This window comes from Micrasema longulum, unplaced genomic scaffold (genome assembly GCF_059751315.1).
Source record: "Micrasema longulum isolate JH-2025_06_02 unplaced genomic scaffold, ASM5975131v1 h1tg002110l, whole genome shotgun sequence".
In the NCBI taxonomy this organism is placed as follows: Eukaryota; Metazoa; Arthropoda; class Insecta; order Trichoptera; family Brachycentridae; genus Micrasema; species Micrasema longulum.
This window is the reverse complement of record NW_028279276.1, coordinates 1-121,923: the sequence shown is the minus strand read 5'-3', so window position 1 is coordinate 121,923 and position 121,923 is coordinate 1. Positions and strand designations below refer to the sequence as shown.

General features: G+C 31.8%; 1 protein-coding gene across 1 annotated transcript; it reads left to right on the top strand.

The window, feature by feature from the left end:
• Nucleotides 1-38,100: 38,100 nt before the first annotated feature.
• On the top strand, nt 38,101-121,069 carry LOC148273003 (GAS2-like protein pickled eggs; the record flags this gene model as incomplete). The annotated part of the gene is made up of 3 exons (XM_088239277.1): nt 38,101-38,386; nt 46,684-46,892; nt 118,408-121,069. Coding segments are annotated over 3 exons (624 nt in total), but the record flags the coding sequence as incomplete, so codon positions are not given.
• Between the last annotated feature and the right edge of the window lie 854 nt (nt 121,070-121,923).

The window sequence follows — 121,923 nt, the reverse complement described above, 5'->3', positions numbered from 1 at the left end:
GTGGTTTATTGATATAAATGTAAACTAAAATAACAGATTATAGTAAAAACTATCCATCGTACCTGCTTGCTTTTAATAATTTAAATTTTAATTCATAGTACTCTCAATTCATAGTTCTTTTTTTTGTAAAAACTTCGTTCAAAATTGTCGAGTATTTGCATTTGATGTATTTTTTCATTCAATGCGAATGCGCACCGTTCGCATTGGACAGAAAGAGCTTAGATAAAAAGTTTTTCCATAGACAATTAACAAAAAAAAATCAATTTCTATGAAAATGCTTACCGGCGATTGTCCGTTATCGAAAATTGTTTATAGAACACAAAACCGTCGGTTATCGTAACGAACGACCAATGGTTCGTTACACTTACGGAAGTTTGATTAGATGTTTATAAAACCGGCCCTTTAGATAGGGGAAACATGAGCAAGGGAAAGAATGTTAAGTAAATGTAACATTACAATATTTGAGTTTGTCCAAATGTTTGTAGACAAACGACTGGATTTCATCCCCTCGGGAGTCATTAAGATTAACAAATTACAACAGGGATGGAAATTACCTTAAATAAGAGAATATGGAAGTCTAGGCATTTACAGGGCTTATGACATTGTAATGAAACCAACTGGTCCAAGAAGAAGTTTAAAAATTGAATAATTGTTTTCAGGCGTTGCCTAGTATGTGAAATAATTCAGTCAGATTATTCTCTTGACAACAATAAAGGTTTCAGCTCTTTAACTTCACTAAAATCAACAAACGGAAGAATTGAAGAAATATGTATGTTCAAACATAGGCAAAATGGTGAATGTTACACAGTGTGTAAAGTGGCCACTTAAACCAGCCAATGACAGGTCGTAAGCCCTGTAAATGCTTAGACTTCCATATTCCCCTATTTAAGGTATTCTCCACCCCTGTTGTAATTTGTTAAATGTAACACTAATAACAAAGTTTTATTTTCATAATGATTTATAATGAAGTTTTAGGAAGTGAATGCCGATTCGATTAATAACAACTCATATCAAAAAAACAATTTCTTTATCTACTACATACAAACTTAGGCAATAGATTTCTCTGGATCATGTATAGTCTGCCTAACTAGGTACAATCTGTTTAAGGCAGACATTTTTATGCAAAATAAACAATAACAGTACTACCTACTAGTTAATTTATTATACAGTAATACAATATTAATTTATACCATTTATTATTTAAGAATGTTTTTGAGTAAATTTTCCGATTTTTATCTGCTTAAACTAATTTTTTGCAAATTTATTTAATTGAATCCGAGACATGATTTTGCAATGTTCGAGTAATACATATAATAATTTGGGGTTAAAAACCTGAAATTTCTTTGCCCGAATTCAGAGTTTGTGGTAGACCCCATGACCCATCCTCTAGTTTGGCTTCTGGTAGTGTGGGAGTGTTGCTTTTGGGATTTGGTAGAATAATTTGCTTTCTCAAACATTATTATTCTAAAAATATATAATTGCCTTATATCTAAGTTCTAACATATCTATTTTATTTATTTAATAAATTTTTATTCCAGTAAAATGGCTACATAGTGCAGAGCCAATTCTACCATTTATATCCCGCCATCGCTCGAACAATGGTGAATAGACCCACCCTGCAGTGGCTTGGAGAAGCGCGTTATTAGAGCTTTTCAGGCGTTCCCATAGGCTCCAGGCTCTTTGGCGAAGTGGGGCAGCGAAGCGAATTTATTCATAAAATAGCTTATTGCGATAATATCTGAATTATCAACTTCGAAACGGCAAAAAGTGGACTCCCGTGTTTTATATATATGTATACCAGGCGCGTTCCGTCCGTAGATACTGTGGATGCGGCGCATCCCTTGAAAATTTAAAAATAATATGAATTATACAAAAAAAAAAACATAAATACGAAATAAAACCTTCAAATATGTATTCCTAAAATCCTCACGAAGAACGTTCAGGTGCACGCGGTTTAAACAATATCTTCAGTATACATACCTAGCTACATATGCGTATTTCCTATATCAACGCACGTACTGAATATCTAGGTATCTTGTTTTTGATAGTATTTGTTGTATACGCGGGATGCTGCTTGTCGAGTTGCGTCTAGTTCCCATAGCAACTGTCCAAATTTTTGCGCACGCGCTTTAGGCTCGTAAGGTTTTAGATTTCTCTTTCAAGACTCTGAGAGATAAGAAGCTACCAACTTGTGTAATGCAAAGAAAAAACGACTCTAATAATATTTATCATAAAGTTTGAAGTAGCGCATTATTGACATTTGTCCAAGATTTAAGAACGATTGTCTCGGGTGTTTTGATGTTTTTGTTTAATCTCCTTTTCACACCTACGGTGACCGTCCTGGAAGACCACCGATGGCGAACTTTCAGCTTGTTTTGGCGGAACTAAGGGACGCGGAATTGACGTTGGAGGAGGCGAGAGTACTGGCTAACGATAAGGTCTCCCGGAGGCGTCTGGTGATATTCACATGCTCCACTTAGGAGTGGAAAAAGAAGAAAAAAATAAGAAAATTTATCACCTCTAGACGCGCCTGTGCTCCGTCAATTTATTGATTGTCAACTATTATATAATTTTTATTCTAATGGACACTTATATAGCGTATTTAATAATTCGGAATAAACCTACTAAAATTAAGAACATGATGATTTTTTGTCAGCATCCTTACTGATAAAAGTCACAGCACGCGCCTGATGTAATGTACCCAGTAATAAAATAATGATTTTTTATGATATTTTAAAAATCAAGATATTAAAACTCTTACTTCGATATTGTTAGCAAAAAATTATAATTGCTAGAGAAAAGTGATACTCCGAAACTCGCATCGCACGCTTCGAACATAACGATGTTTACTCTGTAATTATGAGTCGGAGGATACATTACACATTACACATTATTGTTGGTTAGGTAAGGTACCTACTCTAGAGTAGTTTCTTTTGGCCCTCTATTGGCACAGTTCACACGAAGATAGCCATGTTTGGTCCAGGTGAGAATATAGAAAGTCAACACTCGGAACTTCTGTTCAATAACATTATCTAACCGTTCGCCGATATGATGCACGGGACCGGATTCAAAACAATAATAATACTTTTCATTTAACCGGGTTGTGGTGGTTCTGTGACGGCGTTTTCCGCTTTCACAACTTGATTCCTATTTCTATCACAGTTTATTTGGATGGTGTTATACAAGAATGTGTCAAGCCACAAAATCGAAAAAATGAGTTAATGTCTGAATCAGGATCCAAAAGTGAAAAAATAGTTTGACAAGTTTAATCTTACAAATAGGGAAATATCACATATCATATAATAGCAGAGGCATGCCACCGCACCGTCGCGAGCTATTTGGCTCCTCTACACCGGCCAGCTGCCGGCCCTCCAACATCCACACAAATACATATACGCGTACATAAACGACAATGTTTTCTATAATAATCAGAACACTGTATGAATATGAAAAAAAAATCTTAGCAAAAATTGTTATTAATGTTGTTTTTCTGATTTGTTTCAGGTAAGAAATATATTATAGTACACAATTATGTACATATATATCCAGAACGGGTAAGTCAAATGATATATTTCAAAGGTGGTTGAATACTGCAATGGTCTGTGACTAGGAAGATTATGATTACAGGCCTGTGTGTGAAATGGAAACAGAAAAGAAGGAAACGGAGTAGAGAACAGTTCGCCTCGTAGTTAATGGTTGGCACGTTTTCCTACCATGTTTGAGTTCCTAGGTTTGATTCCTGGGAGGGTCGACATGAAATATTTGTTTATAAGGTGGTTTTACCCTGCAATATTTCATTTTTTCTGGACTGGAAGGAACCTGAGACGTTAGACTGATCACCTTATCTTTCTGTAACAGACAATTGAGATGTGCTGCATTCACTTACTAGGCTTAAGGATGATGATACTGTAATATTTGATTATCCTTGCACTCGCACCTAAAGCGTTAGAGTGATAACCTTACCTTCCATGTAACAAAAATAATCTAGATACCTTGCAATTGTAGTAAAAATGCACTGTACTCTGCAACAATAAGTGCAGATAGAGAAATTATAATAATGTATCTGTGGCTTGGATCCAAAAGGGCCAATGTCGTAAATTAAAATACTACAGGAGAGTTATAACTTAGCCGTTTTGTGGTGTTATAGTGAACTCTTTGACTTATTTGTTAGGTAATATTAATAAAAAACATTATCGCATTAATTATATACACTTTTTAACTGACTTTGACCTTTCTCAAAATATGAATTCCAACATTGGCCTTTTTAGATCCAAGCCATAGATATAAATGTATCTATACTATATTAAACATCTTGATGACTTCAGTAAACATGGCACTCCATCATAAATTCTTTTTTTTTATTTGAAATTTTTAATACAAAAAAACGGGAGATCGAAACCTTGAGGGTTTCTAAATATTCCAAAAATAAATTCCTAATAGGGAAATACCAGTTTAAAAAAAAAGTAATAAAGGTCTATGAAATACTGTCCAGTTAAAAAAATTAGAGTTCTCGCAAAAACAGTCATTCCATTGGCCACGCCCCTAATAATACGTCACGATTCATGTTTATTTGTTCCTGCCCATTAAAATTAGTTGAGAAAATTGTCACAAATCTTGACGTCACAACTGCCAAGGCCAAACATATTGCGTTTTTCTAGCGACGTATTTTTATAAAATTTATATTTTTTTATGTATTAAAACATTTCTACACAATATATTTAGTCGGGTTGTGGTCCCGCGGCTAGTGTCTCGTACTCACGGATCAAAGGTCCTCGGTTCGAATCCCACTCTACCCCAACTTGATTCCCATTAGAAAATAGTGAGTTATTTATAACTCGTTGAAAATGGCCCTCAAAATGAAATGTTTGCGTAAATTTTAAGAACGCAAATATTTCTTTTCTTTAAAAAAAATATTGATTTTGAAAATAAAATTAATTATTCTAAATCCATTTAATATATTTTTATCTTTATATGTATGTGATATTTCCCTATCGAAATATTACAGTTGTTTTTAAGAATCGAAAGATGTCAGCTGGAAGCGATCCTAAGAATTTCACGCTGTCTTCAAGAATCGACTTATTATTTTTTTCAACTCGGCCGCATTTGATTTTAGCAATAAATTATAAATAAATTCACGAGTCCGGACCTGAAGTACCACGTGCATGTAATTAAATCGCGTGGAGTCGCGTCCAGCGCGCATGCGCACCGCGCACTGCGCACACCGGCTAGCGTTCCCATGCCCGGCGCGAAGAAGATCGCCGAGGTTAAACGGGCCGGGCAGTTTCGACCACACCGAGAGAAAAAAGTATTATATCTGTTCGCGGAAACGTCCACCGCAAACAATAATGCCCTTAGTTTCTATTTTAACTGTCACATAGACTAAACCAAAGATTTAAAAAATAAAAAATGTGTATTTCGTCGTTATACTGATAAACCCTCTAAATGCATTTGAAAAAAAAATATTTTGTTTTTTTATTGATTTGATTTTACAAAGTACAGTCATCATTTCATTTCTGCACCATATGGCACTGCATTAGTAAACCAATCGCAGTGTATCTTGGTCATTTTTTTAACATTAAGATAAGATGAACAGTCTTACGCTTCAGGTACAAGTCCAGGGACTATGAAATATTGTAGTGTGAAAACACCCTTTTAAATCAATATTTCAAATCAAGTTAACCACTGATATTATCGTAGACAAAGAACTAAAACTGGAAAAAAAAAAAAATATGGACATAATACAAGAATATCAGAACAATACCACATTCAAAATTCCAAAACAAGACAAGGACAATCGATACTAATAAATCAGGAACTGAAATTATACAATAAACTACAAAACAAAACTAAACAAAAGACTGAAACAAACTTTTTAAAAGGCGTTAAAAATACAATTATCAACGACAGAGTATAAATAAAAAATTATATACTATTTTTGAAAAATTAATCTAATAATCCGTAAAAGTTAATAAATAGATTTCAAATAATTTTTAAAAAAAAAACCATGTCGGGAATCGAACCCGAGACATGCATGGTAGGCAAATGCGCTGACCATTACACCACGAGGCCGAAAGTACAGTACATTACAAATATTCTACAATAATATATTACTATCCGAAAAATACACATTACAAAAAATACACTTAAATCTAATGAAGATATCGCAATTTGGAAAAAAATGCTGACAAAGACTTAAGCCTGAGCGTGGGCCGTTACCTTTTTTATTTTTTACTCTGTAGTTTATAGTACACAAATATAATATGACACAACAAGCCGATAAGGAAACAATTTTTTTCAGAGATGCAAGTTTTTGAAGATCATAGGCAAAATAAAAAATTACCCTAATTTTCTTTCGCATGACGCATAACTTTTACCATTTGTTTTTATTTACTATTTTTTCCATTATAAATTATAATTAATAATAAAAATAATGTGACCCCACTTTAATGAGAAAAAAATGGACACAACTTATGTTACACACAAATAAAAAGATAATAATGATTTTTTTCATAACTATGCAACAAGAGGATCTAAAAATATAAGACTGGAAAAGAAATCAAAAGCAATGTCCCAGAACTGCCTTATGTACAAGGGAATAAAACTATTTGAAGAAATGCCAGAAAGCATAAAAAATGAAATTAATGTAAATATATTTAAAATTAAATGTAAAAAGTATATATGTGAAAAATATTAGGTAGTAAATAGTGTAAACAGTGAATATAATTAATGAAAATGTACATATGAAACAGTTAATATTATAAATTAGGATACTAAGTGTATAATAGTGATAAATAATGTTAGAATAAGTATAGATGTAAATATTGTGTTGTAAATATATATTAGACTATGTAATACATAGAACTAAATAATAAAAAATATAAAAAAAACACCCAAAATTATAAGATTAAGACTGGCTTTTTTTATTGCCTTTTTTATATTTTTATATTTGTATTTATTTGGCTTTAGTATTGTTAATATATATGTAATAGCTGTAAAATCCCGATAAAATAAAATAACATAAGTATGAAGTATGTAGGTACTTTTTAGGAATTTTTGCGGTGAACGAAAGCTACGCTCTAATTTCGGTCAATTTTTGCAAACCGCGAGCTATTTCCTTAACATGATTTCACTTTTGGCGCGCATATTTATTTATTTATTTTTGTAGCAATATCATTATATTAGAAACACTCACATAGCCACAAACAAAACAAAATATTTGGTAAGGTATCCAAAATAAAACACTTTTATTGGAATTAATTGTATTAAAAATATATTTTTTTTTGTGACGTGTTTCGTCTTGTTAGAACATTATCAAACCCATTTTACGTTTGATAATGAACATATTAGCATTCATAACTCAATTTAGCTAAGAATAGTTTATTGAACATATAAGAACTAGGGCAGCGAAATAAAATAATTCCTCGATTTATTTTAAGAACACTGTAGTGTGTTAAATTGGCCGTAAAATACATCCTAGATTTTTTTTATTTTATTTTATTTTTTTTTATTTATTTAGGAAAAATAACAGTAAAAAGAATATTAAATATAAAAAATAGTACAAATATCCAGTTAAAGTTATTTACAAGTGTAATGAAAGAACACGTTATACAGTAAAGAGAAAAAAATATATAAAAGACAAGAGAAAAAAAGAGCTCGTAAGAAGGTTAAGGGATGAATAAATAAAGTGAAGGAGTAGAGGAAAGGGATTTTCATAATATAGTTAACTGATACAAAATTTTAATATGATAATAACATGAACTTAATTAAATAAACATAAACTTAATACACACTGACAAATGTTTCATTTTACAGTGTATCAAAAAGTTTTTTTTTGAAGTCTTAAAATATTGTATTAAATATATCTAAATGGGGACAAAGTGAGTTAAATTTGGAGCAGCTATGATGAATAAATGAGTTTTGAACATAATTTCTTTTTGGCAATGGATTATAAAAAAAAATAACTTGTCGTGTTGACTTTAGGGGACAGTTTATTGAAATATGCTCTAAAAGATATGGACTATTGCTATAATTGTTTGAAATTTTGAAGAGGAAAGACAGATCAGAAATGCTTTTACATTTAGTAAGGGAAGTTAAACTACGAAAGGAAGAAGAGTCCTTGTACGAGTATAAGATACAATGTGCAAAATATCTCGCTTATAACACCTGAAGGGTTAAAATCAAATGGCAGAAAGATAGAAAAATGTTTTTTGCGTTTTTTATTCGATTTTTCAAAAGTTCGGTTCTACATGTTTTTTTACTTCCGGTGATGATTAATTGCATTTGACTTTAGCAAATAAACATGTTGTCGATAAGCTACTTCCGTATTTTTGTTTTTTGCTAGGATTTTAAACGATCTGTTTTAAATTTGAATAACATTAATTTGATTACAAATTTGCATATTTTTGCCATAAAATGAATGAATATGGTCGAGTAACCAACTACTGGCTTTTGATAATTGTAATAACAAGGTCGCCAAATTTACTGTTTTATTTTAAATTTTAGCTTGTTTTTTACTTTTATATTTTATTTTTACATGCATTTAGATATTTACCAAATAAAAAAATATTCATGTGTGTTAGTCTTTGAAAACAGGTATAGCCCATTAAAATATTTAAAAGCCTTTGCTAAAGTGTACGTAACAGAAATTTAAAACAATAAATAGGGGGCTTTTGGTTTTCGCTATGTAAATATCCTATCTCCAAACAGCCTTCATACTAAATGTGGCGCCTGCTATTTTTAGCTTAACTATTAGCTCTTTTTTAAAGCTGCCATTTTCTAATTATAACCGCATCATCGGCATACATCGGTCGCAGAGTTTTTGGGTTAAAGAGATAGATATTCTTTGATCTATTGGAATTGACATCCTCAGTATGAAGTCCATAAGGATTCTAAAAAGGATCTGTGCAAGGATGCAACCTTGACGAACTCCGATGGTGACATCACAATCTGTAACAACGTCGTTAATTCTGATTCGGCATTCGCTATTTGATTGAAGGGCTTACAAAGGTTTGATTAGTTTTATATGCACCCCAAATGCTTATAGTATTTTCCAGATTGAAGGCCTATTCGGAGTATTTAATGCTTTTGCTGGCCAGTTTTTATTTTAGTAGGTACGGGAGCATATAAATATTGAAATTCGTGTATATTTGAATGAACACTCGGTCTAATTTCTCGATAAATTAGACGAATGATAATACTCGTCAATCATTTAAGTGCTTTACGGACCCTTTCCATTATTAGCTATTAATCTAATTGAACGTCATCCGAATCAACTTCAATTGTTTCATGGTCGTTGCCCTTTGATAGAAACGGATGAAGAAAATTTTAATCTGTCAGTTAAAATAAAAACGTATGTATTTTTAATTTTTATCTCTTATCTTGGAATTGTATTTCTTTTTAAAAATTGTCATTTTATTAAATATTTATTCTAGGACCTTAACAAAAAATTTTGTGTGAAATGTATACGGAAAATACAATAATTGTGACAAAAAATGGAAAAATGTCCATATCTATTACATTTCATAGAAGAGTGATTTTTTTACACAATAAAGATATTTAACATTGGTGTGTATCTTTCGTTTTGCTTTTTATTATATATATTGTTTATTATGAGAGCTAGGAGCATCCAAAAACCTTTAAAAGTATCCAGTTTTATCTGCTATCTTCGGACGTACGGTATACATTTATGATAAATAATTTTGAATGTGTCGACACAATTTTTTTTATACTGATACTGTTTCTCAAATTGGTTTAGTTTTGGGGTGTAAAAAACGGGACAGCGAAACGTCGATTTTGTCGTCCAAGCAAAATTAGTCCGACGTGGAGTTGTCTTTTTTGCACAGTATCGGGGAGGCATGTGCGAGAGAGTGACAGAAAAACAATGTTCAAAAACCTATTCATCAAAATTCCCAGACACTGCCTATCGACCCTATGCTTCCAACGTATTCTGCAGTTCTTCAGACACATAGCCATACCTGACCCAGAAAGCAGGACGAAGAAGCAGAGGCAGAGCTGCAGCTCGATGGATCGACAGGATTAAAACAATGGCACAGGCGTCCATACATGGAGCTGTGTAGAGGGCGCAAGCCGTGATGAGCGGAGACGCATTGTCAATGGAATGCCTGGGTAAAGTACCAACGATCTAAACCCTTTAGAAATAAGAAACGACAAAGAAGAAGAAAAGTGTTTAAAATTCATCCTAAAATAGCTCTCTCAGTTGTGTATTAAATAATAAACGTGTAAAAACCTATAAATGGCTCCCATTCACAATCAGTCAATAGTGACTTTTTAAAAAATATTTTTTATTTAAATTTTGTACATAATGTTATTTGTACACTGGCAGGCTTATTGCCAAATGGCAATTTCTTCTAACCAACCAATAAAATAAAAGTTTTATTTTTATAATTCAAGTTACAGAACATATTCAATAGAAAAAAAATAATTAAAAAGCTAAAGATATATAAAAATAGAAATAAACGTACTTGTTTATAAATTAACTTAAATCAAAACTATTACTTAATGGGAAAAAGGAAAAAAGGGGAAAAAAGAATGGAGGAGAGATCAAGGAAGAGAAATGAGATGTTTCTTCAGACGTAATTTAAACAAAGATTATGTTGTAACATCTTTAATAGTGAATGGGAGATGATTCCACAGTCGAGCCGCATAGACACTGTTAGAGAAGAAAGAGGAATTGTGGATGGGTATTAAAAGAGTGCCTTGAGAATTAGAACGAAGAGGTAAACTATGAACTGATAAGCGTTGAAATTTTTCACGCAGGTATATAGGAGAGTTAAGACTATGAAGTACATTGAACAGAAGTGAGAGGGAGTGATAGTCTACGTCTTTACATAATTTCTTAAGAATATAATGTGTCAGTCTTAGATGAAAGCGATGAAACCCGAGTATTCCAAATTTGTAGATATATTTATATACATAATTATAATTTAGGTATCACTCGTATTTTATTTTTATAATAAATTACAACTAACTTCCACACGTAAATTTTTTTACAACCCTCATGTTTGTAAACTTTAAATGCCGTGTAATTTAAGAAAAAAACTTTTTCTTTACATAATAGTCCATTAATTCTAAGTTCGTTACGCTTGAATTCATGGCCACCCAATCGTAAAATCCATATTACATATTATATGAATGGGTATCACATCCATGTAAATGCACATTACAGTACTTATTCTATCATAGCTAATGTACCCGTCATCTACAGCTATAATAGATATAATATAAATACATTCATAACACGCATTATGTGCGTACATACTAAATTTATATGTCGATGTACAAAACAGGAGCGGAGCGGCTTGTCGATGAGGAAGATTATTGTTTTTTTAATATTTTGTAATAGACCATCAAACTGAGTAAAAAAAAAATTGCATTAATTGCATTTTTTTTATATTTTTTTTTATATAGGAGTTGCTTTATTATTTACCTTGCTTATAATATACAAGGTTTATATTTCAAAAGTGGATTTTTCTGCAATTAAATTTCTTTAAATTGATCTAAACTGTTGGGATCAGGAGGGATATACTAATGTGGGCCAATCAGGAACTTCTCAGCATTTGCTTATGTGGAGAGGAAACCACTCAAAACTCTTCAGGAGAAGCCGGCCTGTTGGCAGTAGTCAACAGGCCTTCCGTTCCACTAGAGGAGTGTTCGGCATTTTCTTCCCTACTTTGGTTTATTTTACCAATAGCCTGCACTATATTGATCATGTATAATACTACCTCTCGTGTGAGTTCTTTATTACCTATCACCGATGGGATGTCGCATAGATCTTCACCCAAGCTTCTGCATCGCGCCTCCAGCTGTTGTCTTTGAAAGCTGAAAAGGGGGCAATGCATCAACAGGTGAGGGACATCTTGAGGAGTTGCATTTATTGTTGAGCATTAATTGCATTGCATCGCTATGATTTTTAAATTTTATTCAGTTTTATAATTTTAAAAATCCTCACCGAAACTTTAAAATTACACAGACCGTGACGTTATGAGTTCTGTTTAATGAGTGATCAAAACTCACATCTGGGGTGGTATTCTGAATCTTCTCTACCCCTAGAAAGTTCTAAATTTGACAATATGTATTTTTTAATGCGACGACACTTCTGGTGGTATTCTGAATCTTCTCTACCCCTAGAAAGTTCTAAATTTGAAATGATGTATTTTTTAATGCGACGGCACTGAGTTATAATGATTTATAAAACTGTTGAAAAAACGGAAAAAAAACGAATACGGTTTAGTCAATTCAACCTTATTAGGTATTTTAGGTAACTCTTAAGGTCGCAATAATGTTCTAAATGAAAATCATCACGTTTAATTCCACGTGTTTGTCGGCCTCGTGATGTAATGGTCAGCGCGTTTGCCTACCATGCAAAAGGTCTCGGGGTCGATTCCCGACGGTCGATATGAAATATTTATTCGATTCGGTCGATATGTTATCACACTATAATATTTCATAGTCCCTGGACTGGCAACTGAAGCGTTAGACTGATCATCTTATCTTCATGTAACAAAAAAAAAAAGTTCAAGACTCGCTACGATTGGTGCACCAATGCAGTGCCCTATACACCATTAGGTGCGGAAAGGAAATGACGATGATGATGATATTTATTTGACGTTTAATGATCAGTGTGGCCAGATAAAAAGGAATGTGAAGATATAATACGTTCCCTCTTAACGTAAAATTTTTACTCGCCCAGAATGATTTGGATACTTATTTACTTCTGACTAAATTCTTAAGGACAAATAATAAAAATATTTGAATTTGTTTAATATTATTTGCCAAATTTAAATAATACGTTTATTGAATGTACCTCTTTACTTTCGGCCTAAAATTTCATGTTATGTTAACGTTTAATTTAGACGGTAATAATATTTTATTGGCACATAACTCTTTCATACTGATTTTAACTACCTCACATTATATTATAATTTTTCGTGGGTATGGTTTTTTTGTCGTTCACTGAAGCGTTTATTTTTTAAATGTCTTATTCTTGTTTCTAAGAGCCAAAATCACCCGCAAACGAGTGAAGGCGCGAAAAAAAGAAAAAAAAAGTAAAAAGATAAAAAGGAAAGTTTAAGCGCATGCAAAAAAATAGAGTCCCCAAATTAATCACTTTCTAGGGTATAGAGAAGATTTAGAATACCACCCCTGAATGGTAATAAAATTTCACTGACAAGAAGCAAAATAGTGTTTTTAATTGACGTTTATTGTACGAACCGGTAACTTGCAGGCAATCTATGACATCTTTTGGATCGGATGAGTTTGCAGGAAAGAAAAGCCGTTTGTTTTTGTCAAATCTCGTACGGTTATAATTTGTACCCCAAACGTGCTAAACGTTGAAAAACATGGCTATCCCGGAAACCGGATACCTGCTGCCTGTTACAACCATGATCGCCCATGGTTGCCACAACAACATTGCAAACACGCGGTCGCATGACGTTGCAAAGCAGATCGTTTTCATTAAAACCATTTTTATTAATTTCTCATATAAACACTAAATTCACTCGTTGTATCTAGTATTTACTCTGAATAAAAAGTGTTTTAAATTTGTTGCAACTGAGTTGAGAATATGGAGGTCTAGGCATTTACAGGGCTTATGACCTGTCATTGGCTGGTTTCAGTGGCCCCTTTTACACACTGTTACATGAAACATTCTGCCTATGTCATGAAACATCCACATTTCCTCAACCATTCCATCTTTGACTTTTATGAATTAAAAGAGCTGAAACCTTGATCATGCGGGTGAGATTCATCCGGCTGAACCAATAAGGAAGTTCATTGTTTTTTTTTGTTTTTTGTTAATGGACTACTAAAATAAGTAAAAATATGTCTTTTTCAATTTCAATTTATCTTATTATCAGCGCTAAGTTTTGTATTTCAGAAATAACTCCACGTGTGACGTCAATGGTTCTTTTCTGGTTTTTCTCCACAATTCTCATACCATACATTCATTTGAACCAGTGACGTCACTCGAAGTAGTTTGTTTTTATTAAAATGTTTTTTATTATTTTTCTCGTACACTTTCGGGAAACATTGCCATACAATTTAACGCTTCAATTTTTACCGCGCACAAAAAACTTCCGAATTCACCTACTATGCAACGCCTGAAATCAATTTTCCAATTTTATACTTTTTCTTTTACCAGCTAGTTAATTCAACAACTTCCAAGAAAGGAAATCCAGCCAGTCTGCAAAAAATTGGATATACTCGAAACATTGTTTTTTTTTTAATTATTAAAAAAAACGTTTTTTGCCATTTAGCAGCCGGCACTGTATGTCTATTTTGTGCATAGGGTCAGCCGATCGAACTCAATTAGACGGCGATTGACTGCATTCTGTTGTTCCTCTATTATCTAGTGCCCAGTCCATTTAGCCGGTGAGGCCATTTGCTCTGCATTATCCGCCGAGTTCAGAAGGAAACACTTAATCATATCAAATTGTTATTCTACTTGCATCTGATTACTCTTCCGACTGCCCCTATTGTTGGATTTATATTTTGTTCTTCCTTTCTCGCCTTGAATTGCAATAAACGTTTTATAAATAAGTACATGTTAGCCTTTAGAATGTGCTTTGAACTTTATTGATATAACAAACGTTTTTTTATCGTGATAAAACTTTCGATTGCCAATATTATCTCTTGTCAAACTAATGATACAGTTTTTTTTTATGTGAATGCGAATGAACAACTTGTGGTTCGTTCTCGATGTCATCTAAGGTTCTGACGCCACCATAATTTGTATACTTTCAAAGGCCTCGAGTGCAAAAACAATAAATATTGCAAAATATCTAAAACTGTGACTGGAAATCCCGTTTTATCGACTACTAGTTGCGAGTGGAAGAGAGTTGCGAGGTAACGTCACAGCGCTGCGCGTGGGAGTCTCAATTTGGGCTGTGTGGGCACGGCGCGTGCTCAGTTCCGTCATATGCCGGAACGATTCTGTCAATTTTAGTGATCGAGTATACAATCTACGTTTTATTAATTTATTGACAATTCTTGATGGAATTCCATTGTAATGGTGTAATAACTTATATTTACATATAAATCATTAATTTAAAAAAATACTTGGTACACTTTCACTTATTTATTTTGACCAATTAGCGCTTTCACCCTCTAATGGGCATCTTCAGACTGGTGAATATTATACAGTGTAAGGATAATTTATATAAAACTAAATATTATCTTAAGTGTAGGTACATTTAAAAATAAGTTGAAAAATATATAATACGAAATATTTCAATGGAACAGAGTGAGACAAATTATTGAAACATGTCTTGGCGGTGTACTTTAAGAAAATATTCTTTTTAAAAAAAAAAATATTTATTGTTATTACCATGTACAGGGTCCAACTAAGAGGGCTAATAAGGCTGAGTTTTTAAATTCTGTCTGCTGATTTATTAAAATTCTATCGCTATTATTTTTCATTCTATTTTTTCTAAAATTTCCAATCTATCTAACTTTTGACCTTTATGTCCTACATGTAAAATTTTTATGTTTTTTGATTTGTCAAAATGATGTTTTAATTTATTTAAATGTGATGCATAGTTTGATGTGTCGTCATATACAGGACTTATGACCTGTCAAAATAAATAAGTGGAAGTGTACCGAGTATTTTTTAAATTAATAACTTATATGTAAATATAAGTTATTACATCGTTGAAAACTATGTTCCAGTGTACTCAGATAATTTACTAAAACATCAGACATGGTGTAATACACAAACTATGAACGCATGAATAATATGTAGATATATGTACTCGTATGTGTTCGTACTACTTATGTATGTATGTAATACTTGGTGCACCCTGCTTCCTGCTTGATGAAGGATGACTGCGTTAACATATAAATGAATATGAAACATTTCTTTATCTCCCCCTCTGATTTGTAATCTACCACATAGTCAACTTCCGGAGACGGATCATTAAATAAAATGTTTCGGTGGTGTACAGTTATTATTTTTTTTTTTATCTGTTTACATAACTTCTGTACGATATGATGCATTTCAAGTGCCACGGATTTATTAGCGAGTCGGGGCAAATTCACAGGCACGGTTTGTTCCTGGTTGTGTCAAAATGAGCGATATATTAAAAAAATAGTCGGGTTTCTGGAACAAGTAAGCAACTAACATATTGCACTTTCAATAAGAAATGCGATCCTTCTTTTCTTCATATTAAAGCAACGATTTTCTAACATACTATAGATATCAGTAGCGAGCGGTGAGTTTTTAGATTGGTAAGCTGCAGAAATTCTGATAAAATTTCTATAGCGGTAGTTTGGCACATAACAAAGGTCTACTTTATATTTGATAACAAATGGCCCTAGCGGCTAATAGTTTCAGTTAAAATATTTTCTAATTTAACTCAAGCATTTAATATTTGAAAAAAAAAAGTTTAAAAAAAATCATAATTGCAAAAAACTAGAACTCCGCGAGGATCCGAACCCCAACCCTAATCGTTAGAAAGCAACGACATATCCACACGGCTATTTCATATACAAGACCCAGTGTCGAAAAAGTAATTTATAAAGTATTATTCATAAACGTACCGATAATATTTGCTTAATTGTGACTACCTTTACTTGTTTTGAAGTAAAACAGTATTTCTTAGTAAATAATGATAAAATCTAAATTATTTAAAAGTATTTCTAACCGAAAACGATAGTTCACTAATAATTGCCTTTTTAGAATCATTCTTTCTTCGATTTTTATATCACTTTATTATTCACAAAACGGTGTAAGTTATACATTTTACTCTTCTTTATGCATAATTTACTCTTGACACTATTCAATTTTAATTTACTAGTAACGTTTTTATCATAACTCTAACATTATTTTTAAAGTTTAAATGGATAATGAAGAATAACCTATAATTGAACTGTCATTGTCCGTTAAAAAACATTAAATAATTCTTGTTTAGCGAATCTTTGTTTTTGAAAACTACTGATACTAAGGATTAATAAAAATGTCAATTCGTAATTTACAACAAATTAACTTATAAACCACCGAACAGGACTTAAGTATTATCCTAATTAAACTTCTATGTTATATACTCGTACACATATTCGTTATCTCCTTTTCACATTATAACGGGTGCGTATAATACTATCTCACTTGTACTGTCTTAAGTGAAGCAATTTTATTTTAAAGAATAATAACCCTTATAAAGGAGTATTGAAAGACTAAATTGCATTTAGGAACGCTGCAAGATTTTACTGTAATCGTAAGTTAAATTTTTCCATAGTAAATCTGAAATATGGAGTTTGGAGACGTAATGAAATTCATGTTTTATCTTTGGTTACGCAAGCTTCTAAATCCGGTAGTCATAATTTTGGGCGATAAAGGTGCAGCTTGCTCGCTGTATGGAATATGATGTAAATTGATTAACCCAAGAAATGCAATGTATTATTATTATTATTTTATTTGTGATATATTTTTTCCTAATAATAATGTAATTTAAAACATTACTTTCGATGTCAAAAAAATATGGTAAGCTGCAAATAATCGGTTATTGGGAGAGCTCGCCCCTGATAGATATTTACCATTGGTGCGCCTCAATAGCTTTTTATTTTAATAAATCGTTTCTAATGGGTTCTAGGACCATCTTAAAAACCCAGAAAAGCTCTCAGTTTTATCTGCCGTCTTCAGACGTACGGTATACAAATCATATAAATAATTTTAAAACACTTCATTTTGATATTTTTTTCTTTAAAAAAAATAACCAAATCGGTTCAGTTTTGAGGTGCGGCAAACCGGACAGCGAAACCTCGAAATCGTCGATTTTAATTAAACAAAATTAGTCCGTCGTGCAGTTGTTTTTTTGCACAGTATATGGAAGGCATTTGCGAGAGAGTGACAGAAAAACAATGTTCAAATAAATATTCATTAAAATTGTCTAGCATAGCATATCTATACTCTTTAAGTTAAAAGCTTATCCCAAATCGACAGTTCGAGTAAAATCGCATGTTGAATATTGTAAAATATTAATTTTTGAATTTATGTAATTAGAAGTATCTTAATTTACTTTTCAAGCAAAGATTATATGATGCCAGTTATAAATAAATCTTATTTTTCGATAATTTTACTTACTTGCTACCTTACTTACTAGCTTGGGCCAGAATCTCGACGAAATTATTTATGTATTATGTTGCGATTAAATAAATAATATTTAATGCTCATTAATTAGTCAGCTTACAGCTATTAGCGACATCTTCCAACTAACCATAAACAAACTGTTGTTGGTCAAGGTTTGCATAGATATTTTTGACCAGATAGTGCTTGTATTTTGTACATATTTATACTAAAAGTTGTGTTTGAAAATATTATTAATGATGACATTAGAAATGCATAGTATGTTGGATCAGGGTTTCGAATACAATACTAGTTATCATCAATATCCTATAAGGTAATGTTGAAATTTCTGTATGAAAAAATAATTATTCATGTTTAAAAAAAAACAAGTTCAATTACACTTCAAAATTGTACTTTTACGCTTATAAGATATTTTTTTATTAAAACTTTTTATTCCCGCGAAAACGGTTCATTGCGTTAGTCACGCCTCTAATACGTCACGATTCGGTTGAATTTTGAACTTTTTTGTAACCGTTTAAATTTAAATAAAACGTCGTCACGAATCTTGACGTCATAATTGTCAATGCCAAACAGGTTGCGGTTTTCAGGAGACATATTATTTAACAATTTTACTTTAAAAGTTACGTATGAAAACATTTCTCCACAATATACATATTGATTTTAGAAATACAATTAATTTTTAAAAATCTATTTCACATATATTTATTGGTATTCGTAGTATGTGATATTTCCCTATTACGCTATTATATATCTTGTTTTTTTTTAATATTATTAATACTTTGTAATGGTTATGTGGCTGGTTGGGCATTGCATAACTATATTATTATTATTTATTTTTAATGGCTCGTGGCTATTTTTGAACTTATTTATTTGCTTTTGCAACAATCCTGCAAAAGAAAATCAAGCGGGGCTTAGACGGCCGCATGCAGTTTAGTGCATTTGCCTGCCATTAAACATATAAAAATAATACTAATACAATTAACATAAATCCACCCGAATTTGATTTTTAGCATCGAATGAAATGTGCCATACAGGAGTAAATTTTACAGAATCATATTTGTAATTTAATTTATTATAAGCATTGAATATGTGTTCAAAAAATATATTTATATTATACGGATTATTTGTTAATACGTTTCGACTTCTCTTTTGTTTGATGCGTGTTGTTAGAGGAGTGACCGAGATTAGAAAACGAACATAAATATTTGGGAATTATAATACGAAATGCAATGAGTGACAGGCGGATGTGACTATTTAGTAAGAAACGCAGTCACATGCTGTAATGAAAGTCATACGGTGACAGTGATTGGATTTTGAAAATTGGATACAAATGCCACGAGTCTTAACGTCTTTATAAATAATAACGTATGGTTGAATAATTTATTCAATCTATAAAAAAAAAAAAAACAGAAGTTATTCCAAATGGTGAATTGATTTTTTACATAAACAAATTCAAATTTGTCGTGGTTTGATAGGATAATGTGCTGCTGCGGTGATTGGTGTGTGGTTCAGTGATTATGTTTTTTAAAAAATAAATGGTACAGAAATTCCATTCATGACTTCAGTCAAAAACTTAGGTATTATCATTCATAAGTTTTTAGGGTGGCACGATCAGGTAAACGAAGTTAATCGTAAACTTAATAACAGTTTGCACTCACTCAAAAGATTACAGAATTTCTCGCCAATTAATGTTAAGCAAACATTAGTCCAGAGCTTACTTCTTCCACTCCTTGAGTACGCGGATGTATGTTATCCAGATGCTAACTCTGAATTGCTTGATAAGTTAGAACAATTGCAGAATATTTGTATTCGTTATATCCTTAATCTTCGCAAATTTGACCACATAACCGAGTATCGCACGCAACTACACTGGCTCAGTATCAGGCATAGAAGAAACATTCACATTCTATCAATTCTTCACAATATTTTAAATAATCCCACTTCGCCTGTTTATCTGAGAGAGCTCATCCAACCTCTTTCACAACACGGACTATCTCTTCGTTCTAGTAACGAGAGAACCCTTTTAATACCCTTTCATCGCTCTAATTTTCTTGCCTCCTCTTTCACAGTAGTAGCCGCTCGATTGTGGAATAATCTACCCATTAATGTTAGAGACGCCCCTTCATTATTTATATTTAAGTCAAGATTGAAATGTCACTATCTAAATATAAAAATCTTTACCGTAGAAAAAATATTTATTTCAAGTATTCAAACAATTCAAATTATTGTAACAATTTAATGATTGCCATGAAATAGTTAAAAAGTCAACTTTCAGTATTCAAGTTTTGTCATTAGTTTAAGTGGTTATTTTATTCACTGTGCAAAATTGCAATATTTTGAGTTTGTCTAAATGTTTGCAGAAAAAAGACTGGATTTCGCCCACTAGGGAATAATTAAGATAAACAAACTACAACAGAGATGGAAAACATTTTAGAGAAGCAAACATGGAAGTCAAGGCATTTATTAGTCATTGGCTGGTTTAAGTGACCACTTTACACACTGTTTAACTATCACCATTTTGCCTGTATTTAAACACTCGTATTTTTTTCGATTCTTCCATCTGTCAAAATTAGTAAAGTTAAAAAACTGAAACCTTTATTATTTTGAGGATAAGTCAACGACAGCTCATAAGCCCCGTAAATGCCTAGACTTCCGTGTTTCCTTCTCAAAAAAATATTATTCTCTGTTGTAATTTGTTAGATAAATTGTGCGTATTTCCAATACTACAGGTACATATTTTTTTTTTAAATATCATTACAATTCTCATAACATATCTAATTGGATACTATGTAATCTGTGTATATTTTAAAGACGTAATTACTTGCCATCAAGCAGGTAAAATGACTGTCAAAAAATTTAAACAGATTTCTCTCATTATAATATTGCGTCTCGCGAAAGTTAAACCCCTAACCTTTCGGTAAATTTGCTGTGTTATTGTTCATGCTTATATTAATTACAGTAGCTAATCACCGTGTCAGTTATGCATACAATAAAAAAAATACCTAGAAATATTTTAAATCAACGAAAAATTGTATTTATTATGTATTTCCGAGTACCGGTATGACTAAAGGGCATTTTTTATATAAAAAAGCAATCGGAGAATCTGCAAAGATATATTCGTACTTCTTTTTTACATTTACATTTTTCATTATTTTAAATAACAAGTAGGTATAATTTATTTAATTATATAAAAAATAAACACATTTACATTCAGTTTTAGTGGAATTATAACAATTATAGAAAAAGCATAATGTTTTCGATGTTCTTAAGATAACATACATCCTTTAAATTTATTGAGAAGGTAATATGGAAGTCTAGGCATTTACATGGTCTTTGACCTGTCATTAGCTGGTTGAAGGGGCCACTTTACACACTGTGTAACATTTACCATTCTGCCTATGTTTGAACATCCACATTTCCTCAAATTTTCCACCTGTTTACTTTTGTGAAGTAAAAGAGCTAAAAACCTTTATCATGTGGTTGATATTCATCCGACTGAACCAATTCACCTACTAGGCAACGCCTGAAAACAATTTTCCAATTTTTATACTTTTTTTACCAGGTAGTTAATTCAACAATGTTTTGAGTATGTTCAAATGTTCGTAGACTGGCTCAGTTAAATGAATCTCACCCACACGATAAAGGTTAGTTTTACTAAATTCAACATTTGGAAGAATCGGAAAAATACTGATGCTCAAATAAAGACAAAATGGTGATAGTTAAACAGTGTGTAAAATGCTTATTTAAACCAGCCAATGATAGGTCATAAGTCCTATAAATGCCTTAAATTCCATGTTTTCTCCTCTTAAATGTTCTTCACCTCGACCGTAATTTGTTAATCTAAATGACTCTCTAGGGGGCGAAATCCATTCTTTTGTCTGCAAACATTTGGACAAACTCAAAATATTGCAATATTGCACAGTAAATAAAATAATCTCTTAAACTAATGACAACACTTGAATACTGAAAGTTGACCTTTTAACTATTTCATGGCAATCATTAAATTGTTACAGTAATTTAAATTGTTTAGATACTTGAAATAATGTTTTTTTTCGGTAAAGATTTTAATAGAACTAATTAGTATCCATTTTGGTTATTTTAAATCGATAACAGATTAATCAAAGCTTTTTAAATATTTTTTATCGATACTTAAAAAATTGCTTGTTTATTTTAGCAGCGCTGTAATTCGTTATTTTTCAAATGGTACATGTTGGAATTGAGAAATAGGTTTTTTTCTGAAATAAATCACCTTTTGATAAACAGTAATGAAAACAGAATCAAGTATTGTAGTGTACCAATATCGACACTTTGATACTTTTAACTATATATATATTTTTTTTTTGTTCAATTTAGATCTTTTGAATACGTTTCTAGGAAGTAAGCATCTCATCTACCAATTAAAGTATTATTTTTTTTAATGTTAGAGTTCAGTTTTAGGCCAGACTCCTGATTACAATGTGGAAACAATATATTCGCAGTTGTTTGTGGGAGCTGTATATTTGACTCGAATTTTCCTCGAATAAACTGTGATATAGCGTGTGCAAATGCGTGAAAATGAAAAAAAATACTGGATTTTGACAATTGTAATTGACTACATAATTTAATATTATATGTACAACAGTTAACTCAATATAATTATACTCTAATATACATTCAATAACAAGAATTACTTTGAAGAGAAAGTTATGTGGTATCTTTTTATTTCATTTGTTAATAGACTATAAAACTCACCCAAATTAAAACGGAAAAAAACGTATAATAATCGCAATGATTTTTTTAAGTTTTGAAATTATTTCGCCCGTGAGGCCACAAGATCCGTCAGTGATTTATTCTGACATTCAAAAGTAGAGCCCCATAGCGTAAAATAGGCTAGTTTTTTAATAATACTGCTACCAGAAATCGGAAATCTATCACAACACATAACAACGCTGTTATTGATTACTTGGTTCCAAAGAACTTGAGACGTAGTTCAATGTAGCTTTTTTTATTAAAATATTTTTTGTTAATTTTTTTATAAAATTTTCGAGAAGCTTCGCCAAACAAATAAATGCTCTAATTTTTACCTCCCAATTTTTTATATCAAATTTTCGTCAGCACGGAACTCGCTCCTCGTTAATTTTGGCACTTAATAAATACGTTATTACTATCACATTTCGTATTATGGCAGACTTGACGAATCATCAAATATTATTTATTTATATATCAACGGTTCAAAGAACCTTTTACAATAAAAAGTTTTACAGAAATAATCACAGCAGTGAACAATTCATTATGTAATATATAATATGAAATATAACTAATTAATTCAACTAAATAATTAAAACTAAACAAATTATTATTATTTAATTTTTTTAAACTGCAAAAAAGTAAAAAAGAAACATACAAATCCAAGATGACAAATAAAAGATAACAATCAAAGTAAGAAAACCTTATGTTCTAAATATAAATATGGCAAATTAAAATTGAGAGTAATTTAACATAAACATAAATTATATAAAAATATCTATATTAACTCTATATATGTTATAATAAACTTTTTAGTTATGGCTGTTTGGCACGGTGTACTACATTCCAAATTCTGTAATACTTAACTCAAAACACAGTTCGTTTGATAAATAAGTACATTTAGATTAATACGTCTTTTAATATGATAATTTTAATTATTTATGTTAGAGAGAATTAGGTGCTTTGAAATAAACTAATAATCCATTTTTTGCCACAATTTCATCATTAAGTCATATTTCATAGTTTTATCCACCATAGTACCACCATAGTACCATCGTGTCAACCGATTGAAGTGCAAATTTGTTATTAAATAGTTACAATATACGAAAAGTAAACATGTATTGGTTTGTTAGAATTGCTTCCACAGAGTTACTGAAAATCTCAATTTGCGCATGTGTACACTTGACCAACACACTTACGCAGAACTTTACTTCAGTCCGCATATAGCCGCGCAGGCGGAAGGTTGTGTAAGCTTATCGCAATTTTTTAGAAGTTTTTAATGAATGGACATCGAACTCACCTCAGATCGCTACGATTAACAACAAACGAATTAAAAAATATTTGTTGTTAATTCTAAAAAGAGTAGTTAAGTTATAACGGATTTTAAATATAAAATCAATGTATATAAAATCAATATATTGCTGCTCTTACTACGTGTTCAAAATGAATGTTGAAGATGTTTTTAAATTGACTTAAATTTATTTTCTTATTTAAAGATTCGTCTCATCGTTTCTTTGAATCCCTTAAAATATGTATGTGTATATTTATGTTTTTCCTTTTTAAAAAATGTTATTATTATTTTATTTTATTTTTGTATCTGAGCATGTTTTTCATTCTGTATTTTAATTCTTATTTTTTATTTACTTTTACAAATTTTCTTCATTTTTTTACTTTAATTTGAATTTTTAAACAACTTCTATTTATGTTTTTTTTTTCTTCTCTTTTTTGTACTTTAATTAATAACCTTACAAATATTTACTTTATAATATGGAAACTTCGCTGGTCCATTAGATTTAAGTCTAACTGTGTAAAATATAGAACTTTGTAACTGTACTGTATGTTTTCTAAATAAAAGAAAAAAAATAAAAAAAAAATAAAATAAAAAAAAAAATATTAGGTCCTGATTGTTTAGAAATTAAAATTTTTAGGGAAGGATTAGTTCTATCAAATCAAAAAACGGACCTTGCGCGATACAGACCTAGCTTTCTTTACATTTATGCATCTTTCATGTACGCACGCCATTTATTCCGACTTTAGACATGTCCATCCTCAAGTAGATATGTGTTGAAGTTTTCTGTGTCTTTTTCAGTTTAAATATAAAATTATAATAAACACGATGTTAGGTAAAGTTACCTTATCGCTGTAATTAATAAGGTAATCATGCACGTCATATATTTATTTGATTTTAATAGTATGTTTATTTGACATTCAGCCATGACATTTAGAAAGACTCGATACACGAAAACGTCGGTCTGTCCATAATTAACTTAGTTGTAAATTGTGATTATCCACGTACATGTATTTTTGCGTCATATAATTGATTTTATTAAATCAACAGGTATAAAGGGTAGGTCCAGTACACGTCTCAAGAGGCTTAGCCCTCAATGCAAAAAAAATCACTCTTATAATAGTGTGGGAATAATTAGAATTAGTATTTTAAAATCAAAAGGCATTTGATTTAAATAATGTGATACCAAAAACCCCCACGGCACTCAGTTCTCAAAACATATTTTTTTTTAGAAAAAAAAGGAACCGCGGACTGAATTTTCTTGACACAAACGTATTGTCGTATTTTATCCTTGGATTATATCACAAGAGTAATGCTTTTTTCACACACTATATATGATAACAAACAAACAATTTATCACGCCGTTTCCCCATAAGAGAAGGCAGAGAGGATAGAACGCCACATCACTCTATTTTTTCATACGGATCTCGCTTCCTCTACATTTATACCTGTTCTTCTTCTCATGCATGCGCGCCGATTATTCCAACTTTCAACATGTACATCTTCAAGTATTTGTTGGATTTGGTCATGCTATGTCTTTCTCGGTCTTTATCTTTTTCTGCATCCTTCAACATTCGCATTGTAAATATTCTTAGCCGTTCTTTCGTTGTCCATTCGCTCTGCATGTACAAACCAGCGCCGAGCTCCTTTCTTGATTTTTGTCGATAATGCTCTCAGCCTTTAATAATGTTCGGATCTTAACATTTGTACATCTATCGTACGTAGTTTTACCACACATTAACCTTAAAGATCGCGTTTAGACAGCATTCAGCCTACTTTCATCCCTGTTTTTCCAAGTCCATACTATTCCCTCATACATCTAGCTCGGGACCAGGACTCCATTGTGAACTGCTAATTATGTATCTTGCGACAAACATTTATTTACTTGGCATATACGATAAAGCAAGTCAAATATAGAAATTTAAAGAATTAATTTCAAATAGATTATTTTTGTTATCCCACCTTACCGCCTACTCATTTTCAAATAATGTTGCTCATTGTTGATACATGATATTCTTTGTACTTTAATTTAGGATAAAAAAATAGTATCTAATTTTACTTCTCACCTCTCCTGCTCAAAAAATGACAATCGGTTGGTCCGTTGAAACGTGAAGGAAACACAAACAAACAAACAATTATATTTTCGCATTTATAATATAAGTATGGATGGATGGATGGACGACTATGGATTAATTTAAACGATAATATATAATTCTAAACATTTATTGTATTCCTGTACTTTGATCGTCCTAATTGACCATTAGGTTGAGATGTCCACATAAATGTTAATGAATAATAAAATATCTTCTAACCTTTATTATTTCGTTTTTTATCAAACAACACTTTTTTCAAAGGTCTATGAATTACTGTCAAAATTTTTTTTTCTGCTTTTTAGCAGTAAGTACTAAGTACTTAACTTTCAAATTCAAATGAATTTATCAAATACATTTATTCATTCAAAATTATACTTGTTTAAATATTAATGTACTTATTAAGGCTTTTTAGGCTGTGCCCGTGTCAAGCTATAATAATTAACAATAAAAATACGTAGTAAAATTAATTAAATTAAATTATAGTGACATGTGATTCAATAAAATAAGAATCCAGAAAAAACAAAGTATGTATGAAAAATAATAAATAAAATTCCAAAGAAGACAGTGTATTTTTTTTAAATTCAAATATAAATATTAAAATAAAAATTTAGATTCATACATAGTCAAATATCCAAAATAATTGTATCATTGAAATCAATAGAAAACAATATGCAAAAATATAATTGAAATGATAATTAAGATATGGTTTCTAGAAATTCACTCTATACCAGTAGGGAATACCACTGGTATAGAGTGAGTACCAAATGGGAGTAATAAATAATATGCGAGTGCTAGTATAAGAGTGCTTAATTAAATAATGAAAAAATACATAGTAAAAAAACATAAAAATATTAAGTCATATAAAAAGCAAATAAATGTATGGAAAGAAAGCAGATTAGTCCATTTCCGCTTATTACAACAGGGATGGAGAACATTTTAGTGAAGGGAATATAGAAGTCTAGGCATTTACAGGGCTTACGACCTGTCATTGGCTAGTTTAAGTGGCCACTTTACACACTGTGTAACATTCACAATTTTGCCTATATTTGAACATCCTTATTTCTTCAATTTTTCCATCTGTTGATTTTATTGAAGTTAAACAGCTGAAACCTTGTTGTGAAGAACTTAATCTGATCGAATTATTTCACATACTAGGCAACGCCTGAAAACAATTTTTTCAAATTTTTAAACTTCTACTTAGACCAGTTAGTTTTATTATAATATTTTGAGTTTCTCCAAATGTTTGTGGATAAAATACTGGATTTCACCTCCTGGGGAGTCATTAACAATAACAAATTACAGCAGGGATGGATAACATTTTAAAAAGGGTATATGGAAAATGGATGTTCAAACATAGGCAGAATGGTCAATGTTACAGAGCGGGTAAAGTGGTCATTTAAATCAGACAGGTCATAAGCCCTGTAAATGCCCAGACTTCCATATTCTCTTCTCAAAAATGTTCTCCTTGGTCTCTCCTACTTTTGAACGAAAAGTACTCAGAAGATTCGGCGGACCAGTGAGAGAGAATAATTAGTGGCGCATTCGGTATAACGAAGAACTGTACAATATATACCAGGCGACCAGGCCCCGAGCATCTCGGCACATATGAAGATCCTTAGATTACGATGGGCTGGACAAATAATGTCGCTAGGTTCCCTCCTCAACGAATAAGAGTATCTAGGCGCCAGACATAGATTATATGCGTCAGAAAGTTACCACTCTAAAAAAATAATTTAGTTATTATATTTTTTCCATCTGATTTACTATCTTTCCGAGTGTATGAATCGAGACGTCATAGGAGCCGGCTTTGTAGTCGATCGGTGCAGATCGGTAGATACATACAGACGATCATTAAGTGTACCGTCTAGGTGATTTCCAAAAGTCATGCAAAATTCATGTTCAATTTTTTGTTATAATTGGGATTTATTGGAGTTTATAATCACTTTGAAGTGAGCACTTTTTACTACAGAAGCCTATTAAAAAAAAAAAGAACTATTTTAAACGTAAGGAACGCGGACATGTACAGCGAATGCCTGACTCACGTGTCCCTAAAACAATAATGAGTGGACACCCGGAAGGAAAAAGATCAGTGGGAAGACCCAGGATAAGATAGGAGGATGAAGTAAGAAAGGGTGCAGCGCAGTTTCTCCAGGTGGCCAATTGGAAGACTGAGGACCGACAGAGTTGGAGGCGAAAGTTGCAGGAGGCCAAAGCTCGATATGGGCTGTAGCGCCATCGGAGAGAGAGAAAATGTTCTCCATCTCTGTTGTAATTTGTTAATTAAATTAATTTATTTTATCAAAATAATATTTTTTATTTATTTTATTTTATTTCAGTAAAATGGTTACATAGTGCAGAGCCAATTCTACCATATAAACATGAACATAATTAAAAACATAAAATAAAATTTTATATTTGCAGCACTTATGGTGGTCTTAGCATATCCCGCTAAGTTACAAATATCAATATATTTAAGGAGTTATATTGGGACAACATACTCGTATCAAACCAGAAGCCTTCGAGCAATGGTTCGACATTATTACATTATAATACTCTCCAATAGGAAGAGTATTTGTCTCTTAAAACAAAGTTTTTCTGATGTGAAAGATGTCGATCTCCAATATGAACGTTACACACCTTTCTTAACAAATAACATCGACCTGATGGTGGACGAACGACACACGTCGTAATAATCCAGAAAAATATATTATTTTTAATAGTTTGAATACCTTTAAATTGTTTCGTCTCATTCAGTAAAAAGCAATAAGTAGTCTGTACTCGTAATAGTATATTTGGCACAGATTTCTCTTCCTTCTGTATGGTGTATGGTGTACGGTGTAAGGTGTACGGTCGGTATTTCCATTTTTCCATTTTGGCAAGTCCATTTAACCGTTTGTGGAACAGCCACACATATCCATCATCATTATGTTATTAATAACGCAGTTGATATGGATTGGTATTGCAAACAATAAACAGTACTAAAATCACGTTCCACTTCAAATTACTTCCATTGTACAGGTACAGTGTACCGTACACCATCGAAAGTCTTATTGCACGGTGATTAATGAAACTAAATACAATCTACACAACGCACTGTGGGCAAAATAAAGACACTACTTTTGTTGAATTTGAAATAAATTGTTACGTTTTTTTTTTTATTTTAAATACATTATTAATGTCCTAATATTGATTTAAATATATTATCATTTGAACGTAGTTATGCAGAAAGCAGCCAGCCATAGAAAAGTGAAACTGAGATAATAGCACCTTAGTGAAATGGGTGAATAAACAAATCTACACAATAGTTGGAATGTTTTTGACTTTAACAAATGATAAACGATGAATGTATTAGTTTTTTTTAATATTAAAAACAAGAATTTTATTATGTGTTTGACCAGCTTAAATAGTTTTTAAAATTCGTTAAGATTTTTCTAGTGCTGTGGGTGTTTTCTGCTAATTGAGAAATACCGTTTTTGTGATGGAAACCATTTTCAAAAGGTGATTTTTTTTTTTTAATGAAAGCGGTCTTGCTGTTTATAGCAGGACATAGAATCGTTCTTACTGCACCCGATAACATCAATATCTCATTTTTTCAAAATTGTGGACTGGCTGCTTTCTGCATAACTACGTTCATATAACTTTGAACCTTAGACGATAAAACACGGGTGTTCACTTTTAGCCGTTTTGAAATTAAAAATGCGAAAATTATCGCAATAAGCTATTTTATATTTTAATAAAACACCGAAGTCCACTTTCGTCATGAAAATGCTATTTTAGGTTGAAATAAAAATTAGAAGTCCACTTTGTTTTAATGCAAAACCATCAGTCGTTCTCGATACGCTATTTTAGGCGATTAAAAGACTTTCTTATCGAAAATCAAAAAATTACTACTTTGGGGAAACTGAAGGGGTATAGTTAGATTTGCGTGTTAGTGTAATTAGTGTCCGGACGAAGAGATGGCCAGATTTCGAAACATCAGACACAGAAAAGTCGGTAAGTGGTTTTGTAGAATTATTTTGTGACATTTAGTCAAATGATTGACATATGTTTGAAATATGGCCAAAGAACACTTCATCATACAATTCCTAAATTTTTTAATAAGATTACTAAGCAGATCTTAAAAGGAAATGCTGACAAAACATTTAAGAAAAATTTATTCAATGTCTTATATGTAACTAGACTTTATATTGATTATTATTTTACGTTAACATTCAACTATTAATTTTTTTCAAAAAATTACTTTAAATTTACTTTGAATATATTTACTGATGTATAAGTTTTAATAGTTTTTAGTTCATTGGAGAGATTATTGTAATTTTTTATTCATTTGAAAGTAAAACTATTTTGACAATGCATTTAGGAATTTAGATGTTATTTTGGTATCTGAGTGACGTATATGTGTTAGTAAATTTATAATTGATGGTCAAATTAAGTGTGTATGTGCCAGGTCATAAGCCCTGTAAATGGCTAGACTTCTATATTTCCTCCTCTACAATGTTCTCCGTCTCTGATGTAATTGGTTAGTCAAATTATGTAATACAAAGAAACAGGGATTCATTGCAACATTATACTCGTACTATATTATATTCGCCACTAGAGCCAAAAGATTTAGCGAAATCGACTCTAGTGGACTTGCGCAATTGTCACCGTGCATATTCTGTTTTGCACGAGCTTTTTACATTGAATTTGTATAAAAAATACCAGATCTGGTAAAACCGTGACTTGAGCAAGATAGACAATGCTTCATACCGGTGAATCGTCCGTTAGAGCCATGCGCTTGCGCAGATATTCGTTTATAAAGTCACTTTGAACAAGCGTACTGACATAATATTAGCAAGAATTTAGGTGATCTAGTTACGTATAATGTACGCATAAAGTTAGTGTTTATAAAATAGTATGCACACAAAAACAATGGCGGATTTTACGTTCCAATCTGGTTCCAATGCGCGCGCTATCAAGGCAAATATTTCATCCCTCTTTAAACATGTCACACTTTTCATATTTTAATATTATTAAACTTAATATGAATGTTGACGAAATGTAAATAACTTCACTGCCAGTATTTATAGTAAAGAGCCGCCTAAGATTAAACGTTTTTCATTGGGTTTAATGTTTTTCTTTTCATCCTTTAAAGGAATGCTGATGTGTCATATATATTTAGGTTTGTCTTTAAAAAGCTATAACATTTTTGAAGAAAATCTCAACGTCATAAAGAAAATATTAAAAACATAACATTAAGAACGACGGTGCGGCGTGCCAATAAAGGTCAGTGCGTGTCATACAGCCATCGATCTGGTAAATCTATGAGAGTTTTTTTAATAACTCATTCTGTATACTTTAGTAAGATTTTTTAAATTGTGACTTTTTTTTATTAAATGGACCATGTCCTGACCATATAGTAAGTAGACTTGGTGGGAGTAGAAGCTAGAGAGAGGTGTTTATAATTGGATTTGAATTTTATATTACAAACAAGAATTTAATTATGTGTTTAACCAGTTTTAATGATTTTTAAAGTACCGTAAGATTTTTCTATATTCTTCTTCCAAGTCGGTCTCTCAATGCTGAGGATCGTGATTACCATGAACACTTCTGATTAGTATGTTCTACTCCAGTCTGTCCTCAGCCCGACGAACTGACTCATCAAATTTAGCCACCTTTATTCGGTCAGTTCATCTATATGGGATTCTACTCCGGCTTCTCCTACATTCAACTCGGCCAGACATTATTGCCTTTTCTAGATTGTCTGGCTCACGTTTAGATTTTTCTATAATGCCATATAAATGCCGTTTTTGTGATCGACACTAGTTTCAGAAGGTGATTTTACAGCTTTTTGTATGAAAGCGGTCTGGCTGTTTTTAGCAGAACATAGAATTGATACTACTGCACCCGATAATACCAATGTCTCATTTTTTCAAAATTGTAGACTGGCAGTTTTCTGCATAACTACGTTCAATTATGTGAACTACACATAATATTATGGCTAGTCAAAAAGAGACATTGAGGACCAAGATGCGAGAGTTTGCTCCAAACTGCAAATCAGGGGGTTGAAACTAGAAAAAGAAGAAACTAGTTAATCTTTCATACAAGTCAACACAACGAGTTCATTTAAAAAAAAAAATTATTGCCCATAAAAATATATGTTCAAAACTCGTTTATACATCGTAGCTGCTCCAAATTTAATTTGCTTTGTCCCCATTTAGATATTTTTAATACAAAATTTTGTGTCTTTTTGTGACGAAAAAAAAACAAACACTGTAAAATAAAACATTTGGCAGTGTGTAATAAGTTTATGTTCCTTTAATTATGTTTATTTTCTTATAATATCAAAATTTTGAATTGGTCAACTATATTATGAAAATTCCTCTCCTCCACTCTATTTCCTCATCCCTTAACCTTCTTAAGAGCTCTTTTTTTTCTCATGTCTTATATAATATATATTATTTTTCTCTTTACTGTGGAACATGTTCTCTCATTATATTTGTGAAAAACTTTAACTGGATGTATGTACTATTTTTTATGTTTTGTATCTTATAAAACAACTGTTGTTTTTCCTTAATAAATAAAAATAAAGTTAAATAATAAAACAAAATACAATTTAAACAATATATTAAAGGTAAAAAACCGTTAGAGTCTAAAAATAATCTTTTACGTCTACGCTGGTGTATTTCTTAGGAATCTCAAGTCAAAAATCACAATTTTATGGCTAATACAAAGCTATCGAAACAAGGGAAACGCGATGGTTAAGTAAACTCTATGATAATTAGCATGGTAAAGGTTGTGAGATGACAAAGCCTCAATTTTGTGAGTTCGAAGACCCCGTGGAATCATTATTTCATTATTTGCAATGCGCATTTTTACGATTCCCGGCATTCCTTTTGTCATTGAAGAGAACAGCCTCTAATGACGACACAATAAGCAAACTGTGACCTATTGGAACGGATAGTGAATGATCAATAGTTTTTCTTTATAGATTGTTTCACCTTTTGCAGTGATTTTATCTTAAATACGCCTCGCCATGGCCAAGTTCTGTGACGTCTTTTATCTTCCATTTCCTAACAATAAAACCATAAATAGATATTGCCTAGAGCAGATATCAATGGCAATGGATAGAATATTAAAAAGGAAACGGAATGACATCGCTATCGTTATGTCGCTTTTTATAGATATAGTAAATCTAAAAACAAAAACAAAATTGATATATTTTTTGTAGATAAAATTCCACAGTTTTATAGTATATATATTTGCTTACAATGACTTTTTATTTTTTTTAACACAATATGTAAGCGTGTTCATTGATGAAACCATTGTGATATATACACTTTTTACGCTTTTTTTTACTCTTTTATCTACTGTATTGAAGTGTTTATTTCTACACAATATATATTTTTTGTTAGGTAAAAGGCACTACGTGCCGTGTATATTAATAAATAAATAACGATATAAAATATTTGCCTTGTATTATTTTCGCATATATTTAGCTGTTTCTTTTATTCAGAATGTCTTTTTTTGCATTTATGATCTATAATTTTTCATATTTACTATATTTTTTAAAATTCGCACGCCATGAACAATTCTAAGGGATTGCTGGCTCATTTATTGACGTACCGTATTTTACGGACGATAAGACGCATCGGGCCTTAAGACGCACCCCAAAATGTATCTATTGATTTTTAGAAAAAAAATGTTTTGGATTATAAGACGCATCGGAAAATTAGACGCACCCTTATTTTTAGTTGAATTTTAAGAGCAATAAAATACGTCTTATGGTCCAAAAATACGGTATAATATCGCAACCTGAAAAACTAAAGTATGTGCAAATTTCTCATTTTTGAGTTTTTAATGCAAAATGATCACATCACATCACAGCTTGAAAAAAATAAAAGGAAAGTAAATTAAATTAAAAAAATTAACGCAAAAAAAAAGGTTTTTCAGTAAAGTGAAATGTTTAGACACCCATATTCCTAAACAAATATATATTTAAAATAAAATTACTACCTATTATTTAATTTGTTATTCAGTTATATAATATTTTATTATGCTACCGAAGTACTAATGTACCTAAGTTTTTTCTTAATTTCAAAAGGGTTAATTTGAATCGGGTCGTGGTCCCGTGGCTGGTGTCTTGGACTCACGGCTCAAAGGCTCGTGGTTTGATCCCACTCTATCCTAACTTGATTCTCATTTTCTTATAGTGAATTATTTACAACTTGTTGAAAATGGCAACTTAAAATTAAATATTTGGGTAAATAATAAAAACGCAAATATTTATTTTTACCAAAAAAAAATATGGCAAAAAAAGTAATCGAATTTTATTTAAATACTTTGTTTTTATATGAGTACCAATTAACCTAAGTTTAGTCAGAATTTCAAAAAGCGTATTTAATATTTTTTAATAATTAAATATTTTTATTTAATGTTATTTGACTTTATTTTTTTAATCGCGTTTTCCTGAAAAAAATACGTTTTGAAATGGCGAAATCGTACGATTTCTTTCATTTTTATCAGACTGCAGTCTTAGAGATAACTTTTTTACTTTTTGTTATTATCAGGGCTCGAGTAATATGTTATTATTCCTAAATACATAGATAAAACAATGTTACTTATTTTTATTCTGTGCAACGTCGCATACCTAGCTTATACACTCATAAAGGTGATTATTATTGATAATATTCGCTTCAAACAAATGACTAGATGTCACTTTGCGTTGACCTTTGGAGGCCATATTTGTTTTCAACGTCAAATAGTTTTACGGTTTTCTCTATTTAAAATAAATTTGTCTTATTTGATTTACAATCGTGTGTGTTATGTCTGTCAAACAGATTAGTTTCGCTGTGCAAGATAATATTGTTAACTTTGTTTATGTCATAAGCTGAACTTTCCGCGTTAACTTAGAAACCGCACTGAAACCTTTTTTACTGTAAAAAAGTAGTGGCAATTTCGTGAACGTGATATTAGGAAATTTTTCGCTTTAACATTTTTAGGTTAACTTTTTTTTATAATTCTGGTATAATTTTTAGGTTTTTTTTTATTTTTATCTTGGGTAAAAGGAAATTTATGTATTTAAAAAAAATATATATTAAGCCAAATATGTTAGTATTATAAATTTTTGTAAAAGGCAGATTTGCCGTTTATGTTAATCAAATAAAATAAATAAATAAATAAAATAAGTGTCACCATTTATTGGGTCTGCGTTCATTCCGAAAATTATAATACAGATATGTGTATTTACAGATAATAATATTTTCATTTCCATACCTTACTTACATATTTTGAGATCATAAGTCAATATAATGTTTTTTTATATTTCGAATATACTCGTACTACCGATTTTTTTAAACAGGCAAAATACACATACGATACGAATTTTAAGGGGCGACTTAAGTAAACAGTGATCAATGCATTATTTTGTTTTTAATTTTTGCGGTCTTATATTTGTATACACATTTTTAAGTCTATCAATTCGCCTACGTAGGTGGCTTTTAAAGCTGCGGAAAAAACGCTTATCGACAATTCAATCGAAATACGTCAGAACTGCTTAGAAATCACTTGAAATGATTTCTCACGTACCTAGGACGCTTGTTTTGTACATTTACAAGTGTATACATAATAAAGTATCTGTAGCTTAGAGGATAAAACACGAAAGTACACTTTTTGCCGTTTTTAAGTAAAACATTCAGAAATTATTTCATTTAGACATTTTATACGTAAATAATACACCCAAGTCCACTTTCGTCATAAAAATGCTTTTTTTAGTTGAAATAAAAATCTGAATTCCATTTTGTTTTAATGCAAAAACCGTCCTAGTCCCTGATACGCTATTTTAATATGTACTTTTACCATATTGTATTATATCAAAATGATTATTATTTTGCTTTTAATGTTTTATTTATTATACATGAAGGTAAGATGATCAGTCTTACGCTTCAGGTACAGTCTAAGGACTATGAAATATTCCAGTGTGAAAACACTTTTAAAAAAATATATTTCATTTCAACCATATCGGGAATCGAACCCGAGATATCTTGCATAGTAGGCAAACGCGCTGACTATTACACCACGAGGCCGACGCCTGAAACGCCTAAAAACAGTTTTCTAATCTTTATACTTCTTCTTATACCAGTTGTATCATAGTTGGTTTAATCAACAATGTACACATACACAAGTATGTCAAAATGTTTGTAGACAGGCTGGATTTCTTAGGGAGTTATTCAGATTCAAATTTGTTGCAACAAAACGAAAAAATCCCTCTCGTTTGCAACAAATTTAGACCTTGATATTTTCTATTTATTACGATACGACCGACCTTTGCTCAGAGACATCTCTCATTTATCGCAGTAAGAGTGTTCAATATTTTGGAAGAACGTATTAAGCGCCCTTGAGGTGATTTTCACAAAAATGGCGCTATATAAATTATCCAAACATTCATTCTCAAGGACAAAAATTATTTTCAAGAAAGGAGTTAAGGACTGGATTTTCCTTAGTAAGAAACTCCTTGATGGTTTTCCAAATGCTTAAGTTTACTGTTTACCATATTGATGTGCCATATAAGTGTTTTTTTATATTTTTATAAATTATTTTTTATGTTTCTAATCCTATATTTGTGGTGATATACTCACGTGTCTGTGTCATATAATTGCTCGTCCCATCTCAACACAGGACTTTTAGTCGCATGGAGTTGCGACTTATTGTCTCAAATAATGTACAATAAACTTTTGTATGTAAATAAATAAAATTTAATTTTTGTACCGTGTTATTTTGAAACGTGTAAAAAGAGGCTTCGGATTGTTTGGCTTTGTTCCAACAAAATTAGTGCTAGTTCGGTAAAAATATTTTTGACATATTGTGGCTTAACTCTATTAGCTTTACTGCCGTCTTAAGATGTTTAAATAAATACGATCCTTAATGATTGATTGTTTTTTTAATTTTTAGTCTAAAAGATCCTTCATCAATCACGGGGAGATCTGACTAGGTCATCTTTTGTAATGATTTGGTAAATGTAAACACGACTCATTTGTTTGCGTAATGTTGCTTTTAAAAATAAGTTATCAAGATTTTACAATGTATTAGGATAGACCGCAAATAGGAACGAAAACATCTTTGGATTTTTAATAATTAAAATCTATATCATACTTTGAATGTTTGGTAATCTGTTTTATTATTAATATTATATTATAATAATTTACATGTCGCCATTTTTGGGAAAATCATCTCAAGAGCGCCGTACAGTAAATAAATATCCCAGCACGTCTTGCAGCTACGTATGTACATAGCGCATGGACAATTGGGATTCTAGTTCCTCATTTCCAATAGTGATTTATTTCAATTAAAGCAGATAAGAGCCAGATTACAGCACGTCTTGCAGCTACAGAGCGCATGAACGGTAAAATATCTAGGCCTCAATTGCATTAATAATCAATTTGACAATGAGTTAAGTGTATTCATGAAAAATATATATTTAAAAAAAATCATTTATAAAAATTCGAGTTAGATTTAAACAAGTCTTGAAGCTATTGGGCATATGGACTATTGAAATTCTTGACCCCATTTACAAAATTAAGATATTTGATAGTTGATAACATTTTCATGTTTAAGCTAAATTACCAACCGTCTTGCAGCTACAATACGCATCGACAAGTGAGATTCTAACAACTTAAAAATTTATCATTAATTTTTTGAAAAATCGACATTGAGCAGTGTAGATAATTTGTCAAGTTTTCATGCTAAAAATCCGTTTGGATCCCGCTGAAAAAATACATAATAATGTAAAAAACTGTACAAACCAAATAGCCTTCCACCTTATCGAAACATTCTCAGAATTTTCCCAATTTAAAACGCACTAAAGTAACAAAAAAACTTAGACCATAAAAAAATAACATTCTATTTTTCTTTCTTTCCAGCACGCGAACAATGTGCGCGCTTCGGCTCTGGAGCACGCCAGCCGGCGCGCCGCGCGCGGGCTCGCCGCGCGCGCGCCTGCCCCGCCGCCCGTGCCGTACTTGCCGGCGGCACGGCCGTGCACGTTCTTCGCGCGCGACAACGTGTCCAACTTCATCGCGTGGTGCCGCGGCGCGCTGGGCGTGTTCGAGTGCCTGCTCTTCGAGACGGACGACCTCATCATGAGGAAGAACGAGAAGCACGTCATCCTTTGCCTGCTGGAAGTGGCGAGAAAAGGATCCAAGTTTGGTAAGCCTAAAACAAATACAATTTCGTCACTTTTTTGTATCTGACATGCTGACGTCTAAAAAATTAATAAATAATCTACGCCAATTGGATGAAATACACAATATGGCAAATTAAAAAAATTAACGGGTCATAATAATGTAACAACGCAAATTGGCAGCTCTTCGAGTTTTCTAAGTACTAAAGTGTTACATAAATGTTTTGAAATTGTGAACTTTCTCAATAAGTATGGTATTTTTGAGTGATCCCGTATGCATGTATGTACGTAAATATCAGACGCGTTATCCAACGTTTCGGAATCCACTTGAAGTCTATTCGTAAATAGCAGACGTGTCGGATAGAGATACCTGACGCGCTATGGACCCCAGTAATAACCGAAACAAACCAAATTCTTTTATAAGACATTTAATGAAAACTATGTTTATGTTGAGCGATGTTAGCAGGTGCTATATTTTTGTTGTTTTTTTTTTATTAAACTTTTTGAACATAATGTTATTTGTACATTGGCGGGCTTATTGCTAAATGGCAATTTCTTCCAACCAACCAATAAAATAAGAGTTTTATTTTTATAATTCATATGTATAAAAATAGAAATAAACGTATTTGTTTATAAATTACCTTAAATCAAAACTATTACTCAATGGGAAAAAGGAAAAAAGAGGAAAAAAGAAAGGAGGAAAGATTAAGGAAGAGAAAGGAGATGTTTCTTCAGACGTGATTTAAACAGAGATTATGTAGTAACATCTTTGATGGTGGATGGGAGATGATTCCACAGTCGAGCCGCATGGACAATATATGAGTTAGAGAAGAAAGAGGAATTGTAGATGGGTGTTTAGAGAGTGCCTTGAGAATTAGAACGAAGAGGTAAACCATGAACTGATAAGCGTTGAAATTTTTCACGCAGGTATATAGGAGCGTTAGGACTATGAAGTACATTGCACATAAGTGAGAGGGAGTGATAGTCTCTCCGCTGTCTAATTTTAAGCCATTTCAGTTGCCTACGATAATCAGAAATGTGGTCATATTTCCTAAGACCAAAAATGTACCTTATGCATGTATTCTGAAGTCGTTCAAGTTTATCGAGTTGCTCACAGCTTAAATCAGTCACGGAAACATCAGCGTAATCTAGAATGGGTAGTAGTTATGCTTTAACCAGAGTGCATTTAGTATTTAGGGTAAGAATTTTTGCGACCTACTTGAGCGTAGACTGAAAAATATGCTCTTCCAATGAGCATAACCGGAGGCAGGTTGGTAAAACCAGCCAGTGACAGGTCGTAAGCCCTGTAAATGCCTAGACTTCAATATTCCCTTATCAATAATGTTTTCCTCTCTGTTGAAATAAATTTAAATTATTTGTGATTTAATAAAATAAATAAATAAATCAATTTTGCTAGACCGTACAACGAAACCAATGTCAGTCCTGAAACAATAGACTCGGATATTAAAAGCATTACAATACATATTAGTTTCATATCATTTAATTACATTTCGCCAAATCAATGGCGTCGGGATGACGAATTATTTTGCAACTGGTTTTCTGCCGTTGATTCGGTATTTAGAGCTTGATTAGAAAGATAACGGCAAATGCTATGTGTTCCGCTGCGTAATAGAAAATTGCGTAACAGCTACGAAATGTACTTACACTTCAATATATTATACAAGCTTAAGCCAATTTTTCAATCAATAGGTTTCAACGCTAAAAATAGATCGGCAAGTGATATCGATACCAGCTTCGTTTCAGTTAATGTTTCTTTTATCGCGTTCGATAAATCTAATTACTGCGAAGTTTGAAAACAGTGCCGCGCGGTGCACCGTTGTTAAACTATGTTGTGTGTACGCAACTACGCGAGAACAAGTGCAGGGTATAGCATATAAAGGATGCATGTCAGTTTTTATGGGTTTTAAATTAATAATGATACCGACGGCAGTTCACGTGGTCTACGTTTCTGTTTAATAACATTTGACATAAAGGCTGTACTTTCTAAGACCGAACAAGAAAAAAATGCACACAGGGGATAAAGGATGGATGGTTAAGTACTAGAAATAATGCGATTATTTCATATTGATGAAAACCATTTTATTGGTGAGAAACAGTACAGACTATTTAAATTAAGCAGATTTTTAAATACTCATACTTTAATAAAAATCCAAGAGGTTTGAAAACTTTAAAATGTTCTATCTCAAAACTTCATTTTTTAATATTCACCCTTTATATTCTGTACCTTTCGAGTATAAAGATAACTTTTTGGGCCTCCACAATGACATTTAACGCTTCCAAAATATTGCGCAAAAGAAAAAATATTTATAGTCAAAACTGGATTCAACTTCCTATGGGTTGTCATTTTTTGCAACAAAACAAAACATTTTTGAGAAGCAATTCATCAAATTTTTTAAAGTTGATTTCGAAGGTTGTTTTAACAGTAAATGACAGAAATTACTGTTCTTCCATTCTGTTTAATGTAAAGAAGGAGAAATTTAAAATATACAAATTCTTCAAAATAAGGCAATAAGGATTATACTCAAAAGAAATGTCTATTCTAATGTAAAAATAATGCACAAAGAAATTAGCTTGCTCACAGTAAAGCAACAAATTAAATATAATGTGGCAATTTTTATACATTAAATAATTAAGAGGATGAATAAAATAAAAACAATAATTAAATTTAACCAACAATGTCATACATATGAAACAAGGGGAAAAAAAAGATAAGATTACCAATGAGGAAAAAAACAGAATCTCAAAACTCATTGTACAAGGGATTGAAGCTGTACAATGAGTTACCTGAAGAAATAAAAGAAATGGAAAAAAATTAAATATTTAAAATTAATTTGAAAAAATTTGTTATTCAGAAATTTTGCAAAAAAATGTAATATTATTAAAAGTTTATATCAGTTCTTAAGATGTTATGAACTAACCTTATAAAGCATAAATAAAATAAAATAAAAAGTAATATTTCGCTGTTCCTGGACAACTGAAGCGTACGACTGATCACCTTCTTTTCGTGTAAAGTGTTTTGATCAAAATACGCTTCATTTGGTTTACAAATGCATTGCCCTTTGCTCTACTGGGTTCGAAAGGGGGAATGATGATTGTTTTTGAAGACAAAAAAATATTTACAGAATTTACGAAAATTCCAGAAGTTTTACATTTACAGCCCAATATGAACCGATCTGCGTCTATCTATTGTGTAAGTAAAGAGCATTGTTAGTTTTGTTTTTGTAATCGTATGGCCAATGTCCGAGCAGGAACGTGATTATATATCTCCCGAACAATAGCCACAATTACGCGATGAATTTAATGATCGTTTCGCGATCAGTTTTCCTTCACTGGACTCGTCCGCATGGATAATTCTCGATAGAAAACTGCGAAGGATTCGGTCTTCCGTTAAGGTTTCACTTTTTTTGCAACTTCCCATAAAATTGTCAACGCACTCGCCGAAGCGAAGACATAGACAATAATTAAACAAGCACAGTAGGAGGACATTACATTAGAAACACCGCCAAACAGTATTTATTTATTTATTCATTCAAAATTACAAAATTAAATATTTATGAACTTATTAAGGCTTTTTAGGCTATGCTTGTGTCAAGCCACAATAAATAACAATAAAAATACATAGTAAAATTAATTAGATCAAATTATAATGACATAGAATCACAATCTAGAAAAAAAGGTAAATGTAATAAATAATCAAATGATGATAAATAATCATATGATTCGAGTCTTCGTGCCTTTGTTTATGTATTTATTATTACGCTATATTTTATTTGACACTTTATATACATATACAATATATATACATATAAGGGCGGGCATATTGCCTTAAGACAATTTTTTCCTACCTACCCAAACCGTTCAGTTTGAGAAAATTATAAATACATGGACATATTGAATCTTACAATTTTATACAAAAATTAAAACAAAGATTAACAAAATAAAAATGTATTTTAAAAATAAATACACTATATTATGAAGAGAGGATAGGGGATGGGAAGGAAAGAAGAAGGATAAAGGAACAATTTAAATATTTAGATAGTGACATTTTAATCTTGTCTTAAATGTAAATAAAGAAGGGACGTCTCTAACATTATTGGGTAGATTATTCCACAATTGAGCTGCTATTACTGTCAAAGAGGAGACAAGAAAATCAGAGCGATGACAGGGTATTAAAAGGGTTCTCTCGTTACTAGAACGAAGAGATAGTCCGTGTTGTGAAAGAGGTTGGATGAGCTCTCTCAGATAAACAGGCGAAGTGGGATTATTTAAAATATTGTGAAGAAGTGATAGAATGTAAAAGTTTCTTTTATGCTTGATACTGTGCCACTGTAGTTGCGTGCGATACTCGGTTATGCGGTCAAATTTTCGAAAATTAGAGATATGACGAATAAAAATATTCTGCAATCGTTCTAACTTATCGAGCAATTCAGAGTTAGCATCTGGATAACATACATCCGCGTAGTCAAGGAGTTTAAGAAGTAAGCTCTGGACTAATGTTTGCTTAACGTTAATTGGCAAGAAATTCTGTAATCTTTTGAGTGAGTGCAAACTGTTAAGTTTACGATTAACTTCGTTAACCTGATCGTGCCACCCTAAATGCTTATGAATGATAAAACCTAAGTTTTTGACTGAAGTGATGAATGGAATATCTGTACCATCTATTTTGAAAAGATGAAGTGTGGAAAAATTCATTTTTGAATACATTTAATTACTATCAACAAGTACAATATGGGTTTTTGTTGGATGAAGTCCATGTTTTTTTGTCCATGAAGAGATATGCTTGAGTGCAAGTGACATTACTCTATGTGTTTCAACAATGTCGACGGGTTCTTCGAAATGAATATACAATTGCAAATCATCTATATTGACATACATATTTATATTGTACTTACTACTTACTCAGCCTACTTGGGACCTGCGTCAAACAAAAGCCTCCCCCGTTTGGACCTCAATAATTGCAACCTGCAACCCTCCTGATGTCATCGGACCATATATATGGTCTGGGACCTTCCTACGCTGCTTTGTGTTTTTTGCCTTTAATCCATTACTTTTTTGTTCACTTTCCCGCATCCGTTACTCTGGTATTTTCCCAAATCCACTGATATGTCTTGTGGTCTCTGAACGAGATGTTCAACAACGTCTTTGCGTCACTTGTGTATTTTTTTTGGTAATGGTTGATGTTTCGAACCCATAGCACGGGGAGTACGCATGCGCTGATTTTTTCCTTCTGGTGCATTGCGATATCTCCAGATTTCAGAATTTTTGATAATTTGCTGAACGTGGCACATTCTAATCCTCTTCTTCTTTTTAATTTAACTACTAAATGTATAACGCACCACGAATTTATTACAGTTGAGATATGACAATATTTTTTATTATTTTTTTATTAATTGTGATATTTATTTGAAAATTTTATAAGTATTATAATCTTCTTTAATCATCATCATCATTCCTTTTCCGCACCTAATGGTACATTGGTTCACTAATCGTAGCGTATCTTGATAATTTTTTTGTTACATGAAAGTAAGATGATCAGTCTCACGCTGCTGGTACCAGTCCAGGGACTATGAATAATTTGAAGTGTAAAAAAACCCTGTGAAATAAATATTTTATATCAACCGTGTCGGGAATCGAACCCGAGATCTCTTGCATGGCAGGCAAACGCGCTGACCATTACACCACGAGGCCGAGTTTTTTAACATTGAACTTTTATTATATTTATACTTAAATATCGGTTCTATCGGCATCAAAATTTTTATGAAAAACGAAATCAATTCTTAATTATTATTAAATTTATTAAGACAATATTAATAAAAAATATTAAATCAAATAATGCCTTCATTTCAAACATTTATGTTTAAAAAATATTTTATCTACATGGAACTTTGTTTTCTCAGCGTGACGATGGGTAAATATTGAATTACATTTTTGTAATTTTCTAATAAAGTTTTTTTATTAAATCAATTTTAGTTTTGTAAATTGTAATATTTTTGTACAAATTTTATTAGTATTAAAATATTTTTTTAAAGGCTGTCGATGAATTTTTGATAAATCAATAAACGAACTCCCTAAACGACTTATATATATAAATAATAATAATTCCAGTAGAAAGGCTGTACATTAATATTTTAAGTATGTGAAAATGTTTTATAAACTAAAAATCTGCAACAAAAAATATATTTCAAATTTACTCCTTATATTTATTTATGTTTGCAACAAAACAATACGAGCGTACTGCAAATAATTGATTAAATAAATATCCAAAAAGTATTAAAAATATGTACAAATTAGTTAAAAAGACGGATGTGTAATTTAATGTATTTTTTTAAACAGTAGTACAAGATAAATCTTCATTAGTTATTCCTTATTAATATTATACACGAAAACAGTTTAAACCATTTAAAAAGTAAAGTGACTCCAATATGGCGAGCATTCTCTGTATACCTTCCAATTGGCGCCCAACCGCGACCATAGACGACAAAATCAAATCCTAACAATACAGAGGAGAGACCTTGTGGCTTTTGGCGGCATCCACCGTGAAAATGTCTCTGGTTAATATATTTTTAAAATTAGGAATAGAACAATAAAGCCAAGATTACTTCATTTTTCGTTTGGCCTAGTTTTTCCACTGCGCTTTGCAACGCGACGCTTGCGTGTATAAAACTGCTCCTAATCTTGATAATCTGTTCATGTGTTGAGAATTGATTTAAAGGCGTTGGCATACCTTGTTATTGTGTTTATTCAACTGAACGAATGCGTCAGGGAAATAATCAATAAATGTCGTTAGATTAAAGCTGAAATGGGTTTAAGATAAGATTTGAACTCATAAATAAACGCTTACAATACGTAGGGTTACAATTTTTTCTAACAAACTCACTACCTCTGACATGGTTGATCTATTAACAAATGGCGAAACAATTAACACTGGTTTGCTTCTAATACGATTTTATAGAATAATCACTTTTCAGTGGTCTATTACGAATATAACAAAGTAATTTAGTTCTTCATATAATATGTCTATTTGTTGTATTTTATTTCATTTTTTTATTTTATTTTGTTCAGAAAACATACAGTAATACATAAAAAGTATTAAAAACAACGATTTTTTAACATAGCGCACTGCATTGGTACACCAATCGCGGCGTATCTTGATCGTTTTTGTTACATGGAGGTGGAATGATCAGTCTAACGCTTCAGGTACCAGTCCAGGGACTGTAAAATATTCTAGTGTGAAAGCACCCTTTTAAATATATATCTCATTGTAACATGTCGGGAATCAAACCCGAGACCTCTTGCATGGTAGGCAAACCTGCTGACTATTACATTACGAAGCCGACAATGGTAGGATTAGTTACAATGTTTTATTTTCGTTAAATTTTGTTACATTAATTTCAAAATTTGATTTAATAGCATAAGTTGTTAAAATTTAACACCTACATAATAATTTATTTTTTTTGGTTTGATCAGACAAGCAATCGGGAAACCATAGTATTTGATCAGCTCGGTATTGTTAAATTGCTTGTTATTTTCAATAAAATTTCAAATTTCAATAAGATTTTGAAAGATTTTTTGATTCAAAATCAAATCGGCGATGATGCGTTAAAGAAACTGCACTTGAACTACACGCTAGAACTCAGTGACTTCGTCGAGCTTGACCAACTGACTAAACTGAACTTGTTAGGCTGACTGGCTGTACTGACTTGTTGGGCTGACTGACTTTGACTGCGTTCTGTGGTCTCTTTATAGGCGACGTTCCTTTGTAGTTCTTTTCTTCAAGATAGGGACGATTTGAATGTACTGCTGAACAATGCTCCTGATTTATGTGCAATACTGTGAGAGTTGCAATTATAATTTTGTATTGAATTCTTTAGAAAATGATGACATTGCTTTCTTCGGTCATTAAACTATTTAAAGTGAAACGTTTTAGCACTTGTGTGTCATCGATTATCGATTATCGACTATGAACCCTACAAATTTACAGGATGAAAAACGAAACCAAATGGAAATGTGTTCTTAATATGAAATAGCATCTCCATTATCATCTCCGGGGTTATAACACATTGAGAGTCCTGTCTTACCATGTTCAGGAAATGCATGTCTCCAGTTTCTAATATCAGGGGATCGGTGTTCCTCTCCACACAATTCCACAACCTTAATTATGGTGTTGTGATTCACTAAATATTGGCACTAAAATTAATTATCATACGATAATAATGAAGCATCATGGATGTGTGTGTGCCCTATTTCAAGTATCAAAAAAATATAAATTCCTACATCAAAATTTTCCTCTATTTTTCTTTAGGAATGCTGGCTCCAATGCTGGTTCAGATGGAGCGTCAGATCGACAGAGAGATTCTGCTGGATGCCAGGAGAGCAGGAGGTGCAGGAGGATCCGAAGAAGAAGAAGATGAAGAAGACGAGGGTGTTGGAGGAGGCGTACCAGCGCCACCCATGGTGTATGGACCGATGCCGCAGATTGTCACCAACGATCTCAAGAGCCTTGATGAGATGGTAAGTTTACACATAAAATATGTATTGTTATAGTGCGAAGATAACGTTTGATTAAGTTTTTGCTGTATTTCTCAGACTAAGATTAGTACAGGTACATTTCCGCTAGAGTGACTCTTCATGATTCGTTTGAAGATATTACGATGTTATCAGTTAACTTTAGCTAGAAAATAATCGTATATTCTATGCAGTTGAATTTTTGATACTTAAATAGGTTGTTCAATGATAAGTTTTCAGCATTTTAATTAAGGTATGTAATTAAGGATGTATATTCAATGGGAAACGAGGATAGAGAAATAATTTATTTATGAAAAGCGATTTTTTTATCCATCTGAACAAAAGCTTTCATTTTATCGCAAACTATTTTTACCGCAGATTTTGTTAAGATCTGAAAAAAGATCTGATCTGAACTCAGTATCTAAAATGCCTCAAAAAACAATCAACTCGTAAAAACAATCTTATTATTTCCCCACTTAACACTCCGTAACGTTGAAAAATTATGTTTTCATTACGTTTCGCTACAAAACGGCTGCTTAATCGTTTTTTAATAAGTTTTTATCGCTTGCTTTGTCTAATAAATTAGTTGAAACAAGGTTACGAGGTACCTACTGAACGTCGTCGTAAAGGCAAACGGATTCAAGGAGCAGATTCACAGCGCGTGAGAAGAGATGTGGGTGTCCAAGGAACACGTGAGATTACTCCTACATGCTGCTGGGTTCCTAGTAATACCGTCGGCGTCGTGGGAATCCTTTTTCTAGAAAAATGCAGTGAACGGGATTGCAAAAAAGATTACACAATTCTAATAGTAAATTAGTTTACTTAAAATTTTAAAATTTGCAACTAAATTTAATAAATAAAAAAAGAAATTCATTTGAAAAGATCATAAATTGACGTTTATTTAAATTTAAATTGTCAATCGATTTCCGTACTTATTTTACGCCACCACTCATTTGCGACTACGTATTTATTAAAAAAATCTACCTTACCCAAGGATTTCATCAGCATCATCATCATTCTCCTTTCCGTACCCAGTGGTGCACAAGGCACTGTATTTTAATCATCTGTTATATAAAGGTGAGGTGATCAGTTTGCTTCAGGTGCCGAATCTAATACCAGGAATCGAATCCATGATCTCATGAATGGTATCTCCACTTGATTTTTTTCATTATCGAGTCGAAAACGCTCGTCCAGGGTTCTGGTCCTATTTCACACACATAATGGTGTTTTTTATCCGCCTGGACACAGAGAAAGCTATGGCTGTGGATTAACGTAGCCATTAAGAAAATAGTTTAAGCTGGCTAAAGATTTCCGTACGCATTTAGAAAATTATTTAAGTTTTCTGTGGATATTTGTAAATCATTTTCGCTCAACACAGGTTCTATACCCAAAGAACTAAAATAGGTTTGAAATAAATAAATCAAATTAACGTACATAAGTATTTAGAAAACTATTCAAGTTGTCTATGAATTGACGTACCCATAAATAAAATAATTTAAGCTGGCTGTAGATTACCGTAAGCATTTAGAAAATGCGTTTTATTTCCCATGGATAAACGTACATACGTATTCAGAAAATTATTTAACTTGGCTATGTACGTATTCATTTTAATCTATAAAAACCAAAAAATTATGCCAGATTTTTTATTCATTGAATGTGCTTTTTCTGTTCTTTGATGTTTAATACCACATAGGCTAAATTTTAGCGGTGAAAGCTGAAGAAAAATCAAAAAGTATTATTTTGCATTCATCAAGAATCAATCCTGAAATTTCTGTGCATACGGAAAACGACTAATTATGTCACTCTCGGTTTTTTTTGTCATAAAAAATTACTTTCATGACAGTCAATTTTTTTCTTTATATGATTTTTTAACGTTTGATTTCTGAATATGAAAATATCACATACTGCGAATACCGATAAAAATATTTAAAACGGATTTAAAATAATTAGTTGTAATTTCAAAATCAATATGGATATTGTGGAGAAATGTTTTCATATATAACTTTTTTTTATTTTTTAAAGTCACTTGAAAAACGTGAGATTTTTGGCATTGATAATTGTAACGCCAAGATTCGTGATGAAATTCTAAAAAAAATTGAATGGTTAGGAATAAAATTTAAAATTTAACATGAACCATGACGTATTAGGGGCGTGGCCAATGCAATGACCGTTTTTGGGGGAATTCAAAATTACAAATTAAAAAATAATTTTTATGCTAGGTACTACTAAGTAGCAGAAATTTTTTTTTTACTGAACTGTATTTCACAGGCCTTTATTACTTTAAAAATGCAAAAAAAGGTTATATTTTCCTACTATGGTTTTGATTTCGTTTATTAATTAGGTAATATATCAATTCAGTCCGTGTCCATACTCGAGGTCCCGGGTTCGATTCTAGGCTCAACGTAAAATATTTATTTAATGGTGGTTTACCACAAGATTTCACTTACCCTGGACAAGAACTTGAGGAGTAAGACAATTTACCTTGTCTTCATGTAATGGATGATTGAAATTCGCTGTAGAAAATTTGGTGTATATCTGCCGTGCCCTATGCAACACGGGGTGTGGAATGGGAAATGATGACGATGATAATAAATAATCTGCTGTCATGTTAGTTTTGAATATCATTAAAAAATTTAAAATCATTCAAGTTCAATAAATATGAAACACCTTATTTGCATTTTTTGAACCTTGACTGATGTTTTTTGAACCACAACAGGCCAGTAGGCCCAATTACAGTCGTGATATTTTTATATTCTTACCAGGAATCAAACCAGGAACCTTCCGTGCGTGAGTCAAGCGTCTTAACCATTACATCACGGAAGCCGCGATTTATTATTTTTATATCGTAGACGACACGCAGTGTTGATCCATTTTTTTAATCAAATATATTATTATGTAGTTTAATCTATGATTTATTTATCGTCAATATGAAAGGTCGATGAAACATAACGGTCAAGACTATACACAAAAACACACACCTATGCCTCCTCCTTAATAGGTTAATTAGTATGAATATCATTTTTCTATTCTTCGGCTTCAAAAAATAATTTCTAAAGTGAACAATTTTGCTCCATCATTCATTATCTCACCGGTTCAGGGATCAGCAACTAGTAATGTATTAAAATATGTGTACAATTCTTAAAACAATATTTATCAGATATGACATTAAAAGATTGCGTGTGAAATATCGTTGTATTTTTGTTATTTTTGCGTTTTGAATATTAGAAAAGGAATATGAAAGTCTAGGCGTTTCTAGGCTCTATCAAGGCACAAAACGTTAAACAATCATCGTTCTGCTTGTTTGTACTTACTGGCTTTTCTATGTCTACCGGTTTCGAGACTTACCCGTCTCTTCGTCAGGACACTTTTACACTGACAATAATTCAATTACATGAAACCCCATCTTTTCTGCCGGCATAAGCAAAAAGGCAGCTTTTTGACAAAAAACGCAAAATGAGTTAAATATGAGGATATGTTCTACACGAAATTTCAAACCACTTTAAAATAACTAAATAACAGCGTAAGTGCCACTCTCCAAGCACAAGAGATAGTCTATTTTTTGGATTTTTTAATTTTTTAAATAAACTAAAAATATTGGAAGAGAAAAAAATCTATATATAATGTAACTATATTAATCAATTATAGCAATGAGCCGAACAAAATATATTTAAGTAAAAAAAACTATACAATGTTTTTTGAACAATAACACAATATCTAGAGATTTATTATTAAAAACTCAGCCTAGGTATGACAATCACAGGTTTTGACGCACTGTGTTTTTACTTGTTGATATATACTAAAAAAGTGTCACATCTCGAAACAACTTGTCTTTTTAATTACGATGGCAGTATATTTATTCACTATTGTAGTTGGACAAAATGCAATCCCTACAAATGCACACAATCCCTTCTCCCGAAAAACTATCTTTTTTTACATTAACACTTTTGGTTTTACCGCCAGAATTTCAAGAAACTGTTGGCCTTCCATGATCTTGCGTCAAAATTATTCCCAAGTACTTAGACGTAAATACCTTTAATTTAAAACACATAATGTCCGCGATTGCGATAAGCTAATTCGTTTTATTGTCTATTCAGAAATTCAAACGAAACGAATATCGTTTTTCGATTGTTTTTTTTCTTCATCTCGGCTGACGTAGGCGACTCGCGGTACCTACGTACGGATTAGTCGTTGTTTATGGTTTGATGACTCATTCCGCTATTACACTGGCTCTATTGTGGCATAAAAAAATTAAACACTCTGATATGAACCTAGTATGTGTGCCGTAATATCTTGCAGCAAAAAATGTTATGATGCTACACAGGTTATTCATATTTATTTGAAAGATAGTTCGAATCACTTATTTATATAGAAAACACAATATTAAATTATACATAATATTTGCAAGGAATTTTGGAAAAAAGACATTTAGGGACAAGCATATTACAATATTGACTTAAAGACGAATTTACGCTTTTAATTTTAACGATTATGTAAAAAATCATAATAAAAAAGAGCATTGTAAATTTACAAATCAATCGAAAAATAATTGATTTATTTTTTTACTTAATATACATATTCATTTAAACTACATAGATGGGTGGTAATATTGCCTTAAGGCAATTTATTCCTACCTATAGAAAACGTTCAGTTTGGTAAAATAAGAAGTATTCTAGGTGTATTATTAATAAAGAACCTTATAATTTTATACAAAATTTGAAACAAAAATAAACTAAAAATGTACACTTTACTATGAAGAGAAGAAAACAAACAGAAATATCAAAATAATAATCATCATCGTTATCATTTTCTTTCTCCATCCAATGGTGCATAGGGCACTGCATTGGTACACCAATCGCAGCGTATCTTGATATTTTTTGTTACAAGGAGGTTAGATTATCAGACTTACGTTTCAAGTGCCAGTACAGAGACGTATTGAAGTATTCCAGTGCAAAAAACCTTTTAAAATAATATACCTTATCAACCATGTTAGGAATCGAACTCGAGACCTCTCTCACGGTAGACAAACGCGCTGACCATTACATCACAAGGTGGACATAAAATAATAACACCTGTATTGTAATTAGATATATATGGACAATTTTCTAATATTTGTTTTAATTTATAAACAACTCCATTATTACACAATTATTATTTTTATGTCTGGATTAGCTAAGTGTTTAGTCGGGACTCTTCCTATATACGTACGTTCGAAATATATTTATATTATATTAATGTTATGACACACATAAATTTTAAACTAGTGGTTTAAAATAAACATTATCATTACTCTTTCCACACCCCGTGGTGCATAAGGCGTTGCAGTGAAAAAGCAAATGCAGCATATTTCAATATTCTTCTACTTGAAGTTAAGGTGATCAATCCCACGCCTCAGTTGCCAGTCCAGGAACGATGAAATATTGCCGTTTCAACAATCTTTAAAATCAGTTTTTCACGTCCACCCGTCCGGAAATCGCATCCAGATCCTCAAGAATGGTAGGCGTAGACGCCAACCACTGCACCATAAAGCGAACTTTTCTCCACTCGATTCCCCTTTTCAGGAATTTTACCCGAAAGCAGCCATCGAGACGAAAATGCTCGTTCAAGGTTCTGGTTCTATTTCGCACACAGAATGAGGAAGTTCAGTGGTTTTTTTAATTTTTTATTTATTTTATTTATTTATTTATTCATATTTTTCGCTTACAAACTATAAATTAATAATAAAAATAATGTGACCTCACTGGGGTTTCCCGTGCCGAGGACACTTAACAATTTAGTTTTTTTTTATTACATTTGAGAATAAACAATGAAGACTCACTTAAAAAACAAACATAATTAACAAATATTCAGACAGATTTAAAAACAAGGTATTTATATACATCTATATTATTTATATTACAAAACACACAATTAAAACAACAAAAACCTAGCATAAGCCATACAGTTGTGGAGCAGTTGATTCAGCATTGGTATGGGCGAATGAGACAATCCATTTTACTTCTACCTAGCTCCACTATCCATTTTTTTATAGCCTTTTTAAACATTTTCTCATTACTAATTGCTTTAATAGATAGTGGAAGTAGGTTATAGATTTTAATTGAATAATACTCAAAATCCCTTTGTCTGAAAGTGGTATTAGTTTGTATTTGTTTAAGTTGTTTATGTGTTGAGGATCTAGTGATTATATTATTTGTATGTGATGTATTGTGGGGGTTATGTCTTTCATTTGAGTAAGAGTAGTATTTGAATCTATAAGTGAGTATTGTTTTAGCGTATAATTGTTTTGGTGTCATAAGTTGTGATTTATGGAATATTTCTTCAGTAGATGTCTGTATCGGGACTCTGAGTATTATTTTAATGATGGATTTTTGTGCAACCAATACACTATTTAAAACAGTGTCACTCATTTGCTAATAAACTTTTAATTAAACTTAGCCAAAATATTTTTTTTCAATTTTTAAATATCGTATAATCAGCGTTATGATTTTTTAAAGTTAAATGTGTGGGAAATCAATTTTCGACAGGGTTGTGAATGATGAAATCATTCGAGAGTGTAAATCTGAGTGAAGAATAATTGCGAAGATTATGAAAGGGTCTCTGAGATGGTTTGGTCATGTAGAACGAATGGTAAAACAAGTATATGTGACAAAAATAAACGGTAGTGTGAGACGAGAACGAACGAGGAAGACGTGGTATGATCAGATAAACCAAAATCTCAAGTCTGGTCATGTCAAAAGCAGACAGAACCGAAGGGCATGTATGACAAGATGTATGAATGTGGAAGAAGCTAGGAATGTAGGCCAGTATATACGTGTGTGGCGGTCCATTCTCTCTGCCTACTCCTACGGGGAAATGGCGTGATGGTAGTAGTAGAAGTAGTAGTTGTATTTCTGAAATAACTCCGCGTGTGACGTCAGAAGTTCTCTTTCGGTTATTCTCGATCAGCTCTGCCCATTGGTCCATTGCCATTGGTAATTGGTTGATTCATATGAACCAGTGACGTCGGCGTCGTTCAAAGTAGTTCATAAAAAAATAAAATTTTTCGCACATTTTCAGGAAACTTAGACCGTACAGTTTAATGCTGGAATTTTTGCCGCACTAAAAAAATCTTTATTGTGTGCAATTTCCCGTAGAGCTGAAGTTACTGATTGTATTTTTTACCCGCCTGCGCACCGAGATTTTTGTTATATCTGTAATTGGTTGTTACATATTGATTTTTTTTTTCAGTATTTGGTTGGTTCATGGTGGCCAATCATATGCATTTCAACATACTTAAAATATTTGTAATGATTGTAGTTACGTTAGAGTATTGAAAAATCGCAATGTATGATTTAATATAATATTTAGCTATATAATACGATTTTTTTATGTCTACTGGTTGTTACATCCTTGAGAACATATTTTAGCATTTAGTCGGTTCGTGGTACCCTAACCGTGATAGAATTGATTGAAGTCTAATATCCGCTCCGCCAAACCGCAATAATTAAATGAAATAACTGAGGAAGAAAATACGGTATTACGCAAATTGTAACGTGAGTAGATTGTTAGATACTTGATACTATGTTAAATGATTTGGAAATTATCTAATTTTAACTGTTCCTTGCCACTGGGGCATGAAGCGTAAAACAGATCAACTAGACTTCTTGTTATTTGAGATTTAACAATCTTTTTTCAGTATTGATTGAGCTGACGTTTATTTATTAAATTTTTTTTTTATTTAAACGTTGTAAACAAGGTTTAAATATGTTATATGGGTTTTTTGTGGATGTTACGTATCAATTATTTTTTTTTTACGAATGAGTGGCTTTTAAAAATAGGAAGGAGCCAGTTGGAGCAGCAATAATTAAGATTTTTTAAGTGATTATTTTTTGTCAGTGTGTCGTATTTAAAAAATAATAATGTGTTAAATTTAATATATAGTTTCACTAGATTAAAACATTTAAGTTTGTAAGTGAAAATTCTTGATGGAAGTTCATTGTAATTTATTTTATAAATAAAACACGAGTGATACTTTAATCCACAAATTTGGAATATCCAGTGACCGGTTGATAATGATCCTTAAGATAAAAATAACTTTATTTAATTTACTTACATATAACTTTGAATTATCTATCCTTACCTCTGTTCTGTATAAATACATTTAACTCTTTAATAAAGATACCAGTCTCGAAGATGTCGCGAAAGCGATGAAACCGGTCACTGGATATTCCAAATTTGTGGATTTAATTATCACTCGTGTTTTATTTATATAATAAATTCACTAGATTATACTGTTTTCTTAACAATATTCTACACTTTTTGAAATATGCATTTCAGTTGAATGCAACCCTGGAAAATCGATGAAAACACATATTTGCTTCTAACTTTTTTCTACCCAATATATTGAAGATGTTTTTATTTGTAAACCTTGAGGACGTGAATAAAAAAAAATTGCAAAAAACCGCACGTAAATCTGTCAAGCCATTTTCGAGTTTTTGCGAGACAACACGGCGATTCATTTTTATTTATATAGATAGATAGATATAGATAATACGTATTATACGAAACCTGTGAAGTTAAAAATGATACAAAAAAATAATTTGACATGTTTTGTCGCATCAAATACAAATGTGTTTTGAGCATTATAATTTTAGAAATGTGATTGAATCAAGCGCAATTTTTCCAGACGTGTTGACAAGTAGGAAATGGAATATTAAGGTATTTGTGTACGAACCATAAAAAATGGGCCTGAATACGTTTTCAGTAGCCGCTCCAATCGAGCGAGTAACAGCCGCCAATCTGGAAACTGGAAACAATTGAATGTCACATTGGGCGCCATTTGCATTACAAAGCCATAGACGAAACACAAAACATGTCCAAGCAAACAAAGAAAGCAAACGGAAGGGCGTTTTACCCGCGCGACTTCTAAATTTAGAACGGGGAATAAATTAATATGTTGCAGTTTGAATTGGAAGAAATTTGAACGCAGAACTCTGTTGAAGCTATATGACTGTACTGAATTGAATTATGGATTCGGGGCAAGTTGATAAACTCGTGGAGGCGGGTTAAATTAATAGCTCTTAATAAGAGACAAGTATACATAACATTTGGTATAGAAAGCGTAGGTATCTTTCTAGCGTAGTATCAGCATAAAAGTACCTGTTCGAAATACTCGGCAGCTAAAGTTATTTTTTTTAATCTCCTGGCAGTCACAATTATTATTACAATTCACCAATACCTAGACTACACCGCCTAGGTAACGAGTATGGTGAAGTTGATATATTTTGTCTGTCTTTATATAATTATAGGTGAGGTATTCAAAAAGTTATAAATTAATCTGTATAAAATTTCTTAGTATTGTTCTTTATTTACTTTTTTTTTTCTCGTGTATCTCTATAATAATGTATAAACTTATGTGTATGCACGCATGTATGTATATGTGTGTGTGTATGTATGCATATGCATGTGTATGAATGTGTATATGTTTTTATATGTAAATTTATGATTTTTTTTTCTATATACCCATATACCTATGTTGGTACATTTACTTATTATTGTATCTTTTAGTTTTTCTTTTGTTATTTTTAATTTTAACTAAATGTACATACTTATGTTGGCAGCAGCATTTTAATGTATTTCTAATAAATGTAATTGCACAATAACTTGGAATCAGATTGCAATAAGATGCTTTTCACAAAATATTTTGAAAAAACTTTTTTTATGGTATATTGAGAATTGCATTTTTTACAGTACCTATCTACTACCTAGGAATGCGTATGCGACGTTATTTGAAACAATTGCGCAGGGTTCTTTCTTCTTAAAACCATTATCTTTAATTAATTTTAGAGAACTAGTTTTAATAAATAAGAAAATGCGTATTACCAAAGCCGCTAATTAAATAGGCGTATTTAAAAAAAAAAATATTTCACAATCAATTTTATTTGTAAGAAATGTAGGTACTGATTTAATTTTTATAACTTTTATCATGAATACTCATTATCATACCCATACCCCTGTTTGCATCCGATGGTGCATAGGAAACTATATTTGCTGACTAAATGCAGCCAGTTTTCATTTTTAAAATGTTATACAGAAAAAAAAATACACTTTATTATATACATTTCTTGTTCTCTCTCTACCCATCACAGCATAATAGTATACCTACAGGGGTTCCGGGTTTGATTTCTTACATGGTCAATACAATAAATTTTCGGATGTTTCTTCTATTGCTTCGAGAGTTTTTCAAAGTATTTTTTTTCTGAACATGCATCTAAAGCGTGAGACTGAAGAATTTGCCTTCATTTAAAAAAATATCTATGTGAGCTGCATTTCTTGTACCAGTTTCAGGATAATTTATGCCATGATTCAAAACTATGATTTTTAATTTATTTTTTTTTGAATTAAGGAAAATATCAATAGCTGGTTTAAATGGTGACAGATAATATAATTTATTGTGCTTGTAGAACAACGACAGATGTGCGAAAAATGCGACGTTGAATTTCTTTTATATTTGATCTTAAAAAGGTTATCTGAACGCGTTATATTCTAGGTTTGAAAATGTATTGTATATATCACTAACCCAATAGAGAAATATTACATACTAGGAATACCAATAAAAATATATGAAATGGATTTAGAAAAATGAATTGTATTTTCAAAATCAATATGGATATTGTGGAGAAATTTTTTCAAACATAACTTTAAAAAAGATATTATAAAAAATGTGTTCCTAAAAAACGCGACATGTTTGGCATTGATAATTGTGACGGCAAAATTCGTTACAGTGTTCTATAACAATTTAAACGGTTACAAAGTCCAAAATTAACATGAATCCTGACGTATGAGGGGCGTGGCCAATGAAATGAACGTTTTCGCGGGAATTCAAAATAATACATTTAAAAATATTTTTTATGCTACTAATAAGCATTATAAATGATTTTTTTCCTCGACAGTATTTTACATACTCTTATTAATTTATTAATTTAAAGTTATTTAAAAAAGTTATATATTCCTACTATCCAATTATTAAAAAAAAAAATCGCTCTTACGTAAAGTTGAAGAATATCACAAATTGTTCTAAGATCATGACTGTTATATGAGTAAAGAAGCAGTAAATCAGGCGCCACGTTCCAGAATGCAAGCGACATTTGAATATTTAAATTTAGCAGTCAGTCATGGCGGAAAAGTCACTGATTCGTTCCCGCGAAATAATTATACAAGCGATGGAAGTTCAAGAATACTGACCACATGGGTAGGTTCAGTATAGTTTTTTAACCCTATATATTCTATTTTAAATTATGGGTATTTGTTACAGGAACATTGTTTTTTTAAAAATATACGTATTTGACAACTTTTTTATTTCTACGTTGGGATTCGCCAAATTATTTTTTATATAAAAAAATATTTTCATGTTATACAAAGGCAGGATTATAATACGCTTCGTGGTCAACGCGTTTGCTCCCCATTGAAGATGCCTTGGGTTTAGTTCCCGGCATGGTTGATATGAAATATTTATTTTGAAAATGGGTTTTAACACAGTCTCTTGACTGGGACTTGAGGCTTTCGACTGATCATCTTACCTTCATGTAACAAAAATGATTAAGATACGCTGCGGCTGGTGAACAATTTAAATCCCCGATGCACTAATAGGCATGATGATGATATGATAATTTTTAATAATATTGTAGGTTTATAAATTAAATTGAATAATTCAAAAAATTATTTAATAAAATATTTATCGATGTAATTAAACGTTCGTTGTGTTATTTTGACCTAAATATTTTAAAAATGCAAATTTTGATGTAAGATATTTATTTATCTACATTTTAAAAAAATGGAGACATACAATAGGTAATATTTCAAGATCACGAAAAGAAACATAGTTTAAAAAAATTACCGTAAATAAACTAATAATAATCATGGTTTTTTAACAAATTTTAAATACATTTTTTTAATCTACTACATACATACTTAGTTAGTAGAATTCTCTGGATTATGTCTAGTATGCCTAACTAGGTACAACCTGTTTTAAGGCAGACATTTTTATGCAAAAATAAACAATAACATGACTACCAACTAGTTAATTTATTAGAGTTATACAATATTTAAATATGCCATTTATTATTTTTTAATATTTTTGAGTAAGTTTTTCGATTTTTCTCTACCTAAATCCAGTAACCATTTTTTTACAAATTTATTGCATTGAATTCGGGTCATGGTTTTGTGATGTTCGGGTAACATATTGAATATTTTGGGGCCCAAAAACTTGAAATTTCTTTGCCCGAATTCAGGATTTTTGGTAGATCCCATGACTCATCCTTTAATTTGACTTCTGGTAGTTTGGGAGTGTTCCTTTTGGGATTTGATAGAATAATTTGCAGAATATTTTTAGTAATAACCCAAATATTTCAATTTTAGTAGCCATTTTCAGCGAGTTGTAAATAATTCGCTATTAGAAAATGTAAATCAAGTGGCGTTCGAACCTTAGACATCTGATCCGTGAGTCCGCAGTCTAGCCACGGGACTACAACGCGATTCTTATTTCGAGGCAATTATTTTTGAACCTCTGTCGCCTTGGGGTTAACTCTGAACTTTCGATGTGTCATGTCAGTCTGAGTTGGTTCTTAATTTAAATGTTCGTCCCGTGACGAACACATGGGGAACAATTTAAATTTAGAAGGTTACAAAAGGGAAAGGTTATTACCACGAGAGTTATATTGGAATATTCATGTGAACTTCAATTAGGCGTCATAAAACAGCAACAAGGGAAAAAAAAACGTATTTTCACAAAATATTTACTTTCTTAATTATAATACTTCCATGAAGTAGGAGTTTATCTCGCGACAGACATTAGTGTTTTCTAGTGATCGAATAAAGTTTCGGATTCGGTTTCAGCCGCAGTTTTGGTATCGATCAAATATTGGCCGAAACTTCCGCTCAGCCGAAACCTGGGGTTGGGATGTGTCGGATTACGTTCGGCTGTACTCGGGTGCATATAACTCGTGACTCGTGATTTGTTTAATGTAGTTAATACTTATAAAATTATTTAATTTTAATTCTTACCAATAAAATTAATTACTAAAGAAAACGATAAAATTATTAAAGAATAAAAAAAATAAATTTAGGAACGTGATTTTATCTTTCCTATGACATGTTTTATTAAATAACTCATCATCATTATTCCCTTTCCGCACCTAATGGTGCATAGGGCAGTGCGTTGGTACACCAATCGCATTGTATCTTGATCAATTTTGTTACATGAAGGTAAGATGATCAGTCTAACGCTTCAGGTACCAGTCCAAGGACTAAAAAAAATTTCTGGTGTGAAAACAATATTTCAATAAATATTTCATATCAATCATGTCGGAAATCGAACCCGAGACCTCTCGCATGGTAGGCAAACGCGCTGACACGAGGCTGACTGAATAAAATAACTTATCAATATTATATTTTTTGAAATTAATAAGTTTTCATTATGTTTTTAATATATTGATGTTTAAAAAAAATAAAATCTTTCGTATTGAACGAGTATATTTTTGTAATTCCTTTATAGTTAATAATCTTAAAGCGTTCACTGAGAAACTGTTTCAAATAAATTTATATGTATTAAATAACAATGAACCAAAAAGCGATAAAATATAACATATTTACTCATTGAATGTATTTGACTTGATTTGATTATTTTTTTGCACCACAACAGGCCAGGAGGCCCAATTACAGTGGTGAATTACATCACAAAACAACCCAGGATTGAGAAAAATCACTTTGAATTTTTGTGTTCTCACAGGGAATCGAACCCGGAACCTTCCGTGAGCGAGTCAAGCGTCTTGACCACTACACCACGGAGGCCGCCTGTATGCTTTTTATTTCATTGTGTATTTTCTTTAGCACTTATTTTAATGAACACGCGAGGTTTAACAATACTAACGCCTAATCTCGGGCGTTTTGAAGTGAATTTTAACTCACTTTAATAAGTTTCGTTTTCGGTCGAAACTAGAACAGAAGCCGAAATTCGGTTACAGATGAAAATTTTGTTTCGGCCGGTCGCTTGTATATTGTTTAATATGAGTCAGACTTTTACGCCCGGAAGGTGTAGGTTTGTGGTGAAAATTAATGATATAAAAATTAGTGCACACATGCTTTATACGGCTATTATAATTTGTGTTCAACGAATCAAAATGATGTATAGGTTGTAACAGTCCATTCAGATCTTTAATAACCTTTGATTTATGTGTACGTAACAATAATTTTTCAAATAATCATTCTACTGTGCCAAATATGTAACACAAACGAAGTTTGCATTAAGTGTTAGTAAATAGTTATAGATTGTAAATAAATGCAAAACCGCCATTGTGCATGATCACTGTTTTTGGAAATATCAACTAAACCAGCAGCAAAAAGACATTTTTTTTCAATTTCAATGTGCAACTAGTGCATGGTATTACAGGTAGCGAAAAGACTATTAATTTTTTCACAACTTAAAAGAAATAGTCATTTGGCTACTGGTTTTGTTGATATTTCCATAAAAAGTTTTCATTCACAGTGGCAGTTTTGCATTCAACGCCTTCATAAAAGCACTTACCTACTTTTTTTATATCTACCGGCTTCGAGATGTGCTCGTCTCTTTGACTGGACACTAACTACACCAACATATAAACCCCACTATTCATCAACACCACAGAAGTAGTTGCTAACAAATACAAAACCGACGTGTTTATAGGATAAAAGCCGTTAGTAGCTAGATTTTGTGGGAGAAATAGTCAAAAAAGTAGGAGGGAAGGAAGAAAGGAGCACAAATTTACTATATTGACCATTACAATGCGACATCATATGGGTTATGTTGAAAGTTTATTTGATTATTGATTACACGGACGTTATTTTTCAAAGCCTTCCTAATTTGAAATATTTGCAAATTATTTACTTTTAATCCTTTGTTATGTGTACCAATGTAAGATTTTAAATTTGTATGTTTTCTCGGTTCATTGACTGGCACTAATACATTAACATAGAGTTATTAAACATTCATACCCACTGTGGGTACATGTTCATATTTTCCATTTTTGCTCCTATGTGGAAAAACATTTAATTAAAGTAATATATTTGTATTTTTTTGTCAGTTTTTCGATGCAACCGCTGAACCCACACGAATTTTCTTCAAATAATTTATTCACTCTACCAAAACTTATAATCTTGAGTTTTTTGCAACTCGTCGACACTGTTTTAAAGAAATCAATTTCTTCTTCAATCTGATGATTTTAACGATACTTAAAAAGGCAATGCGTTCCGAACTTTAAAGAATTAGGCATTTAATTTGCTCGAAAGCTTGACGCGGCGCGGGCGCGGTACGCAGCGCCTTGCCGCGCCCGTGCGCTCACTGCGGACACCATACTTGTTTACCATCCGTTTGAGTTCACCGCGCCCGCGCTGCGAATGCTTCGCCACTTTGGCCATGCACTTATGCAGTTTAATCTCGATTGTGTTTATTTGATTTATTTATTTAACATTTCAAGTTCAAAAATATATGCACTAGAGCGAGCTTCAATATCATCCAACCAATCAAAAAACAGACTGGTCAAAAGAGAAATTGGTGAAAATGTAAGAATCTTATAAAATAACACACTTGAACATTAAAATAACAACAATTGAACCTAAAAGATAAGAATCCCCTGGAAACGGAAGCTGTTTATAAACTAAGTTGCCAAGGATGTGATAAAGTGTACATAGGACAAACAGGGCGCACAGCAAAGAAAAGGTAATCCTTGTTTTTGTCAATACGAGCACAAAAGAGGGTGTAAACTTGGGCACCCTGACAAATCTGCAATAGCGGTACACTTTATAGACACCGAACATTTTTCTCCTTCGAACCGAAATTTTGCATAAACCCAGTAATTACAGTGCACGAATAATAATAGAGGCAATTGAAATACACAGAACACCAAATAACATAAACAAAGACGACGGGCTTAAATTAAAGTCAACATGGTTCCTAGCACTACATACTACAAAAATGAATAGAAATGTGCCTACTGCCGACTGCGACACATTACAAATTACAAGTACTTAAACACATACTTTTTCTACATAATAATAATACTCAGTTTACCCTGAAGATGGCTCCTACAATGGTAGCCGAAACGTCGGAACAAATCCAACACAAACGGTATCACTTAAAAAAGAAACATATTTATGAATAACACATTTACTTTTAAATTACAGCTGTTTTTATGTGGGCAGATGGAGCTTTTCACCTATAAACTTATTTTAAAATATATTTATTAAACATTATATGATAAAGAGAGTGGGATAAGGTAATGAATGAGTTGGAATGGAATTTTGTGCTGCCTTCACGAATCTAACATTTCAATGGAATTTCATATCAATTTGTCTTGTTAACACGTTAATCATAGACAGTGTAATATTTGACAAATATTTCTACAGCGATGTCGCACATTTTAGAGAAGGGAATAAAGATGGCATTATCAAAACTTATGACCTACTATTAGCTGGAGCAAGCGTTCATTTTCTTTTATAAACTCTTCTATCTGTTGATTTCTAAAGTGTTATCCATCTCGGTTGTAACACCTGTCGATATAAGGTTCATTTTACAAGGGTATTAGTTAGTTTATTGGATCAGTAGATTATTCAGATTATTTGTAGGTCAGCCGATTGAGGTTTCAAGGCAAAGTTTATTCAAATAATTTATAATTTTCGCTGTTTCTGCATTTTATTAAACTTACTATCGTTACAATCCATCAAATCCGATAATTACTGCCATTTGCGTTTTACATAATTATTATAAAACCACTCAAGCACTCGACGCAGTTCTCAATAACATTTTAAGAGAGATAGAGAGTAGATTAGTGTCTACTACAATAATTTAATTGAGAGTTTATAATAATCAAAATACAGCAATTTAAAATAAATAATCAGATATGATTGACAACAAAATAAATTATACCAATGAAAAAAAAATCTTCAAATACTTTTAAACAATAATAAAATAGAAGTTGAACGTATCTTTTGTGTAAAAAGATGTTCCAATATACTTGTAATAAAAAATAACACATGGTTTTTAATGTAAAAATTAAAGTCATTAACAAAGTAACAATGTAATTAAATATGGCCTTCTATTTTGTTGACATAACGTAAGTACAATTTTAAGAAAACAGGTTTTGTAAAATTATAACTTCTCAGAAAAAATGGCTTCATACTAAAGTGTAAAATATTTTCATAACGTATTCTTTGTACAAAGTTTCGTCGAATCTGAAAAAACCCGGCGCCAATTAAAATTAATTATATTTCAATGCTGTCTTCTCGTAATAAAATTGATTCTGAATGAACAGTCTTTCCTGATATTAGTTATTTGTAAATAACTTCCCCCTTTATAAGCTTCTTAATAACTTTATTAAAATACGTATATCCAAGCTAATTATGATAATTTTATTCCGAGAAAATATTTGTAAGCATACCAAATCTCAATTATTAATACAATGTTTGTTTACATTTTGATTTAAGAAGCGAGTTAATACTGTAAATTAACATCGATAAATAAATTTTTCTACATTTAATTAAACATTTGGCGGCCTCCGCGGTGCAGTGGTCAAGACGCTTGACTCACACACGGAAGGTTCCGGGTTCGATTCCCGGTGAGAACACAAAAATTAAATGTGATTTTTCTCAAGCCTGGGTGTTCTGTGATGTAATTCACCACTGTGATTGGGCCTCCTGGCCTGTTGTGGTGCAAAAATAAAATAAAAATAAATAAAATAAAATTACCCAGTAGTTTATACTAAAAATGTTATTGTATGAAGCCTTACATGTCATATCTAAAACCCGTACGACTTTTGCTCAGAGACATCTCGCCTTTATCACCGAGAGTATTTAATATTTTGGAAGAGCGTATTAAGCTCTCTAGGACAAAAAATATTTTTAAGAGAGGAGATTTTCCTTAGTGGGCGGGATTCCAGTGGAAGACTCCTTGATAATTTTCCGAATGTTTGAGTTTGCAGTTTACCATATTGATTGGAATGCAAATAATGTTTTTTTATTCAAATTAACAATTACAAGATTGTAAACATTTAAATAGAGCTAAAAATAAAAAAAAACATGATAAATTACGCACGAATAATTATAACACTATAAATAAAATTAGCTCCTAGTATTTTCCATTATTCAATTAATATATCGGGGCCAAATATACTAATTTGGAAAACGTAAATATTTTGAGTGATGACAATTAATATAAGCGTTGCCACGCACGACGTTGAAGTGTGGCAATATTAAAAAGTATAATTATCCGTGATCGATAAATTTTACTCGATGTTCCATTGGAATCGTTAAAACGGTAACCAATGACGGTAAAAAACTTTTATCACGTCGGTTATAACTTATAGCTGACAAGTGAGGTCATCGCGATTGAGCTCCTGGGCCAAGTTGAGGGCAGCGTTTATTGAGGACTTTATTAATCCCTTTAATTGGTCAGTCATCTTAAAGAAGACCGTCCTTTTGCTCGGTTATTTACAATTGTCCCTGTTACTACCAGCTTTTAAAACTCAGTGAAAGAAAATAGGAATCATGTTGCGGTAGAGCGGGGTTCGAACATTTAACTGGACGAAGGTATGCGGAAAGCAGCCAGTCCGCAATTTTGGCAAAATGAGATATTGATGTTATCGGGCGCAGTAAGGTCAATTCTATGTTCTGCTAAAAACAGCCAGACCGCTTTCATACAAAAACTGTATTAATCACATTCGGGAAAAGGTGTCGATCACAAAAACGATATTTCTCAATTTGCAGAAAACACCCACAAAACTAGAAAAAATTTATGGTACTTTAAAAATCTTTTAAACTGGTTAAATACATAATAAGATTCTTGTTTGTAATATTTAAAAAAAAAGTTTTCATTGTATCTTCTTCTCTGGTCTCAATCCTGGGATTGGCTGGCAGCAATTACATTCATTCTTCTCCTCCATTCCTCCCTGTCTGTGCGGCTCTTTTAAAGTCAGCATATGATGAGCAGCGCACGTCCTCTAATAGGTCCTCCGGGTACTCTCGGCGTGGGCGTCCCCTAGGATGTGTCCCCTCGGTCATCCCCTCCATTATGACATGCAGGAGGCCTTCTTGACGTATTACATGACCGATCCATCTCGCTCGCCTTTCGGACAAGGTCCTCAGCAGGTGCCTTCCACCTTCGATTCTTTGGAGAACCTCCTCATTCGTAATGTGGTCTCTCCAGGAAATTCCTAGTAGTCTTCTATAGAACCACATCTCAAAAGCCTCTAGTCTCCGTTTATCTCTTTCGGATAGGCACCATGTCTCGCAGCCATACATCAAGATACTCCATACATAGGTCTTGATTAGGAGTATTCTTAGTTTTAAGTCTATATTATTTGATTCAATTATTTTTGACCTTTTTTTAAATGCAAGTCTAGCTTGATGTATACGGCTGTCGACCTCGCTCTTAGACCGACCGTCCCACGTTATTTTGCTCCCGAGGTAGACAAACTCCTTGGTGTTCTTTAGTGGTATAGTGGTTGTTTATCGTTTGTTAAAGTCAAAAACATTCCAACTATTGTGTAGATTTTATAATTCACTCTTTTCACAAAATGGCTTTTATCTCAGTTTCACTTTTCTATGGCTGGCTGCTTTCTGTTCAACGTTCAACTCATGGTTTCAAAATTATGATTAGTTTGAAATAATAATGACGTTGAAATATTTACTGGCCCCTTAACAGAGTAAATATCGGTTTGTTTGTTTTGTTACCATTATTTATTTATGGGAAATAACGACTTTCATTCCAAACATTCGTGGCAATTACTGTCCTTTTTAAGAATCAGGCGAAATTCCAATGACATTTAAGTTACATTTAACCGTAATAGGTACAACATTATTATTGTGAGCCCAAAATAGACCTTTAATACTTAAAAAAATTCTCATTAAAACAAGAAACACTTCGGAATCTAAAATTAAAAAAATAAGTTTTTAGTTTTACCTTTTCTTTTACAAAATACAAGTATTGTAAAACAGTGACGTATAAGTCTGTAGAGACAATATAAGCGTTAAAATAATGGCATTTCAGTTTGTAGGTAATGCTTTTATCCTCTAACGGACTTTCATTATGGTCAGAGGTGATGCTGAGCAGAAAGGTGTTATAGTGTGTGTTAAAAAATGCTTCGATTTCATTGCAACTGTGAAAAAAAGAACGAATATATTGTTTCATTCGTAAATACAATCCAATTTATAGAAAGAGTCTTAAATTAGTAATATGATAAAGTACATTTTTTTTATTGACAGCAGCCAGTTGTGTTGTATTAATAGTACCAATCCCACATAAGTTGATATGATATATTTATTTATTTATTTATTTATTATATATATACGGCCTAAGACAATTACAACAGTTACATGAAGAAACATAAATGCAAGAAACTGAACAAAAAGAACATAAAACTATTTGGCAAAGACAAACAAGGGCGAAACAATAATAGTATACAATATATTAAAAAAAACGAAAGACCAAAACCTTTGAGCTAAACCATGCCAATCCAACTTCATCCCGCACTGTTTAGTCGCGAAGAGATCTACGAAAAGCCGGGAGATCTATCCTAAAAAATTCCAAGTCGTGTGATGAATTGACTAATCTACACATTCTGGATATTGGGGCATAAAAACCAAAGTTGCTCTTAGAAGATTTTATAAATAGCAGATTTTGACTTCTTGTGACACGGTTGGAAACATGAAAATAAATTATATATGTATATCTTTAATACATATAATGCTTAAATTCCTAAATCCGGAGAGGGCGAAATTAAATATTGATTTGAAATGGTGTATTTATTTATTTACATTTTTTTTAAAGTGGCATGGTTGCTCAGATTACAAAAAGGTATTTATTTCTATTTTTGAAATAGAGCAATCTCTCAATCTGTCTTCATTGGAGAAACGTTAAACAGAGATGAACCCTGTTAGTCCTTTAGAAACTTCACCGCGTCAAAACTCATTCAGGAGCAGCTGGACTCAAAGATAATAGACATCAAAGGGCCTTCCATTTTACTTGAAGAGATCACGGCATAGTCCTGTAATCATACCTGTACTATTCCTACTACGTAAGATACAGAACATTTTACATTACCCACGATATGGTTATGAACCTGTTTTATTTCCAATACGTTTTGTAAACACTTTATTATTATGAGAATTAAACATTTCTTGACTTTAATTGTCATTTTTCTTCGAACGCTTCTTGATAATGTCACTCGGTTGATCGATCGTTTTTGCAAGCGAACTATTTCGCGATACTTAATCATCTGAAAATGGCGAACGGATTTGTGTCATGTCTTTAAGTAATTTTAATAATGTATCTGTATAATGTAACGTGTTGCATTACGAGGCTGGATTTATAGTATAATTTCACTGTTTTAAAATACCATAAATAATATTTCATCCATTCAAAATGTTTATTTTATAATGTTCTGAAAACGATGCTCAATTCTTTATAAATAAATTGTATATGTATTAGTGGTTTCACATGATGTTAACGTGAATTATATGTTGGATTAAATATGGGACATAAATTATTGTAATAGCATTGCGAAAGTATGTCTTATTTATATGGGAAAATGCATTTAAAATATGTATTTCATATTTTAAAACAAGCTGGTACAATATATTAGTACAATTACAACTTTTTCACTCAAAATTTTACAACGAAATAATAGAAAATTTGCCAAATTGGCAAAAATATTCGCAGAAGGTGAAATAATTGTTCAACAAAATTCATATTTGAAGCACTTACTTAGATAATACAAAAAAGGCTGTCAATAATAATTTTCCTATAAAGAACCAAATCAAATATTGAAGTTATTAACATTCTTTACTAAAAATGTTAAATGATTATTATTAATAACAATAAAAAATATTGTTTATTTATTCCGATCTTTACTACTCATCCCTTGTTATTTTTTTGATAGGTGCTTCTACCTGAGAAGATGAAATGTGTATATTCTTTCGCTGCACGACGTTTAATTACTTGTCCGAGCTGACGTTGCGTCGGGTTACGCGTTGCGGGCCAGAACGGTGTTCGGCCCTGTCAACTTTACGGCTTGACGGTGATGACCTTCACAATGCGATAAATTTATAAAATAAATAAATATCATATCAAAATTCAGACTTTAAGGGAAGACACGTGTGTTTTTAAAAGATTCTTTTCAGACATGACTTGTTTTGCATCTGGTTTATTATGCAAGTTTATATGCAGTCTGTTTGCAGGAAGCTATGATCCGCTCTCACCTTTACCAAACAGGTTAAATTGTTTTAAATTAATTTCGTGATAGATGCAAGGGAATAGTTGAATATGAAGTCGTGCTGCACATTATTGCAGGCAGTGAAAGCTTGGCGATTGATTGATGCCTAGATCGGCGTTCTGTCCCGATTTGGTACGCTAAACGGAGACACTCGATCAAATCAAAGATCATGACTTTTAGGGATCAGATAAATTCTGATTTTGACCTTTTCCATGTAAGCGATGCAGCATTTTTGAGACAATTTCTTTTACCCTTAAATGGGTTTTTTTTTAATAATCAATTCTTTTATATCAGAGTATTACTGACCCTTTTTTATTAAATATTACAATTTTATACAAATTTTATGTAAAATATGTGTATTTTATAGTTTGACGTTTCCCAATACATAAAATATAAAAAAAAAACAATTTGTGTGTACACAATAGGAAGTGACGCCTTTCATTTAAGTTTTTTCTATTTTTGCCATTTAAATATTTACAAAATTACAAAATGTACAGTGAGGGTTTTTAAAAAATAATTATAAATTCGTGTTTTAAACTCTTTCTTAAAAATATCTTGTATTCCTGAGTATAAATTTTAATTATCTTATTCATTTGATTAAAAAAATCCTTTTGTAGTTTTTAATTTTGTGATTATCTGTACAGAAAAAATTTCTTCGTTCTTTGTCGTTTAAGTGTAACATGGGCAGAATACTTCAATGTTATGAAGAGCGCTTGGAGTATTTTAAAATTGAAAAGTTAGAAACTAGGAGACAAATTATAGATATGATGTACTGATATAGATATGTATGTACATAACTGCTTAAAACATTATGTAGTAAAAATAACTATACATTTGTATTGTTTTGAATACAATATTATAAAACATGCAAAACGTGTTTTACAAAATTGTGTTTAAAACTTAGAGTAATAATACGCCACACGCTCGCCCATACGGATAAAAATATATGATTGTCAACTACAGTGTTATCTACAGTTTAAAAAGAGGTCCCCAATTTTTTAGTCTCGTTTGTCATAATTTTTCATTCAGAAATTTATCGGCTTAAAATGTGTTTAAATCTGACGCAAAGCTATTAAATTTTACAGGGTTTACTGTAAAGCGGAATTTTTTTTTAATTAAAAAAACTATGTTCAGTTATATAGTTACATATTTAATAATTGAAACGACACAATATGAGGACGAATGCATTAAAAAATTCCACATTCAATGGCAGGGATTAGCCTGATGCTCGTGGACCCCCATTTTTTTCACCGCCATGGACCCACTGCAGATCGTGGTAGACCCCTGGTGGTCGATAAAGACCACGTTGGGAATGACTAGTTTACAGCAATACAATGGGCTGTATGTACTCAGGTCAAGAATCGCGAGCCGAAACCTAAACCGTCCGTTACACGTTTCTTGTTAAACTAAAAACAAACCAAAAATTTGGAACTCTTTTGTTCAATGCAATACAGCTAAAGGGCTTCTCTTGAGCGAATTATTACTATTATTACAAGGTTAAAAAAACGTTTCATTTATTTTTTGCAGTTAATGAGACAAACATACAATTTTGCAGCTTTTGTGAAAAACGTTGTAAATCGGTAGTGAGAAAAGTAGACTGTATTCTTAATATTCCTTTTTTATTTATTTATTGATATACATAAACGGTTCAAAGAACCTTTTACAAAAAAATGATTTATAGAAATAATCACAGCAGTGCACAATAATTATGAAGTACAAAATATAAAACATAGAATAATTAAAACTGAACAATTTAGTGAACATATAATATGAAAAACAAAAAAGTAAAAAAGAAACATTACATCTCTAAATAAAAGATAACAATAACCATGAAAAAATCTTATCTTCTATATATAAATATAACACAGTAAAGTTGAAAATAACTAGATAATAATAATTTTAAAAATTACAAAATTATTACTTTGTAAATTGTAAGGTTTTTAGAGCAATAAAAAAATAAAAAAACCTGATTTAAGTAAATACCTTTTTTTTATTTATTTATTTATTTAGTTCTATGTAACATAGTCTAATATATATTTACAACACAATATTTACATCTATACTTATTCTAACATTATTTATCACTATTATACACTTAATATCCTAATTTATAATTTTAACTGTTTCATATGTACATTTTCATTAATTATATTCACTATTTACACTATATACTATCTAATATTTTTCACATATATACTTTTTACATTTAATTAAAAATATATTTACATTAATTTCATTTTTTATGCTTTCTGGCATTTCTTCAAATAGTTGTATTCCCTTGTACATAAGGCAGTTCTGGGACATTGCTTTTGATTTCTTTTCCAGTCTTATATTTTTAGATCCTCTTGTTGCATAGTTATGAAAGAACTCATTATTTGGTGAAATCGTCAACATCAGTTGGTTGGAAGAAGTTGCCATTTGGCAATAAATCCACTAATGTACAATTTAAATTATGTCTAACATGTTAAAATAAAGAAATGTACAAGGTTTATATTTCATAAGTCGATTATGTTTCCTGGACCCCGATTACAATGAGAAGTTAACAGAGTTATCTTCGACTGTCTATAAAGAAAAACCTATATTTGCGTAGGAAAATTAGTATATTTTCATGAACATTTAAAGTATCTTTGTCGGTAACCTATAATTGAACATGTTTGGAAGAAAAAAACTGTATGCATGCAGAAAATTTAATTTTCATTTGTAGATAAAATTGAAGATAACAATATATATACATATAAGGGCGAGCATATTGCCTTAAGGCAGTTTCTTCCTAACTACCCAAACCGTTCAGTTTGAGAAAATTACAAGTGTATCATCATCATTATTCCCTTTCCGCACCTAATGGTGCATAGGAAACTGCATTGGTACACCAATCGCAGCGTTTCTTAAACATTTTTGTTACATGAAGGTAAGATAATCACGCTTACGCTTCAGGTACCAGTCCAGGGACTATGAACTATTCTAGTGTGAAAACACCCATTCAAATAAATATTTCACATCAACCATGCCGGGAATCGAATCCGAGACTTCTTGCATGGCAGGCTAACGCGCTGACCATTACACCACGAGGTCGACAAGTGTATAGGCAGGCATATTGAATTTTACGATTTTATTCAAAATTTAAATCAAAGATTAACAAAATATTTTTTTTTTACAAATTAACACTGTATTATGAAGAGAGTAGAGGGGATGGCAAGGAAGGAAGAAGAATAAAGAAACAACCCAAATATTTAGATAGTGACATTTCAATCTTGACTTAAATGCAAATAAAGAATGCGTCTCTAACATTAGTGGGTAGATTATAATAAGTAGTATTGGGTAAGGGACAAAATTTCTGCTGTTGACCCTTATAGTAACTTCTCCACATTTGCTTTGTGAAAAGAAAACCACATAAAACTCATTCAAAGAAGGTTCTGTGTCAACCCTGTTTTCTTTTTATTATTGATATACTGTTTTCTTATTTTTGTCGCGTCGCCGTGATCTTTTGAACTTTCTTAATAGTATATTAGCTTTTTTTTCTTAACGCCCAAGAGCTAAACCTCTCTATTTCGAAGCTCTAAGTGTGTTACTTTCGGCAGATAGACGAAAACATTTAGAAGATAAAATCTTAGATGTATCTGCAATTGTAGATGTGTGCTCTTTTTGTTTCCGACAAAAGATACCTGTACGATAGTATCTTATTTCCTCGCGATCTATTTTTTACTAATCAGATTTCTTTAATCGTTGCGATTGTAATTATGTAATAAATTAATAAAATATCGTTTAGTACTTTCTAGCATGAACGTGAAATTACTACTTGACAACTAGACTTTAAAAAAAATGTGCATGCATAGAAAATTTGCGTCCTTTTGATTTATTAAAAAAAAATTTTAGAAACATTTTCTTACAGTCGTAAAAACCGTGTTAGAAAAATGGGAAACAAGTTGCTGAAGCGCGGGGTTCGAACCTCGACCTCTTGATTCGGAGTCTACGACACTGCTCACGGGATTACAACCCGTTGTTGATATTTAATTTACAGGTATTTCAACCAGAGATCGAGAACTTCTCTGATGGTATTTACATGGGTTTTAAAACGTCTTTTACTGATTTGAGTGATCACATTTCACATTGTGTAAATTTTAACATTCTGCCTGAATTTTAGCATCAAAAGTGGCCACTCAAACCAGCCAATGATAGGTCATAAGCCTTGTAAATTCCTAGACTTTTATATTTCCTTAGATAAACTGATCTTTATTTTTGTTGATATATTTGTGTCTTGGGTCTTGTGTCTTGGGCTTGTTTACATTTTGTAAAGGGTTAATGTCAATTAAAAATTATACGTATTTAACAATTGTATTTACCCACACATATATTATGTAATAGTGTTTTTTTTACTGATAATAGTTTCAAACCCCTTAAACAGTTTATTAAAACATGACAATATAGCCGTAAAATTACTCTCCTGTAATATATATTTACACCATAAAAAAAAAAAAGTGTACTTTATCAAAAAGTGAGAGGCCGCTAATGTTTGTCAACTGGTATATTATGGTTTCTCCAAGACCCTTTTGTATCAGTGGTCGAAAGCGATCGTGGTTTTCTCCCGACCGTTTCGATTGCTCTCCGTAGTTATGAAAATAACGGATCGTAGAAAAAATCGAAAAAGTTATTTCAATTGATCGATTTTTCAAAACCAATTAAAAAAATTAAAAAAATAAAAATATTAGCGTTCTAATAATTTACCCAAAGATTTCAATTTTGGTGACCATTTTCAACGAGTTGTAAATAACTCATTATTAGAAAATGGAAATTAAGTCGTGGTAGAGTGGGGTTCGAACCTCGGACTTCTGATCCGTGAGTCCGCAACACTAGCCACGGGACCGCAACTCGATTCTAATTAAAGTAAGAAGGAACGTTTTTGATAATTATCAAAGATTATCATATAAATACATTAAAAATCCGTCACCTTTTTGATGAAGTAAGCGTCCTGATAAAGAGACGGGCACGTCTCAAAACCAGAAGACATGAAAAAGTCGGTAAATGGTCGTATACTAATATTTAATAACATTAGTTAAATGTTTGACCGCAATGCTAATGATCCACCAGGAATCAAAAATGCACAAAAAGTTTATTTAAATATGGTTATAATTTTGTTAACAGTTAACAAGCTGATGGGCTTTCTGGCCAGTTTTCTTAAACAGCGAATAAAGTAGAATTGAAGATATCATAAACTAAGAATGTGGAAACCTTCGTGGTGTAGTAGCTAAGATACTTGGTCTCACATATGGAAGGTTCCGGATTCGATTCTCAGAGAGAACACATTACATAAATGTGATTTGTCTCAAACGTGGGTATTTAATGCTGGAATTCACCACTGTAATTGGGCCCCCTGACCTGTTGAAGTTAAAAAAATATTTATATGTGTACTCTGTTTTCTGAATCATTATTAAAACGTTCACAAGAATAGGATAGAATAATTTAATATCAGCATCATCACCACACCCAATGGTACATATGGGGACTGCATTGTTACAGGTATTACCGATTAGTCTTACGCTTCAGGTACCAGTACAAAAACTATAAAATGTTGCAGTGCAAAAACACATTTTGTTAAAAAATTAATATCTCAAGTTAACCATCTCGGCAATCGAACTTGAGACCATTTGCATTGTAGGCTGTGTGACTGTTAGACTATCAGGCGAACTTATTTAATACATAAACTTAGAATTATTGCGTTATTTCTGATTGTTCGAATCACCAGTTCTTTAACAATCCATCCCCCAGCGCCATGACGGTCTACACAATGCCAGATTGACCGCCATCAATATTGCTCGTTAGAACTGTACATAGAAAATGAGCCCCGAGCGGGATTCAAACCGTGGCTCGTTTGGTTAGTCGCTAACTACTAACTCAACTGCCACAGTAATTACTTTCATAACTAGGATAAAAAAATATGAAAAAAACTATTGTATTACATTTTAGAAGCGTTATTTTTTGTTACGCATCTGGTAGTCTATGGTCTCGTAGAAAAAAAAACAATTGACTTTGTAAAGTATGAACCGTAGACAATAATTATCGTAATAAATCTTACTTAATTTTTTGCTCACAGTCAAGAACTAACTCACTTTCGTTTTATGTTTTTATATTGTTTTTTTTTTTCCAAATTTAAAAATGATCATCAAAAGTTTAAAAAAATGTAAAAGGTTACACATCATTCGAAAGTCAATTTTTCGCTCTACACGATATTGTATTTTTTTTTACGTTAAATGTATTATTTTATTTGATTACAAGCCTTCAAAATAGAATGTCAAGTATACGAAAGTGAGATTTTTCGACAACCCTTTTTGTTCCCATTCAATCGAGGGAATTAATTTGCTAAAATTGCTCTCGACATTTGCGTAGTATACGGTGAAGATGCTATGAATTATTATTTAATTTGCTGTAAAATAATAAAGGAAAATACATTATTGATTCATTTGTTGATGTTAACAAATTAATCAATTAAACAAGTTTAAACAACAACAAAAAATACAATAGTCAATAATGTATTCTTCTACATTATTTTACAGATATAACCTACCACAATCCACTCCCTTACATATCCTCACACATCCTCACACACAAAAACTCCATTCCAACAAAGAACCACCATTAGGGAAAAAACCCTTATATATGTTATATGTGTAAAAAAATATATGTTAATAAAGTTATGTGAAATACTGTCGGGTAGCATATTAGTAGCATAAAAAATATTTTCTAAAAAAAAATTTAACTCCTGCGAAAACGGTCCATTGCATTGGCCACGCCCCTAATACTTCTAGATTCGGTCAAATGTTGTAATTTTTTTGTCACCGTTTAAATTTGGCTTAATGTCAGAATTATCTTTACTAACGTGTCGCGTTTTTGTTGAGATATATTTTGATAATTTTTTTGGTAATTAAAAAAAATAAATATTATATTTGTTTTCTAAATTAAATTCCTTTACAAATTCATGAATTTATTAAGGTTTTTTAGGCCGTGCCCGTGCTAAGCCATAATAATAAAAAATAAATAGTAGTATTAACACGTGATGCATTAAAATAAAAATCCAGAAAAACAAAGTTTAAATAATAAACAATAAAATTACAGAGAAGATAACGTTAAAAAAATGAAAATAAAAAACAGATAAAAAATAAGAATAAAATTATGAATGAAAACATTTTCCACATTTGATCTTGAAAATTCAATATTTTTTTCAAAATTTCATTACTGGTTTTATAAAAGAATATTTGTATAAAAAATATACTCTACAGTAACCAGGAGTTTAAGAAAAATGGTATAAATGGGGAGGGAAAATCGGTAAGAAAGACAGAATGGAAATGCCACAGATAATATTATGAATGATACCTCTAGGTATTGAAAGTGATAATCGAATCGCTTGGGCCATTTCTGATTAGTGATGCATTGAAATCGAGACATAGCCAAAGGCTCTGTAAAGTATTATGGGAACAGTGCAATTGTATAGAGCCTAAGTTTTTGCTCAATTTATAGTCATTAGCTTACGCACGCGTTAATCAACTCGAGTACTAAATACTACAATCTCACAGGCCGGTACCCGAGAACCGCACGATGACGCCATTTACAGTGTACATTTAGTCTTTTAGATTTATTAATTATTGGTTATTAAGATAGATAGGCATTTTTTAATTTTTTTTTAATAAAACATAAAATACAAAAAGTACATATTACTTATATATTTTTTTTTTATTTAAATCTTAAAGTAGGGCACACATATCATACATATTGTTATGTGTGTTCTAATAATAACATTGCAAATATATTTAATTTATAAATTGTTTATCACATATGTCTTGACCATTATTTTAAATTTTGATATGTTTTTTTCTTCATAAATATTTTATTCCATTTCGTAATAATTTTTAATTGCTTTAAATAAAATTGAATTTTGTGACTTTGCCTTTTTCCTAAATGGAAGTCTAATTTTGTTCTTTTCTCTAGTATTGTGATCGTTTTCATGCTGGTTCCGATAATTGTTTTTCCAAAATTCTGTTTTTTATTAGAGTTTATAATTTTATGAACAAATATCATTGTATTGTAAAATATTCTTTGTTTATATGTTAATAATTTCATTTCATTTACCATCGACTTTACCCTCGTGTATCTGTTTTTTTTTCAAAATGATTCTAAAGGCTTTATTTTGTAATACAGTTAGTTTATCTATGATTTCTTTGTTTGATAAAAATAAAATGCAATTACAGTAGTTAACGTGTGGTTCACTAATTGCTTTGTAAATAGTTTCGCAAGAGTCCTTATCAATAAATCTTCTGATCCTTCCCAAAATTGATATTTTTTTTGCAATCTTATTTATTACCGTCTTAGCGTTTTGGTGAAATGTAAGTTTTTAATTCAATATTACACCTAAATATTTAATTTCAGTGACTTCATTAAGTTTTTCATTTTCTATTACAATTGATGGTGTAATTTCTATTCTTTTGTTTCCTATATTCATATACATATTTAGTTTTGTTAACATTTAATTTTTAGCCACAGTGATACATTATTAAGATCATGATTTGGTCTGTCCATAATTGTTTTATTATACTCCCAGAAGTTATTAAAGAAACTCATTTGAGACCGTACGTAAGAAATTTTTTTTTTTGACAAAACATAATATCATACAAATTAATACATCCAAAATAAAAAGAAAACATTATTGTATAAGAAACATAAAACACCATCTTATATAAACTACATTAATAATTATCACTATCAAAAAGATTTAAGAAATATTTTTTAATTGGGAGACTTCTGAATTTTTTATTCAATTTTTCGTGTCTTAGCTCATCTGGCAGTTTATTATATTCGGAATGGTCAATATTTTCCAAGGACCTACTGCCAAACTTTGTTGAGCGAAACTTAGAAACATGAAAATTCCCTGAATAACGCGTATTGTAATTATGAATATTATGACCAAATATGTATTTTAAATTTGAGTGAGCAGAAAAGTTCATGATATTTAAAATAGTGTTAAAGGAGACGGGTGTGTTTCACGTGATTGAAAAGATTCATCTCGCAATTTTTACATTCGTTCAAAATAGCGAAAAAGGTCACTACATTGGTATCAATTTATGAAAATTACTGTTATTCCTAAGGGTCAGATATTAGAAATATCCCTTCGCTCCATTTCAACAGCAGCAATATTACTGATGATTGAACTGTTAATAATTCTGAAACAAGTAGTTAGGTAAACATCTAAATCTACAGTGATTAAAATCTCAAAATGAAATACGAGTATTAAAAATTCCATGAGAAACAAATGCAGGATCTTACGAAAAAACACGCGAAAATGCCTTTTCTGTTATGATTTGTGCGTCTGTTATAGACATTTTATTGGAATATCATTTCATCATCCTAGATAAAATAAGTTAAATTAAATGGTAATAAAAATATCGTCGAAATGCGATCCCTCGGGCAAATGTAAAACGATGTATGATAGGTGCACAAATGTTGAGATCGGTGAACTATGTAAGGCTGAGACATGCATTATCGACAGAATCAAGAACTGGGTGCTGCGTTGGTTTGGACATGTAGATTGAATGGACAGCGCAAGAACGGCTAAAAGGATCTACGATGCGAATGTTGATGGATGCGAAAAACGCAGAAGACCGAGAAAGACATGGCACGATCAAGTTCATCAAATACTTGAAGACGGACATGTCAAGAGCACTAACAATCGGCGAGCGTGTATGAGAAGATGTATGAATGTAGAGGAAGCGAGGTCTGTATGCAAAGACAGAGTGATATGGCGTTCTATCCTCTCTGCCTACTCCTACGGGGAAACGGCGTGATGGAATGTACGAGTAAGGGTTTATAAATTTAATTTAAATACAAAAAAAATACTCCAAAAGTATTAAAACAACTTCAAAGAAATTAAATTTTTACTTTAATTCAGTCAATTTACATTTATTTACTTGTGAATTCGGAGAAATACTTTGAAGTGAACGCACGTTGGTTTGAATTGTAAAAAAAAATAAAAATAAAAGGCGGGACGTGGGACTGTTAAAAGTAGTTTTTTGAAAAACAAAACATCTGTATACACATTTTATAACTACGTAAGTTTGTCTATAGTGCGTTACGTATTACGCGAAGCTGCCTTAAAGCATCTTATATAATTTTTTAACTAAATATTAGCAGAAATATGACATAAATCTCTCTATGAAAGCGTCTTCATTTCGCTTCCGTATATTATATTATTATCATAACAAACATAATGCAATAGATGGAGATGTCACGTTCTGCACATAAAGCTTACCATATTATTATATTATTCATACATCTAGAATACTAGCATAGGCACTCGTATGTACGTAACTTAAAACTGAGCAACTACTCAAATATTCAAATGAACGGCGTACATCTTATGCACATGCACGTTCGGATCTTGATCAGGGCTTTTAGCATGTGTAAAGTCGTTGAATCGCCCAAGCGGCCTATTGTTTATTTATTCTGTTATTTTTGTCGTGTTCTTTTTCTTCCTCTGTCTTATCCCATTTTATTTGGGATCAGTAGTCCTTCTCCTGCCTCTCCATAGTCCCCTACTCTCGGCCATCGCATCGTCTCGTCCAAATAGGCCTCCATCATCTCCTTTTTCATAGAACTCTACCACGTGGCACTGGGTCGACCTCTACCTCTACGGCCCTCATAAAGTGTCAACGCCGTGTGCACTGCATTTTCCTCATACCTCGTTAGATGGTCGTACCATCTCAGCTTGCAATTCCTCATCTTATCTACATCTGGAGCCACCCCAAAATTGCCACTAATAAACGCATTTCTTACTCTTCGTCGTGTACTTTAAAAAAATCCCCATTTCATCGACGTTGCGAATATTCTGTTTAAGAGGCTATTATTTACACATAATCGTACCTAATAGTGCTTTAGATAAGAATTAGATATCGCGCTTGGTTTTGTTATCCAATTAATTGCTCCAGAGCGTCTGTGTCGCGGCAATTATTCCGCTATTTTTACTGAGTAATATAATCAAATGGTTTATGTTGACCATGTCTGAAATTCAACTCGGGACCCAATCCATTTTAGTTTAATGTGCTCACCACTAAGCCACGAGGCTGGCATAATTATGTTTACAAAACCACTGATTCTCTCATGTAATCATCGCTTTAAATTCCAAACTAAAAAGGGTATTGTTTTGTTGGTTTTTTGTGTTATTAACACGCCTCTTCCGTGTCTCCATATCCACCGAGTTACTGTCACAACATATAATGTAATCCGTCGTGATTGAGTTAAGATTGTCGTGTCCATTAAATAATTTAAAATTACTTATCAGCTCACGCACGATCTGTGTAGACAATGAGTCACGGAGAGTCGTGTCTCTTGCGGGGATAAACGCATGATTTTAACGCGTATCGGGAGAACAGGAAGGATATGGAAGGACGTGGAAGTTATTATTGTTTCCTTTGTTTGGTGAAGTCTTGGGATCTTTGGCCGGACTGTTAGCGATTTTGCCTCGGGCGATGACTATCTTTACACTCAAAGGTAAATTCTTTTTGATTTTCTTATGGGATGTAGTTTACCTGGCTCATATCGAGGTTACATTTGTGGTCTACCATTTTGTTGCTATTGATCTGTTGACTTTAAAAATTATGAAATACAGAAAATTGCTAATTTAATTCGGTGTGGCTTTATAGCTAGACGAAGGCGGTTAAAGCAATGTCAGAAAAGCATCAGATGATTCTACTAATTTAACAACATATAATGTATACTTCATCAATCCTTTAACGGCTTGGTTACAGAATCTCAAGACCTACTCGTATCAAATTCTTATAAAGTATCGCAGGGCCGTTCCAAGTGGAATAAAACTGTCCATTGACAACCTTAAGATTTAAAAGTTTAGAATCGCAAATGTTGGATAATGAAAATTTACTGTAAGCGGGTAACTATATCATGCAAAAAAAAATGTTTCAGACTCTAAATATATTTTTAATACTTCCAAATATTTTAACAATAGCTGCGATAATTAGTAAGGAATGCGCTTATCAGGTGTGGCTACAGTTGCAGGGAAGATGAAGGAATACAGGTTTAGATGACATGGCCATTAAGTGAGGCATGAGCAAAATGCGATGCATAAGACATAGAGGTCAACCCGAGTGTCAACAGAAGTACTATAAAAAGAAAGATAAAAGAGGCCCAGTTGGACTAGACGATGACCCAGAGTAGAGGACTACGGGTAAAACAAAAAGAGCTGACTTTAAACGAAATAGGACAAGGGAGAGGAAAAGTAACATTGCAATAATTTCAAACCCAAAAGGTATACGCTTTTAAATAATCCACCCGTTTAATTGTCTGTTTGCTCGCTTGATTCGCCAAACTTGTAATGATTATGCGAGGCTGTTAAAATAGCTTCAATACACCGCAGATTATACGCTAAAGGCAGACGTCACCAGTTCCTTTCATCACCATCAAACTCTTATTATTCCATGTTTACCCATTAATAATTACTCATTTACAATTCCAATGAAAAAGCACCGATGAAGATGGTCGAAAACAACCAGTGGCTATATGGTAAATCGTTGAACTCGGAAACGTGAGTTTGATCACAAGTTCTGATAGCTTAAAACAGGTTAAATTGACAGAACATGTTTTATTGTGTTGCAAAATGGTGTTCAAAATGAATTAAACGGTGACTCGAAATAACTACTCAACGATATTCATCGCATCTTCAGCACCCTAAAAAAGTCTATGGGATAAATTTTAATAAATTGCGATAGTGTGTTTATCATTAATCACGTTTGTAAAACTGTGACAGGTGCCACGATTATGACGCCAATCTAGCCGCTTCATCATATTACGTCGTAGAGCTGAGAAAGCATCCTATTGCTACCTTTTTTAAATACGGTAGAACTCCGTTTATCCGAACTCCAGTCACCCGAATTGCCAAATATCCAGACCGTTACCCGGGAAATAAACAAAAAGGGAGGATTTAATTTTAATTTAATTTTGTTATCGACGTTGCCGGACATGTAAGTTTTTTATGTGATTCCAATTCGCTGTATCATTTCAAAAGGAATAAAAGCTGGCACGCATTTATCCGGATAATAGGAGTATTACTGAAAAATGCATAGCATTATAGTAAAATCTGCATCTGGGGATCCAATCGTTTGAAGTAAGGAACCAGATAAAAATCGGGAATAGTTTTATGTTGATTTTAATTGATTATTTTGTTCTGATCATCTTACCTTCATGTAACAAAAATGATCAAGATACGCTGCAATTGGTGTACCGATGCAGTGCCTTATGCACGAAAAGAGAATGATGATGATGATGATAGTTTTACATTTATAAATTCATTTATCAATTCACTACCGTTTGAAATATTTTAATTTAAACTTATAGAGGTATACAACAAAATAAATTTTTTGCAATGTTTTGAAAAAGTAACGTCAATTTCATCATCATTATCCCATTTTCCGCACCCGGTGGTGCATAGGGCACTGCATTAACAAACCAAATCATTTAAGTATTGGTGCTTAAAATATTTTTTTACGTCCACATAGCCAAGAATCGAACCCAAGACCTCGAGAATAGTAGGCTAACGCGTCGACTACTACACAGCGAGACGGATTTTTTATTTCTGCTATTTAGGATTTGTACCTGGGACTAGCCATCGATTCGAAAACTTTCGTCAAGGATTCTGTTTTTATTTCACACACATAACTGTATTTTTCATTCGCCTGAACACAGAGATTTAACAATGTGGAAACCTTTCATATTGTTTCATTCAAAGTGGCGTCGTGAAAAGTTAACGCGTGTAAATTTCACTTCGGAAATTTTCTGAAAATAATAATACAATATTTGATGGACGTCTTCCTGATTTATTGGAAAGTGTTTATGAACGAATATATTCTGCTCGTATCCCGGAGTTTAATTGCTAAATCAATGGTTTTAAATAAAGTAATCTGGCGTTAAATTTATATGTCAGTTTTTGCCTTTGGGCGTTTTCGTAATTCCGTTCAAAGTACAAACCCCGCCCGTCAATTTGATCCACGATTGAGCCATCATATCTTCCGAACGAAAGTAATGTCGGCATCACTTGGTGGGAATTTATTATTGATTTTTTATCCCGCTAAAGCTAGGGTTTCCTAGGACAGCGGTGCCCGTATATTAACGGCCGTAGTGAACGGTGATGCAGTGGACAGCCGTCGTAAAGGTGACTAGAGTGTGGTTTTCTAGGAAAACGGTGTTATCAACACCATTTAACACCGTTTTCCTAGGAAACCACTCTCTAATCACCTTTACGACGGCTGTCCACTGCATCACCGTTCACTACGGCCGTTAAAATACGGGCACCGCTGTCCTAGGAAACCCTAGCTTAACGGTCGCGTGCAACGGTAGCGAAAGTGCACGACTTCGTGATTCTCCGTACGTGGAGCGAAATGGCGAGCTTTGACGTGGGATTTCGAGAAATTACCTTCCTTATTCTACGTATTGGATAATCCATATTTTACTAACAATCTTCCTTCGTCTCTCGAGTCTCAACAAGGCAATATGATATATTTTAACTCATCCGGGCCTAAGGGGGGTTCTTAGTATCCTAGTATCGAGCAGGGGCGAGTGCTTCTTATAATCGATTACATGCAGCTTACCATATTTTTTTGACATCGAAAATAATGTTTTATGTTACAGTATTATTAGGAAACAACACATCACCAAAAAAACAGATTACTTTTCTTGAGTAAGTAAATTTATATCATATTCCTTTATTCCACACAGCGACCAGTTGCGCCTCTATTGGACAAAATTATTACTACTGGATTACACGAGATTACTCTGCTGACTTAAAAATACAAATTCAAATAAGTCTTTAACCTAAAACTTTAGAATCTGGTTTAAAAAATTACACTTGCAATTACAGTAAAATCTTGCAGCTTTCATTAATGCAATTTAGTCTTTCAATACTTTTTCATAAGGGCTAGTATTCTTTAAAATACATCAATTTGACTAACGACAGTCTAAGGGAGGTGACAACATACGCACTCGTTATGTGCGAGAAGGAGATAACGAATGTATTTTGTATGTCTTAACACGGAAGTTACAATAATAAGTAAGTAATTGATCATACTTATGTTTCGGTGGTTTGAAAGTAAATTTGCTTTAAAATAAAAATTATATTTTGATATTTTAATCTAAACGAATTGACATTTTAATCCATAATATAGTAGAAACCCTTAAGTGGGTTTTAAAAAACATTAATTCGCTAATTGTTTTGTAATTGTAATTCGTTTTTGTGCATACGATGACGGCTGAATATTGTAGATTCTTCAGTATCCATTTAAACTTTAAAAATTAAGTTAAGAGTTATGATAAAAACGTTACTAGTGTAAAGTGTTAAAAATAAATATATATGAAGAATTATAAAATGTATAACTTATGTCGTTTTGTGAATAATAATGTGATATAAAAGTCGATGAAACAATGATTCTTAAAACGTAATTTATGTTTTGTTTGGTGTACTATCGTACTCGGTGAAGAATTCTTTTAAATTATTTAGTTTTTATCTCAGTTATTAAGAAATAGTGTTTTATTTCAAGACAAGTTATAATAGTCAGACTTAACCAAAGATGCACCGGTACGCTGATGAATTATCCAGTTTTATTAATTACTTTTTCGGCGCTTGGCCCAAAACACGAAATAGCTGCGCGGATGGGTCATTGCTTTCTAATTACGAAAGCGGGGGTTCGAGTCCTAGGGGGTTTCAGTTTCAATATGTGTACTTGTTTATGCAATTAATTTGAAAAATAAAATAAATTTATAAACAGAAAATAATACAAGAACGTAATTGAAATGATAATTGAGATATGGTTTAAAAAGTAAGATGTTAAAGTAACAAATAATATGTCGAATAATAGTGAGTACAAAACTAAGTAAAAATAAATAAATCATTTTTAAAAAACATCAAAAAAGTATGAAAGGATGTAGTGCGAGTTTTATTTTCTTCTAAATATAAAACAATTTGCAGTTTTAGTATTGTATAAAATTAATAGTCTGGAGCTGCCGGAAAACAATAATTTATTTATCACGCAAAACAAGAGACAAAGGCAGCGGAAATGAATAACCAAAAAAATAAAATACATATTTTTAAAAAAGGTGTAACACTTACTTGACTTGAGGTGATGCTTTAAAATAAATAACTAAATTCAAAATTTTATTATGTGTTTTGTCACAATACAAATGAAATGATGTATATTTTATTGAATCTAACCCTTTCTAAATAATTAATCATGGAGTCAGAAATTATTTAAAAGTTGAAATGAAAGGTGATATATAAAAGTAATGCTTTATAAGTAAAAAAATCCAATCAGACAAAAAAGTCAATTCGATTACCTACACGTAATTGACCAAAGTCAATATTTATTACTCTCAGATACAATAATCAATACATTACGAGAATCCCGTGCATTTATACCAGTGAATATCTGCGCTTCAACTTTTGTCGAAACTCAACTGGGTAGCGTCAGAACACTACCGCATTCCGTCCATGCGCCATGAACGAAGACGCCGTCGATACATACGACGCGACTTGATGCGAGTACACATGTTCTATCCATCATAATGTTATTTTAATCTTACCCGGATCTGTTGTAATGCACTTCTTTTTTTCTTCATTAGAGTCACATGTTGCATAGCTCACACTGCATTTAGGACAACATGCAGCTCCAATAACAAAAAATGGCTAATTAAATATCTAAAATAACAGATTGTTAATCGTACAACAATAAGCTCAGAGACATCTCTCATTTATCGCACCGACAATATTTTGGAAGAGCGTATTAAGGACAAAAACTTTTTTCAAAAAGGTAGTTAAGGATTGGATTTTCCTTAGTGGGAGGGATTTGAGTAGAAAACTCCTTGATGATTTTCCGAATGTTTGAGTTTACTGCTTACCATATTGATGTGACATATATAATGTTTTTTTTTAAAAAAAAAAAAAATATTTTATTCAGAAAACATACAGTCTCTTACATAAAAGTATTAAAAATAACGATTATCTAACACTAAAAGATCAATGAGTTTTCATTAATTATGCAAAAGATTAAAACATTAAATGTGACAAAAAAAATAAGAAACTCAAGTGAGAAAATAAAAATAGTTAACATTTGCGTTTTCCATGGAGGTTATCATTGGTAATAAATGAAAATACCGAATGCACACCCCGAGCCACCCACGCATACACACATGAATGCACATATGAAACATAATATACACAACATGCGGTACATATACATAGCACATTATGTTTCTGATCCTATATTTGTGATGAAATACTCATGTGTCTGTGTCAACTATTTGCTCGTCCCATTTTAACACAGGACTTTTAGTCCCATGGACTTATATCTCAAATAATGTACAGTAAACTTATGTATATAAATAAATAAAATAAACATATTTATCTACTCCGAACTATAAAACTTTTTGAGCTACAGTTAATAATCCTTTTAACGATTTAATATAAAAATCTCCATAGATAAAACAAAGAGCATTGTAGCCTCAAGACCGCCAGTACGATGCAAACTTGCAATTGACAATAAAATAATAACAACAATATTTTGAGTTTGTCCAAGTAGACAAAATACGATAGAGCAAGTATTGCACTTTAAGTACTTGGGTGTTGAGATATTTAGCAGCAACGACCTCTATGAAGAAGTAACGGAACAAATAAACAAAGCCGCTGTAGTGTCTGGATGCTCAAGAAATGCTGTATCGAAAAACAAACATATACTGAAGGAGAGCCAAGTACGAGTTTATAAAACCAGCATTAGACCTATCATGACATACGGCATTGAAACAAGGGCCGACACCGCTAGAATAAAAAGCCTTCTAAGAACGAGCGAAATGAAAACTCTCCGACCCATTGCGGGAACGACGATCCGAGGCAGAGTAGGAAACTCCAAATAAGAAGGATCTGCGACGTCAAAGATGTTGTGCGATGGGGAAGATCAAGAAGATGTTTATGGAGAGAGCAGATTCAGAAAATGTGGTGAATATAGTGGCAGGTGCAATACCAGTTGCCAGCGACCCCCCGGAAGACCACCGAAAAGATGGAGGGATAGTTGGACGTCCGCATCCCAGGAATAGGCTCTAAGCAATAACAGGACGCAGTCCTAGAGAAAGCAGGAGTAGAAGAGGAAGAATTATTAACATAATGATGTCTGATTTATTTATGAAAGTTACGTAAGTAATACGCAAATAAAACAGCATAACAAAGATGGAGATCATTTTATATAATGGAACATAAAAGTCTAGGCTGTGACTGCTTTAAGTGGCCACACTCTGTGTAACATTCACTATTCTGTTTATGTCTAAACATCCATGTTTCTTCAATTCTTACAACTGTTGATTTTTGTAAAACGACTGTATAATTTATAAAACTACTATTATGGACGTAGGCTAGAGTACAAGTAAATATAGTTTTTGTTATCATTCGTGTTTGCAATTATGAGGATGAATGACAATATCCGACAAGGCCCTCCATTGCTGGTCTGTCTTTAAACTGTATTTTTTTCAATGTTACTATATCATTGTTGACTGTTTGTTTCTTTAAAATAAATAAATATAATTTTCCAAACACACAGTGAAATAGGCAGTTAAAGCATTAGTCAAATAAAAAAAAACGCGATGTATGAAATTGAAAATTTTAAAAAAGTAACTCATTTATTGACAAAAAAAATGCTTTTTTGTATGAGTGAAATCAAAAGAAAGACGCACCGTCTTAAAAATGGTTTCGGGTATGTGGAAAAAAAAAATTACTGTTGATTTATAATGTGAAGTTAAAGACCTTAAACCTTTATTAATGCGGGTGAGATTCATCTTGCTAAATTATTTCATCTTCGTACTTGTCACCTACATACAGCGTACAAGTCTTAGCGACGCCAGAAAACTATATTTAATGCCCAGACTTCCGTATTCCATTCTTTCAAATGTTTATCGACTCTTTTTCAATATATTTATTTATTCAATATATCTTGATAACTTCCCAGGGGGTTTAACACAATTATGGTCTACAAAAATTCGGACAAACTCAAAATTATGTTAGCAAATTTTTCGAACGCGTGTATGGGTCACTACGGTCTGAATAAACTATCCCTAGTTTAAAATATTTTTACATTACATCTTGTATTAAGTTTTTAAAAAATCCCACGAGTATAAAATAAATATATCGATACTCGATAAGTTAACTTTCTTCTTATTCTCTCTTTAAGCACCATTATATCGATTTTAATTTTCTTGAAATAGTTTTCATCTACAACACTAAAAGTTAGAAACGTAATAGGATGCCTAATGACTAGATTTTAACGTGTAAGTCTTTCCAATTTTTTTGTCGATAATCGCAAAATCTTAATACTGTAATTAACCCTGAAATCGACTCAGTTCAATACCGTTATTAGATGGAGGTAAATATTTTAATTTAATATAATCATGCCTACTAACATCCCACGTACACATTATTAAGTAGAAAAAAATACGTTTGCCATAACTATAATGTTTTTGCTATGAGCCCAAAAATATAACCAATATATTTGGGTCCTTCTGGGGAACTGGTAACAAGACAGACATAACAAGAATACAAAGACAACAAAATAAAATTCTTAAACTAACATACAACCTACCCTACCTGACCTCTACGACTGAACTGTACAAAAAAAACACACCAGTTTGACATAAACTACTTTACTAAAATTGAGACCTTAAAAATTGTGCACAAAATAACACTGGGAAACATACAAGACGACGACATAATATTAGCCAAAAATGCTGACATACACAAATAAAACACCGGACAACAACAACACTAACATATTGAAAAAGCAAAGACAAACACAGGACAGTCAAAAATACTACATAATGGACTTAAACACTACAACGACTTACCTTACTACTTGAAAACTTTTACTGAAGACAAATTTAAAATTAATCTGAAAAAGCACATGATGACTGAACTAACTAGACTAGACAAGACATATAATGACTTGACAATATAAAATTTCTAATGTAACCCTAACGGGTTTTTTAAAATTGTAAATAAATAAAATAAAAAAAAAAACAAATTTTGTGGGAACATTTCTTGGACTGACTTACATATTTTTAAAATATTAAAATCTAATATTTTACATAATTTTTCTTAAATACTTTGTATTTACACGAGTATCAATGTACCTAAACTTAGCCTAATAAATGTCAAGAGGCATAATCTGCCGGTAAAAAAATATTTATGTAGTGGTTACATAAAAAATATAATACATTAGAAATACCTAAAATAACCGTTTTTATCTGATGTTTATTTACTTTCTTTTTTAATGGCATGATTTTGAAAGAACGCCGTTTTAAAGCCGTTGGCGGCCTCCGTAGTGTAGTGGTCAAGACGCTTTACTCACGCACGGAAGGTTATGGGTTCGATTCCCGGTGAGAACATAAAAATTGAAATGTGATTTTTCTCAAGCCTGGGTGTTCTGTGATGTAATTCGCCACTGTAATTGGGCCTCCTTCTGTTGTAGTGCAAAAAAATAAAATAATAATGACAAAATCATATGATTTTCATATTTTTTATCAGACTTCAGACTACAGCCGAGGTCGAAGTCAGTTAAATTTATTTGATTAAATTATCAAAATGGTATATTCGCACATTTTTTATTGCAACATTTATTTGACGACGTAATACATATACATATTTTTGGATTGACTTTTTCGTGTATTTATTTATGTATTTAATTGCGTTTTCATTTATTTAGGAAAAAATAACAGATTACAAGCAAAACATCGTTAATTATCACTAGGGCATTGATCATGTGTAACTGTCCACAACACCCGAAGTACAAAAATTTAGGAAAAATGTAGCTTTGAAATGAAAACCATAGAAAAAAAATATGGACGCGAAAATAAATAATACAGATAAATAAATTACATACCGCTTTTTTGTACCCATTTGAATTCGTAAAAAGCAAGTCACTAAAAAACGAAACTTCAAATAGAAGAAATTAAATCTACGTTGTAAAAGATTATCACTTCCCATAGAAAATTTTGTTTTTCCCAATTAAAAATCCTTAACTTTTAATTGATTATTATATAAGTATTTTCGTAGATGTTTTCTGGTAAAATTAAGGATAATTTTTTGAAAACACGGTTTTTGTCCCACATGGCGATATGTTTTTTAAAAAATGTCATTTAAAGCCATTATTAGAAAGAAAACTCACCAAAACACGCTTGAAACCGGCTTGAAAAAATATCAAAGTATTATCGTTTTTTCAAAACACGATATTTTATCCTGTATATTAATCCCTAAATGTAATAATTTATTTTTGATGCCAATGCAACATAAAATAAAATTATAAACTAAATATAAATTAAAAACCTTTAAGTTTAAAGGTGTAACTTTTTAAACAAAAAATTTTCACCCGATTCGACGCGAATCACAAAAACCACTGTATTTTGTGTTAGACCAAGCTTACGTAACTCGATTTTCCTATTTGAAGGTTTGGATTATGTATGAAATAAATGTAAAATAAACCAAGGAGTTTGTAATGTTTTTACTTACATAATTAGTTCTGACTGGTTCAAGTTTGTGCTATTTCATATATTTCGTATTTTTTTAAATAAGCTTCAATTGGTTTACCAGCATCGGCCCTACGAAGTTCAATAGCCCATCAAATTTACAACTTCCATTGAATTGCACAGCAGAGCGTGAAGGTAACTTTTTTCGCAAACGTTTTGAGATTTCCTTGTAGTTTTGCTCAGAGACAATAAAAATAAATGTGGACGTCCATCCATTTAAATTTCACTGTTGAACCGCTTCCGACAGACCGATTGTCGGATACGTCCATATTAGGCTCGTGCATTTTTTGCCGCAGATAATCGCAAGGAAAACACGTGCGTGTATGGGCGTTTTAATAAAACATCCTATCGAGAGCAATAAATTCAATAATTTTATTTAGGAAACGTGATTTTTTGTTATCTACAGTAGTGGCAAACGTATTTGGTTACCGTGCAAAGGATCCTTGGTTTGGCTCCCGGAAAAATTGACACGAAATGTTGATTTAAGAAGTGTTTTTCGCTATAGTTTTTTTAAAGTTCACTCATTTTGAACACTTTCCGTTTTTATGACTAAACTGTGTATTTCGTTTAGTTCAGTACCACATTGTGGGGATTATTCATAAAAGACTACAAATTTATCGAATTTAGCTTTTGAGTATACCCCAAGATATATATATAGATAACTGCCCGATGAGCTAAAACACGAAAAGTCGAAAAGAAAATCCAAAGGGGTCGCAACAAAAAAATATTACTTGAATCTTTTTGATAGTGATAGTTATTAATGTCATTTATATAGATGGTGTAGAATACTGTGTTTTATTTATTTATTTTTGCACCACAACAGGCCAGAAGGCCCAATTACAGTGGTGAATTACATCACAGAACACCCAGGCTTGAGAAAAATCACATTTAATTTTTTGTGTTCTCACCGGGAATCGAACCCGGAACCTTTCGTGTTTGAGTCAAGCGTCTTGACCACTACACCACGGAGGCCATATTATGTTTTTTACATAATGTGTTCTTACTATTTCGGATGTTTATCTATACAGGATGTTCTTTAAACCCTGTCACATCCAAAACCACGATGATCAGTATGAGCAAGAAGACATATTGGCATATTAAAATAAATTTTTAGAACGACTAAAATCTTAAAAAATAAAAGATAAATAAAAAACAAATTGTTGCTTACTCCTGTAGGGGAGAAACGAGGAGGGGGAGTCTGATACACTGTAAACCGCACGGCCGCGCACCCCTCGCTTCTCCTTTGCAGAAGTAGGCAACCATTTGTATTTTTTTATATTTTATTTTTAAAAAAATTTTTCGTTCTAAATATTTTTTTAAATATGATAATATGTCTTCTTGCCCATACTGATCATCGTGGTTTCGGATGTGACAGGGTTTGAATAACACCCTGTATATGATATAATGTATCGTCACAAAAATGTTTTTTTTTATGTACGGGCCCAAATGAGTTTTTTGATAACTCCTGGGAGTATAAAAGGTATTATATGTTTTATTAATAATAATAAAAAAATTATAAAAAATAAAATAGTAACGTATTCCAAACTATGAGATCCAACGCCCTCTGTTGAGTGATACAACATAATGGAATGTTGAAGTATTCATATTGTTTAAAAATGCAAAAATAAAAATAAGATATAAATATAAATTTCAGATCTTATGTCCAGTCTAGTCTCCTAAATAATTACTATTTAAGTCGTAATAAGTAATACCTTAATTTATTATGTATACCTATGACTTATTTAATTCTTTGTTATACGATAATTCCTTTATTATTTACATCCCTTATAATACACAATGTTTTTTTAACACTGAAAGCCTAGTTACTTATATTTATGTAATTATCTACTTCAAAAAAATATGATTTTAAGTTTACCAACAAAGAATAAATATACTTTTTACTGCGTGCTGTCTCTCTATTTGTTAATCAATAAATATTGCATGTAAGAGATATTATAATTTTACCCTAGATTCAATTTAAATATCCATACAGTGCCCTATACACAGCAAGATCCTGATAAGAATAGGATAATTATTTAATCCTCTATAAGAGGTGCGAAAAATTAAATGAACCTGTTTTAGAAACGCGTAGGCATATTCATTCAATTATTACTTTTTTAAAAATATATATTTGGACCCTGTTTTTATAAGCCTTACCTGTCATGAATAAGGCTAAGGTACTCGGAAAATATCGTTTTTGTTTGTCTTGAAAATGGGATGTTTGATCACTGATTTTGGTTTATTACCTTTATGAATTCAATCACCATTGTTGCAAAGTTCAAGTACAATGACGCGTGAAAACTACTTTTAACTACAGTGTGGATATCTGTTAAGGATATTTTATCTCTCCTGCATTCTGCTTCAAGATTATAGCGTTGTAAACTGAAAAATAGGCACTGAAATAACAGATGTTCGATACTCCGTGAGGAAATATCATCGCATGGACAATAATCATCATTCCTTAATTTAAACCTATAAAGGTAACTTCTCATAGCTCCGTGTCCGGTAAAAATTTAGGTCGTTTCGTTCAATGATTACATGTCCATACTCAGGATAAGACTTTACCAAGAAAACGCAATTTGTTTGTTTATAAACCTAATCGCCGAATCGCTAAAGGGGGCTTTTAAAATATGATGTTGAATTATTTTATCAAAACGATAAATAATAATTTTATGTGAAGAATTGAACGTAGTTATGCAGAAAGCAGCCGGTCCACAATTTTGATAAAAATGAGATATTGCTGTTATCGGGTGCAGTAAGGTCAATTCTACGTTCTGTTAAAAACAGCCAGATCCTTTCAAAAACAAAAAAAAAATCACCTTCTGAAAATAGTGTTGATCACAAAAACAGGATTTTTCAAATTGCAGAAAACACCCACAACACTAGAAAAATCTTACGGTATAAAATGCTAATAGGAACATAAATGCCTTCATTAATCTAGTTCTCTTAAGTAAATTAAGGTGGGTAAATACATAAGTATTTTAATTTTATAAATTCATTAATTTAAAAATACCCCCTATAAAAAAATGTTTAAATACAGAATGTCACCTACATTCAAAGTTTGAATGAGGTATCATTCAATATCAGATCCGTCTGTTTTCTGCAAAATGCATATTTCGGGTTGTGTGGATAGCCAGACTTTGAAAACTCTCCAAAATTCCTTTGACATAATAAAATTCAATACATAATGATACGACACACATCAGAGTTTTACTAGTACTGGCTTTTTTTGCAAAATGCACATCTTAGGTTGGGTGGTGGTCAGCCAGACTGTAAAAAATCATGAACACTGGTCAAATACATAATTTAATTATTTTTGTTTTAAAAAAATTATTATGTTTGCATTATTTATCATTTTTCCAAGTAAAATACATACCAATTGATGCGTAGATTTGATCATTCACTATTTTTACAAATGTGCTAATGTCTCAGTTTCACTTATCTATGGCTGGCTGCTTTCTGCATAACTACATTCAATTTATATTTATTTACTTAACTTTACTTCAATGACCTATATTTTAACAGAGTTTGAGATAAAGTGGAAAGATACATATTTTCAATGAGTATGGCGATTGCAAATGGATTCTTTGATCTAAAGTATCAATAATGTATCGAATAGTTTAGTACTCACAAGGCTCAAGGAGATTTTTGATAAACAGAAATAATTTAACATTCATTAAATTATTTCTGTATCCATTTAATGTACAAGGAATTGTTTTAGTGTAGTTTAGTGCTATCTGAATATTTTTTCTTACAATACGAACATTTCATTGATATTACGGCAAATCATGATTTCATTAAATAAATTGTTTTCTTATTTTATGTGAAAAATTCAAGTTTAAAATGGCTACTAACTTATCTTTTACTAACCTATTTTAATCAGTAAATTAGTCTTCAGCATAAATTTTCTTGAACCCGTTTTAAACTAACCTTTTAATATTCCTTATTTTTTCTCCCTTAATAATTGTAACAATACATTTAAAATCCAGGATAAAAAAAACTATTTTAAGCCATTCACAAATGTAAAAAGACGAAATTTATGTAAATTTAAATATATTTTATTCTTTAATATTATTACTGTCCCCTTCAAAGTAATCACCTTTTCTCCAACCTCGAAACAATTTTGAAACGCACGTTTTGGTATGGTCACCAGTTCATATTTATTATTGCAACGAATAATACTTTTTGTTTAAAATGCTGGTTTCCTGGTCGTTTCCCAATTTAAAAATGATTTAAGAAAGCAAATAAAATTCTAAAATTACTTAACGGCTTCAGTAATCATTAAAAACAATAAAATACGAAAAAAAAAAACATTTTTTCTGAATTAATGTTATTAAATGAACATAGGTACATGTATTTATCCTTCATATAAACCATTTTAAGCAAATGGGACTGAAAATTGATACTATTGGTGCATAGTGTGGGTCAAGAAATCAAATAAATTCATCTAAAAAACATTCATTTTTGTTAATCATAATGAATTAATAATACGGTATATCTTTAAACCAGCACTAAATAAATAGTCCAGATCTTGTTTTGATGTCCCTTATGTTTGTCAATGCTCATTTTTTTATGTTTTAAATTATTCTTTTATGGTAATATTTAAACCCTAGAAATTGTATTAATGGAAAATGTCCATTAATAAATAAATAAATAAAATAAATGCGAAGAACTAGAAAAAAAACCTCGTGGGTCGTAGCATCATTTATTTTCATGCGAGTATAATCAGGAGTGATCTTTCCGCAGGTAAAGTTTGCCCGAGTTGTCTCGGGTGGGGGCATTTTCGCTCATAATTGCTGCCCAAGTATACTCAGGCGTGGTCCGTAAGAGGTTAGGAATCTCCCGAAGACTCTTATAAAGTATACAATCTTCAAATGAAGAAAAAAAGACATTTTTAATACTTGTGTACAACAAAAATGTTTTTTAAAATTATCTAGATCTAGTGAGTACTAAAATTGAACGTAGTTATGCAGAAAACAGCCAGTCCACAATTTAGAAAAAAATATATTTTGGTGTTATCTAGTTCAGGAAGCTCAATTATATGTTATGCTTAAAACAGCCAGGCCGTTTTCATACAAGTTTTTGTAATAATCACCTTCTGAAAATTCTCATACATTCTGAGTTTGTATGAGGTTTCATTTAACATTAGATCTGGCCGTTTTCTGCTAAATGCATATTTTAGGTTGTGTACTTAGCCAGACTTAAGAAAAATGACCAAATTCCTCTGAAACATTATTAAATTATTTTCAAAGTTACTATAAAAAATAGTTAAGTGATTCTTGACAATTGCGTACCCTAATATAAACATAAAATAATACGATCATTACATAATGACGTAACACACGTCAGAGTTTTACTTAGGCTGGCTGTTTTCTGCAAAATGCCATCTTCGTTTTTGTGGCAAGCCAGACTTTAAAAATCATTTACTCTTACCATATACATAATTAAATTCCTTATTATATATAAAAAAAACGAATGCATGCATTATTTACCATTTGTCAAAGAAAAAAACATTACGACTGTTGTGTAGATTTGATTATTCACCATTTTCATTAAAGTGGTATTATCTCAGTTTTACTTTTCGATGGCTGTCTGTTTTCTGCATAACTATGTTCAATTGTAACATGAAACTATTAAAATATTTTATAAACGCTTTTCCGCAGCACGACAAGTCTGGGTCTTAACGATACTAATAATATTCAGCATACGCTAATATCAAGAAAAATGCAATAAACCTTCACCCCCGGAATTCATTTCGTTAAAAGGATTTAATCTTTTTCTTCGCCTCCACGCTCATCTATTATTATCTCCAATTCCGTCTTGTAATAAAATGGCTCCCCCTCGCTTCTTGTTTCCAGAACATTCCCTTCACACATAACTAGTTGTGATACCCTTAAACTACGCCCTTATAGGCGTGCACTTGAAAGCTGGAGAAATTGGCGTTTCGGTCAAAAGTACGAATACAACACCCGAGACCGAGGGTCTTCCTATCGGTTTCTGTCATGCTTCAAAACTTTTTTTTAGATAAAAAAAGTTTTTTTTTAATGTTTAATTTCATTTACCACGAATCAATTGAATTTACGTTACTGTACTGATTTTATTATTGCTTTTTTAAATATGTTTATTATCGACCGTTTTGGTGGCCATTTTCAACGAGTTGTAAATAACTCACTACTAGAAAATGGTAACCAAGTTACGGTAGAGTGGGGTTCGAACCTTGGACCTGTGATTCGTAAATCCGTAAAACTAACCATCGAATCACAAATCACAACCCGATTTATTGTTTAGCAAGTTGTATAGAAGGTCTTTGTGGGATATTGTTATTCTTCCACGAGGCCATATTAAAATTACTCAAACAACGCAACGGTAATAAAATACGTTTATTTATTCACTTGTATAGTTTCGATAGAAAAAATATTTTGGGACATGTTTATGTATATGCTTTGTTTTAATTCTATGTCGAATAATAGTCGAAAATATTCGATAAATGTTTGAAAATATTTGTATATAACCATTTATGAACTTTTCTATGTCGACCGGTTCCGAGACATACCCATATTCTCGTCAGAGCTATAACTAAAAATAAAAGCCAGTTATTTACACATTCGTATTTAGGGCAGTTTGTGTAAAATTAAAATAAATTATAAAAGAAGGAATCAGTTTTGATAGTGTATAGTATAAATGAAAATGGTAGAATTAAATCAAGTTATAAAATTTTATTTTTGCGTACCTTATCAAATAAAAAAGGTTTGGTTTATAAATGTTTAATATTTAAAAAAATATTGTGGCGTTTTTGTGAAAATGGACAAAAAATATTTTACACATAAATTTGTTAGTAAAAATTTTTGGACCAAGTATATTATAAATTATAATAGAAATAAAATATGAGTGATTCTTTCGCGACATCTTTGAGAAGCAATGAAACCGGTCAAAGGTTATTCCAAATTCGTGTATCTGAGTATCACTTGTCTTTTATTTCCATAATAAAACAAACATCTCTGATTTTTAAAAAAATAGATTAAATACCCCTTTTGACAATGACGCAACAATTATTTGACTTTAAACTTTATTAACTTAACTTTTTTATGATGTCGTTGGTCTAAGGCATAATAGCTCATCGGAGGGGGTTGAAAAGGCTGTTTTTCTCGCCAAGGGGTGAGTCAGCTGTGTGACTGCACTAAGTATTGACTCGCGTTTTGCCAGAATGGGCGGGAAAATAGACAAAATGTCTGACTCAGACAATTCTCCCCATTATAAATTGATCAACACAACACAGCTTTCGTGTTCGTGTGAGGAAGGTCGTGAAATAATTTGGTATTAGAAGAACACTATTTTATTGCGTGCTTCATGTGAGTAATGTATAATCGATTTTACCTTGTACACGAAAATTCCTTATGATAACAACTTTAATTTGTTTTTTTTTTATCATAAACATTTTTATTATATCGAAGCATATTAAGCTAGAACTGAGGCTTACGAAAACGAAAAACTTTAAATATTTCAACACAGTCTACCTGGAGTGAAATCTTTTTTGAGTAAGAAAAATAAAAATCTACCTAGGTACTTATTTGTTTATTTTAAAAATAGTTCATAGTATTCTTACAATAATCTGAGACAAATAGCGGTCCTGTAGGTAGTGTTGTTGACTCCGGATTAGGAGGCTCGAGGTTCGAATCCTGCTCTACTACAACATGTTTTCAATTTCCTAATACGGTTTTTCACTACTACAAGAAAATGGTTCCAAAACTGAAATATTTGAATAAATCATAGAAACGCAAATTTCCATTTTTTTCTAAAATACAAAATAAAAAAACTTTTAAGTGTTTCCGTGTCAATCATTTTATATATTTATTTACTTTATTTTTTCTATTATTTAATATTTATGTAAAGATACAAAATACAAAAAAACGTATCCTTAACTCTACCAGGAGCCCTGTTTTGAGTTGGGATACAACATAATAGAAAGTGGAAGCTGCATATTTATAAATAAAATATTTAATACACACATATGGTATGTCTTTGAATTTGAATTATGATAAATATTAATTTAATTTACCTTGTTTATTTTTAATTTTAATTTACTTTATTTTAATTTACTTTGTTTATAAAAAAAAAAAATGTGAAACGAACTCCCTCTCTAAACACAAGTATCTACTTTATTAGAGAGGTAGAAACGTTATATATAAGATGTTCTGTATATTTACCTATTTTGTATTTCAAAAATGTATTTTGTAAAAAAAAAATATTCAATAAAAAAAATAAAAAAATATATATATTTTCATATTATATAAGTACCTATGTTTAAATTTTCAAACTCAAAATATTGTTGATAAATCCACCTGATCCATGAAGAAGTATAGAAATTGAAAAAATAAGATTTTCAGCCGTTGCCTAGTATGTAGGTGAAATAATTCGATTAGATGAATCTTACAATAAAGGTTTCAGCTCTTTAACTTCACAAACATCAACAGACGAAAGAATTGAAGGAATGGATGTTCAAATATTGGCAGAATGGTGAATGTTACTTAGTGTGTAAAGTGACCACTTAAATCAGCCAATGACATGTCATAAGCCCTGTAGATGCCTAGACTTCTACATTAGTCTTCTTCATCTCTGTTGTAATATGTTTATAATTATTGTGTTGTAAGTAATTTTACATTACTTTATATGGTTTATGACCTGTCATTTACTCGTTTTAACGATCGCTTCCCACTGCATAACATCCACCAGTTTGTCTATTCATTGTCCGCCTCGTAGTCGATGCATTTGCCTACCATGCAAGAGCCCTCGGGTTCAATTGGCTGATGGCCGATATTAAACATTAATTTAAAAGGGCGTTTTTACTCTAGAATATTTTAAAGTCCCGGGATTGGCACCTACACCGTAAGACTGAACATTTTAATGCGACAAAAAAATAATTATTAAAAACCGAGATACACTACAAATGGTGTACCGTGTCTTACGCGATATTTGGTTTAGACAAAGGAACAATGATATTGATGAAATACTTACATTTAAATGTATAAAAAAAATGAGGCTTTATTTCCTTCTTTGCTTAAAACATATAAAAATACTTTTTTCGTGCCGACTTCCCACTTGGCATTGTTGACGTTATTTCGTTTTCTAAGCAAAAAGCTTTAAATTTTAAACTTGTATAAAGTTGAAAGCTTTTTGGCTTACGACTGTCACGAAGGCCCTAAACACAAAAACTCTCAGCATTTCGATTCGTCAAGTTTGGAAGAAAGATGGGGTGGAACACCCCTTATAAAACTTTGAAAAATAATATTTCACCATTGTAAGACTATTGCAAAGGGTGTTGTAAATTGTAACAGATTTTTATTGCGCTTTTTAATCTAGTCGAATAGGATTTGTGGCATTTGTTATTTTCTTCTGAATTATATTTCTACGAGAGGGGGTGAAAAGCGTTTTAAGGGCGCGACGTATTTTAGAGCCATAAAATACCATCCATTCGATCTGTCTTTGTTTTTTTTTTTTATTTGCAAGGGCTTCAACCGGGACATGATGATTTCAGCCGAAAATAAGTAAGTATTTGAATATATGATGAGATAGCATAGATACAACAAAGTCAGAAAAAGCAATGTATACCAGATAGAGTGAATGATGCATAAGATTTTAATAAAAAAAAAACAAGAACGTACAAATAATTTAATTTAATGAATCGCAATCATAAAAAATCCACCAAAATCCTTACAGCGACTAATTAATTCAGAAAAGGGATTTTTGTAGAAAAGTACATATAGGCATATAAAACTTACTGTCTAAAAGATTACAACAAAATAAAACATAATCATAATCTAATAATAAATATAAATTTTGACAATAACTGTGGTCCCTATGGATGTATTTGATTTTTAATATTATTCAATGGGTTTGAAACGCGTATGATTTTCAAAAAGCACTTTTGGTACGCTAGGCTCTAACAAAAAAGTACCTACATTTTTTGATGACATGTAAAAATCGAGACATTATGTGTACCAGGGGATGAAGACATATAAGAAAAATTTAGCGCTGTGTGTGAAATAGAACCAGAACCGTTTTTTTGACTCGATGGCGGCTCTTAGATGAAATTCGCCCGCCTCGTGGTGTACCTAGTGGTTGATTCGTTCGCAAATATGCTTAGGGTCTCGGGTTTGATTACTGGTAGGTTTGACGTACATATTAACATAAAAATTTACCTTTTTTTTTAAATAAAGAAATTTTATTTAAAAAAATCATTTAAAGCAACGTTTTACAACAGAGATGGAGAACATTTATGAGAAGGAAAAATGGAAATCTAGGCATTTACAGGACTTACGACCTATCATTGGCTGGTTTAAGTAGCCATTTATACGTTGTGTAGCATTCACCATTCTACCTATGTTTGAACATCGATATTTCTTTAAGTTTCCATTTCCAAGTTAAAGAGCTGAAACCTTTATCGATACGGCTGAAATTCATCTACCTGAATTATTTTACCGGCAACGCCTGAAAATATTTTTCAATTTATACTTCTTCCTGGACCAATTGGTTTTATCAACGTTTAATTTGTGGAAATGTTTGTTGAAAATGAAATAATAGTTTAAAAAGTGGTGATCGCGCCGCTTGGCCGTTGGCAGATGAACGCTCGAAATGGTCTGGTTCTCAGGATGCGTTATCCTTATTTACTTTGCCCCCAAAGCCTAAATACAATTAATGCAATTACCTACCTTGTACTGGGTTCTGGTACCATAATTGTCTGGAACTTCTGTCGCGTCAATCTGAATCAGATCAGATCTTGTGGTCATGAAGAAGGGGCACTTGACAATTATACGACACAGTGGATTTAATGAGTTATTGATCGCAAAAATAACTTATTTGCGCTTGCGGTGAGAATATCAAAAGCACATGCACACACAATCCGTTTAGTTATTATTATGGGGCCGGGACAATAATTGGTACCCACGGCAGGCAATTGCAACATCTTAACCAGGGCCCAGTAGGTAGCAATTAATTTTAACGCCTCATCCTAGTAAAAATGCTTTGTATATACGTGTGTACACATTGAGTTAATCTGGCGTACCCAGGTGGTTTTGCATTATAATATATGTTTGTCCCCTGGACAGGCACCTGAAATGTAACAAAGATGATCCAGTTACTCTACGTTTGAGTACCAATGCTGTACCCTTTGCACCACTAGGTGCAAATTGGGTAGTAGTGACGACGAAAAGTCAGGATTCCAAATAGAAAGTGTATAATACGCAGACAGTTCTGCCTGTTGGCAAACCTTGAAAATATCTGCCAAAACCGCACTGCCAAAATACAAACCTTAAACTCTAAAACGTACTACGAATTTCTCCAGTGCATTTTTGGCAAAAGATTCGCAATTTTCGCATTTTCAATTTCACCAGGGGTTTGCTGGTGTACCCCTCCCCTGGTTAGGATGTGGGTAGGAAGGGCGGTTGCGTGCTACCGGGGGAGGAGGAATCGATAGTTCCGTCTGGCTGTTAGCTGTTAGGAGATGGCGTCTGATACCGTTCGTATTGCGATTCAAAACAGTTAAAATCTTTTAAACTACGTCTTGCATCTATGTGCTTCCTGGGCCCGTATTACAATGGGAATGTAAAATGTATCTTAAATTTTATCTACAACGTAATATTAAGTTTTCTGTATGATAAATAAATATATAATAAATAAATATAATATGCGTAGAATTTTCTTTTCTTAACACGTTCAATTACAGGTTACTTTAGGTTTTTACTTTATACCATCTCGATATATACCGATGAAGATAGCGTTTGTAATTGCGTCTTAGGTACAATTTAGTGAATAAAGTCGAAGTTACTTCAATTCACATTTATTTTGAATGCTGTTCCTATTTTGGTGGATACCTGCAAATGGGAACTGACAGCGTTTGTATTTATTTATTTATTTATATACGACATTTCTGCCATTTACATATATGTGGTATAAAGAGTGCTTAAAAAAAAAAATATAAAAAAAAAAAAATCGCGTTTGAAATATTAATATACTCGTACTGTACACATTATGAATTACTTGAAATACATATATATTTTAAAGAAATTATACAATAACAAAATACATTAATCAATCAAATTATAACTATTCCAACCCAATTTTCTGAAGATGATTTGCTCTTTTTGATAAAAATATGTTGGTCACTTTATTTTTTAAGTTAGGCAGAGATAAACTAAATATATCAAAATGTGATGCATATTCATTCCCGGTATTCTGTAATCTAACAATAGGTGAGTTATATTGAGCTACCGTTCGAGAATTTTGACAATAAAATTTTGTAGATGTTCTGTTTAATCTAGGTGGTACATGGAATGAAATCAATTTCAGTAGATCAGGGGTATCAAACATTGGTTTTATTATTTTATATAATGTCGTAAGATCGGTCGATGTTCTTCGTTCTTGCAATTTAGTTAACTTAAGAGAGTCTAAAATTTTGTTATAATTTAATTGATTAGTAGAAAAACCCATCTTAAAATTAATATATCTAAGAAATTTATTCTGAATTCTCTCAATAGAATCTGAGAAACTGATTATTGTAATTTGATATAAAAATAAAAGAAAGGTAATTTGTTATTATTATCAATTTGGTTATTTGAAATTTGTGGATTTGATTATCATTCGTTTTTTATTGTTACAACTACATACAGTGAACTTTTTTGACTAGAATTTTCGCCAACAAATATGAGTTTTTCATTGAATTGTTTTTTAGTAAAATAAATAATTCTGTTAAATGTAAATTGGATATTTAAAGCGCTACATAATTTTGTGGTTATTCATTATTATAAAATAAATAAAAAACAATTTCGTTTTAAACTATTTCCTTTTTCTACCGACCGGTTTCAAAGCAATACAAGCTTCTTTATCAAGATATAGAGCTTAATGTTTGTTTGAGTAAATCTATTAATAACATCAAGGTGCTAGAATTTCACTCGTTCATGCGCTTTGTAGCTGCAAGATAATTGGTAATCTAGTAATAGGTAAAAGTTATCAAATATCTAAATTTTGTAAATGGGGTCTAGAATTCCAACCGTCCATGCGCTCCGTAGCTGCAAGACTGGCTGTAATCTAAATCCAATTTTTAAAATTTGTTTTTTTTATTTTGATTTCTAAAATATCACTATGACTCTTAACTTCATTGTCAAATAAAAAAAATAATATGGGGGCTAGGTTTCTTACTGTCCATGCGCTTTGTAACTGCAAGACGTGCTGTAATCTAGCTAAATTTGGAGACGAGGAACTAGAATCCCAGCCGTCCATGCGCTCTCTAGCTGCAAGACGTGTTGATATTTATTTATTGTACAGCGCCCTTGAGGTGATTTTCACAAAAATGGCAGCATATAGATTATGCGAATATAGTAATAGTAATAGTAATACTAATACTTAACTTGTGAATTATATCCTGTTTTATTTTATCAGTATTAAGCTGTGTATGGAACTAATAAATCAGTTATTTTCGTCATGTAAGGATGGTAATGTGAGAGGGATACGCTCAAAACTAGACAGGTGTAGAATAAAAGCAAATATTGTTTAATTGGTTATTTATATATTTTTTCTTATTATGAATCGTTTTTCCAATTTCTTAGATTTTCAAGTTGTCTAATTGTAATATTATATTTTCAACATAAAGATTAAGTGATTCGTATTGTCGTCTTCTTTTGATTGATTCTAAGTTAATATAAGTCCCGATAAATAAGTGACTTAGAAATCGGTCGATATGTAATTGTTAAATAAAGTTATTTATACAAAAAAATATCATCAAACTAAAAATGATTGTTTTGTCTTGCGAAAACCACGTAGCAACCCCGATTATAGCATAAAATAAAATGTGTTTTTAGACTGCATGTTGCAACCGGTTTCATTGCAAGGCGTACATGTTATGTTATCTAGTAAATTCGCATGCAGATAGCAATTGTTATTATCCACTAAATTAGTCTAAAGTAAGAAAGTAAATAATGGCGGTTCGTGTCCACTGCTGACTGCATTATAGGCTAAATATTCATTTTGCTGTACCGGGTAGGTAGGTAGCAATCTACCGCGGATCGCTACAATCCGCAATGCAGTCGTAATTCAGAGGTACTTAAACAATAATCCAACGAATAATTTTGTTGAAATTATTACCAAATAATGTCGAATTTGCTATCTTTCAAAAAAATTAATTTAATTAACTGTTTTAAAATAACAAATTTAAAAAAATAAAAATTTATAACTCAGGTGTTTATAAAATAAAATGCAATTCTACTCCTTCAGTTCACGTTAAAAGAACATCAGGAAACTTAAACCAACAATATTTTGCGTATGTTCGTATGTAATAAATATGGAAAATATTCCAAAACTGATATTTTATTTATTATTAATCATGCTTTTTATTGCATTTAGCATGGCGGTTGGCAAGCTAAATGTCATGAAAAGCAGTCGCCACAGTAATTGTAACTTAATTTTCACTTGCTTGTATAAGACACTTCTTACTTTTTTGCAAACGCAATATATTGTATTATTTTTTATAGTAAGCGCCTATTTTTTGCCAGTGAACTGTATTTAAATAAATATTTCGTAAATACGAAGAAAACAAAAAAAACCGACACGAGCGTTGACTTAGAGATTACACACGCATTGACTTCTGACTGCGTTAACTTAAGCATCTTCATTATTGTTCATTGTGATCGCTCAAATGCTTAGCATATTTTTAAGCACGTCGATAGCTATTTGTGATTGAGCTACTGGTATTTCACAAGAGTTGAATAATCGGTATTTCGTTTTGACCGAGTATAGACTAGAGTTCCAGACAGCACGCCTCGTGTTGAAAGTTACCCCAGCAATTGTTAGGCGGGTTGCGAGCTCTTTGTGCATGCAAATCCCTCGATTTAACACGAACAGAAAGAGGTGCTGAAAATGCTTATTTTCATCTTCTTGACGTTTTGAAGGCTAGCAATAAGAAAACGTATGTAACGTAAAAGAAAACAAAATATCTCGTAGAGCAGAATACTTTCTTTCGAATGACGTACAACCTTTCCTATTTTTGAAAAACTTTTTATTTATTTATTTTATTTAAAACTTCAAGTACAATGAATAAATACTTTGAGAAATTTATTGCTAAAAGCAATATCTTCCAGCCAACCAAAAAACAGACTGGTCAAAAGAGGAGATTGGTCAAAATTTTGTACTAAAAAACCATGAATATATATATCAAAAGATACATACATATATTAAAATAAAATTTAATATTAATTAATTCAAAATAAGAGCTGTTTTTCAATTGGGAGGTAAGGCTTGCACATATCAACTTTTTTTTCATTATTTATAAGTATATAAGTTCATTATGTTATACGTATTAAATGATGAGGAATGTGGGATTAGATAATGAGTTTGAAAGGAGAGAGAAATAGGAACCAAGGAATGAAAAAGGGATAAAAAAATATATTTGTGAAAAAAACCTTTAAAAACTCAAGGAGTTCAGGATTCTGGGGATATATAATAATGTTTAAGGCGTTCCTTGAAGGTAGCTAGAGAATGTGCATTTTTAATATGAAGAGGTTTATATTGAAGGACTTTTAATGCTCAGTTATAAATTTGTTAATATTTTAGCGTTGAAAAATGAAAACATACAATATCTCCTTTCAGTTACTCGCTCTACTAACGAATATTTCCTAATCAAGGAACCAGTTCGAAAAATATGATCCGAACCGCGCATTAAATTATCCCATGCAAACAGCTAAGTAACACGGGCGGGTAGAACGCATAACTTCGCGAATAGCGGTCCACAGGCGCAGACAATACAATGCGCGCCGTGGCAGCAGAATACCAGTTTGTGCAATATTCAACAGACCATGTCGAGACCCGAGACTATCCGTCAAGTTGACGTTATCTGGTCAGCGGTTAGCGAGACCTCGCTCCGACTTAACTCAAAATCGACAACTTCATCATTTGTTCGCATTTTATTTATTATTTTTATTCGGGAACAATAACAAGTTGCCAGTACCTTAAACTTATACACATTGGCATTATATAAAACAAAATATTACGGAGCCGGTAATCCTTTATAACTGACCTCGCATGCGAATCGCGAAACGCATAAGAAAGTGAAAAACAATTTAGACATATTGAGGCTTTCCACAAAGTGGTAATTTGAGTAAAGGGAACAGAAAAAAGTCACACGGAGCCAAATCAGGTGATAACGATGCATAGAGAACGACGTTTGCGTTGTTTTTGGCCAAATAATCGCGTACAAGGAGAGATTAATTTATTTATTAGGTACTTAGGTACAAAAACATGTTTAAAAGGCACAATAAATTATTAGGTCCAAAATTAAGTCCTTAATAACAATAGTAAACAAAGATGAATACACATCTTTATACATAATTAGACCAGAAGAGTCTAAAACTGGTTATTCCAGCATGGAAAAGATCCACCTCTCTCGGTCGGCTGTTCAACAGACCAATCATTCTCCCAACAGGCATCATCAACGTTAAATATGTCCCGCATTCAGGAAGGACAAATGGTCTGTGTTGCCTAGCTCTTAAATAGTTGCTCGGTACATATAATTTTATGCGCTCCAAAATGTTGCTATTATAAATTAACCCGTTTAGAAGTTTAAAATCCATAAGCGAGGCAATGCTCCTTCTGGCCCGCAAACTTGTGATATCGAGCGTACTTAAAAGGAACAATGATGGGTACTGCAATGGGTAGTATCCATACTCTCTCATGTACAGGTAAGGAAGAAATTTCTTCTGCGTTATCTCCACCATTAGTGAGTAAGTGGCTTCTTCAGACACCCATACCACCGTACTACTCTCCAGAATGCTACGCACTAAATATCTGTGAAACGACGCCTTGTTGTGATTCAAAAACTAACACTTAATAATAAATTTGTATAAAACATTTTGAGTCAAGCGCACACTTTGGCCGTAAAAATCGCCTTCTTACTATTTAGGAAGGAACTATAGTGGTAAATAGGATAACGCCGCTTAAAGTAGGCATGTTGAAAAATCAATGGACATGATAATATGATAATATTGCAGGCGTGATGAACCATTGAGAAACTTTTGTCCCACGGGAAATTGAATAGAATAAATGTTTTCTTGCGCGCGGTAAAAATTGGAGCTTTTAATTTCACTACAAAGTTTCTTGAAAATGTAGGAAAAAAATTATAAAAAATATTTTGATAAAATTAACTACTTTAAACGACGTCACTGGTTCATATGAATCAACCAATTGAGAGAGTTATGGAAGATTTTCGGTTTGCTTGCCGTCAATGGACCAATGGCAGAACTGATCGAGAATAAGCGGAAAAGAACCTCTGACGTCACACGCGGAGTTATTCCAGAAACACAAAACTTTGAGAAATCATAGCGCTGATAATACAATTTATATTTTTTTAGGCTTAGTTTAATAGTATATTAACAAATAAAAAAATATAAAAAAACCACTGAACTTCCTAATTAAAAAAATGATCAAATATTTGGATTCAAATTTCAAACTCTCTGAGATGTTTTGTACATAATACAGAACCAGAAAAACACGGTTTTTGAATTATACTAATTACAAAAATAATGTATTCTCATACACATAATAAAAATCGTTAGGAGTAGAAAAAGGTACAGGTGTTTGCTGCAAATTAATCTCTAGCATTGAAACTAGAAGAATATTAAATGTCAATCGGTAAAATACTTGGCATTTTATAAATAACGCGTGTTTTGGCGGGGCTTGTGCGGCTGCTTTTTTTATATCACGATGCTAATGCTTATTATTCCTTCACTATGCACTTAACAACCGCATTGCGGGCTCTCAAGCAGCCACCCGGGGTTCTACACAACTCTAGATCGTTTTATAACCCCATTCTCAGACCACAGGGGTCCACTACTCCGTCCTGCCTAGATTTGCGATGTAAGTTCGCGTGCACCTGTGCTGTGAAATGTCAACTCGTAATATTGTAAATCGGAGAAAAATGACGAGAAGAAAAACGAGTTATTCTGTAGAATTGCGACACCCGATCAAAAGTGATGGGTAGGGATGTAACTTTTTTGATATTCGGTATTTCATCGATTTATTTAAAACAGACATATTGTAATAGAATAACAACACGTAGAATACTTGACTAATTATTGACAGTGACAAGACTCACCAAGGCAATTTATGTGACATATCGGTAAAAATCCCTTACAAAAAAAAACATGTAATTACACTATTTACCTAATATATACTGCTAACTCAACTATAACAACAACAACAACAACAAACCATCACGCCGTTTCCCCGTAAGGGTAGGCAGAGAGGATAGAACGCCATAACACTCTATCTTGGCATACATACCTCGCTTCCTCTACATTCATACATCTTCTTATGCACGCACGCCGATTATTCCTACTTTTGACATGTCCATCTTCAAGTATTTGATGGACTTGATCGTGCCATGTCTTTCTCGGTCTTCCTCGTTTTCCGCATCCATCAACATTTGCATCGTAGATCCTTTTAGTCGTTCTTTCGCTGTCCATTCGCTCTACATGTCCAAACCAACGCAGCACCCCTTTCTTAATTCTGTCAATAATGCATGTCTCAGCCTTACACACTTCACGGATCTCGACATTTGTGCACCTATCATACATCGTTTTACCACACATTCGCCTGAGGGATCGCATTTCGACAGCATTCAACCTACTTTCATCAACTATAAGGAGCTAGAAAAATGTACACACGGGCATCCAATAATAATAAAGAAAAAAAGAAATACCAAAATTGAAATCAGTAAAATGTACAAAGTGGACATATTTTTTTAATAAATTTCTGATTGAATAGTCCATTTTTTTCCCTTGTCTCTCTTGATAGTTCTATTTCTAGGATTGTGCAATAAATTGAACATAAGAGGAACCACTTTGTTCCAGTGTTTTTTTTTTTTACATGTGTTGCATATCTTCGGAATCACTGAACCTTTATTTAAATTTATTTCTTTATTATTGCTACGTCAAAAACCACATCTCTCTTTCATCACGTTGTCAGCACTGCACCAGTGGTGCAAAAAACTCTGTTCTTTTATTTTACTCGATGTTCTTTTATTTGTAAATTTTACAAAAGAAAAAAAATCACTCTGTACTATTGGTTAAATTTACATGTATGTAATCTCATAATCTAGACTAGCCTTCATATTATTTCCGTAGTCAGATGGCAAAAGGGACCGTATGACTTTTTTTAATGTTTAGGATAGCTGAAATAAAACTTGGATTAAATCTACATACTACAATATTTTATAAAGTTTATATTTGAAGCACTACTAATAAACCTGGGATATACTAATTAAATTGTAATGATTGCGATTCAATCTACATTGGAAAAGCTAAAAGAAACTTTAATATTAGAGTAAAAGAACACTTAAGATGCTTAAATAATCAATAAAGACACTGGATTAAAAGTACTTTATGTTGAATAAAATATTAAAATTAGACAACTTAGAAATCTTAGAAATTAATTGCTAAAATAACTCAAATTAAAGATTTTCAACATCTTTTTGAAATATAAATCATTTTAGTCTTTCTTTCGCTGTCCATTCGTTCTATCCAAATCAACGCAGCACCCTTTTCTTGATTTTGTCGATATACATGTCTCAGCGCACGGAAGTCAACGCCTGAAAACAATTTTTCTTTTTTTTTTAAATTTCTTCTTGGACCAGTTCGTTTTATTACAATATTTGAGTTTGTCCAAATGTTTGTAGACCAAAGACTGGATTTCACCCCCTCGGGAGTCGTTAAGAATAACAAATTACAACAGGGATGGAGAATACCTTAAAGTTTTCAGGCGTTGCCTAGTTTGTGAAATAATTCAGTCAAATGAATGTTTTCACAACAATAAAGGTTTCAGCTCTTTAACTTCACTAAAATAAAAAAATAAAAAGAATTGAAGAAATATAGATGTTCAAACATAGGCAAAATGGTGAATGTTACACAGTGTGTAAAATGGCCACTTAAACCAGCCATTGACAGGTTCTAAGCTTCGTAAATGCTAACAATTCCATATTCCCTTCTTTAAGGCATTCTCCATCCCTGTTGTAATTTGTTATTCTTCACGACTCCCGAGGGAATGAAATCCAGTCTTTTGTCTACAAACATTTGCTCAAACTCAAATATTGTAATCCATTGAGTTTTATAATTAAATAAAAGGGAAAAAGAGCTACTTCAAATAACGTAAAGATCATAAAAATATGGATGGGCTAAGAAGAGCGATGTTATAAAGTCACCAAAGTCAAGGAAGAGTAAAGAGCACTTTTTTTTTTGGGTGTCCTCGACGGAAGTCCGACAATTATGGCAACCCCGCCAGAATCAAATTATATTCGGATTTATTATTTTTTGGTTTATTCGTTAAATTACATATCCGTAATTTGTAATCGCATCTCTAATTGTGGCTTAATTACTGTATGGTTTAATTATTAATATTACAAAACGGCTTCATTCATTAAGCACATAATGAGATTTATAATTGCTCCATCAATATTGCTCAACTTTGAGTAGTACTAATATTTTCTCGGCTTTAATTCTCACCAGTCGCCTCTCCAGTCAAAGAAAAACTGCGTTTTAAGTTAAAAATTTACATAATGTACTTTGACGAAGAAAACATTTATTTATTCATTAAAAAGGCAAATAAATAAAAAATTCCGTTTATCTCTTTAGCACAAATATAAATTTGATCTTTCAATTATTAGTATGAGTGCCTAACATGATTATTGGCCAATTTTACACCCGTAGGGTCGTATAAATCCACACAACGAGCTTAAATAAAGATGCATTGAATTTTGTGATTCTGTTTTTATTTTTTTAGTGGCTCACCCGATGCATCCGATGGTGGAAAAGGCACTGTATTGTTACACTAAATAAAGCGTATCTGAATCACCTGTGAAATGGTGATTAGGTGATTAGCCTTACGCTTCAGGTGCCAGTCCAAGAACATGAAATATTGCGGTGTAAAATTCGCGTTGAAGGAACGCGCCAATTACTTTATCACGAAGCTGACTTATCTCTACTCGATTTACTTATTAAAAATTGTTCACTAAGAGTAGTCATCGAATCAAGAGCGCTCGTCCAGGATTCTGGTTTGATTTCACGCAAAAAACTGTGTTCTTAATCCACCCAGAAACGGATAAAAATTTAGTGGCTACTTCCAGGTAAAAATCCTGAAAAATGAAATAGACTGGAGATTGGGCAGACGGCCTCTCTGTGTACTGGTCAGTGCGTTCGCCTGCCACTAGCTTGTATAAAGCGCTCCAGAGTTAAGTAATTTTTTCATGTAATGATAATAATAATATAAATTGATGTTAGTAAATTTATAAAAAATACCATATTGATAATATTTTTTTGCAACCGTATTTAATACAAGTAAACAAAGTGTTTGCTACCATTCGTGTTTGCGGTGTGGTCATGAGAAGACTAGACAATATCCGAGATATGCCCTCGAAATAATTTAGAAAACTCACAGTGAAAAGGGCGATGAAAGCAGAATGGTTAAATTCAATTAAAATCGCTGTTTATGAAATTGAAATTTTCAAAGCGTAACTCGTTTATTGACAAACAATATTGTTTTCTAGTCGAGGGAAACCGATAGCAACACTAACAGTCGTTAAAACAGTTTTTGGGTTTGTGGAGAGAGGTATTTCTCTACCATTTGCCTGTCTAGGATTAATACACTAACAAATAATATATGTACTACGTACTAGAACCGCAGTGTTAACCCGTATTTTGAAAATGGATTTGCGGTAACGTATCTTTAGGGCGTTTAGTATTAATAACTTCAAAAACTTCAATGTCTTATATACTCTTTAGTGTAATAAGAAAGGTGAGATAGAGTTGTCGCATCGCGGAACGTTAAAAGAACACAAAACTTTAAAAACTCCCTTAAGAAAGTTTTTTCTAGTTATTTAACTCTATGATACATTTATGATTTACATCAAAATCTTTGAAACCCTGCTGACATGATTAAATCCGCGTAAGTAAAAATGTCTAGTCATCGTTTAAACATAATGGCTGTTCAACCCGTACTGAACCAGACATTAACGGCACATCGCTCATAATTAGGGGATTGTGAAGAGGTGGTTTCTAAGGAGACTTTTCCGCTAAAGTCGAAGTCTAGAGGGGAGATAAATAAGTACGTTGAAGGAAGGGGAAGAGCGGGGGATTAATGTGGTGGAAATAAATGGTGGAAAGCTAACGACATTTATTTTATCGAGGGGTAGAGATTTAACACAACTCCTAGTGGTGAAAATGTTTTTCAACTACCATAAAATACTGTTCCGTATCGGAATGAAATAAAAAACGCAGTTGATTGTAAAATCGAACCAAAAACCTGCATGAGTTTTTTATGCACAATTTTTTTTTTTTACTCCGTGGCCATACACCATTAGGTGTTGATAATATTAAGTACGATGATGTTTGTAATTATTTAAAAAAATATTAACAGAAGCGCTTAATATTATAACTTAAGTTTACTATAATTTGAATTTATACTTAAAAATGGTTATGGATATTTTAAAATGTTTTTATTCATGGTTATTGAATTCACAGTTATATTTAAATAATTGTTATTAAAATACGATTATATTCATTATGAATTGATTTGCAGTTTTGATTGAAATAATCATCACTTATGCCAAAAATGAATATTTTAGTTTTAATTTTATTCACCATTTTTTTCCCCATTAATTGTACATTTATACTAATAATTCACTTAAACAAAACTTTTTCTTATGTATTTGAACTTAAAGATATTTTTTTCAATTTAAGACGCAATAACACTTTTATTATAATTTGGTATTGGTCATTGCGAATATGTGATTAACAAGTAGAATACCATTTTTGCTATTTTTTTCTTATGTAAACATTTCCCATTGTAAGCACAGGTTTTTTATGATTGAGCTGAATTGCACTAAGCCTTATAAAAAAAAATTGGGTATGGAAATAAATAAATAAAATACCGCATGTAGGTAAATTATGTTTAAATGTAAATTCCTATGAATGTACCGATATATTTATTATGTACCTTGTATTTCTTATGCAGATAGAATTGCATTTTGCACTTAACTTTTTGAACATAAAATAAGCTGCAATTTGCATATAATTTCGCAACTGAGATTATAACTTGTTATTATCGTTCCCGAGCTATCGATAACTTAAATATTATAATTGATTTCATTGAATATTATTATTAAATGCTTAAATCGAAATTGTTATTTCTTAAAATTATCGAGCTCTAGAGTACACTTAACAAGACAAGTCAAGTGGTAATATTTTGTAGAAACCTAATTGAGGACCGGTTGCATGTTTAAAGTTAAATTAAATATTGATAATAGCTAAATTTTCATAAAAATGGGCTGCTGTGTAAACATCTAAGGCGCTGTTGTTCTGAAAGCTTCAGTTGGACGACAAGAAGTAAAGTATAAAAATTAAATAATTGTTGCGTTTTCGTCAAAATGCGCAAAATGAGTTGTTTTCCTTTTTTCCGAAACTGTGACAAATAAACATTTTAATCTTTTACTTATGAAGCTGTTGTTGGAACTCAAAATATTACAACTAAAAGTAGATATATAGCTTAATTTACAATGCACATCAAAAATATGCCCTAAAATTTAACCCCCGAAATTATAGGGATAAATTAGCGCCCCAAACTCCTGTCAGCACCAATTTTTTTTATCTCTGTTTATGTTATAACTACACCTGGAGATGGCAATATATGTGCTTTCCAAAACTATATACGAGTAGTATTTATTTATTTATTTATTATATATACGGCCTTAACCAATTCCAACAGTTACATGAAGAAACATATATACAAGAAATTGAAGAAAATTGATATAAAACTATGTAGCAAAAAGGGCAATAAAATAATGTTATACAATATTTAAAAAAAATTTTAAAAAAATTTATTTAAATAATGTTATACAATATTTTTAAAAATTCAAAATAATTTTTATTTATTAAACAATTATAAATTTTATAAAATAAATACAAGTGGTCTCATAATAAAGTATTTAACTCAAGAAATTTTATTACGTTATTCCACAATGTCAAATTGATAAACAAAGTAAAAGATGGATGTTACACAGTGTGTAAATTGGTCTCTATCCCCTTTGTAAAATATGTCATTATTTGATAAACTCTCTTGGGGACATTCCAGTATTTGTCCACAAACATTTGGACAAAGGTATTGAAAGTATTTTTAATTTACGTTTAAACTTAATTTAAACCCTAACAAATTATCTAAATGCAATTTCATCAAGTAGGCACGTAATTGTAAAATGCAGTTTGTACTTTATGTGCAATAAAATAAATAAATATGAGTACTTTATCATTACATTATGTACATATTGTACATACATATAAATATTTGTATATGTAGAAATGCAAATAACCCGCGAGGAGTATGAACCTTAATGTAGTTACTGCATATTATAAATATAAGAACACATCTACTGCCACGCATATTCTTATTGAGTGCGGAATAAATTAATAAAAAAGGAATAAAATAGCAATATTATTTTTAATGAAAATTAAGTTCAATTCAAAAATGTTGCTTCAAGTAATTTAGCGAATCAAGACCTTCGCTCTTTCGTATATTATTTCCTTATTTATAATAATTGAAATTATGGATACTAAACGATTTCGCCGGCAATTTTGATTGGCCGATCAGGGTGATTAACTTTAATGTTTTATTCCATATAAGGGTGCATTATAATGCAGATTACACGCCAAGAATACAGAGTTAAAATAAAATGATATCAGAATATTTCATTGCTATTATTTTCAAGGAAATACTTCAAAATATTTTCGTTCCGTCAAGCTTTGTTGCGTCAAATCAAGAGTACAAGATAAATACCGAAAAAAATACCAAAACAAAATAATAAAATAAAAAGCAATTAAATTATATATTTTTAAAAATTTGCCGTTTGATGAAACAAATGCTTTAATTAACATTAATATTAACGATTTTTAACAATAAAACATCCTAAATATAAATAAACTTTTATCATTTAAATAAAACGTCGATTTCCGAAGGCATGAGAAAAAAATAATATAGGAATAAAGGACTGTAAAAATAAATACAAATATGATGGTTGGATTAATTTATAATATAAAATATACAATTCATCGATTTTACTGAGTGCTTACAAATTATGCCGTCGAATAGCGGATATGGACATTAAAATTTTGGTAATAATGTTCTGTTGAAATCAAGTATTTACAACCAAAATATTATTTTTAACAAAAACCCTAATAAAAAAGACGCTGAACGAAATGCTTGAATACTTTTTATTAACGATTACATATTTTAGTTTTATTTAGGATTGAATTAAAATACCAAAAAAATGTGTGAATAAAAAATAGCCGTCGTTCTTTTCAAAAACAAATATGTAAGATTTTGCTTAAATCAGATTTCATTAAATGCTTTATATTCAAATCATAAGGACTATAATAAATATATATAATAGTATTACTATAATGTGTTTTTTTAACTAAACTTATTATGTGTTTTTTTATCACAAACAGCTCAAAGAATGATCGTTTTCATCACATTTACATTGACTTCATTTTATGTAGATGGTAGATGTTTTAGAAAAGTTCACTCAAGCAAGGTGTTGGTTCAATCTGCAGTGTCGTGTTAGGGCTGTAGTCATAACCCTCACACAAAATGGTGTACGAAACAAAAAAATACTTATCTTATTTTTTGTTTTGTACACCTATTTGTGAAAAAGACCTAGATTATATTGTTACGGTATTTGTTACAATCAATATAGTGTAAGATTTTTGCAAACCAAGTTTTGTAAAATTTCCATTGAAAATAAATGTAAAAATGGCATTTTTCAATAAAAAAATATAAAGGCGCCATCAATGAATAAGTAGTTTCATATTTTAGTTTAAAATCACCTTAATGTTATTGTATCTAAAGATCCAGTCAAAAGAAATAAATGGGTAGAAATTAATAGGAAAGAATCTGATTGGGATCCATAACAAACGAATGTTGTTTGTAAACATTCAAAAAATAACATTTTTCATAGACGAAAAAATAGCATCCTCCCAATTTTATTGTTATTATTATCGTCTCGTCAAATGAATAAAACATTTACGCTCCTATTTTTTTTCTACTTATAAAATTGTAATATTAAGAGCTATAAACATGCTTACCGCAAAGCTCATCATTTTGCCAAAAAACGCGTAAATTAATCTAGTAGTTTATAGTCTATCGAGGACATGCAAACAAACACTGCATTTTTTTATATATATACTTATAGATTATACACGAAAAAAAAAGAAAGAGCACTTCATATAGGTTGAGGATGAGAAAATAAAGTAAGGGAGAGACAGGGATGTTTGTAATATAATTGAACAATTCGAAATTCATTTATGATAAAAAACATAAATATATTAAAAAGTACAATATAAAATTCTTTAGGACACACTATTATGTACAACCATTAATATAAAAACTCTTGATTCAGCAAGCGAAAAGTCCTTATCCTATTTGTTTTATTCTGGATTCGTTTCTTAATGATAGCAATAATGTCTTTATTAAATACCATTTTTAAAGAGCACGCCATAAAAGATGGCATGGCTGTAACAAAAAATTAAAATGTCGGGATATGAGATTTATTCATGTTTTTATTTCGACGATTCCATCTTTTATTGCTTTCCATTAAATGCATATAATTTATGCACATAATGAATGATTATTACTTAACATCTTAATAATACATATTTGCATCATTTGGCTGATTTAAATCATCGTTAAAACTCCCATGTTTTTTCGTTATTGTTTGATTAATTTACTTTAGAAATGTGTGTATTTTTTTTATTGTTACTGGAGTGTTACATCAATTGATTTAATCGTTAAGAAGAAATGACAAATTTCGTTTTCTTGAGAATTTTATCAAAACATAAAAAAATATTTTTATCTAAGATAAAATATCTTTGAATAACTTCTTTACAATATTTTAAATAATCCCACTTCGCCTGTTTATCTGAGAGAGCTCTTCCAACCTCCATCACAACACGGACTATCTTTTCGTTCTAGTAACGAGAGAACCCTTTTAATACCCTTTCATCGCTCTAATTTTCTTGCCTCCTCTTTCACAGTTGTAGCTGCTCGATTATGGAATAATCTACCCATTAATGTTAGAGAATCGCCTTTTTTATTTACATTTAAGTCAAGATTAAAATATTACTATCTAAATATTTAAGTTGTTCCTTTATCCTCTTTCTTTCCTTCCCATCCCCTTTCCTCTCTTCATTACATGGTGTTAATTTTTAAATATTTTTATTTACTTAATCTTTGTTTTTAATTTTTGTCTAAAATTGTAAGATTCAATATGTCCATGTACTTGTAATTTTCTCAAACTGAATGGCAAACCATATACACATACCCAAAGGTAGGTAGAAAGAAATTGCCTTAAGGCAATATGCCCGCCCTTATATGTATTTAAACTGTATATGTATAAAAAGTGTTAAATAAATAATTAAATAAATAAATATCACGTATAGCGTACATGTTTTTTTTATCATTTAAGGTGTTTATTTGGTTTAAAAATATTGATTTATTATTATATTTAATTACTTATGAAAAATTTGTTCAGATTGTATTGTTTACTTAATATTTTTTGTTTTTTATTTCAGGTTCGTGATTTGGTCGAGAGGTGCAATTGCCCCACACAGTTCCCGATGATTCGTGTTTCCGAGGGAAAATACCGTATCGGGGATACAAAGGTCCTCATCTTCGTGAGGGTAAGTAACTCCAACATTTGATTGAGCAATAATGTATACGAGGGAATACGATGGAATAGAGAATGTTGATGAATAAATATTTGAATACTATTTTTTACCACTCTTTCGCAAATGCTTCCCGATACTGTGCGAAAAAGACAACTGGACGTCGGACTGAATATGTCTAAAAAAACCGCCAAAATCGAAGTACAGCTTTCTCGTTCTCCGCACCCCAAAACTGAACCGATTTGGTTGTTTTTTTAGGAAAGAGTATAAGAATGAAATTGACTGTGCGTTTTTCAAAAATACTTCATATATTTGTATCCCGTACTTCCGAAGACGTCAGATAAAGCTAGGCGCTTTTACGGGTTTTCGAATGGTTCTAGCTTCCATAATAAACTATTTATAAAAATAATTAAACAAAACAAAATGGACACGTCAATAGTAAATATCTATAACGTGTAAAAAAATCATTGCTCTAGTGCCATAATCTAGGGAAAAAATACGGGAATACGTTTGTATGAGGAAAAGTCTTTCTTTATACAAACGTATTCATGTATTATCTTCCTGGGCTCCGATTACAAAAGCATGTTAACATGTATCTTCAATTTTATCTACAAAGTAAAATTAAGTTTTCTCTATGAAAAGCAGAATATGGATACAATTTTTTCTTCTAAACATGTTCAGTTATAGGTTACCGACGAAGATGCCTTAAATGTTAATGCAAATAACTCATTTTCGTACACAAATATCGGTTTTTCTTTATAGACAGTCGAAGATAACTCTGTTAACTTTCCGTTATAATCGGGGCTCTAGATTGTGGCACTAAAGCATAAGCGTAGCCATGGTGAGGCAGTCAATAATATATATCGGCAGTCCCTACTTAGGCTATCGAATCTGCATTTCGCAAGCTTTATGGAGAGAAAAAACAAAGCTTGATATTTTTTTAAGAAGCTATCAGACACTGTAGATTTGCCAAACATGTGTCTTTTAAAATACGATAAATGCATGTTTGGTAATTCTACAGTCTCTGATAGCTTCTTAAAAAATACATCAAGGTTTGTTTTTGCTCTCCGTAAACCTGGCAAAATGCAGATCCGATAGTATACGTAGGGATTGTCGATATGGCGGAAGTATTGTCTCGGTGAATCCGAACTTTGATATAACCAATGGGAAAGACATGTCCCTATAGCTGAAGTGAAGGAGATAGAACTAACTACGCTAGTTACAGAAAGTCTATTGTTCTATCTATCAATAAAACAGGCACAACTTATCTTACTTCCACAGCCCAACAAAACGCGCATCATCGAAAGATCCTTTGCACCTTACGCTGGATAAAAACTTGGTTACTGTCAGAAATAATGACAGAAAATTTATAGCTAAAAATAGTTTCAAAACATATATTTGTCAGGATTCGAATATAATTGTAACTAATTACTTTTACGAGTAGCAGGCGCCACATTCAACAGTATGAAGGCTGTCTGAAGATCCGATATTTATTCAGTGAAAACCAATTGCCGCCTATATAACGCCTGCATAACACCTATTCTCCTCTATGGATGTGAATCGTGGCACCTCACTAAGGCCTAAAACAGCAAAATACTGAGTTTTGAGAATAGGTGTCTCAGAAGAATCTTTAGTGTGCGGTGGTTTGACTTTGTGTGGAGTGAAGTAATAAGAAAACGGACGCAACAAACTCCGGTGACAACTGTCATCAAGAGGAGGCGATTCGGTTGGCTTGGCCATGTACTGCGGATGCCTCCTGAGAGCCTTAACCACGCTTGCCTACTTTACAAAGTATCAGGTTCTCGACGTCCTGAACGTCCACTGCTAACTGTTCGTTGGCAGTTCATGTCAGAACTACGAGACGCGACCCTGACTTGGGAGGATGTACAAGAGCTGGCAGCCAACAGAGATGATTGGAGGATCTTCGTGGACACCATATGCTCCAAATAGGGAGCGGACATGGAATTATGACTTTTATAATTTTTGGATGTTAAAATAAAACCAATATTTAACAAAAAACGTTATGCCCCCCTGGAAAATTTCCTGGCTACGCCCTTGTATTGGAGCGTTGTTTATTCAAACTCTATAAATATATACCATTGGCTTGTTCCTATCGTTTTTTATTTGTTGATAAATTGTCTTTTATAGGAGCTAGGACCATCTAAAAACCCATAAAAGTGCCTAGATTTATCTACCGTCTTGAGACATACGGTATACAAATATAATATCTATTTTTGAAAAAAACAAAACACGCGCACATAGGAAATTTCTTTTTGATACTCTTTCCTTACAAAATTGAAAATTAGTTCAGTTTTGGGGTGCGAAAAATGGGACTTCGAGAACTCGATTTTGTCGATTTCAACTGGCCATAATCAATCCCGATGTGCAATTGTCTTTTTCGCACAGTATTCGGGGAGGCATCGGGAGAGTATTGATCAAACCGCCCTTACTCCGCATATACTTTTACATGCACGAATTTTGAATAACCAGTAACCGGTTTCATCGCTTTTGCGACATCTTCGACACTTGTGTCTTAATTATAAAGTTCAATGTATTTATACAAAATAAATAAGGATAGAAAATTCAAAATAATAGCGACTGAATTGAATCGTTTATGTTTTTTTTATTTATCAATAACAACATCAATTTAAAAATTCCAGAATAAATGAAAAATTTGCCCCTATAAAACGCAGATTTATAAGTATTTAAATGATTCTAATTCTGTTTTTATTTGCTTATAAAAAACGACGTCACACTAACGCTTAGTTTTCCGCTCAATGTTTTTTTCGTTACGTTACGCTGACTGTAAGCTATCGATTAATTTCCGATGAAATTGATTTTCACATGTTTATAATTCTCGCGTTGTGATTGGACGCGGCCTTGTGACGTGACCCCTGGCGCCGGCCAATCAGGCGCCTCGTCAGGGTTAAATGGCGCCATCGCGCGTGCGCAGTTGTGCCCTTTATGGATAAATATCGAACAAACATTTTGACCTGTCATTTCACTAAATCCTTATATGGAAGCAACGAGAAAAAGCGGCACATGGAACAAAGAATTAGTTCTATGTTGTTCTAGAAAACGATGGTTTATTCATGCGTTCGTTGTCCACGAGTTATGTTTTGTTATTGCGTGCATTACTTAACAATGCGTCAAGCGTTGTTTAGAACGTCTTTGTTTTCGCTCTGAGTTCTCATACTATCTTCTAGAAGCTACCATTTTCTTTGAACTTGCAGGGCGAGCGTGGCTTGAAAATAGTTCATGCTACTTACGTACTTACCTACCTCAGAAGCATAGTTTATATTTTTTATTTTTCGTTCTATAAATACACCAATAATAGCTTTTTTTAAACTATTTTTCTACACAAAAGGATCCCTTTTCACATTGAGATATAATTAAATAGAGACGATGCTTCATAAAACGATA